Source organism: Zingiber officinale, chromosome 3B, assembly GCF_018446385.1.
Source record: "Zingiber officinale cultivar Zhangliang chromosome 3B, Zo_v1.1, whole genome shotgun sequence".
Lineage (NCBI taxonomy): Eukaryota > Viridiplantae > Streptophyta > Magnoliopsida > Zingiberales > Zingiberaceae > Zingiber > Zingiber officinale.
Window position 1 is genome coordinate 5247847 of NC_055991.1, and position 121896 is coordinate 5369742.

At 40.7% G+C, this 121896-nt stretch overlaps 5 protein-coding genes and 1 long non-coding RNA gene across 10 annotated transcripts; 4 read left to right on the plus strand and 2 right to left on the minus strand.

The window, feature by feature from the left end:
* Positions 1-58479: 58479 nt before the first annotated feature.
* On the plus strand, positions 58480-64874 carry LOC122055633 (protein TIME FOR COFFEE-like). 3 transcript variants are annotated; one of them, XM_042617164.1, is made up of 15 exons: positions 58480-58897; positions 58981-59364; positions 59476-59651; positions 59755-60049; positions 60142-60532; positions 60604-60649; positions 60733-60819; positions 60903-61134; positions 61255-61321; positions 61397-61472; positions 61568-61972; positions 62057-62627; positions 62716-62798; positions 62946-64371; positions 64447-64874. In XM_042617164.1, the coding sequence occupies exons 1-15, from the start codon at positions 58774-58776 to the stop codon at positions 64488-64490; spliced, it is 4407 nt and encodes a 1468-aa protein (XP_042473098.1). In that variant the 5' UTR covers positions 58480-58773; the 3' UTR covers positions 64491-64874. The 3 variants fall into 3 exon arrangements, with proteins under 3 accessions (XP_042473098.1, XP_042473096.1, XP_042473097.1); XM_042617162.1 differs by having other exon boundaries at positions 62716-64371; XM_042617163.1 differs by having other exon boundaries at positions 62716-64365.
* Positions 64875-76080: 11206 nt separating this feature from the next.
* LOC122055634 lies at positions 76081-76709 on the plus strand. Its single transcript, XM_042617166.1, has one exon. The coding sequence runs from the start codon at positions 76133-76135 to the stop codon at positions 76454-76456; it is 324 nt and encodes a 107-aa protein (XP_042473100.1). The 5' UTR covers positions 76081-76132; the 3' UTR covers positions 76457-76709.
* A 5942-nt stretch (positions 76710-82651) lies between these two features.
* LOC122055635 lies at positions 82652-83860 on the minus strand. Of its 2 annotated transcripts, XM_042617167.1 has the most exons (4): positions 83634-83860; positions 83242-83536; positions 83056-83133; positions 82652-82942 (listed from the first exon to the last, which is right to left on the minus strand). In XM_042617167.1, exons 1-4 carry the CDS (start codon positions 83858-83860, stop codon positions 82895-82897), a joined length of 648 nt encoding a protein of 215 aa, XP_042473101.1. In that variant the 3' UTR covers positions 82652-82894. The 2 variants fall into 2 exon arrangements, with proteins under 2 accessions (XP_042473101.1, XP_042473102.1); XM_042617168.1 differs by lacking the exon at positions 82652-82942 and having other exon boundaries at positions 83264-83536.
* LOC122055636 lies at positions 83756-84267 on the plus strand. The gene is made up of 2 exons (XR_006132908.1): positions 83756-83897; positions 83976-84267. It is a non-coding gene; the product is annotated as an uncharacterized LOC122055636 (long non-coding RNA).
* A 22535-nt stretch (positions 84268-106802) lies between these two features.
* On the plus strand, positions 106803-119336 carry LOC122055637 (importin-5-like). Its single transcript, XM_042617169.1, has 20 exons — positions 106803-108182; positions 108315-108518; positions 110399-110503; positions 110606-110671; positions 110753-110917; positions 113070-113144; positions 113237-113391; positions 113701-113836; positions 113932-114001; positions 114088-114215; positions 114293-114349; positions 115684-115869; positions 116001-116093; positions 116957-117042; positions 117125-117191; positions 117312-117378; positions 117470-117606; positions 118488-118579; positions 118685-118751; positions 118858-119336. The coding sequence occupies exons 1-20, from the start codon at positions 106941-106943 to the stop codon at positions 119020-119022; spliced, it is 3363 nt and encodes a 1120-aa protein (XP_042473103.1). The 5' UTR covers positions 106803-106940; the 3' UTR covers positions 119023-119336.
* Positions 119337-120042: 706 nt separating this feature from the next.
* Positions 120043-121214, minus strand: LOC121968035 (protein SOSEKI 1-like). Of its 2 annotated transcripts, XM_042518556.1 has the most exons (4): positions 121040-121214; positions 120882-120951; positions 120686-120805; positions 120043-120577 (listed from the first exon to the last, which is right to left on the minus strand). In XM_042518556.1, exons 1-4 carry the CDS (start codon positions 121194-121196, stop codon positions 120256-120258), a joined length of 669 nt encoding a protein of 222 aa, XP_042374490.1. In that variant the 5' UTR covers positions 121197-121214; the 3' UTR covers positions 120043-120255. The 2 variants fall into 2 exon arrangements, with proteins under 2 accessions (XP_042374490.1, XP_042374489.1); XM_042518555.1 differs by having other exon boundaries at positions 120045-120805.
* Positions 121215-121896: the final 682 nt, after the last annotated feature.

Genomic DNA, 121896 nt, shown 5'->3' on the forward strand with positions numbered 1-121896 from the left:
TTCTTCTTTGATTCTGCACTTGATTAAACTTGTTATATTTAAATAACTTTTTCAATCTACTTACCATTAGTGTCATTTTATCATGATCAAGAGAAGATTCGAAATCTCGTTCGCCTATTTTTACTTTTAAGGCAATGTCATACATTTGCTTCTTCTTCGGACCTGCACATCTTATTTCATGGACTTCAAAAGTTGAAAATAATTCCTCTAAAGTAGTAGATTCTAGATCCTTAGATATATAATAAGCATTTACTAATGATGCCCATTTAGGATTTCTAGGGCATGTATTAAGCGTGTACCTTAGCGAATCTCGGTTGCTTACCTTTTCTCTGATATTCGTGAGTCCAGTGATGAGCTCCTTGATCCTTGAGTGAAGATGTGCAACAATTTCACTTTCTTCCAGTTTGATGTTGTTGATATGGTTTCTGAGTAGATCCTGTCTCACGAGTTTCACCTCTAAGGTTCCTTCGTGTAGTTCCAGGAGTTTCTCCCAGAGCTCCTTCGTAGACTCATAAGCTCTGATCCGATTGACTTCTTGTGATGGTAAAATGTTTAGCAGATAAAACTCTGCTTTGCCGTTTGCCACGAAGTTGACTTGATCCTTTTTGGTCTAGTGGTATTTTTCTTTACCTTCGAGTGCTACAAAATCAAATTTCATTATTAAAAGCAACCCGAAATTAGTTTTAAAAAATACCTCCATCTTTTTCTTTCTGTTGACGAATTCCCCCTCGAATTTTGATGGGTAGATGCTTGATCCGATCATCTCGTGTGCTTCGGTGCTTCGTTCGGCGGTTAGTTCTCCTGAAGTTGTTGGGCTCTGATACCACTTATTGGACCAGGTAGGTCGACAGGAGAGGAGATGAACTGCCTGTTAAAAAATAATGAAAAACCTTCCTCGACTTTCAACTCAAATTAGTAGTGCAGTTAAAAATAAAATAAATGAACAACTTAAAAAAGAAGAGGCCAAAAGCGTTACTTGGTTACAACTGGAGAGGTTGTTAATCCGAGGCAAGTGAACGCATTAAAGATCTCCTTCTTTGAAGGCGAAGAAGCCTCTTACACTCGTTGGAAGCTCAGAAAGTAGCTAGGAAATGAATACAAGAGTTGTTATGAATTTCCTAGGTCCAGGGATCTTTTTATAGCCCTTGGAAAATCTTATTCGACGCTTGAAGGCGTCTTCAAAAGGCTTTGAAGGCGCCTCCAACATGGAGAAATTATCCGTGCGAAGATAGAACTCTATCTTCGCTAACAAATGAATGTTTCTTGGTCGAAGGCGCCTTCAACAGGTTGAAGGCGCCTTCCATGGTGGGTTGAAGGCGCCTTCAACAGGGTTAAAGGTGTCTTCCGACTGAAAGGCGCGGAGGCACCTTTAACTACATTGAGGGTGCCTCCAACAGCTCCCTTTTGGCTCTCTTGCTACTTCGATCACCTGAGTGATTTTGTTGATCCGGAATATGACTCACCCGAATTTAATTTTCGGCCTTTTCCTCGAGCAAACTTCCTCCTCGACTTCTCTTCTCTTTGATCGTCGCGCGTCCTTCTCGTCCGTTAGTGTACTCTTCCACAGCATCTCGTCTCTCGTATGCACCGAGCCCGTCGACTCTCTTCCCGTGCCATCATTCTCGCTAGTTGCATCTTCAGCTCGACTTCCTGTGCTCCTAAGCTCCTGCACACTTGACACAGAGATCAAAACTAACAAGACCTAACATAACTTGGTTGATCACATCAAAACTATAACAGGATTCCAACATTCTTTATATGTTTTCGTCTTCATTTCTACGCACTTTTATTTTCAATTTTCAATTACAATGGAAGGAGAGGTCGTGGAGGCGTATCATCTCGAGCTCGGAAGGAAAAGGAAATAGTAAATCCGCGGGAGGAGAACCCTAACATTCAATCTACCGATGATGAGATGAAGCACTTTTTAAATCAAATACCCAAAATACAAGGAAGTACCAATGCAATTACTTCTAAGATTCAGGAAATTTCTCCTCTAAAGTCTTCTATTTTCACTAAATATTTTGACAATGTTATTCTTCCGTCGAAAGAAATGCGTGCAAAATATAAGCACTGCAATACTTCTTACAAATTTCAAGCCGACAATGGCTATGGGTCATTGAAACGACATGTAAAAACGAAGCACCCGACGGAATATAAACTCGACCATTCTCAAATACAATTATCAAGATTTTTTCTTCAACTAGCGGTAGTACTGATTCTGATTTATTTTTATATTCGGATAATAAATTAAGCAAATCATTAAGTAAATTTGTTTTCGTAAAATATTTTTATTTTAATTTGGGATCTAATGCACATTTGAAATTTTTTGTAAAAGATCTCTTAATCCATGTGCTAAATATGTTCCTAGGAATACACTTACTCGTGTAATTAAAAAATTAGTAAAACAAGGAAAAAAATTTAATTGATAAATTTAATAAATTAGATAATAAAGTTTCTTTATGTTCCGATATTTGGAGTGATCATTGACAAACATATTCGTATATGAGTGTGACTTGTCATTAAATTGATAATTCTTTGAATCTCTAAAAAAGATTGTTAGCTTATAAATTTTTTGATGAATCACATAATACTCATAATATCACACAATTATTATGTTTAATTTTAGAAAAATATGGATTGACTCATAAAATATTTTCAATATCATTAGATAATACTAGTTCTAATACCACTTGTATAGATGATCTAAAATTTATTTGTTAACCTATTATTGGTAGTTTTTTTCATATTCATTGTATATGTCATGTTTTAAATTTATGTGTTCAAGATGGATTAAAAATTTTAAAAAATTATATTAAACTAATTAGAATTATAATTTCTTATTTATAGTCTCATCCATCTATAATAAAACAATAGGGTAGGTTTTATAAAACTAATGGAATGATGTACCAACACGTTAAAATTCAATATACCAATTATTACAAGATTCATTTCAATATAAAGAATTATTGTATTCATTTTTGCACAAAATATTAATACTAATATATATTTATTTTCACAATTGATCCTGTCCGAATCGCCGAACCAAAGGACGCTGGGCACGTGGCGCGCTCCTAGTCGATGGCGTAGGCCTCCGAAGCTCCGGCGAACCTGCACAGAAGTCGGGCCGGGGAGGGGTTCCCGGCGGCGACCCTCCGACGCTCAAGTCAGGCGAAGCTCAATAGAAAGAAAGTGGCTCCGAGACTCGCAGAATACGTACCTCCGGCCAAGAATGAGGGCCTTTATATAGGGCAGTGAAGAAGTGAGTGTACACCTACCGAGGTGTACACGTGTCCATGGCCCATACCCCAGTAAGGGCTTGTCAGTGAGCTTCCCTAACCCATACTGCTACAGTCTCAGCATGTCCTTGATGGGACATCGGAATCCCCTGTCACAAGATTTGAAGCATGGCCTACACGTGAAACATACCTGCTGCCAGAAAAAGACCTCCTTTGTCCTTTTCCCCTTTGCTCGAGATCTATCGTCCGGGCGGACAGCTCCCTTAACATCCGGCCGGACATATGCGGTGGTTTACTTGGGAAGGTCCCCCACCACGTGCTTTGTGGAGACTATTAGCAGTGTTACCTTATGGCTTTGGCCGAGCGTACAGTCCGCTCGGCCCTGCGACCTTTTCCAATGAGCGCCGGAACCCAAATTTCGATAGGGCGCCTGTAACCATCAGCCGAACATCGTCCGGTCGGCCAGCCGATCGGACCCATCCCTCCTGACGTTCGATTCCACCGGACGGCCGGTCGGCCGTCCGGTCGGGTCCGGTCCTTTCCGGATGGACAACTGCCGCTTTGACTTCCACGTGGCGTTGACCTCACCGAACGGGGCCCCCTGTTCTTACCACCGGATCACTTGCCTCCCCTTCAAGTCTAGTCGAAGGAGGCGAATTGTCCGACTGACTGGACTACGAATCTGGCCGAACGGCTCCTCCGTACTAGCACCTCCCGCTCGGCCAATCATAGAGACAGCCTTAAGCAAGCCAACGATGGCATTCACCGGATCTCCTCATGTTCTGCGCCAATCTTCGACATTAAGGTTGATCATGCTTTCATTAAATGCTCCGAATGATTGAATGCCACGTGGAGCAATGCCATCGGCGTACGGCAGCGGTGGCATGGTGTTTTGATGTGATCGAAGCGATTCGAAATGGACGACTCGATGCATGCTTTGATTCCCGTGACCTGGATCCAACGGTGGAGGCCGCCCGGCCCTCACCCAATAAATTCTTCGTTTTTCCTTCTCTTCTTCATTTGCCTCCGCGATTCCAACCATTGCCCCCTGCGCTTTGGAGCTCCGGCGATCCTGTTTCTGCTCTCCGGCGCCTTTTTCGCGATCCCTTTCCCCGCAGTAAGGTTTTATAGCTTTCCTTCCTCCTTTCCGGTGTTTCCTCCGCATTTCTTCCTCAGTTTCGATCCTTGAAACCTCCTTTCGTTTGCTGTTGTTTTCCTCCTGCCTTTTTGCCTTTTGATTCCTTCCGATCGGCCCATGGCTAGTTCTTCCAATCCCGCAGATCAGTCGCTCGGCCCATGGTACACCACCATGCAGTCCCGATTCGAACAGCGGGACTTCGATATTTTGACAGACAATTTTGAAATCCAAGAGGATTTCGAAATTCGTTTAGCTGGTCCTTCCGCTCGGCCTCACAGGCCGCCGCGCGGAGCTTTCTGTGTCTTCCGAGACCAGTTTACCGCCGGGCTTCGATTTCCAGTACATCCTTTCATTATAGACGTCTATAATTTTTTCGGTGTGCCGCTCGGTAGTTTAGTACCCAATACCTTCCGTCTTCTCTGCGGTGTTGTCGTCTTGTTTAAGATTCACAACATCCCCCTCCGACCGGAGGTCTTCTTTTATTTCTATTACCCCAAGCAAGCCGAGCCGGGCACCTTCATGTTCCAAGCTCGACCCGGCCTAGTCTTCTTCAACAAGTACTTGACTACTTCCAATAAACATTGGAAGGATTATTTTTTCTACATCCGTATGATCTGCCAAACTTCCCGACCCAATGGCAGGTCGGGCTTCCGCCCCACCCCGAGTTGAAGAAGTTCAAGACCCGACCGAACTACCTCCACGCTGCAAATATACTGGCCGGCTCCACTTGACATCAACAAACTTCTCCACGAGGGTGATGTACATCTTGGGCTGAGTCCTATACGACCCCTCCCTACGGCCGGTAAGAACTTTGTGCATTTTGCTTTGATTTCTAACCGATTTCTTTTCTTCTCTTGCAGCCGACATCGTTATGGATTCACGGCCGGCGTGTTTCAAGAAGAAGGCACGCCCGAAGCCGTGCCAGAGAAATGGAAGCTTGGGTATCCTACGGCCGATCCCACGAAGGGAGAGCGACTCAGCCGAGTCGACCGCCTCCCGCTTCTCAAGAAACGTGGCAGCCGAACCACTCCTCCCGAGAACCAACGCCTCGAGGAAGGTTCCGCTCGGGAGGAGGAGCAGCCCTTACAAAAGAGGCGTCGAGTGGAGACTCCCCTGCGGTCGGCAACCTCCGCGGTCCAACCATCCGAGTGGGTCACTGCAACTGCTCGGGGCAAGACGCTAGAGGTCGAAGCTATTTCGTCCGACCGGACGCCTTCTGAATGGGACGAGCCGGCCGTGCCAATCGAGGTTGTTCCGGTCATCACCCTTCCGCCCGTTCGCCAACCAGTCCAACGCTCGACCATCCATTCGCAGTTCTCTGCGCCGGCTTCTGATCCCCTCCCGACATCCGGTCGGACGACCCCCGGTCATGGTCGTACCATTCGGGTCACTCTTCATCTCCCGACTGAAGAGCTGCTGCCAGAGGCCGATCAACCGACTGCGCTCGAGCACACTATCACCCTGAAGGGGCCTCTCGCTGAGATGTGGCCGACGCTCGGGCACGCGTCGCGCTGATAGCCCTCGGAAATTTGGCAAATAGCCATATGCAGCAGGCCACAGGGGTAAGTTTATAATCTACCAACTTTGGTGTTCATTCTTTCCGATCGGCCGCTAATAACTATAATTTTCTTTTGCCAGAGATGGGTGGAGGAAATTGCGGTTCCAACCGCATGACCTTGGTGGATGAAGAGCTACGGCAACTGAAGGCCGCAGTTGGTCCGTCCGGCCTTCAGGGCCCTTCCTATTCCGAGCTGCAAAAGGAGCTGAAGAAAGTTCAAACTCTGCTGACGGCCGAACAGAAGAAAACAGCCAACCAGGCCCATGCCTTGGCCGAGTCCGAGCGACAAGTCAAGTCGCTTGACACGAAAATAGCCCTGGCCACCACTCGGAAGAATACAGCTATCTCCGATCTGGAGAAGAAGAACTTTGAGGCTCGGGGCCTGGAGCTGAAGATAAAGGAGTTGACAGAGCAGCTCGACAGGGAGAAGGCGGGCCGCTCGACCGACGCGGAAAATCTTAAGAATCTGAACGAGGCCCTCACAGGCTCCCAGGCGGCTTTCAAAGAATATCAAGATGCCGAGCCGAGCTGAGTCGCCGCTTTACGACAGAGCTACATCCGATCGTCCGAATTCTCGGAGAAAATCTGTGAGCGGATGTACACAGCCTTCGACTTGGCTATGACTGCCACTATAACCTATCTGAAGTCGAAGGGCCTTCTTCCGGAGTCCACCAATATTCCGGCCGGCGATCAGGTGGCGCTCCTAGATAACATCCCCAAGACCCTCTACGATTATATCGAGTAATTTTTGTAACTTGGCCACTCGGCTAAATATGAGCCCTTTTGTACTTAGGTCGCCCGGCCTGAGATTTTATTTTTAATGCAATGCTTTCCTTTCACGCACTCTATCTTTTTGCACCTTATCCTTTTGCTAATTAATATGTGTGTTGCCCGCTCGCCTATTGTCACACCTCTGGCATTCGAAAGGCCCTTCCGCTTGGGCAAATTTCCGGACGCGTAATATTCCGCTTTGCTAGCAAGGATCGCTTGCTATAAGCCGACAAGAACCTTTGGGCCTTGAGCCGAGCGGAACTTAGAGTCGGTCGAACGATATTGGCGGCGAACTTCTCGGACACTTGCAGTCTCGATATTTAACGTCGGAGCTCGACGGTCTTGAGCTCGACGGTCTTCCGCTCGGAGGGTTTATAGACGCCGGCTCGTCTCTCGATATTTAACGTCGGAGCTCGATGGTCTTCTGCTCGGACGTATATAGACGCCGGCTCGTCTCTCGATATTTAACGTCGGAGCTCGACGGTCTTTCGCTCGGAGGGTTTATAGACGTCGGCTCGTCTCTCGATATTTAACGCCTGAGTCGACGGCCTTCCGCCGAGGGTTTATAGACGCCTGCTCGTCTCTCGATATTTTACGCCTGAGCTCGACGGCCTTCCGCCCGGAGGGTTTATAGACGCCGGCTCGCCTCTCGATTTAACGCCTGAGCTCGACGGTCTTCCGCTGAGGGTTTATAGTCGGCTACTCTCGATATTTAACGTCGGAGCTCGACGGTCTTCCGCTTGGAGGGTTTATAGACGCCGGCTCGTCTCTCGATATTTAACGTCGGAGCTCGACGGTTTTCCGCTCGGAGGGTTTATAGATGCCCGCTCGTCTCTCGATATTTAACGTCGGAGCTCGACGGACCCATAGGCTAATTTTGAGACTACCGCTTGGCGGACCCATAGGCCATCCTTTGAATTAATTTTACTTCCTGCATTACAAGTACATGGGCGACTAACATATACAAAAATGATTTACATTCGTGCACCTTTCACCCCGCTCGATAAAGCTGGAGATGATTTGCACTCCACGGTCGATCCAGCTGCCGCCCGTCTTCATCCTCCAAATAATAGGCTCCCGAGCGAGCTTTCAATAACCTCAAGGGCCCGCCCACGGTGCCTCCACTTAACGTCGCCGACGGGCTGACTTTCTTCCGCACAAGATCGCGACCGAATGATCCGGGAATGACGCTACCGGTTGTAGTTTTGCTTCATTCAGACAGACGCCATCACTGGACGGACGCCGTGGCTCGCCTCATCAACCAAATCCAGCCCATATTCCTCCGCCCGGCTATCATCATCGTAATGTCGATCCGGCGACTCGACGCCGACTTCGACAGAATCATCGCCACAGACACCGATGGAATGGCGTAACACCTGCTCCTTCTTTGAGTCGTCGAGAGCCCATAGGACGCCCGACATTTCGGCCCACCCGCCTTCCTCCCAAGTGGTCGAGCCGAGCGCCAGAATAAGAATTTCCCGATTGGCTACTTCGGCTTGACCGCTGGGGATAGGCCATGACGTGAAGTGTTGCTCAATTCCATAGCTCTTGCACCAATCTTCAAGTAACTTCCCCGCGACCATCACGCTTTTGACACAAGTCGACGAGGGATGCCGAACCTGCAGTGATAATCGCTATGCTTGATCATCTTGGTGAGCCGCTCGGCTTCCACCCACTTAGAGAAGTAGTCGATGACGATAATCGGGAACTTTCACGCCCGATCGCCATGGGGAAAGGTCCCACGATATCCATTCCCATTGGTCGAATGGACAAGACACTGTAGATGCCTTCATATCTTCCGCCGGTCGGTGGGAGAAGTTGTGATACCTCTAGCATGAAAGGCACGCCCCTACCGTCCGAGCCATCCACTTGCAGCGTCACAAAGTATCTCGCCAGCAGATCTTCTTAGCCAGCGATCGTCCGCCCTGATGTCCTCCGATGATCCTTGATGAACTTCCCGAGGATGTACGCCGCCTTCCGAGTTCACATTTCAATAGCGGCGTGAGAAAGCCTTTTGTAAAGTCGATCGCCGATGAGTGTGAACCGACCGGCCTCCTTAGCACCGGGCTTCATACTATCGGATGGCGATGCCGAGCCGAGGAATTCCGATGGGTGTCCGCCACGCTTGAAATGTGAGGCCTTCCATCCGTCCGACGGCGCCACCAACAAGACATTTTCGATTGGTCATGAATTGTGACTGCGTATTGAGCTCGCGAGTTTGGCTAACTCATCGGACCGCTGATTTTCTCGCCCGTATCTTCCGACAATAACTTCTCTAAAATCAGCTTTGAGCTTCTCTAAGGCTTCAGCGTAGAGCTTGAGCCGAGCACTATTGATTTCGAAGGTACCAGAGAGCTGCTGAGCGGCCAACTGCGAATCCGAGTGAAGTGTTACCCGACCGACTCCCACATGCCGAGCTGCCTGCAAGCCGGCTATGAGGGCCTCATACTCCGCCTCGTTGTTGGTAGCTTTATAATCCAGCCGGACGGATAGGTGCATCTTTTCTTCTTGAGGGGAGAGCAGCAATATTCCAATCCCGCTTCCGAGCCGAGTGGACGACCCATCCACATAGCTTCCGGCTCCGGCTTTTGCACCTCAGTCACAAAATCGGCCAAGGATTGCGCTTTGATCGCCGACCGGGGATGGTATTGGATGTCGAATTCACTTAACTCTGTCGTCCACTTGATGAGCCGCCCAGACGCTTTTGGATTCAGCAATACACGCCCGAGCAGGCTGTTGGTTTTGACAATGATGGTATGCGCCAGGAAATATGGACGAAGGCGCCGAGCGGCGAGGACCAGAGCGAAGGCTAATTTTTCGAGCCCAGTGTAGCGAGATTCAGCATCCTTTAAAATGTGACTAAGGAAATATACAGGCTCCTCTCCGCTCGCCCTCACCAGTGCCGAGCCGATTGCCTGCTCGGTCGAGGATAGATAAATACAAAGTGGTTCACCAATAGTCGGCTTGGCCTATCCTGTGGCTAGACCGGCTTGACCATGTCCTGTGGCTAGACTTGAATCTATTAGAATGTTGCTGGCCTATGCAGCACATAAAGGATTCAAGCTCTACCAAATGGATGTAAAATCCGCTTTCCTAAACGGATTTATTAAAGAAGAAGTGTATGTTAGCCAACCCCCTATATTTGAAAACTTAGAGCATCCAAACCATGTCCTTAAATTAAAAAAGACCCTATATGGACTAAAACAAGCACCTAGGGCCTGGTATGAACGGCTATCTAATTATCTTTTAGAAAAAGGATTCCACCAAGGACAAGTAGATCCAACCCTTTTTGTGAAAATCTTATAAAAAGACATTTTCATAGCTCAAATTTATGTAGATGATATAATATTTGGATCAACAAACTCAAAAATTTTAAAAGAATTTACAAACTTAATGGAAAGTGAATTTGAAATGAGTTTAGTAGGGGAACTTAACTTTTTCCTAGGTCTACAAATTAAGCAAACAAAGGATGGAATTTACATATATCAAACCAAATATGCCAAGGAATTAATTAAAAAATTTGACATGGAAAATTCAAAAATTATAAATACACCAATGGCAACTAATATCAACATTGATGCTGACCCAGAAGGAAAATCAGTAGATCCAAAACACTATAGAAGCGTAATAAGCAGCTTACTCTACCTAACTGCAAGTCGACCTGACATACTATGTGCAGTAGGTATGTGCGCAAGATACCAAACCTGTGCAAAAGAGTCACATCTAACATGTGCTAAAAGAATACTTAGATACATTAAGGGCACCCTAAATGTAGGACTCTGGTACCCTAGAACCTGCACCATTGACCTTTTTGGCTATTCTGATTCAGACTATGTCGGATGCAAACTAGATAGAAAAAACACAAGTGGTGGCTGCCAAATTCTAGGTCAGTACCTAGTAAGTTGGTCAAGCAGAAAGCAACACTGCGTTGCCCTATCCACTACAGAAGCTGAATACATAGCCCTAGGAGAATGCGCTTCTCAACTTCTGTAGATGATGCATACACTAAAAGATTATCAACTAGATTATAAAAATATAAAAAAATTTATTGATAATATGAGTTCAATTAATCTAACCAAAAATCTAATTCACCACTCTAGACCTAAACACATAGAGGTAAAACACCATTTTGTAAGGGAGCATGTAGCTAGAGGTGAAATTGTACTTAACCATGTTGAGTCCAAATCTAACATAGCTGACATTTTCACAAAACCCTTACTTGAACTCGAGTTCAGTACACTTAGAAGACAAGTAGGAATGTGTTGGGTAGAATAGATCTTTATTTTCAAACAAATTTCCTACGTTTAATTTTAAAATTCTTTTCGAAAATTGTCTAATCTTAAAATTATCTTTTAAAATTCCAGGAAAAATAATATTTTCAAAATCCAAATCTTATTAGTCTTTTAAAAATTTGGACTTAGCCTAGGATCTTCCCCTTAGATATCATGCTCCCCTAGCTTCAGCCAGAGCATCTCATAAATACACTAAGCATAACTTGTTTGTGTTTGAAAGAAACTTAGAACGGCGTGAGATGCATAGGGTACAGCCTGGACTCCAGAATGCTTATTTCTATGCATCATAGTGAGTCTGGGCGTTAAATACTAACTTTACATTAATCAAGTTGAATGATCCAGTACTAGTCAAATCTAACTGGATTACTAACTTAACTTGACTAACCAAGTGAAAATTATTGCCCTCTAGGCATTCAGCCAATAACTAAAGGTTAGACAGTTGGTTAAGGATTAAAATATCAAATTGACTCAGCTTGCACTTTAGGGCTCTGATACCTTGCAAAAAGAAATTGGATAACTTATAATCTGTTTAACTCAACTCATGTTTGGACATTAGGGTTTTAAGCTTATTGCTCCTCCGTTGTCTTTAAGGATTTTCAAATTCCAAAAAAAAAAATTCTTTTTGACTTCTATAGCTGTTTTCAAAATTAACTAAGTAATATCAAAAGACTTTTTGAATTTTATTTTCAAAAATTAAGGTCTCAAGTTAACCCAATTTTTTAGAAGCTCTTAAAAAGGTTGTTCGAAATTAATAGTTCTTAAAAGACTTTAAGAATTTAACGAAATATTTTTTTCAACAAAGCCTTTCAAAATCCTTTTTAAATTGTAAAACTTAGCCTTCTATTTTCAAAACTTACCTTTCGAAAATGGTTTGTTTCAATTTTTCAAAATTTAACCTAACTTTGCATTATCTTTCAAAACTTTCCTTTCGAAAATCGTTTGTTTTAATTTTTCAAAATTTAATCTAAATTTGCACAAATTTTGACTAAGTCAAAAGAGCTCTTCAAAACTAAAGTAATGTTGTTTTAAAGTAAACTCTTTTTGGTTGAAAACGTAATTTATTAATTTTAAAAACTTAGAACTTTCAACTTGTCTCCTTCTTTCTATAAAAGTTTTTGATATATGACAAAGGGAGAGAGTAGGACAAATTCAAAGTGTAGGATAAATTCAAATTGTGTACTAATTTGAATGAAGTGATAAGAAAAACAGAGCTCTCATTAAGGGGAGCCTTATACACGATGCTTTTAGCTTAAATCATGCGTGCACTGGTTATAGGTTGCTTATCTTGATATTGTGCATCTTGTTTTACTTAACTTTGAATCTTTGTTGTCATAATCAAAAAGGGGGAGATTGTTGGTGCAAGAAGCATCCGATGATCGAACCTAAGTTTTGATAATGGAAAAGGGATTCAAAGTTAAGGTTCCTTGTTATCTAATGTGCTTAAATGAGATTGCAGGAAAGTCCTAACTGCGGTTAGTCAAGTGAAAACCCTAAGGGGCGGTAACCTTAGGTCCTAGGGGGTGGTAAACCTTGGTGAAGGAAAATCCTAAGGGGCGGTAACCTTAGGTCCTAGGGGGAGGTAACCCTAGGTAGAGAAAAATCCTAGGGGGCGGTAACCCTAGGTCCTAGGGGGTGGTAACCCTAGGTAAAAAGTCTAGTCGGTTTGGAGGACCGGGCTGGCATCAGGTAATCTCTCCTGAGGGGAGTAGATGAGGGTGTGTTCCCCGTAGAGGGAACAGTAGGCGTCGGGTCAACCTAGAATTTCCTGTCGGAGATCTGAAGTCAGACCCGAACAGCCCGATGGCTGTCAATTACTTGATTTATCATATTTATATCCGTTCTAACTTTGTCTTGCAGGGTATGTTGTTATTTTGGGACTAACGTGTCTTGCAGGTACGAAAGGAACAAGCTAAGTCTCGGATGAACAATGTCCGAGGCGCCTCCATGGAGCTTGGAGGCGCCTCGAGTACAAAGGATAAGTTGGTTGTGAAGCAAGCTTTGAGGCACCTCAAAGTAAGGCTGAGGCGCCTTGGATGCAGGCTTTGAGGCGTCTTAGATGGTTGATTGAGGCTCCTCAAGGTGGATAAAAGTCAGCGATTCGAAGCTCATCTCAGCGGCGAAAACGAGATAAAACCTCATGTTTGAGGAGCCTCAATGGGGCCTTGAGGCGCCTCCAGTGTGCTATAAAAGAAGACTCGAAACAACAACTTAGATATCAATCTTGCAAGTAACCTTCAAGCACCGAGCTGCTAACGAGACGTTCCGGACAAGCTACGACAAGCTCCCGACAACCCGGCACTCCGATCTCCTTAATTGTTATTGTCGGTATTATTTAAAATTCTATTATACTTAATTCATATCTGTACTTTACGATTTGATAGTGAATTGCCCAAAGTAATCGCTCAACGAGCGAGGACCTTGGAGTAGGAGTCGCTCAAGGCTCCGAACCAAGTAAAAACACTTGGGTCTTTTCTGTACATGTTCTAATTCCGATGCGATTCCTCGATTGTTTTACGAATCTGAAATGAGTGAAAGTCACAAGCGTTATTCACTCTCCCCCCCTCTAGCGTTTCTTGATCCAACAGTATTTTATATCCGTTTTCTTGACAATTGTCATTAAGTCTTTTATAATTAAAAATCATCCTAGATCGGCCTTATTTTTGTTCAGCTCCTTTGCTTACTTAGGAATACATACCAGAAAAAGGGTAAAAATAACCCACCATTAACTCTTCATTTTCATTTATTAATTTTATAGTTATAAAAATATTAATTTCATAGTAATAGAAATACATGTCCTATCGAAATAGAATTTGTAACTTACTATCCTCTTACCTAGCATGCAAAGATTTATCTATGTGAAAAGATTAATTTATTCGGATCGACACGAAGATCCAATTCCATTGCATTGTTGAAATCTATGTTGTATATTTGAAGCAGGTTGACCTCTTTGCTTCTCTCATGGTACAACGACTCTCTTCCTGCTAACTCCCCTTTCTCCTTGGCACACAGAGACAAATGTAGGATTGATGCCAATAATTCATCACGGAAGAAAGGATTTCTAACAAGATCATCAAATCAAATTCAAATAAAGTAGATTATAAAATCATGTATAGTAAAGGAATGAGTGGAACGAAATAGAATTCCTCGGAGTGACTTCTTTGGGAAGATAGAACAAAAAATCACTTAAAAATATTAAAAAAATAAGTAATAGGAATGAACGAATATGTTTTCAAAAAATGAGATTTTTTTTAACACTAGAACCCACTCTTCTAGATTCTAGGCCTTTTCCAACAAAAGACACATATGAGCTTAAGTTATAATTGGAGTTTGGAGTTAATTGAGGAGTATGTCTATTTTTTTTCTAGGATGAGTAATTCAAGTTCGGAGGATCAACTGTGATTTTTGTTGAAGTGTATACTAAAAGTCTAGCTTTTGTATATACATTTATAAGAATCACATTGGTCAAGTGTCTACATTTGTATATACCAAATGTAGATGTTCAATTAATTTATATTGTAGATAACATGGTGTGTGGTGTCACACACAGAGGATCATGTTATCAGTACCTTATAAATTATAAACAGTAGCTCACGACCAAGATGGAAAGGAACAAACCATTGGAAGGTCGTAGTGTAATTAGATATTAGTTTATCTTAACTATATAATTACACTAGTACACTTAGAGTGTATTGAGTAGGACCATTAGAGGTCGTTTCTTTTATACTGACTTTATAAAGAAACAAAGACCTCAGTTATTATGGAAGTGTGTGCTATTAATCCTAATATAATAACAAGCACATATATTTGATATTTATTTCTTTAATTTATCAATGGGTGAGATTTAGTTCGATAAATCAATAATCCCGATAAGTTGGGAAATGATATCACTTATAGTGTGTGTTGTTGATTATAGAAGGAAACTGTGTCCTAGTGATCTAGGTTGATAATGTTCCCAAGAGGAGCTCATAAAGATTGTCATGTTAAACCCTGCAGGTGGACTTAGTCCGACATGACGATAAGGTTGAGTGGTACTACTCTTGAATAAGATATTAATTAAACGAGTTGTCGAACTCACTTAATTAGTGGACATTTGACATCTTAAACACGTGAGACTAACACACTCATAATAAGGAGCCCAAATGTAATTGGGATTGGTGCGGTAGTTCAATAATAGTTCTTTAGTGGAATGAATTATTATCGATGGAATTAAGTTGTGTGTTCGGGGCGAACACGGAAGCTTAATTTCATGAGACCAAACCAATTCCTCCTCTCATTCCCTATCGTAGCCTCTGATATAGAGATTTATACCCACCACATACCCACCTTCTTACCCAACCAATAGTGGTCGGCCAAGCTTAGGGCCGGCTAAGCCTAAAGGTTAGCCTTAAGGTGGTTGACCAATAGCTTGGAGCCCAAGCTTAGGTGGCCGACCACATCATATTAAAAATTTTTTAAAATTATTTCTTATGTGGATATCATAGTTTTAAAAGAGAGTTTAAAATTAAATCTTTCCTTTTAAAGCTTTCTAATTAAGATTAAGAAAAATAAATTATTCAGATTGAAAGGAGATTTTATTTTAAGAAAACTTTCCTTTTAACCATGATAATAATTTAAAGAGAAGTTTAAAATTAAATATTCTCTTTATTAGTTTCTACAAAAGATTAAGAAAAGATTTGATATCTTTCCTTATTCTAGATTGAAAAGAGATTTTAATTTTAGAGATAACTTTCCTTTTGAAATTATCCACATGTTTAAAAGAAGAATTTTAATTTATAAAATTTCCTTTTATTAACCAATCATGAAGGGATAAAATTATTGGAGAAATTTTTATAAATTTCTAGAAACAATTAGGAAGTTTTAATTTTGTGTGAATTAAATTTTCCTTGTTTTGGGAATTAAGTGGCCAACCATTATTATTAAAAGAAGAAAATTGTTTTTAATTAAAATAATTTTTCTTTTATGACAAAAGAATTAAGGAATTTTTATTAAAATTTCCTTATTTGCCAAGACCAAGGATTATAAAAGAGGGGTAGAGGTGTCACGGTGAATAACTCTATTATTCTTCTCCTCTCTTTCCTTCCTCTTCTTTCTAGCTTCTTCCTCTTCTTCTCTTCTTGTTGCTAACCTCTTGGAGCTCTTGATGGTGGCCGGTTCTAGCTAGGAGAAGAAGGAGAGAAAGGTGGTTTTGTTTCTGCATCCTTTGAGCTGGTGGTGGCTTGACCTTTACTCTCTCGAGAATCGTGGGTACGAAACTTGCAAAGAAGAAGAAGGTGCTTGGTGGTTCTCATCTCGGAAGATCGTTGCCCACACAACGTCTGAGGTTAGAAGAGGAATACGGTAGAAGATCAAGAGGTTATTTTTGCTTACAAAGAAATGTATAACTAGTAATTGTTTTCCGCATCATACTAGTTTTTTCTTTGTATAGTTATTTATGGAAATACCAAACACAAGAGGCATATGATTCTAGAGTTTTCGAAATAGTTTTCTTTTCGAGTTTGTGTTTTTCTTATTTTTCGAATTTGTGATTCGATTGTTCTTTTTGGTTAACCTAGAGTTATTTAAGGAAATAAATATTAGCTTTCCTTAAAAGGCTTTGCCTAGGCGGTGGTGGTTGCTCCCATATCCAAGAAGGCCATGTGCCTCGCCATGCAGTCCTGGAAGTAAATTTTGGAAATTAATATTTATGGAATTAATAACTTAGGTAGATTTGAATCAATAGTGTTAAGTTCCGCTTGCGATTCAAATCTAAACCATTAAGAACAGATAAGTTAAATTTGGAATCAATGATGTTAAGTTCCGTCTGCGATTCCTAATTTAACTTCTAAATAACACAATAGGTTATTTAAGGAAAGGTTCGACACTTGTACAAAAAAATTTTGTACAGTGGAACCGGTATGTTTTCCTAGGACTAACCAACAATTGGTATCAGAGCTAGGGTTTGCCTCTATGTGTTTGGTTTTCAAATTAGGTTATGCACATGTCATACATAATTTAGGCAGGATAATAGTAGGATGTGCTAACTTTGTGGTTGCAGGCTCCAACTATTATGGCATATTTATATTGTGTGAGACCCTTCGACATGTCAAGGGCATTTAATTGTGTGCATGATTGTATGAATCAAATAGCATATTAGTACTTCTAGGTTTTAGAATTTTATTTTTCGATCTAGATTACATGAACATTCCATTTATGGAATATAGGATCGATATACGTAAAATTTATATTTGTCGCGATCGTATCCTCATGGCGTGGTGCTATCCTGGAGGACCAGAGGTGCATGAATAAGACGCAAGATAGATGCGACAACTTAACCCGATGACGGTGGCTAAAGACGGCAGAATTAGGGTCGAGCACACGAGGACAGTGATGAAAATGTCATAATAGTTGGAAAATTAATTTCCATGTTTATTGCTTTTATTTACTGTGATGTGTGTATGCATGTGTTATATGCTAGCATAGGTTAAAATTCCTCACCTTAAATAACTAAGTGGGAGAGAGATTAGTATATTAATCCCACGGTCTCCATTACTGGTTTGTAAGTGATGCAACAAGCTTGTGTGTTGGCTCTGAGTGTCTCCCTCCACAACGGATGAGTTTGTTTGCGGATCACTAGATCAAACTTCCTTAATGGATGATTATAGAAAGTTATTTAGGATGTGTGTGATCTTCTCCAACTGAAGGGGCACAATTCTATTTAATGGACTTAGTATCAAGTAATGGTGTACACTTAGACACATTTAATAGTATCCTCCCCAACGGAGTCACTACTATCACTTGTGTGACCAAAGGGAAACCAACTATTGATTTGTCATAAAACTAAATTGGCAAGAAAATAAAATTGATAAACCCCTCTTACAAATGTTTGAATTTGTATACGTCCACACTAACGTGGCATACAAGATTCATAGTGTTTGAGGTAATTTTATTTGTCAAAAAGTTATATTGACAAGATAGTCAATGGGTAAAACCCTCCTCTTACAAATGTTGATTTTGTATACGTCCACACTAACGTGGCATGCAAAACTCACGGTGTTTTGAGGTGTTGGTAAATTTAAATAGTATTGTTTGAGGAATCAATATTATTTTAAATTTAGAGTCTTGACCAAATATTTGATCAAAGATAGACCAACCATTAATTTTATTCGTCATAAAAAATTAATGGATAAAATCTCCTTTTAGAATTTGTATACGTCCACACTAACGTGGCATATAAAATTCACAGGGATTTTTGAGATGTTGGTCTTGACCAAATATTTTTTGTGATTCTTAGGATTTCAAATGTTAGTCAATCCCCTAGTTGTTATACTATAGAATAAACTTAGTAGTCCCAATTGTAATGCTTGGAAAACTTGGACATTAAGGTAGACTGTCCTCTTAGAACTGAGAACAATAACGGTGTATTTTGTTAGTTGTTGAAACATATTTAGTGGTGTTATCTACCGATACCTGGTGTGTAGATACATGAACCACTGATTATGTCTGCAATTCATTGCAGGGGTTCCAGAAAATCCGACAACTATATAAATCATCGTCCACATGGGCATTGCTGTAAAAGTAGTAGCTGTTGCAGTGGGAGATGTTTATCCTTTGATAGGAATAAAACATGGATTTTAAGAAATTGCTTTTAAGTACCAAGTTTAGAAAGAAATTTATTTCAGTTTCTAAACTATTTAAAAAATAAATATTGTGTCTATTTTGATAACAAAGTTGTTATCGAGAAAATAGGAAAGATATCTATTCTGGTACGTTAGATGGCAATTTATAAATCCAATAACTCCCATAATGCAAATTAAATAACACATCTTCTAACTTTAAGAGAAAGCAACATTCGGAATTGAACCAATTATATCTTTGGCATCTAAGGCTAGGTTATATTAACCTGAGTAGGATTCAAAGGATAATAACCAATGAACTCTTGGGTTCGTTGGAAGTGGAAATCTTTCCAACCTGCGAGTCTTACTTGGAAGGAAAAATAACTAAGAAGCTTTTAAGTCTAAGGGGTATGGAGCCAAAGATATGTTGGAATTGGTTCATTCTGATTTGTGTGATCCTATGACTATCCAGACAAGAGGTAGTATCGAATATTTCGTCTCTTTTATAAACAACTATTCGAGATAAGGATACTTTTACTTGACTCGCCACAAGTCTTAGTACTTTGATTAGTTCAAAGAATACTAAGCTGATGTGGAGTAACGTCAAAGTAAAAGTATCAAGATACTACGGTGAAATCGTAGTAACAAGTACCTCTTAGGATAGTTTAGGAGTCACTAATCAGAAGTTGGGATTTAATCCCAACTAACTACACCTGGTACACCCCAACAGAATGGTGTAGTAGAAGGTATAAGACTCTTAAGGAAATGAGTAGATTGATGATGAGTTATTCAGAAAATTACCAAATTCATTTTAAGGATATACTCTGGAAACGGAAGTGAACATAGTACCTTCCAAAGTCAGAACTCTCTACTCATATAGAATTGCTGAATAGGTTTATTTTGAAGCATATTCAGATTCGGGTAGTCCATCACATATGCTGAAGAGAGACAATGATATGTTGGATAGGAATTCACTTGTTTGTAGGTTATCCTAGAGAAATGAAAGTAGGTTTATAGTCTTAAAAAAATAGAAGGTCATTGTTAGCATCAATGACTGATTTTTAGAAGAGGACTATATAAATGAACCACAAGCCCATAAGTAAATTTGTTCTTAAGAAAATAATAAAGGACACGTCTAATCTAGTACTAACTGTACAAGATAAAATATCACAAAAAAAAACTGCAACACGTATCACAATTGATACACAATTATAGGCAGTGCCTCATCGTAGTGGGAGGGTTGTTAAACAACCTAAAAGATTCATGTTTTGAGAAAGACTTTAGACTTGATCTCAAATGAACATGAGTCTGATCCCCGGACATATGACAAAGCACTCCAAGATAAAGATGCATATCTCGGCCAAGAGCAATGAATACAAAATTAGAATATATGTATTCTAATAAAATCTGGAAGCTTGTAATACCACCAAGTGGTGTAAAAGCCATATGGTGAAAATAAGTCTACAATAGAAAAAAAAGGGATAGATAGGAAAGTAGAAACTTTCAAAGAAAGGCTTGTTAAAAAAGGGGAAACCTTTTATCGGTAGCCATGCTTAATTCTATCCAGATTCTTTTATCTATTGCTGCTCATATAGACTATGAGATTAGGCAAATGGATGATAAGACAGCTTTCCTTTATGGAAGTCTTGAAGAATGCATTCATATAAAGCAACCAGAGAGGTTCATTGCAAAGGGCAAAAGAGTAATTTTGTTTGTAAGCTCAATCAGTCTATGGACTGAAGCAAGCTTCAAGGTCTTGGAACATCCGGTTGTAATCCAGTCTTATGGATTTAGTTACCGGATAAGTCTTGTGTATACAAGAATTGTGATGGAAGCGTGGTGGTATTTCTTGTACTATACGTAGATAACATTCTTGGTAGTTGGAAACAATATCAAAGTGTTGTCGGAAGTAAGGGCATGGTTGTCCAAACAATTTGATATGAAGGACTTGGGAGAATGCATATATTCTTGGGATCAAAGGGATCGCAAGAAAAGAATATATTTTACTTATCCCAAGCTTCATAAATCGAAACAATCTTAGCTCGTTTTAGCATGCAGAACTCCAAGAAAGGTTTCTTACCTTTTAGGCATGGAGTAGCTTTATCTAAAGAGATGTCTCAGAAGACATCAAAGGAAATAAAGGACATGAAGGTAGTTCTTTACGCTTCGGCTGTCGGAAGCCTAATGCATGCTATGCACGAGATTAGAGATCTGTTTTGGGCATAGTTAGCAGATATCTAAGTAACCCTGGACAAGGACATTGGACTGCAGTAAAGCATATATTAGTACCTTAGAGGCACTTGAGATTATATGCTAGTTTATTAGGCAGTTAATTTGGTCCCTGTGGGTTGCATAGATTTTGACTTCCAATCGGATAGGGACAATTGAAAGTCGACCTCGGGGTTTTGTGTTTACTTTAGGAGGTAAAGTCATAACTATGGAAGAGTGATAAGCATAGGTGTTTTTCTGGACTCCACCATAGAAGCTTATTATATGGCAAACCTCTGAGGTAGTCATAAAAGCTGAATGACTCAATAACCTCGAGATAGACTTAGATATGATTTATGGTTTGCCCAAAGATTATTACAATTTATTGTAATAATATTGGTGCAGTAGCAAACTCGAAGAACCCATAAGTGCATAAGGCAAGTAAACACAATAGAGCGCAAGTACCACCCAATACGAGAAATCGTATAAACGAGGAGAAGTTGTTGCCGCCTAGATTGCATCAGGTGATGACCTATAGATCCTTTCACTGAGGTCCTTAAGGCAAAAGCTTTTTGATGGGCATGTTGAAGGGTTGGGAATCAGATGTATGGCAGCATAGTCTTTTAGTATAAGTGGGAGATTGTTGGAGTGTATACTAAAAGCCTAGCTTTTGTATATACATTTATAAGAATCACATTGGTCAAGTGTCTACATTTGTATATACCAAATGTAGATGTTCAATTAATTTATATTGTATATAACATGGTGTGTGGTGTCACACACAGAGGATCATGTTATCAGTACCTTATAAATTATAAACAGTAGCTCACGACCAAGATGGAAAGGAACAAACCATTGGAAGGTCGTAGTGTAATTAGATATTAGTTTATCTTAACTATATAATTACACTAGTACACTTAGAGTGTATTGAGTAGGACCATTAGAGGTCGTTTCTTTTATACTGACTTTATAAAGAAACAAAGACCTCAGTTATTATGGAAGTGTGTGCTCTTAATCCTAATATAATAACAAGCACATATATTTGGTATTTATTTCTTTAATTTATCAATGGGTGAGATTTAGTTCGATAAATCAATAAGCCCGATAAGTTGGGAAATGATATCACTTATAGTGTGTGTTGTTGATTATAGAAGGAAATTATGTCCTAGTGATCTAGGTTGATAATGTCCCCAAGTGGAGCTCATAAAGATTGTCATGTTAAACCCTGCAGGTGGACTTAGTCCGACATGACGATAAGGTTGAGTGGTACTACTCTTGGAATAAGATATTAATTAAATGAGTTGTCAGTAACTCACTTAATTAGTGGACATTTGACATCTTAAACACAGGGAGACTAACACACTCATAATAAGAAGGAGCCCAAAATATAATTTGAGATTGGTGCGGTAGTTCAATAATAGTTCTTTAGTGGAATGAATTATTATTGATGGAATTAAGTTGTTCTAGGCAACACGGGAAGCTTAATTTCATCGGAGACCAAAACCAATTCCTCCTCTTGGTCCCTATCGTAGCCTCTGATATAGAGATTTATACCCACCACATACCCACCTTCTTACCCAACCAATAGGGGTCGGCCAAGCTAAGTCAAGCTGCTTAGGGCCTAAAGGTTGTTAAGGTGGCCGGCCAATAGCTTGGAGCCCAAGCTTGATGTGGCCACATCATATTAAAAAGGATTTTTAAAATTATTTCTTATGTAGATATCATAGTTTTAAAGAGAGTTTAAAAATTAAATCTTTCCTTTTAAAGCTTTATACAAAAGATTAAGAAAAGATTTAATCTTTCCTTATTTGTATATTGAAAGGAAATTTTATTTTAAGAAAACTTTCCTTTTAACCATGATAATAATTTAAAAGAGAAGTTTAAAAATTAAATATTCTCTTTTATTAGTTTCTACAAAAGATTAAGAAAAGATTTGATATCTTTCCTTATTTGTAGATTGAAAAGAGATTTTAATTTTTAGAGATAACTTTCCTTTTGGAAATTATCCACATGTTTAAAAGAAGAATTTTAATTTATAAAATTTCCTTTTTATTAACCAATCATGAAGGGATAAAAATTATTGGAGAAAGTTTTATAAATTTCTAGAAACAAATTAGGAAGTTTTAATTCTTGTGTGAATTAAATTTTCCTTGTTTTGGGGAATTAGAAGTGGCCGACCATTATTATTAAAAGAAGAAAATTGTTTTTTAATTAAAATAATTTTTCTTTTTTATGACAAAAGAATTAAGGAATTTTTTATTAAAATTTCCTTATTTGCCAAGACCAAGGATTATAAAAGAGGGGGTAGAGGTGCCTTCACGGGTGAATAACTCTATTATTCTTCTCCTCTCTTTTCCTCCTTGGTGGCCGGCCCTAGCTTCTTCCTCTTCTCTTCTTCTTGTGGCCGGCGGCAACCTCTCTTGGAGCTCTTGATGGTGGCCGGTTCTAGCTAGGAGAAGGAGAGAAAGGTGGTTTTGTTTCTTGCATCCTTTGGAGCTTGGTGGTGGTAGCCGGACCTTTACTTCTCTTGGAGAATTGTGGTGGCCGAAACTTGCAAAGAAGAAGAAGGTGCTTGGTGGTTCTCATCTCGGAAGATCGTTGCCCACACAACGTCTGAGGTTAGAAGAAGAATACGGTAGAAGATCAAGAGGTTATTTTTGCTTACAAAGAAAGGTATAACTAGTAATTATTTTCCGCATCATACTAGTTTTTTCTTTGTATAGTTATTTATGGAAATACCAAACACAAGAGGCATATGATTCTAGAGTTTTCGAAATAGTTTTCTTTTCGAGTTTGTGTTTTTCTTATTTTTCGAATTTGTGATTCGATTGTTCTTTTTGGTTAACCTAGAGTTATTTAAGGAAATAAATATTAGCTTTCCTTAAAAGGCTTTGCCTAGGCGGTGGTGGTTGCTCCCATATCCAAGAAGGCTATGTGCCTCGTCATGCAGTCCTGGAAGCCAATTTTGGAAATTAATATTTATGGAATTAATAACTTAGGTAGATTTGAATCAATAGTATTAAGTTCCGCTTGCGATTCAAATCTAAACCATTAAGAACAGATAAGTTAAATTTGGAATCAATGATGTTAAGTTCCGTCTGTGATTTCTAATTTAACTTTTAAAGAACACAATAGGTTATTTAAGGAAAGGTTCGACACTTGTATAAAAATTTTTTGTACAGTGGAATCAGTACGTTTTCCTAGGACTAACCAACAATTTTTATGTCTGTAGGTTGATTTTGAATGACTCCTAAAGTAAGTAGTTGGTGAATATGCATTTTGTATTCTTTAGTTTTTCAATTGGTATATTTTAAATCCTGAGTTTTGATTGTAGGTCTGGATTTATAATAGATAATTGACAGTATACTTTATTACGATCCCAATATTTTATGAGATTTTCTCCTCTAATTTCTAATTTTTTTTAATATGGAAATAAGAGCATCTAACTTTGGTTGATAAGTGTTGACTAAGTCAAGATGAAGTGGATCAAATAAAGGGCTTGATCAACGAAGTTCTTCTAATTTTCCTGGTATTCTTGAAAAGCAAGGTCACATGTTTTAATTGCTAGTTTATAGCTATTCATGATGAGAGGACATTGGCAATCTTCTTGGGTCTTCATATATGCAGTACTTGGAGGAGTGTTATGGTTTTTTACAGGTTGAACAATAGATGGATAATCAAATACTATAAGAGATACAATAGGTGTGGAAAAAAATGTCATAGTCTTTAATTAATAGAAAGGCTCTATCGGATGTGAGTAAAAAAGACTTAGGCTAAGAATTAAGTGAATATTTAGGTGTAGTAAGGGTTTTACCTATAATTTGGAAAGTGGTAGTCATTTTCTGTATTTTCTACAATTATCAAAAAATCTTAGATGATTATTAGTTACAAATTTTGTCCATGATAGATGTTGTCCATCAAATTGAGTACTCATTAAGGATTGTGATGCAGTTTTGATAAGGGAGGTAGGTATAATAGAAAGAACAGTAGCTTTATCAATAGTGGAGTTTGTGATTCCATTGTCATGAAAAACATTTAACGTAAATTCATGACCCTGAATATTAATTAGATATTTTACTTTAATGTCCAAAGTTTTTCTTGTATTACAAATACTAGAATTTTTAATAAAAACTAAGTCTGTGTTATCGGGTGAATTGGATAATTAAATTTCTTTTCCTTTATCTAGAGGAGATAATGAAATAAGATTAGTTACTTCTGTTTCTAAGATATTTATATGGGTTTCTAATAAAAGATTCTTGTTTCTAGTAACATATTACAAGCACTTCGTTTAGGTATAAGGGTGATAGGTATAGTGATAGAGAATAATTGCTGAAGATAAAGATTACAGGCTTGTTTTCTAAAAATCTTGCATGTAGCTCTTTTATTTACAGAGGGCTAATAACTAAAAAAAATATACGGAAGATAATCAGTTGATATTTTTAAGATCCAGTTATACTGACATACATTTTCAATTTCTGAAGTTGTGTAAACATCAAATTATTGTTTGTTTTGGGTTTTTCACATCAAATTGTAGTTTGTTTTGGGTTCTTCCCATAATTCATCTAGATAATCTAATGGAGCATATTCTTTATTGTCAAACATTTCAAGATATATAGTGCAAGTACCCTAGGTAGTTTTGATGTGGTCAAAAGAGTTTAGTTAGGTCCTGTTGTATTTGATCTTTATGTGTAAGTGTGCGGGAGCTTAGAAACACAAGAAGCCGAGTGAAAGACGCAGCTAGCAAGAAGGATGACACAAGGAGGGAGTCGACGGACTTTGTAACAACCCAAATTTCCTCATTCCGAGTCCTAATAGTAATTAAAAAATATTTAGAAATGCTTTAGAAATATTATAGAGATTTTTAGAAATTTTTAGAGTATTTTTATGTAATTTTTGGAGTTCGTTTGGTATTTTTACCAAAAGAAACAAGTTGCAAAAATAAAGAGGTTGAGCCGAGGTTCGAACCGGAGACCTCCGGTTAAGCAAAGTCTTAAGTTGTCTCAGATGACCAGGAACCCAGCAGGGTTGTGCTGATTAAATATATAGAGAAATAAACTTAAGCAGTAATAGAAAACAGAAAATATTAAGTATAAAAGAGTTTCGGCCGAGATTCGAACCCGCGACCCCCGACCCGGTCGAAGACTTAAGCGAAGGGCGATGACCAAGCGCCCAAGCGGGCCGTGCTGAGCAAATATCGGGCGAAAATAATTTATGGAGTAGTAGATAACAGAAATATTAGGTTATAAAGAGAGATAAGTTGATGTTCTGTTTTCCCGTGACCTAAAACATCCTCTCCTCTCCTCTCGCTCGCGACGGCGGTGCTCGGGCAGGAAACGAAGCTGGAGCTAGGTTTCGTCTCCGGCGGTCGGTCAAGGGTAAAATCCGAGAGTTCTTTCCGTCCTCACGATCCTCTCGTCGAGGAGAATTTGTAGACACGGAGAATAAGTCGAAAACTTGCAAATCTCTGAAACCCTAGAAGCCTAATTCGGATTGTAAGTCCAAGAAACCAAGGTAAGCGCTACTCACCTGCAGTAAGAGTAGTTTCGAGCTTCGTTTTCTCCTTCTTTGCTTTAGAACATGCTGTACAGAAATTTGAGTTTGCTAGGGGTTTTTGTTTCTTCTCTTTGCTTCCTGAAGGCGGTATAGAATCGGGATTTCTAGAGGATTAAGAGTAGTTCTTGAATCTTTGTTTTAGCCTTTATTTCCTGTAAAGTGTGAGGCTTTTGAAGTTCTACCGTGAGTCTCAAAAGGGGACAAAGAAAGGAAAATTTGTGTAGATTAGGCATGAAATTTTAAATCCTTCTACCTTTATAAGTAGTACATCAGATTTAGACATGCTTTAGAATGGTTTATATTTGGCCTTTCGATTTTAGATTTGTGGTATCCTTAGTTTTGAAACATGCTGTATAGTTGTGGTTGTTGAAACTTGCTGCCGTGTACTTCAAAGAAGGGAAATAAATAGTATGGGTTAGGCATGTGGTTTAGATCTCTTTAGTTTCCTAACTAACATTTTCAGAATAGCATGAATTCTAAATAAATAGCATGTTAGATGTGGCTGTTGAAATTTACTGTCGTGTACCTCAAATGGGCAAGTAGTTAGAATGTTGCAGCCATTGTAGTTAGCATTTCATATTTAGAATTTTTGTTGCTGTTACCTTAATGGGCACATTCGGCTCATGTTGAGCCAAGCAAGTTCCGGATTTTGTTGTAAAGAATTGTGATTGTTAGGGCTTTTTAGAATAGCCCCAAGATTATGTTGTTTTCTTTGCAATTCTATTGAAGCATGGTTAAAAGATTACGATTGCCTTATAAAAGCTTAGCTGTGAATAAGTTTTATATAGGTATTGTTTTAATTTTCCAGCAAGCTTAAATTGGTTGTGTAGTCTTGCAAATCTTGGTTTATGGTTTGAGATAGTATGGATATCTGGAAGTGTTCGGATTGTAGTTTTGAGCCATTGGTTGTGTAGTGCAGTTTCAATTTCAGAATTTGCTTATGTTAAATCTGAGCATGAGGTTTAGATATGCTTCCTTGCTACTTTCTTTCAAGTATACCGATTTGAGTTTCTTTATTCTAGCATGAGGTTTAGATATGCTTTCTTGTTACATTCATTCTAGAATACAGATTTGAGTTTCTTTATTCTAGCATGAGGTTTAGATATGCTTCCTTGCTACCATTCAAATAAGCATACAGATTTAAGTTCCTTGTTATCTCAATATGCATGAACAATTTTATTTATAAGCATGCAGTGTTTGATATCTCAGTTGTAGGCTTCAGTTTTATATTTTTGTATTTGGAGTCAATTGTTGTAAGAATAGCTTCTTATCTTGCTCCAGATTTTTGTACATATACCTTTATGAGTAATTATAAGTAAATGAAGACCAAGGTCTTAATTTTGTTCCCAAATTCCATCATTTGAGGATCAACAGCACGTCTAGTGCTTGAAGAAATGCCGAGACATTATATACTAGAAGTATTAAAAGATAAAAGTTATTTTATTTGAAAAGGCTAGTACCCGACTTCCGAGGTTGTCGTTAAACAAATCCAAATGACCGTTTCCGAGGTCTCGACCCTGGTAAGACCGAGGTCTTTACCCTCATAGGACTGGTGGCTCGCTACCCCAGTTTCTATTAGGGAGCGCGCATTTGGTACTAAGCCTGGGCCCAAGAAAGAAAAGATTATTATTATTTTCAAGTATAAAAGTATAAGATTTTAAACAAGTGAAATAAGCTTCACATAAGTTTAAAGTTCAGCAAGTTTAGTTTCTGATATGCTAACATGTGGTTTAGATTTTCGTACTGTTGTTAGATGAGCATAAGCAGCTTTACATGTTTAGCAATTCAGTATGTTTGATTCCTCTACTATCAGATGAGCATGTGTAGTATTTCCTTCAAAGCATTCAGTTTTAGATTTATTTTTATTCACATGCATATTCGAGTTTTGTGAGTTAAACAGGGCTTACTAAGCATCTGCTTATAGTTTGCATTTCCTCTTACTGCAGATAAAGGAAAGGAAAAGCTATAGCGAAGGAAGGTGACAAGGAGGTGCGGATGGATGTGTGATGTTTGGACTATAGAAGCCTTGGGGCCTAGTTTAGAAATTTATTAAGATCGTTTTGTATTTAGACTGTTACAAATGTTTATTCATGTTGATGATTTTATTCATAGAGTGACTTTATGTATTTAGAATCCTTCCTTTTAAATTGTTATGCACATTAGTCCCATTATTTGAGTTGTAGTATTATTGCATGTATGTTCAGATTAATAGATATGTGTTTAGCATGTTCAGATTGATACGTAGTGTTAGTTGTGAACATATGCTTGTGAATATGATAGGATGAGTTGTTTAAGTTTTCCGCTGTCACTAATTGCATGTTTAGAGAGTTTTATGTATTGATATTTACATGTGAAAAACTCTAATTATGTTAAGTTAGTAGTCCAGTAGCGCTCCACCCTCACAGACTAGTAGGGAGGAGGGTGGGGTGTTACAAGTTGGTATCAGAGCAGTTCCTATTCTCCAGCATCACACATCAGCACCAACCTTGCCGTCTTCAAGTAAGAAAGTATTTAAATTTTTTTTTAGTATGCTTTCCTTATTATTTACGGTAAAGAGAAATTTTAGAAGTATTTGATTGTGTGTTACTTAGTTAGTTTCACTTATAGATGCATATGAAAAAATACCCTATCAGTATTTTGAGTTTAAGAAAAGTATAAGAAAGATAAAGAAAAGAAAGAAAAAGACCAAGGCCTTAAGTAGATCCCAAAATCAAGACTTTAGGGATTTTGGCACATAAGGTGTTTGTTAAAATGTCAAGGCATTTAAAAAAGAAGTAATTAAGATATTTTAATTTGAAAGGCCAGAAATAGCACTTAACGTGAGTAGTGGAACTCACCGGCCACAGACTGGTGAAGAGCTGGTCAGCAGGGCATTAGTCGCTGAACATTATCTGATCAGCATCAAGGCACAACTGTAACGAACCGCCTTCTACTAACTAAGCTGTAAGGCCGGACCGTCACATTATGCTGTGCTAACTATTCCATGACCATCATTAAATCTAAGTGCGGAAGCTGTACTAATCAAAATTTTGCTAAACTATTGTCATTCATTTGTTCTATACGTGCTAGGGGGTGTAATCTAAGCTATTCATAATGTAATTTACATCCCTCATGGTCAAGGAGATGAACTAGAGGTTTCCCAGTTGATTTCAGCCCTCCCAATCGATCCACAGATCGATTGGAATGGTCGAATCAATCCGGTGATCGATTCAGCAGGCTACTGTATGCGGGTCTCAGGTTGGATCGATCCGGCACGCTACTGTGCTCGGGGCAATATTCTGGATCGATCGGCTGATCGATCCAGACTGGGCAATCGATCCAGTGATCGATCCCAGAGCCTTCTGTTCGCGACAGAATTTGCTGGATCGATCGGCTGATCGATCCAGAGGCCTACTGTTCGTGAAACAAGTTGCCCAGTCAATCAACCGATCGATTGGGAAGCCCCCAATCGATCAGCTGATCGATTGGGGTTTCTGATTTCGTGCCTAAGGTCTGATTTCAGCACTAACTCGTGCCAAATCACATACAACAACTCCAATAATGACTGAGAAACATCCTAATGATAAATAACTAACATTCTAACATGACATAGTTCACTAGTTCATAGCATTTAAACATTCTAGAGAGCGTAACAAGAATAAAACTAAAGTTCCAATGTTAAAGCAAATTGCTAGGTCCCTGAGATCTTCATTCCAAGTCCCATCCACACACACCTTCATCGCATTGTCCTCCAGCCTCCCCTAGTCCATCTTTCCTTTACCTTTATCTGCAGTATAAGGAAAATGTATCTGTAAGCTTGAGAGCTTAGTAAGAAACCATCTACCTCACTAAAACATGCATTCGATGCAATATGCTTTTAAAACATGCTATTAAAAATATGTACTGATTGGACTAAAACATGGCATGCTATCATACAATACATAGAAATCATAAGTTAGTCATGGCATACTATCATCTAAAGCACGTATAACAAAATTGAACATAGAGCTATCACACATAATCATAGGAAAGAGTTGAGCTGAAGCATAAACTGAGCTAAACTAAACTAAGCTAGTACTGAAGTTAAACTATATACTCAACCGATTTGGGAGTTTTGAAAACTAATTATCATAATAGATTAAAATACATAATCATGTTGCTGTTTGGGCCCGGCAATTGTACTTGCTGTGCGCACATCCCTAACTAGACCCGGGTTTGCAAGTCCCGAATTTAGTAGGGTTACTAGGTTATCTGAACCTAGGGACGACTATGGGAGCTCAACCCAATGGATATCTAATCCAGTACAGTGCCACTGAGAAAATAAAATACTGAATATAAGCTAATAAATTCCTGTCTTGCTTTTACTAGGTTGTCTAAACCCAGAACTAGGTTATCTAAACCTAGAGGCGACTGTGGGAGCCCACCCATTGGACGTCTAGTCCATAAAAGCTGTAGCAAGACTATATAAGCTGTAAAAATGCTTCTATTGCATTTGTCTAAGCTAATAAAATGTCTAAGTCGCATTTTAACTGTGCTAACAATTTAATCGAACACTTGGTATGCGCTATTCGCATCCTTTGTGCCGAAAATCCACATACTACTAAACTGAAGCATAAAATTCATACGAATAGCTACTTATACTGCAGGTGAGGGGTTTCTTACCTCTTGCTCGAAGTTTCTTACGATTCTAATCGCTAGGTTTCCGGAGAAGACGATCCTTTCGACAACCTTCTCGCGTCTATGTGTTCTTCTCGCGGAGAGAAACGTCCTCGTGTCGGAGTCGTCGCCGGAAAGTGCCCTTGGGGTGGAACCCTAGCCTTGCTTGTGGTTGGCACCGAGAGAAAAAGAGGAGGAGGGGGCGGTGTGACTAGGGTGAGGGAAAGGTTTTTCTCCTTTAAGAAAAATAACAATTCCTCACTTAAATCTTTATTTATATTAAGTGGGTAATTCGGCCCAACTCAAATATAAATATAATTGATTCCTTTTCTTTTCAGCACGGCCCTGCTGGGTTCACTTGGTTACTAGAGCTATCTATAAGTCGTAGGACCCAATAGGTCTCGGGTTCAATTCCCCCGTAGGCTATTTTACGATTCTATTTATTTTTGCTACTTCCGCTAATCTAAAAATTTTATAAAAATATCCCAAAATTCTAGAAAAATACTAGGATATTTCTAATAATTATTTTGAGAATTTTCGGGCGTTACAATCCCCCATACCTTATAAAAAGTTCGTCCTCGAACTTAGAATAACTCTGGGTACTTCTGTCTCATACTGGCTTCTGTCTCCCAAGTCGCCTCTTCTGTTGTGTAATTTTGCCAAATGACTTTTACTAATGGTACCTCCTTATTCCGTAATTTCTTAACTGCTCGATCTACTATCTGAGTAGGCCGACTGTCATAGCTGAGGTCTTCGCGGACTTGTACCAGCTGGGGCTCAATCACCTGGGTGGCATCTGGGATATGCTTCTTCAGCATAGAGACATGAAATACATTATGAATAGCTGACATTTCCTGGGATAGCTCTAGCTCATATGCCACCTTGCCAACTCTCCTGCTGATAAGGTATAGTCCCACATATCTGGGACTTAGTTTGCCCTTCTTCCCAAAACGCATTACTCCCTTCATGGGAGCTACTCTGAGGAACACTGAATCCCCAACTGAAAACTCTGAGGGTCTGCGCCGTGTATCAGCATAGCTTTTCTGGCGGCTCTGAGCTGTCTCTATCCTCTGGCGGATCTGTTGTATAGCTGTTGTGGTATCTGCTACTAGATCTGTCTGAAGTTCTAGTTCTTTCTGTTCACCACTCTCATACCAGCAGATTGGAGATCTACACCTCCGCCCATAGAGAGCCTCGTAAGGTGCCATGCCGATAGTGGCCTGATAGCTGTTGTTGTATGCAAATTCTGCTAAGCTCAGATATTTGCACCAACTTCCTTTGAAATCTAGGGCACATGCTCGGACCATATCTTCGAGTACTTGATTTACTCGCTCTGTTTGACCATCTGTCTGAGGATGCACTACAACAAAAACTGCAAACGACAACACCCCTACGACAACGGTTTTAAGAGAAAGCGTTGCGTATTTGCTCAAAGACAACGGTTTTTGCCAAAACCGTTGTCTTTGAACTCCCCATTAAATATAAAAGACAACGGTTTTGGCAAAACTGTTGTCATTGAGCGATTTTTTTTTAAAACGACAACACTTTTTACAACGATTTTATAAACCGTTGTCTTTATCCGCATTTTTAGCGGCTACGATAACAGTTTTGAAAAAACCGTTGTAATTGAATTTGGTCATTTCCCCCCTTCGATTTTTTCCTTTACCTCGCTGTTTTCTTTTCGGCGCCGTGTTTTCGCATTCCCAAACCTAAGCCATTTATCTTTCCCTCTCGTCGTATCGACGTTGTGCTCCTTCTCGTTTCCTGGTGAGCGGAGGCGTTCTCCAATGGGCTGCCGAAGATCCAGACGCACGGGAGGGAGAAACTAGAGAACGGGATCTGCCATGACGACAGCGCGCCACCGGTGAAGGCGAAGACCATCGACGAACTGCACTCCCTGCAGAAGAAGAGGTCGGCGCCGAGCACCACCACTACTTGACGCCGACCATCAGCGTCAGCGACAGCGCCCTCAAGTTTACCCATGTCCTCTACAACCTCTCCCCGGTCGATATCTACTCTCATCTCCTCTTCATCACTCAAATCATCATATTTCATTCTCATTGAAAGAATCAGGAATTCCTTGTAGAACTCAACGAGCAAGCCATAAAACATGAATATGGATCATTCATAACAAAGACCGGAGCCTTGGCTACCTTGTCCGGCACGAAGACTGGCCGTTCGCCGAGGGACAAGCGCGTTGTCAAGGATGAAACCACTGCCAATGAGCTTTGGTGGGGAAAGTAAGTCCACACAACTAATTCATGATCCTTCCATTGATGGTTCCTTCTCAAAATGTATGTTCACTATTCATGCAGAGGCTCACCGAACATAGAGATGGATGAGCACACCTTCCTAGTGCACAGGGAGAGGGTTGTCGATTACCTCAACTCTTTGGATAAGGTACATATGCACATCAAGTGTTTGATGTAATTCCTCATAGATCCTAATAAGGTACATATGCACATCAAGTCTTTGATGTAATTCCTCATAGATCCTAATATGCCATCTGAATGATACAAGGTATTTGTGAATGACCAATTCCTCAACTGGGATCCCGAGCATCGAATCAAAGTTTAAATTATCTCTGCAAGGGTCTATCATTCCCTGTTCATGCACAACATGTAAGTGAAAAATACTACTAATAAGAATGCTAAAGATGCTCTTCAATTCTACAGTTCGACAGTTATCCAGATAAGTCATCTTTGCGTTGGTTCTGTTGATCTCTAGTAGTGAATCATAGTTGTGTTAGTAGCAGGCTGGATCATACATATGCATATATTAGTGTTAGTGAGATAACTAGCTCCTCTTTCTCTCCTTAATGCCAAGGGAAAACATGTAAATTAGAAGAAGAAAAACTCTCTTTTGCAAGAAATAATTGGAAGGATCGCAGGTGCATCCGTCCTACGCCCGAAGAATTGGAAGAAAACCCCAAATTATTTTTATTTGTGAAGATTACCAATTGAAACCTTTCAATCACCGAGTTCCTAGTCATATGGAGTGTTTCATTGAGGCATCTATAGCATTTCAAACTATGCATTTTGAGCATGGGATTTAAAACAGAGATAGACTACCTTATTCCACTGTCTTCTTCGAAGGTGGTGGAAATTGCTTAGAGATGCTAGAACTACATTTTCATGTAAAGCTCATCTTCCAACAAGGTAAATTCATTTCTCTAGCATATCAGCAAGATTTGCCTGCAAAATCTTGAAATTTCGTTACACTTCACCCTCTCACACTTATCCATTCAGAAACTTTGATCTTTATATTTATATGTATAGTGTTGTCGAGCTCCATTCTATTTTAGTTTTCATAGAATTGTCAATAAAGTGGAAACATCGCATTTGATCGAATGCGACATGCAACTGAACTTGTCCATTATTCATTTTTTTCCGAATTTAGGTGCTACTTGCTAGATAGTGGCACAAGCATCATCCCTGTTTCTATGCTTTTTTGCAAGATTTGCTAATGATTGCATTTCTTTCTTCCATGCTAATTTTTATATATCAGTTGTTGAAATTATCAGTAATTGGATCTACATCAGTTTGGAAACTTTCTATATGCAGATCATGTTGGTATATTTGAGCCAAATGATGCCATTACATTGGAATGTTTTTTCTCTAAGAAATCCTTTTTTCCTTCTACTAAATTTCTAAATATCTTTCCTTTCCTCTTTTTTTTTTCTTGATGAAGTTTTGATCCGCCCAAAGAGGTTTACTGGTTATACAAGACATGCCATTGTTGTTGTTACTGTTGTTATTGAAATTCTGGTCTGATTTACAACTAGAATACGTAATGCACTATTGCCTTGGGCTGAAACGGATCTCTTTTGCTTCACAATTTACAATGCTGGCTAGTTTCCATGTAATCGATACACACACTACATGACTACCTCCACCAGCATTGATCTTAATCTTGATAGGAAAGAAATGGTCATCCTTGACACACAGTATGCCGGGGAGATGAAGAAGGTTTGTTTGGTGTGATGCACTATCTAATGCCTAAAAGAAACATTCTCTCCCTGCACTCTAGCAACAATATGGGCAAAGATGGTGATGTTGCCCTCTTTTTTGGACTATCAGGTAAGTGTTGGTCACACTACTTCCACATTCTTCCATTCTTTGGATTCAGCAAAATCACAACTTGTTGCTCATTTTCTTCTCAAAATTCAAACTTTATTTTCCTAATTGTTGTGAATTTGGATCCCAGTACTGTTATCCAGGTATGTGGCTAACAGATTTGACAAGGGCAATGTATGAAGTGAGGGAGAAGACATGCACGAGGAAGGTATCCATTTCCATCCACTTGCTTCCATTCTTCTAAATCTCATGCTCTGATATTTGTTTCATCTTAATTTTTAACATTTTCTACCTTTTTTTATTGCTTTCACGGTTGCTGTGCTGCATGATAGTATTCGATCATTTTCTTCTATTATTAATTTTGACAATATTCCTTGGTTTTCCTTCATTGTTGCATGTCTTTAATGCAGCATGTCTTTGTTGGCCCTTTCGAGCGGGTCCACGTATGTTATGTTCCATTGGTGCAGTGGCTCGCTCTCTAATTATTGTTCATTTTCCCCCTCTTGATCACCTTGAAATATCTATATCTATTCTAGCAATTACATCGGTATTATATTTTCTATTGAGAAACATTTATTTAGTATCTATTTATTGGTTTTGAACAGAAGAAGAAGAGGCGAAGAGGGTTGAAGGGAATGGAGAGTATGAACTCGGATTCAGAGTGAAGGGGAATAAGAAGGGACAATTTCGTTTGTTTTTTTCTCCCTTTTTTCTTTGATGTAGTTTTTTTTCTTTTGAATTTGGATTTTAATGTGAGTAGTTGTCAATGGTAATATTTGACATATTCTCAATTTTCTCAAATAATTTCTTTTATTTGACTTTGCTTCTTCATTACTGATTTTTTTTACTAATATAATCTGGGTTTGTTAACAGTTCATGAAAACAATTTATTCCAACGAAGAAATTGACGAAGTGTGATCCGAATGGGCGGATTGCGTACTAGACTATATTCATTACTAGGTATAAATTACTAGACTTCAAAAGATGGTTGAACACTTTGTTTGTGACTCCATGACTTATTGATTTTGATTCTTTAGTGCTAATAATTTGTTTGTTCACAGTTAGCTATCTCCTTTGCTCAATACTTCATTCTTGCATTTCTACCATGAGCAGAATTAGCTGACATTTCCCTTATTTATTGCCTCTCTTTGTGGTCCAAAATTAATAATGGCTGGGTTGTGTGAGTAGCTTATTTAGTTTTTTCGAATTATGCAAGGACTGACAATGTGGAAGTTATCTCCCTGTGAATTGTTAGATGATGACCTTTTTGTATCTTATGAGTTGCTCTACAAATTTCTTGTTTATACTCTCCTTATGATTTTCGTCTATATGCCATGACTTAATCTTGGTTTTCCTCCTATAATTTATTATTTTTTCTTGTTTGTACTCTCCTTATGTCAATTTGCAGCTCCTGACAACTTGTTACTTGCAAAATGGAAAAGCATATTATGCCTACCAGGTCTCAAAGGTAATGCAGTCTGGAAAATGGCACAGAAAATTGCATGAATATTTTGTTTCAAGATGTTAATGGATGTAATGTGCTTTGCATGGATTCTATTGATCTTGGATGATAGCTCACTTAAATAATGTTAGCTGCATGTAGTGCTAATTATTTAATAAACTATGCTAAGCTTGGTATCACTGCTCCTAGTAGATTCCATGTACTGTTATTCTCTAATAAACACCTCTTTTTGTTTCCTTCATTTGGTTTGTTTTTGCCTTCTAGGCACTACAGATTGGTTAATTACATTCTCCTTTTGGAATTCTGGAATTTGATAAGTTTTGTTAAATTTTCTCTTGCAGGTCGGGCAATTCGTGAGGCTTGAGTTTTTTTGATGCAAGAAGTGATCTTTGTTAGGATGTAGCTTGCTTTGCTAATTTGTAAATTAAAAGTCATATGGAGAACAGCAAATGGAAAACATGTGATTTAATGTATATGGAGAGTAATGGAAAACATGTGTATTTTGATGAGTAACAACTCATTTTGTATATTTTTGTATATGTGGCTACAAGATGAATTATATACGGATGTTTATTTTGGATTTAATGTAGTAAATATTTAGTTTTGCATTGGTGGTTTGCTTATAGTAAAATAAGATTGGTTGTTTGGTATTAATGAACATTAAAGACAACAGTTAAAAATGTTGTAAAAACTAGGTAAACCACAACAAATTTTTTTTGTAAAAAGTGATAAAAAAACAACGGTTTTATCCATTGTAAAATATATTAAAACTATTGTAAAAAAAATAAATGTGTAAAATATTATCTACCACAACAGTTTATATCTGTTGTAAAAAATGTCTACTACAACGGTTTATTTCTGTTGTTAAAATTATCTACCACAACGGTTTTAAAACGTTGGCGTATCCTTCGTAGCCAAATTTTGGGCATATAAACAACAACGGATAAAAACCGTTGTCAAATGTCTACAAAGACAATGGATTCAAAACCGTTGTCGTAGGGTAATACATTCTACAACACCCTCAGTTACAACGGTTTTTTAACCCTACGACAACGGATAATATCCGTTGTCGTTTGCAGTTTTTGTTGTAGTGATGGAAAGCTGTGCTGAACTTTAATTTCGTGCCCAATGCTGACTGTACACACTCCCAGAAGTGAGAGGTGAACCTACTGTCTCGGTCTAAAATAATGGTTCGTGGGACTCCATGTAATCTGACAATCTCCTTGAGATATAACTGAGCTAGCTGTTCCATGGAGTAGGATATCCTGATAGCTAAGAAGTGGGCTGATTTAGTCAATCTGTCGACTATTACCCAGATAGTATCAAAACCATTCGTGGTTCTGGGTAATCCCACTATGAAATCTATAGAAATGTCTTCCCACTTTCATTCTGGAATCTGGATAGGCTGCAGAACTCCTCCTGGTCTCTGATGTTCTGCCTTAACCCTCTGGCAAGTCAGACAGGTGCTGACATATCTAGCGATGTCTCTTTTCATCCCAGGCCACCAAAAAAGCTTCTTCAAGTCCTGGTACATCTTGTTGGAACCTGGATGCATCACATAAAGAGTCTTGTGAGCCTCATCCAAAATCTTCCTCTTTAGTTCCTCCTGATCTGGAACACAGAGTCTGTCACCGAAGTATAATACCCCACTATCGGACACTCTGAATTCTCTACTTTCTGATTCTGCTAACCCTTGCTTGATTTTCTGAATTTCAGGATCCTGCTCCTGAGCTGTCTGAATGTCACCAAGCAGGTTAGATGCTAATGTCATAGTAGAGAGCTGTCCCACTATAAGTTCGATACCAAAATCTGTGAGCTCTTTCTGTAGGGGCGGTGACATGACTGCTAGGGATAGTAAGGTAGCATCGGACTTTCTGCTAAGTGCGTCTGCCACCTTATTGGCTTTTCCTGGGTGGTAGAGGATGTCTATGTCGTAGTCCTTGACCAGCTCTAGCCATCTACGCTGTCGCATATTCAGATCCTTCTGAGTGAAGAAATACTTCAGACTCTGATGATCTGTATACACTCGGCACTGAGCTCCATACAAGTAATGTCTCCAAATTTTGAGAGTGAACACTAATGCTGCAAGCTCAATGTCATGAGTAGGGTAATTCTTCTCATATTCCTTGAGTTGTCTGGAGGCATAGGCGATCACCTTACCTTCTTGCATCAGTACTGCTCCTAGTCCCAACTTAGAGGCGTCACTATAGATATCAAAGCTGTCGGTGTTGGCTGGTAGAGTCAAAATGGGAGCACTGATCAATCTCCTCTTTAACTCGCTGAAGTTGTTCTCACAGTCCTCTGTCCACTGAAATTTTCTGTTCTTTCTGGTAAGAGCTGTCAGTGGGAAGGCTATTCTGGAGAAGTCCTCTACAAACTTTCTGTAATAACCTGCTAGTCCCAAAAAGCTCCTGATCTCACTGGCGTTCTTGGGTCTTTTCCAGTTACTCACAGCTTTTATTTTACTGGGGTCTATCATGATATCATCCTTTGAGATGATGTGACCCAGGAAGGACACCTGATCCAACCAAAATTCACATTTTGTGAACTTGGCGTATAACTGGTTCTGCTGGAGGGTCTGCAGTACTATTCTCAGGTGCTCTGCGTGTTCTTCCTGAGTTCCTGAATAGATAAGGATGTCATCGATGAATACGATAACAAACTTATCTAAGTACTCTCTGAATACTCTGTTCATGAGGTCCATGAAAGTAGCTGGAGTATTTGTCACACCAAAGGGCGTGACTACGAACTCGTAATGTCCGTACCTAGTCCTGAATGTTGTCTTGGGTATATCCCCTTCTTTAACTTTCACCTGATGATAACCTGATCTGAGGTCTATTTTAGAGAACACTGCCGCTCCCTTTAGCTGGTCAAACAGGTCATCTATTCTGGGAAGAGGATACCTGTTCTTGATGGTGACTTGGTTCAGTGCTCTGTAATATATGCACAGGCGCATGCTCCCGTCCTTCTTCTTCACGAACAATACCGGCGCTCCCCATGGTGAGTGACTCGGATGTATGAAGCCCTTGTCAAGCAGCTCCTGTAGTTGCTCATGAAGTTCCTTCAGTTCTGCTGGAGCCATGCGATAAGGTGCTTTGGAGATAGGATTTGTGCCGGGAATGAGTTTTATCTCGAATTCAATCTCCCTGTTTGTTGCTAGGCCTGGTAACTCTTCAGGGAAGACTGCTAGGTAGTCACATACGACTCGGACCTCTGCTAGTTGTCGGTCCTTGTCCTGACCGGTACTGACTACGTGTGCTAAAAATCCCATACATCCTAAATCCATTAATCTCTGTGCTTTCATAGCTGAGAGGAACTTTTTGGCCTTTCTCTTGGGTTTTCCGATGAACTCGAACTGTGCTTCTGCTTCGGGTTGAAATACGACTTTCTGTTTACGGCGCTCGATGGAAGCCCCGTATTTGATCAGGAAGTCCATTCCAAATATGACATCATAATCAGTCATTTCTAGCACTATCAGATCACAAAAGAGCTCTCTGTCTGCTATAATGACTGGCACTGCTCTGAGCCAGTGCGTGGACGCCATAAATTCTCCCGAAGGTAGCATCGTAAAAAATTGACCATTGAATACCTCTGGGGGTACTGCTAACTTTTCGGTGAATGCCCTGGATATATAAGAATGAGTTGCCCCAGTATCGAATAAAACAGTTGCACTTTGCTGTAAAATACTAATCTGACCTGTAACAACTGTCGAGGCATTCGCTACGTCCTCTCTGGTTAAGGAGTAGATCCTTGCATTCGTCATAGCTGGAGGGGCTTCTAATCTGCCCTGGCTGATCTGTGGACCATCTAGAGCGGCCTGCATCTGATGTAACTGAGCTGGCTGGCCTCCATACTGAATCGGCTGTGGTGGAGGAAGACTAGTCTTGTTCGAGCACTGCTTAGCCATATGCCCTTCCTGTCCGCACTCAAAGCATCCTCGTGTGCCCTTACGACAAACTCCAGGGTGGAATTTCCCACAAGTAGCACATTTGGGATAACTAGGCTGTTTGTTGGCTGGTCCTCCCTTTGGGTAACTCCCTGGTTTGCGCTTGTTGCTGGAGTTCCCTTTCCAATTAGAGTTGTGGCATTGTTGTTTCTGAGTGTCTGAGCCTCCTTGCCCCTTGGACTCTGAGAGAACTTGCTTCTGCTGCTTGATATTGTTCTGGTAGTGCTTGGTGGTCAAAGCACTGCTGACTAGTTCTTCGGTGGTTTGCGGCCTATGGATGCCGCCAGCCACGTTCATCGCTATTTCCGGCCTCAGCATCTTGAGTATCAACCGAACTCGTTCTTTTTCTATGCTGACTAGTTCAGGGCATAGACGAGCCAGTCTATTGAATTTCTTCACGGCTTCCTCAACTGATAGGTTTCCCTGACGAAACTCAGTGAACTCGTCGTAGTGGCGGTTTATGACCCGCATGTGAAAGAACTCCTCGAAGAATTCTTTCTCGAAGTCCGCCCATGTCATCTGGTTCACTGGGCGCTTCGCTCTAATTCTCTCCCACCACATACGTGCATCTCCTGTCAAGCAGAAGGAGGCGCACTTCACCTTCTCATGTTCTCCATCATACTCTCCAGTGTCTTGAACCAGGCTTGAGCATCCCATGGTTCACTGGTGTCTGAGAAATTCTCTGGCTTGACTCTCTGCCACTGGATCAGATAGGCTTCTCTTCTTGCCTCTGTTGCTGGGACTACTGGTGTTGTAGGCTGGACTGGTGGAACCTCTAAGACTACTGGCGTTGCTAAGTTTGGTTCCGGGGTGACTGTGGGAGTATTCTGCTGATTAGCCTTTAAGGTGGCTATCTTCTGTTGTTGTTCAGCTAACTGCTGCTGTAACTGAGCCACTAATGTTGTCAGGTCTGGGGGAGGCACTGAAATGTCTGCCTCATGCTGGGACTCAGTAGCTGGTGCCCTTCTAGCTGGACGTCATCGTGTCATTTCTAAAGGAACCAAGGACATACATGACCAATACAATCATAATGGAATAACTATTGTTTTCATGTTAACTATCATAAACAAGCATGCTTTGGTTATCTACAAACACAAAAGCAATAACGTACAAAGTGAGAGATGTTCTTACTTGGAAGCTGCAGGTTCAATGCTGATGTATGTGTAGGAAGTATGGAACTTTGCTCTGATACCACTCTGTAATGACCCGCCTTCTACTAACTAAGCTGTAAGGTCGGACCGTCACATTATGCTGTGCTAACTATTCCATGACCATCATTAAATCTAAGTGCGGAAGCTGTACTAATCAAAATTTTGCTAAACTATTATCATTCCTTTGTTCTATACGTGCTAGGAGGTGTAATCTAAGCTATTCATAATGTAATTTACATCCCTCATGGTCAAGGAGCTGAACTAGAGGTTTCCCAGCTAATTTCAGCCCTCCCAATCGATCCACAGATCGATTGGAATGGTCGAATCGATCCGGTGATCGATTCAGCAGGCTACTGTGCTCGGGGCAATATTCTGGATCGATCGGCTGATCGATCCAGACTGGCCAATCGATCCAGTGATCGATCCCAGAGCCTTCTGTTCGCGACAGAATTTGCTGGATCGATCGGCTGATCGATCCAGAGGCCTATTGTTCGTGAAACAAGTTGCCCAGTCGATCAACCGATCGATTGGGAAGCCCCCAATCGATTAGCTGATCGATTGGGGTTTCTAATTTCGTGCCTAAGGTCTGATTTCAGCACTAACTCGTGCCAAATCACATACAACAACTCCAATAATGACTGAGAAACATCCTAATGATAAATAACTAACATTCTAACATGACATAGTTCACTAGTTCATAGCATTTAAACATTCTAGAGAGCGTAACAAGAATAAAACTAAAGTTCCAATGTTAAAGCAAATTGCTAGGTCCTTGAGATCTTCATTCCAAGTCCCATCCACACACACCTTCATCGCATTGTCCTCCAGCCTCCCCTAGTCCATCTTTCCTTTACCTTTATCTGCAGTATAAGGAAAATGTATCTGTAAACTTGAGAGCTTAGTAAGAAACCATCTACCTCACTAAAACATGCATTCGATGCAATATGCTTTTAAAACATTCTATTAAAAATATGTACTGATTGGACTAAAACATGGCATGCTATCATACAATACATAGAAATCATAAGCTAGTCATGGCATACTATCATCTAAAGCACGTATAACAAAACTGAACATAGAGCTATCACACATAATCATAGGAAAGAGTTGAGCTGAAGCATAAACTGAGCTAAACTAAACTAAGCTAGTACTGAAGTTAAACTGTATACTCAACCGATTTGGGAGTTTTGAAAACTAATTATCATAATAGATTAAAATACATAATCATGTTGCTGTTTGGGCCCGGCAACTGTACTTGCTGTGCGCACATCCCTAACTAGACCCGGGTTTGCAAGTCCCGAATTTAGTAGGGTTACTAGGTTATCTGAACCTAGGGACGACTATGGGAGCCCAACCCAATGGATATCTAATCCAGTACAGTACCACTGAGAAAATAAAATACTGAATATAAGCTAATAAATTCCTGTCTTGCTTTTACTAGGTTGTCTAAACCCAGAACTAGGTTATCTAAACCTAGAGGCGACTGTGGGAGCCCACCCATTGGACGTCTAGTCCATAAAAGCTGTAGCAAGACTATATAAGCTGTAAAAATGCTTCTATTGCATTTGTCTAAGCTAATAAAATGCCTAAGTCGCATTTTAACTGTGCTAACAATTTAATCGAGCACTTGGTATGCGCTATTCGCATCCTTTGTGTCGAAAATCCACATACTACTAAACTGAAGCATAAAATTCATACGAATAGCTACTTATACTGCAGGTGAGGGGTTTCTTACCTCTTGCTCGAAGTTTCTTACGATTCTAATCGCTAGGTTTTCGGAGAAGACGATCCTTTCGACAACCTTCTCGCGTCTATGTGTTCTTCTCACGGAGAGAAACGTCCTCGTGTCGGAGTCGTCGCCGGAAAGTGCCCTTGGGGCGGAACCCTAGCCTTGCTTGTGGTTGGCGCCGAGAGAAAAAGAGGAGGAGCGGGCGGCGTGACTAGGGTGAGGGAAAGGTTTTTCTCCTTTAAGAAAAATAACAATTCCTCACTTAAATCTTTATTTATATTAAGTGGGTAATTCGGCCCAACTCAAATATAAATATAATTGATTCTCTTTCTTTTCAGCACGGCCCTGCTGGGTTCACTTGGTTACTAGAGCTATCTATAAGTCGTAGGACCCAATAGGTCTCGGGTTCAATTCCCCCGTAGTCTATTTTACGATTCTATTTATTTTTGCTACTTCCGCTAATCTAAAAATTTTATAAAAATATCCCAAAATTCCATAAAAATACTAGGATATTTCTAATAATTATTTTAAGAATTTTCGGGCGTTACAACAACAAATGCAATTCAAGCCAGTCAAGATAGAGGACAAGACAACAGAGAGTCAGAAACCCGAGGCAAGCAAGCAGAACTGGAAGGGCAAAGATAACAAGAGGAAACGGTGGAATACAGGAGGCAGCCAAAAGGGAGGTTCTACAGACAAGCAGGCCAAGTTCCCTCCCTGCCCTAAATGTGGGAGACTACATCCAGGAGCCTATCTTTTGGGTATGACTGGATGTTACTCGTGCGGTCAAGAAGGGCATCTGGCTAAAGCGTGCCCTAACAAGTTTAAGGCACCTCAGCAACAGGTAGAGCCATATGAGAGCAGGTCTCAGTTACACTACATGCCTGTAATTCTGGACGGACCTCAGCTCAGTCAAGGGAGGTTGGAAGCCCCACCAGTTCCAGCCAGTGCCAGAGTATTCTCCCTCACTAAAGAGGAAGCTTCTAGTGCCTCCACGGTCGTAACAGGTCAAGTAGTTATCTTTCAGCATTTAGCTACTGTACTGTTTGATACCGGGGTGACCCATTATTTTATATCAGTACCCTTTGCCAAAGAGCTTCGGATACCTACAGAGAGCATGAACTCCAAGTTCTTAACAACTCTACCTTCTGGAGAAGTCGTGGAGTTCAACCAGTGACTCCGGGCTGTACCAGTCGGAATTTCAGACCGAGAGCTATATGTCGATCTAGTAGTCCTTACGATGCGAGATCTCGATGTCATTCTGGGCATAGATTTTAGAGCGCTGAACAAAGTAACAGTTAAGGACAAGTACCCACTTCCCAGAATAGATGATCTATTTGATCAGCTAAAGAGGGGCAACAGTGTTCTCTAAAATAGACCTGTGCTCTGGGTACCATCAGTTGAAGGTGAAAGGAAGTGATACACCCATAACAGTTTCTAGGACCAGATATGGACACTACGAATTTGTAGTCATGCCATTTGGTGTGACTAATGCACCTGCGGCCTCCAGGGACTTTATAACAGGTCTTCCAAGGACCACTAATGAGCACGATGCGATATGAGTGATAGTGGATCGAGAAGTTAAGAGACTAAGGAACAAAGAAGTACCACTAGTGGAGGTCATTTGACATCAGAAGTGCGAGGAAACTACTTGGGAGCGTAAGGACAGTATGAGACAGAGATATCCGGAGTTATTCTAAGTTCGAGGACGAACTTTTTATAAGGTGTGGGGAATTATAACAACCCAAATTTTCTCATTCTGAGTCCTAATAGTAATTAAAAATATTTAGAAATGCTTTAGAAATATTCTAGAGATTTTTTAGAAATTTTTAGAGTATTTTTATGTAATTTTTAGAGTTCGTTTGGTATTTTTACCAAAAGAAACAAGTTGCAAAAATAAAGAGGTTGAGCCGAGGTTTGAACCGGAAACCTCCGGTTAAGCAAAGCCTTAAGTTGTCTCGGATGACCAGGAACCCAGCAGGGCCATGCAGATTAAATATATAGCGAAATAAACTTAAGCAGTAATAGAAAACAGAAAATATTAAGTATAAAAGAGTTTCGGCCGAGATTCGAACCCGCGACCCCCGACCCGATCCAAGACTTAAGCGAAACGCGATGACCAAGCGCCCAAGCGGGTCGTGCTGAGCAAATATCGGGCGAAAATAATTTATGGAGTAGTAGATAACAAAAATATTAGGTTATAAAGAGGGATAAGTTGATGTTATGTTTTCCCGTGACCCAAAACATCCTCTCCTCTCGCTCGCGACGGCGGTGCTCGGGCAGGAAACGAAGCCGGAGCTAGGTTTCATCTCCAGCGACCGGTCAAGGGTAAAATTCGAGAGTTCTTTCCGTCCTCACGATCCTCTCGTCGAGGAGAATCTGTAGGCACGAAGAAGAAGCCGAAAACTTGCAAATCTCCGAAACCCTAGAAGCCTAATTCGGATTGTAAGTCCAAGAAATCAAGGTAAGCGCTACTCACCTGCAGTAAGAGTAGTTTCGAGCTTCGTTTTCTCCTTCTTTGCTTTGGAACATGCTGTACAGAAATTTGAGTTTGCTAGGGGTTTTTGTTTCTTCTCTTTGCTTCCGGAAGGTTGTATAGAATCGGGATTTCTAGAGGATTAAGAGTAGTTCTTGAATCTTTGTTTCAGCCTTTATTTCCTGTAAAGTGTGAGGCTTTTGAAGTTCTGCCGTGAGTCTCAAAAGGGGACAAAGAAAGGAAAATTTGTGTAGGTTAGGCATGAAATTTTAAATCGTTCTACCTTTATAATTAGTACATCAGATTTAGACATGCTTTAGAATGGTTTATATTTGGCCTTTCGGTTTTAGATTTGTGGTATCCTTAGTTTTGAAACATGTTGTATAGTTGTGGCTGTTGAAACTTGATGTTGTGTACTTCAAAGAAGGGAAATAAATAGTATGGGTTAGGCATGTGGTTTAGATATCTTTAGTTTCCTAACTAACATTTTCAAAATAGCATGAATTCTAAATAAATAGCATGTTAGATGTGGCTGTCGAAATTTGCTGCTGTGTACCTCAAATGGGCAAGTAGTTAGAATGCTGCAGCCATTATAGTTAGCATTTCATATTTAGAATTTTTGTTGTTGTTACCTTAATTAATGGGCACATTCGGCTCATGTTGAGCCAAGCAAGTTCGGGATTTTGTTGTAAAGAATTGTGATTGTTAGGGATTTTTAGAATAGCCCCAAGATTATGTTGTTTTCTTTGCAATTCTGTTGAAGCATGGTTAAAAGATTACGATTGCCTTATAAAGTTTAGCTGTGAATAAGTTTTATATAGGTATTGTTTTAGTTTTCCAACAAGCTTAAATTGGTTGTGTAGTCTTGCAAATCTTGGTTTGTGGTTTGAGATAGAATGGATATCTGGAAGTGTTCGGATTGTAGTTTTGAGCCATTGGTTGTGTAATGCAGTTTCAATTTCAAAATTTGCTTATGTTAAATCTGAGCATGAGGTTTAGATATGCTTCCTTGCTACTTTCTTTCAAGTATACAGATTTGAGTTTCTTTATTCTAGCATGAGGTTTAGATATGCTTTCTTGTTACATTCATTCTAGGATACAGATTTGAGTTTCTTTATTCTAGCATGAGGTTTAGATATGCTTCCTTGCGACCATTCAAATAAGCATACAGATTTAAGTTCCTTGTTATCTCAATATGCATGAACGATTTTATTTATAAGCATGCAGTGTTTGATATCTCAGTTGTAGGCTTCAGTTTTATATTTTTGTATTTGGAGTCAATTATTGTAAGAATAGCTTCTTATCTTGCTCTAGATTTTTGTACATATACCTTTATGAGTAATTATAAGTAAATGAAGACCAAGGTCTTAATTTTGTTCCCAAATTCCATCATTTGAGGATCAACAGCACGTCTAGTGCTTGAAGAAATGCCGAGGCATTATATACTAGAAGTATTAAAAGATAAAAGTTATTTTATTTGAAAAGGCTAGTACCCGACTTCCGAGGTTGTCGTTAAACAAATCCAAATGACCGTTTCCGAGGTCTCGACCTTGGTAAGACCGAGGTCTTTACCCTCATAGGACTGGTGGCTCGCTACCCCAGTTTCTATTAGGGAGCGCGCATTTGGTACTAAGCCTGGGCCCAAGAAAGAAAAGATTATTATTATTTTCAAGTATAAAAGTATAAGATTTTAAACAAGTGAAATAAGCTTCACATAAGTTTAAAGTTCAGCAAGTTTAGTTTCTGATATGCTAACATGTGGTTTAGATTTTCGTACTGTTGTTAGATGAGCATAAGCAGCTTTACATGTTTAGCAATTCAGTATGTTTGATTCCTCTACTATCAGATGAGCATGTGTAGTATTTCCTTCAAAGCATTCAGTTTTAGATTTATTTTTATTCACATGCATATTCGAGTTTTGTGAGTTAAACAGGGCTTACTAAGCATCTGCTTATAGTTTGCATTTCCTCTTACTGCAGATAAAGGAAAGGAAAAGCTATAGCGAAGGAAGGCGACAAGGAGGTGCGGATGGATGTGTGATGTTTGGACTATAGAAGCCTTGGGGCCTAGTTTAGAAATTTATTAAGATCGTTTTGTATTTAGACTATTACAAATGTTTATTCATGTTGATGATTTTATTCATAGAGTGACTTTATGTATTTAGAATCCTTCCTTTTAAATTGTTATGCACATTAGTCCCATTATTTGAGTTGTAGTATTATTGCATGTATGTTCAGATTAATAGATATGTGTTTAGCATGTTCAGATTGATACGTAGTGTTAGTTGTGAACATATGCTTGTGAATATGATAGGATGAGTTGTTTAAGTTTTCCGCTGTCACTAATTGCATGTTTAGAGAGTTTTATGTATTGATATTTACATGTGAACAACTCTAATTATGTTAAGTTAGTAGTCCAGTAGCGCTCCACCCTCACAGACTAGTAGGGAGGAGGGTGGGGTGTTACAGGCTTGGTGCATCCGAAGGACGAAATGCTGCAGAAGAGTACACCGACGGACGAGAATGACGTGTGTGGCGGTTCGAGGGACGAGAAGCTGGGGAGAAGGCTGCTCGAGGAAAAGTGGATTCGGGTGAGCTCAATTCCGGATGGCCGGAGCATCACCCAAATGAGTGGATCAAAAAATGATTAACAAGGGAAGTTAATCATTTTCGGATAAACAGTACGAATGTGCCTTCAAATGCTTGGAAGGTACCTTCCATGAACAGTACGAATGTGTCTTCAGTGAACAGTGTTAGGACCAAAAGTAGCTAGAGGGGGGGTGAATAGCTCGTCGCGTGCTCGTCGCTTGGCGTTGCTTGTTTCTTCTAAGATATGCAGCGGAAAATAACAGAAACAATCACACAACGCTAACAAGGTTGGTTTACTTGGTATCCACCTCACATGAGGTGACTAATCCAAGGATCCACACCACGCACGCACCCTCCACTATGAAAACACTCCTTTTCGGTAACTACCGAGGGCGGAGAAGCCCTACAAGACTCTCAGTACAAGAAGAAAGGAAAGGGAAACGAAATACAAGCGCAAAGCTTACAATGAGTATAGAAAACCCTAACCCTAACTTCTCTTCTTGCCTTTGATCCGCCTCTTGACTTGGAAAGCTTCCAAGATCCTTTAAGAACTGGCGATCTGATCTTTGAGAGCACTGTGGAGGAGTTGGCGAGAGATCTGGAGTGAATCGGAGAAGAGATGCCGAAGGAATCGTGCGCCTGCGGCTTTTATCGACGCCAACGGTCGGATCCCGATCGATTCGAATGTTCCCAATCGATCGGGGAGACTTTGGATCGATCCACGGATCGATCCAGAGCGTCTCTGTGCTCTGGGAAAACGCCTGGATCGATCCACGGATCGATCCAGCGCTTATCGCGCGAAGCAGCAGCGTCCCAATCGATCGGCTGATCGATTGGGACCTCTGGATCGATCCACCGATCGATCCAGAGGCTCTCTGTTCGCTGGGAAAGATCTGGATCGATCCACTGATCGATCCAGAGCCTGGATCGATCCAGAGCCTGGATCGATCCACTGATCGATCCAGCACTTGGTTTTTGCCTAAAACCAAGTCCCGAACCTCCCAAACCAACATCCGGTCAACCTTGACTTGGTGGTACATCATGCCTAGCATCTGGTCACTCCCTTGACCTGCCAGGACTCCCCAACAAGTGTCCGGTCAATCCCTTTGACCCACTTGTACTTTTCTTTCATGCCAAGTATCCGGTCACTCTCTTGACCTACTTGGACTTTTCTTTCATGCCAAGTATCCGGTCACTCTCTTGACCTACTTGGACTTCCCAACACCAGATGTCCGATCATCCTTGATCCATCTGGATTTCCCTTGCCTGGCTTCACTCACGTGATCACCTAGCTTCATCTGGATTTTCATCGCCTAACATCACTCACCAGGACTTTCACCGCTTCACTCACTAGGATTTCCTTCTGCCTAACATCCCAGTCAGGACTTTCACCTGGCTTCACTCACCAGGATTTCCTTCTGCCTAACATCCCAGTCAGGACTTTCACCTGGCTTCACTCACCAGGATTTCCTTCTGCCTAACATCCCAGTCAGGACTTTCACCTGGCTTCACTCACCAGGATTTCCTTCTGCCTAACATCCCAGTCAGGACTTTCCAGTCAAGTATCCGGTCAACCTTGACCTACTTGACTCTCATTCAATCAGTATCTTATTGTCAAACATCTAAACCCAAACCAAGACTCAGCTTGGTTAACCAGGTCAACCTTGACCTGAGGGATATTGCACCAACAATCTCCCCCTTTTTGATGTTTGACAATACCACAATAACACTTACAATCCCACATGTAAGTTAGGCTAATCCTATAGCCTCCTTCTTCATGCCACTAGGTAATGAACACATAAGTTAAGCTTTTCATTCTCCCCCTAAGAGGACAAACTCCCTCTAGGTAATGAAAACCTACCTTACTTCCTTTCATTCTCCCCCTATTGGCACACATCAACCCCCTACTGATAAAACACATCAACCCATCTTTGGGCACACATCAACCCATGCCCCAATTTTGGGTATACATCAACAAATCCATTTGTTGACAACTCTCCCCCTGAAGAGTTGCTCATCGTTGTTCACAACATCACTCGTTGTGATCAACACGACAATGAAGGTCCCATACCCTTCATTTATCCTTAACTTCACCCTCAATGTAGACAAATACCCAACCTTGAGCATTTTCTAACCACTTGAGTTTCTACTTGAAATAATGAGGATATCCACTCCCCATTTCAAGTTCAAAAGCTCGTCCATGAGCATTTTCTTTAAAGAAGGTTAACCACCTTCCAAGGTTCATGAAAAATAATTTTCATGCCTTTAAAGAGTCCCTCCCCCTAAAGACATGGTGGTAACTTCTGTCATTTGCACCAACAATGACTTGGAATCCCTAAACCTTTAGGAAACCCAAATTTAGAAGTTTTGAGGTTCAAATGTTCAAAGTTTGAAACAAACCTCAACCTAAACTTCAACTTAGCCTTCCTTAACCATTCCATCCTTGTTTTCAACACGAAAACACCCTTTTTATGTATACAAATATATTTTAAGGGTTTGGAATGGTTACCTTGACTAAAATAGGTTTAGAGTGCTGAAATCAGACATTCCCAGCCAAAATCAGCGTCCTGGATCGATTGGAGTTGGGTTCCAATCGATTCAACCTATTTGAATCGATCCACTGATCGATTCAGGATGTGTGGATCGATCGGCTGATCGATCCAGCGAGCTTCTGCTCGCAAGAGTTGCCTTCTGAATCGATCCATGGATCGATTCAGGCACTCCAATCGATCCATGGATCGATCGGAGCCTCTGATAGTTGCTGAATTTTAAATTCAGCCAACTTCAGAAACCCCTAGAAAATTCGACAAAAATCCAAAAATCATGAAATTTCGTGTAGACATTATTTAGGGCATACTTAATCATGGAAAAATAGTTTTCTATGAAAATACTTCATATTTTCAAAGATTGACACAAACTTGAAAACTTGCAAAAACTTTAGCGTTTTCTTCAAGTTTGTGTCTAACTATTCAACGGTGATTACTATCAAAAGATAGTCTTCACCAAGGTTTTCCAAAAACATTTTAACAACATTTTCAAAACCAATATCCCATCATGTTCCTTGGGCATAATGCACATGACTTGTACATTAGCTTTCCCAATGATGGGAAAACACATAACTATGTATTTTGATGAACCTAAAACTCAAAAGAATGCACTAAATCAACATCTTGAGTTTTGTTCATCTTCCTAACATCTCACTTATATCTAATGTACACTAAAACACGTACAAGTCACCTTATAGTCCTTGTGAGATGTGAGATTTTGGTTTTGCCCTAATCTGGGGATCATGCATGTCTATCTAGGCATTTTAAAGATATTAGACATCCACCTAGGATGTCACTTATTAATAAGTGTTGTTAAACGCCATTAGTCCTTAATTACAAGGAAATAAACTAATGCATGATAATGTTATGGCATAAATCAACATAAAATAACTTTCAAAAGAAAGATTCCTATAACTACATGATGTAAGAATGTCATGACATGGTATTTTTGGATTTTTCATAACAAAACATGAATGCAAAAATAGACATGATGTCATGACATATGATGGGCAAACAATCATGGCAAGATTCAGCATAAATAAAATATACCTAGATTAACTATCTAAGTATCCTTAAAACCTTAGCTAAACTTACAACTTAAACCTAGATTTGCCCTAAAGTGCTTTATGAAAATGCCAAAGCCTAAATTGGCATTTCTACTTCCCTTGATTAATTTTTGCCAATTGAAATTAAGCATATTCCTCAAACGTTGGCATATTTCATTTTTCCACAAGAGTAGCACAGTTAAATTAAGGGCCGGATTGCCTTAAATTTCCTAAGAGCATACCAAAATCCCAACTTGGTAGTTCTTATGAATTTCCCAATATGTGCCATTTAAGATTAAAATCAATTCTTCCACCATTAGGCACATTTTACTCTTTCAAGGAGTAAATAATAATTTCATTTCATTTCATTTTCAAAGGTTAACAAAAACCTTGAAAATGCTCCTTGAGTGTCAATTTCCTCAAAGTTGGGTTAACTACCCTTCTAATCAGAGTTGACACTCTCTAACCCATCTATGGGGTAGAGAAGATGCTCCTAGGAACCCAACACCTATTGGTGCTCCTTGGATGCTCTAGATATTCACTAGGGATAACTTCCCTAGATACCTTCCTAGTGACCTTGTTTGGCTTCTTAGAAGCCTTGGTCACATTTTCTAGGTCAACTCTAGGGATAGCCTCCCTTGTGACCTTGTTTGTGACTTTCTTGGACTTCTTAGAAGCCTTCGTCACGTTTGTTGTAAAAACACTCTTAGGGATGACTTCCCTAGTATTTTTGACTTGACCACTAGACCTAGGGTTTGTTCCATAACTATATGGAACTCTATGGTAAGTGGGCACATCCTTCTTAGCCTTTGGTTTGTATCCCAAACCTCTATGGCCATTGGATGGCTTTTGTACCCCTAAACCTAGGTTATGCTCTTTTTGCCCTAATAGGATATTTTCCATCCTTTTTAGGGTCTTTTCCATTTTATCAAGTCTTGACCTCAAGACTTGATTTTCCATCACTAAGTCCTTAGTTTTTGTTTTTCCATTAAGTTCATGAGCATTTTTGTTTCTAGGCTTGTAACTACAATCCTTAGAGTTATTGCCTAGACTTTTACCTACATTCCTAGCCTTAGGTGTAGTAGTTTTGGCATGTAGGGCCACATGCTTTTCCTTAATGCCCTCATGCTTCCTATTCTTATGGTAAATCGCATTAAAATGATAAAAGTTTGAACTATCATGCTTTTTACCATAATGTAAAGGAGTAGGCTCAATAAATGTTACCTTCTTCTTTACCTTGGAGGCTCCCCCTTGACTAATGCCTCCTTGAGCCTTGACCATCTTCTTCCCCTTGAGGCATTGACTCCGGTAATGCCCCTTTTGATTGCAAGAGAAGCATATGATATGCTCCTTGCTCTTCTTTGTTCCGGGAATGGTCTCCTCGGGCTTCTCCTTGCCCTTTTGCGTCACTTGACCCTTCTTCTTGGCCAAGTTGGGACACTTGCTCTTGTAGTGCCCACTTTCCCTACACTCAAAACATATTATATGATTTTTATTTTTAAATGAAACATTTATACCTTCTTGTGTAGGGATGGCACTTGCTCCTCCATTTGCTATTTCTTGAATTTCGGAGGTGGCACCATCTTCTTCTTCTTCACTTGACCCGGATGTAGAAGCTTCTCCTTCTTCTTGATCCGGCGTCACCAAGGATTGCTCCCCCTCAATCCTAGAGGTGGAGGCTTCATCATCTTGAACATGAAACAAGGAGTATGCTCCCTCCTTGTTCCCTTCGTTGCATTCCCTTGAGGATGAAGCTTCTTGGATTTCCTCTTCTTCGGAGGTTGAGCATCTCTCAACCTCGGAGTCCTCTTCTTGGTCTTGCTCCAAAGAGTCACCCTCTCTGGATTCTTCATGATCTTGTACAGTGGAGGGGATCTCTTCATGAAGCTTGGCCAATTTGCTCCATAGCTCCTTTGCATCTTCAAACTCTCCAATTTTGCAAAGGATGGTGCTTGGCAATAAATTGACCAAAAGCTTGGTCACTTTGTCATTTGCCTCGCACCTTTGGACTTGCTCCGGGCTCCATTTGCTTTTCTTTAGAACTTTGCCCTTTGAATTTCTTGGAGCCTTGAAGCCTTCCATTAGAGCAAACCATTGCTCTATCTCCATCATAAGAAAATTTTCGATTCTTGATTTCCAAGAATCGAAACTTGTAGAAGTGTATGGTGGAGCCACCCTTGTGTCAAATCCAAGCCCATCTTGGAATTGCATCTTGAAGTTGAGCTTGATAAAGTCTTGAACTTGAAGAATTTGCTCCAACTTCTTCACCCTCTAGCTTTTCTTGATATGCTTGACCCTTCCGGCGATGATTCCGGTGAAGAGCGGTCTTGCTCTGATACCACTTGTTAGGACCAAAAGTAGCTAGAGGGGGGGGTGAATAGCTCGTCGCTTGGCGTTGCTTGTTTCTTCTAAGATATGCAGCGGAAAATAACAGAAACAATCACACAACGCTAACAAGGTTGGTTTACTTGGTATCCACCTCACAAAAGGTGACTAATCCAAGGATCCACACCACGCACGCACCCTCCACTATGAAAACACTCCTTTTCGGTAACTACCGAGGGTGGAGAAGCCCTACAAGACTCTCAGTACAAGAAGAAAGGAAAGGGAAACGAAATACAAGCGCAAAGCTTACAATGAGTATAGAAAACCCTAACTCTAACTTCTCTTCTTGCCTTTGATCCGCCTCTTGACTTGGAAAGCTTCCAAGATCCTTCAAGAACTGGCGATCTGATCTTTGAGAGCACTGTGGAGGAGTTGGCGAGAGATCTGGAGTGAATCGGAGAAGAGATGCCGAAGGAATCGTGCGCCTGCGGCTTTTATCGACGCCAACGGTCGGATCCCGATCGATTCGAATGTTCCCAATCGATCGGGGAGACTTTGGATCGATCCACGGATCGATCCAGAGCGTCTCTGTGCTCTGGGAAAACGCCTGGATCGATCCACGGATCGATCCAGCGCTTATCGCGCGAACTAGCTGATCGATTGGGACCTCTGGATCGATCCACCGATCGATCCAGAGGCTCTCTGTTCGCTGGGAAAGATCTGGATCGATCCACTGATCGATCCAGCACTTGGTTTTTGCCCAAAACCAAGTCTCGAACCTCCCAAACCAACATCCGGTCAACCTTGACTTGTTGGTACATCATGCCTAGCATCTGGTCACTCCCTTGACCTGCCAGGACTCCCCAACAAGTGTCCGGTCAATCCCTTTGACCCACTTGTACTTTTCTTTCATGCCAAGTATCCGGTCACTCTCTTGACCTACTTGGACTTTTCTTTCATGCCAAGTATCCGGTCACTCTCTTGACCTACTTGGACTTCCCAACACCAGATGTCCGATCATCCTTGATCCATCTGGATTTCCCTTGCCTGGCTTCACTCACCAGGACTTTCACCTAGCTTCACTCACTATGATTTTCATCTGCCTAACATCCCAGTCAGGACTTTCACCTGGCTTCACTCACCAGGATTTCCTTCTGCCTAACATCCCAGTCAGGACTTTCACCTGGCTTCACTCACCAGGATTTTCTTCCGCCTAACATCCCAGTCAGGACTTTCACCTGGCTTCACTCACCAGGATTTCCTTCTGCCTAACATCCCAGTCAGGACTTTCACCTGGCTTCACTCACCAGGATTTCCTTCTGCCTAACATCCCAGTCAGGACTTTCACCTGGCTTCACTCACCAGGATTTCCTTCTGCCTAACATCCCAGTCAGGACTTTCCAGTCAAGTATCCGGTCAACCTTGACCTACTTGACTCTCCTTCAATCAGTATCTTATTGTCAAACATCTAAACCCAAACCAAGACTCAGCTTGGTTAACCAGGTCAACCTTGACCTGAGGGATATTGCACCAACAAATAGTACCAACCCAAAGTAGCTGTTTGTTACTGTTGAGTTGTGGATAAAACTTTATCCACTTGAAGGCGCCTTGAACCCTTTTGAAGATGTCTTCAACCTATGGATAGGATTTTCCAGACGCTATAAAAAGGCCCCTAAAGGTATAAAATATTCAACAACTTCTGTATTAACTTTCTTTATCATTCTTGAGCTATCAACATGTGTAAAAACCTCTCCACCTCCAATGAAGGAGATCTTCAAATCTTTTCAACATCTTGGATTAACAACCATCTAGATTGTAATCAAGTAAAATTCTAGCCTTTTACTTACTCTTTTTAAGTTGTTATTTCTTTTATTATTATTATTATTATTATTATTATTATTATTATTATTATTATTATTATTGTGCTACTAATCAAATCAAATCAAAATAACGAGGAGTTATTTTTTTTAGGCAATTCACTCTCCTCTTACCGGCTCCGCTGCACCAACATATCGGAGGATAAGATGGATGTATGAAAAAATTGATTAAGTTATAGTCAAATGAAGATGATATTTTCTCAATATAATCTACCGAGATGATAAAATAAATAGAGGATATATCAAAAACATCTAAGTGTATTTCTTCTAAATAAAGATTAATATAATAATTAATTTTGCTTCTATTGTCTATAGATTTTTCTTATTTGAACATGCTGAAGGTAAATGGTCAAGTTTATTATAAGTAAAATAAGTAATTGTTTTATATAAGTCTTCTATTGTTTAAATTATATATATATATATATATATATATATATATATATATATATATATATATATATATATATATATATATATATATATATATATTAGTTTTTATATATTTAAAAAATAATAGATTTTATTAAAACTTTATATAAATTTGTGAATTGATTGTTTTGAGGTTGGTTTATGAATATTAATGAATTGAATTCATTAGTATTAAAATTTTATTTTATTTTACTAGTTCATCGAATTGTTGGGTACGCCAATCAAGTTAGGAGAATATGTTGGGTCAAGTAACACGTGGCATTAAGTAGGTTGCGAGAATAGGTTGATCGATGTGTATATCTCTAAAAAAAAATGAATTTTGAGTTTTATTTTTATAATTCAAATATGTAACGTACGATCTTTACATGTGGTTGTGATATACTGATAAATTTCAATCCGTTGCGAGCTTAGATCAAGCTCAACAAGCTTTGACTAACTCACATTTAAATCACAATGATTAGGAAGATAAATTACTCATGATTAATCATTAATTTTTTTTAATCTATTAATCATTGATTAATTTCATCTTATAAACAAATTTTATCGATTATCAGGATAAATTTAAAAAATATAAATAAATTATATTGGACTACTCTAATTATAAGAGATTCAAACTTATAAATTTTATCGATTATCAGGATAAATTTAAAAAATATAAATAAATTATATTGGACTACTCTAATTATAAGAGATTCAAACTCTTAATTGCATAAGAGTCAATCCTATCTAGGCACGAATCTGATTAATCTTAATTTCACCTGATTATATCACTAATTATGGATAACCAAATTATTTTATCATTACTTATCCATTATTCAAAATAAAATAGATTAGTACAATATTGTATTAATCATCACAAGTAAATAAGAAATTTTTTATAATAATTACCTAATAAACAAATAAAATAAATGAATAACTCAAGTTTCCTTCGTTCAATAATCATGGATAAAAAATGGAAACTCAAGTTTTAAGCCCAGCGTTATGTATTCATATGGGTCCCACTTTGAAATGGAACTTTTTCCTTTTTAAGTAGCGACGTATGAGTATTTATATATGGAGTTACGGGTCTTACTTAATTAATTTATTTTTTAATTAAGTAAGATTATTAAATATCAAATGCGGTTTTTTTTAGTGCATTAATCATACCAGCGATATTTTTAAATGTTTGCCTCATCTCGAAGGGTTGATAATGATATCAACTGAAATAATAAACTATTCAATTTTTTAATTTTTGGTTCCATAAAATATTGTTTTTCCTTGCTATCAAAAAAATATAATTTATTGCTTAATAAAATATTGACCTAATAATAATCATAAAGGAAAGTGGTCTGCGGTGTGGCCTGGGTGGGACGTGGGACCAGGCGATCCCACTAATAGACACGTCGACGACTACAGAAGTGGGGCCGAGCCGGTAGTTGTTCGTTCCCCAGCATCTCCAGAGCAATATCGATCGTACGATGCGTCCGTAGCAGGTGACTCGTCTGCCTCGGAAGTCCCGGAGCACACGCTCCCGATCGCCACGTCGGAAGCCGGATCCAACTGCATAAACTGTGCGACACGTGGGTCTCGTGGGCGACGGGGACGGGCCGATGAGCGGAGCGTAGCGTCGCAGGGAAGGAACTATGCGACTGGCCGTGCGGAGGACACGTGGCAGTCGGGTGGCCCTTCGCGATGGCGAATTTTATCGATCTGACTGCGTGCGGAAACGCCACGGTGGCACTGACGAGTCGGGGCCGTTGGATGGGGATGGTGGGGCCGGAGGGATGAGCGCGGAGGGATGAGGGAGCGTGAGGCGATCGTGGCCGTCGGAAGGCGCCTCAGCAAGTGACAAAAGAGGAGGCGAAGCGGATGGGGGGCAGCTGGAGGAGGCGACGGTAGCAGACCACCATAAGATAGAGGGAGTGGCGAGAATAGGGAAGAGAAAGGAGGAGATAGGGTGGAGGGAAGGAGATCTGCCCGGAATATTCCTTTTTTTTTCTGAGTTCGGGTGAGGATTCCGGTCACATCGGAGCTGAAGGGGACCTGGATCTGGAGCCTTTTGGGCGGGAAAGAACAGCGGCCGGAGGGCGGAGATAACTGGCCGGGTGGAGCACAGGAGGATGGGGATGACCTGGTGACCTGATTGGATGACAACGACGGATGGAGAGGCATCGTGAAGCGAGGAAAGGTACCATGGCGGCGGCGGCGACAAACGGAAGTGGCGGAGGGTCGTCAAGGAAGAGGCAGAGGAACAGCAGCAGCAGCAGCTTCAGAGACTCGCCGGGTTCGGTTTCCAATATTGTTTTTTGTCTCCTTATTTTTTTCTTTTGTTTTACTCGGATTTTAACTTTTCCTTTGGATGGGCAGAAGAGGATGGGAGGATGGAGATTAGTGAGACATCTACGAGGCTGCGGGATCGAGGGACCAAGAAAGATCGAGATCGGGACAGATCCAGCCGGAGCAGGAGGAGAAGAGGGGAGAGGTTGCTTCATGGAAGCAATAGAGATGAAGGCGACGAGAGCTCTGAGGAGAGTATGGATCAGGATGACGAGAATGAAGATGAAGAAGACGTGTCGGTTCCCGCGCGGTTGCCGCCGTCTTCTCCTCCTATGCCAATTTCTGCGGCGGCTTCCTCGCCGCAAGAAAACCACCAGTTCCAACAGCTGCCCCGGAAGAGCTTTCTGCCAAAGGCGGTGAAGTGGAAGGCAGACGAGATGATTGGCGTTCCGGTACCAAGAAAAGCTCGTTCAGGTAGGGAACTGAGAGTTGCATGTAGCGATAAATTTAGAAAGTCTCTGGGAAAAATCCCTGGTATTTTCCACCTTTCCCCCTTCACATCGTTCTTTTCTCCTGGTTTTCCAGCATCTACGAAAAGGGCGCATGAACCTCCAGTTACAGGAGGAGGTGGTGCTGGCGCTGGCGCTGGCGGCGGTGAGCATATCACTCGCCAGGCTTCCGGATCGCCTTCGAGGCTAAGTCCTGCTTCCACCGCCCAACTTTCTCCATCTTCTTCCAACGGTTCCATTCGAAAAAAGATGGTTGGTGGAATTCTGATAATTTTTCTTTCATCTGTTCTTAGGTAGCTTTAAATGATTTACATTTTTTTTCCCTTATGTTTTGTTGTTGTAAACATGGTATCAGAAGCCGACGAACGAAGCGAAACACTGGCCACAGTTCTCCAAATCGGCATCTTTGTGCCAAGATGAAATCGAGATTGAGATCGCGGAGGTTTTGTTTGGAATGACAAGGCAATTCGACACTCTTGCAAAGGAAGATGGCCACAAAATGGATTCTAGGGATATAGATGGTGGAGCAGGCACTGAAGCTAAATCGAGAGTTTCATCACCTAGTTCCCTGTCTCCGTCTCCGGCAGCATATGCATCTGCACTTCCTTCGTCCATTTCATGTTTTAATTCAGCCTCGTTGCCCACGATTGGTGGGTTTTGTCATCCAAATTTACTTCCACCCGTGATTTTCCAAAAACAAAAAAACACGAAACTTTCTTCTCTAATTGTTGTTCCCTCTCAGCTCCAAAGCAAAAAAGACCAAGACCCGTGAAGTTTGGCGAAGAAAGCCCCACGAGTCCAGTGGTTTTACATAATATATCAAGTTTATCTGCACCTGCTCCCAAAGTGGAATATGAGAATCCGGAAGGTTTATCGCCAAGATCAGGAAGCAACAGTGCAACTCCTACCGTGAAAACTGGAGGTGCGCCTGTTGATATTTCGGTCTCTCAGGATGGGCTCTTCGACGGGCAACAGCAGGAATCGGCAAAGGCTGAGAAGAGCAAGATTCAAGATCTGCTTCCCTCGACAGGAGGGTCCAATAAAGGAGATAGGGTGGAAAATAGGGAAGAACTCGTTCTGTCACCAAGAGTAGACGTGGACGTCAGCCTGTGTGAAACTACCGCTAAAAAGATGTAAGTTCTGGAGGTTGTTAAAGTTTACTAGTAAATCATGCTTAATTCTCAAACCATTGACAATGTTACAGCCCGCCCCAGAGAATCAAGGAGGAAAAGTTTAAGTTCGATCTCATGGTGAGTCAGCGTTGCTTCCTTGAATGTCTTTACAAGATTTCGTCATGGGCAATTTATTTGAAAAAGATGTGTTTTTATTGCAGGTTCTTCCTGGAAAGCTATCTCCAGAGGGGAATGACTTTAATGTCCTTGACTCGGACCATAAGCTGCAGGGCCTGGATATTGAGATGGTAGGAGGTTTTGCCAAAAAAAAATGACCACAAGCTGGTAAAAATTATTTTGACATGTTCCAACTCACTGCTACCATTATCAGGCACCTGAATTGAGCAAGGATAAGGCAGAGGAAAAGCCTGCAGTGGTTGCAGTGATGAAAGTTGAGCATCAGATTGAGAAGTCAGGCGAGAAAGATACTGGTTTGAAGAAGCAAGCAGTCATCAGGCAAATCCCGGAGCTTCAACTTGATCTGGAGAAGCCTAAGAAAGAGAATGTTGGATCTAAGCAGAAAGCTAAAGATCCTAAAGCAGAGCCTAAACAGGGGAAATCTGGTGTGGATTTTTTTTTTTTCCCAACAGTGAAAAATAATTCTTCTTTCATCTTTTGTCACTTGGTTATCTCACTTGAGTTTTTTTTTTTTTTTTCATTTGTTTATGTTTTTGTCCTTTTAGGATCAGCATCCTTGCTCCATATGCCATTGACAGTTGGACCTTGGCCAGGGGCGATTCCTCCTTACGGGTGAGCAATTAATCCTGTATTTGGAACTATTTGGATCGGTTTTGAATTTTGATTATTCATTTTTGTCACCCTCAGATACATGGGTCAAGTTCCACCTTTGCAGATCGCGGCTCCGATAAATGGAACTGCAGATTCATCCTGTTCCCTGCAGGTTCCCTCTCTCTCTCTCTCTATGCTCGCACATTCACTTTCCAAATAATTCACTGCAGTAGTCTCACATTCTGCTTCCCATAATTTGTGTTGCAGCCACCTGCATTTCTACAATCTCATCCTCGTCCGAACCGTTGTGCTACACATTGCTTTATAGCAAAGATGATATCCAACTACCAGAAATTTGCAAGGATGAATTGTTTCTGGACTACTGGAACTGGAGTTACACCATTCTATGCAGCTAAGCCTTATAATCATAATGTGGTTCTATCTTTGGACAGTTCTCTTCCTGGAAATCAAATGCAGGGAGGTTTCCTTAGCACGAATGCAGACACATTGCAAGACACTAAAGGGGCACCAGTAGTAGTTCCATCATACACAGGTAAAAATGCATCACAGGAGAAGATCTTGCAAGCCAATAATACAATCTCCGAAACTGCCCAGAGAAAGCAGCTTATTCTCCAACAAATGCCTCAGTCTGGATCTGCGAGTAATATTCCAGTAAGGATTCTCTTTGCCTGTCCTTGTTTGAATTGATAAAAGAAATAATTAATCTGTTGCTGATTGATTTTACCATCTATTTAGCATGGTCCTGCATTCATATTCCCCATAAACCAACCACAGCTACTACAGCCTGCTGCTGTGGCAGCTGGTGCTGGTAGAGCTGGGTCAGCAAAATCAACTACTAGCTCTGGTGCAGAGGTGCGGACATCTGTTGCTATCAGTTCGTCTGTGGGTAGCAATGGAGCTGGTGGATCAGCAACTCCGATGAACCTGAGTTTTGCAAATATGCCTACAAATGATGCTCAGTACGTGGCTTTTCTGCAAAACAATGGATATCCATTTCCTATTCCTTCCCAATATACAGGGGCTCCATTTAGAGGAAATAATAATGCTCAACCAATGCCCTTTTTTTATCCTTCTCACTTGCTTCACTCACAACTACGGCTACATCAACAGCAACAAGCAGAATCATCGCCTCATGTTCAACAAAGCAACCAGAATCCAAGCACTTTGAGCGTGCCCACACACAAGCATTCACAGCAAAGCACTAATGGGTTCCCAGCTACTACTCAGATGCAAGATCTCCTGCCCCAGCAAGCTCGTCCTAAAGAGTGCATCAAGGGTGTGGATGCAAATCTCCACCTTGCAGATGGTACAATTTCCCAATCTCAGAAGAGACTTATGTTGAAGAATTTCCATATTAATTCATTTTGAGTACTTTGCCTGTATTTCTACTGCAGCTTCTGTTCAAATGGGCAATGCTGGGAGTCATGGGAATAATCAGCCGATCTATCAGCAGGCACAACAGAAGCAGAACATGAAGGTAGAATTGTTACCTCAAGCTTTTACAGTACCGTTTGCATCGTTTGGTGGCGTTGTAAATGCACCACCAGATCTTGACTTCTCCATGGCAGAAAATCATGCCATTTTGCAAAGCCTTCCTGAAACTTTTAGGCATGGTTACTACCAGATGGCAGCAGCTGTTGCAGCTCAAGCTACTGAGCAGAAGAAGATCAACCATGTATCTGAAGATGGGAAGTCTCTAGCTATGGAGTTGAGGAATACAAATATAAATGAAGCGGATGGAAAGACTGTAGTGGCTAGCAAGGGTATTCAGCAATCCTCTCTTTCAGTTGATGTGTCTTCCCAACCACATAAGCCCATTCAACCTCCAGCAAGTAGATTGTCTGACCATTCTGCAGGCATCATGCCAGCTAGTACTTCTCTCACAGCTACAACCATTGCTGGTAATTCCCATCAACAGCAACATCTAATTCATCTTCCAAAGCACCAGCAGCAACATCTGCAGATGCAGCACCATCTTGCATCCTCTCGCTCGAAGCCCTCAAACTCAGGCAACAATGTTGGGGTCCACCATGATAGTCTGCCTGCAGGTTCTACAATTTCTAAGAACCCACATGCTCTAACTGGGTTTCCTCAAGCTCTTATACAAGGTGGCAATCCGATCCATTGGCCTCAGGGCAAGTCGTCTGCTGGAAGAGGTGTAGATCCTGGTGGAGCAGCACCTTCCCCCGTGGTTAAGAACAACTTCCTCCAACTGCAAGGCAGAGCATCCCAACAGTCTCTTCCCTCCCAAGGTCACCAAACTCAGATATCGTTTGGCATTAATGGAAATAAGCAGGGAGGTCAACACCTTTCTGGGGCTTGTGGCAGTCCATCTTCATCTTCTGCCACAGTGGCTGTTGGATCACCCTCGAATTCAATCTCAAAGAGCTCTGGTGGCAGCCCTAGAGCATCTGCACACTTAAAACCTAGCCCTCAAGCTTCTGCAATTTTGCTTAGTCAACAAACGAATGTAAAACAATCAACATCAAGCCCTAGCTCAAAGTCAAACACGAGTAACCCAAACATGGCATCCATTCTAGGGCATCATGCTCAGAAATTTCCTGCCCCCAGCTCGACCACTAAACAGCAACAGCCTCATCTACCAAAACAACAATCTTCTGAGGCTCAGCTCTTCTTTTCTAATCCTAATTTGCAGCAAGTTCAATGTGCTCAATCCAATGCTTCTGCAGCTCAATATTATCAGAAGAGGCCATATGAACAATCAAGACAAACTCAACAACAGCAGCAACACAACTCAGGTCCATCTGCTTCCGGTATGCTTTCCCTTTGTGCCACATCAGCACTTACATTGGCTGGTGTTCCAACCGCATCGGATCCAACAAAAGCCACCATGGCAGTGAACTCTCTTGCTGCAGCTAAAAATTTGAAGGGTTTGCCACCAAATAGCTTTTTTAATGCTGCTCAGCTAGCTGTAGCAGCTCCGTCTGCCTCAGCCTCTATATCTCCAATTTCTGCTACGTTCTCATATATGTCTCTGCCACCATTTTCTGTGAAACCCACAGCTGAGCAGAAGCCTACCGCTGGTAAATGTAATGTCTCATTGGATTCTTTTATAAGTTGGAAACAAGGAATATGTGTCTTATTTATTATGATTTCTTCTACAGCAACTGACAATTTGCATAGCTGCTGGCAACCTGAGAAGAGGTAATACTGTGCCAAACAAAGTATGTTGGAAGGATGAATGATGATGCTCGGGCACATTGATTGCATCTGAGCTTCTTGCTGCTTCTGGAATGGAACAATAAGAATCAACATTCACCTTCTATCCAAATCTATGCACTGGGGAGAAAATTTCAAGCGGTTAAAATTTGGAGAAGCAAGCTGAACCGGAGTTGATTCATAGCCTTCAGCATTTTGACAAGTGGGTTAGGGAAGCAACCCAACAGTTTAGGGAAGGCAATAACTGTACAAAAGATATGATTTTGTATGATGTGGTCAAATGCTAACCACTAGAATCAACTGGTTCTTTTGTTTAATCTTAACTCATTAACAGAACTGAGATAATTAAATCAATATCATCCCTTTGCTTGTAGCTCCTTTGCTGGTGATAGAATGTGGGTCCTTATGGCTCTTCTTGCTTTCTCATTCTATTCTATCTTTTTCGTTATGGATTTTGAATCTTTATGGGCTTACTAGTGAGAATGTGGGTCCTTTTCTTCTTTGTTCCCTTGCCTTTGCTCTTTCCACAGCTCGTTTCTCGTTTGGAATTTTTCCCACGGAGCAGCGAAGCTTCGTCCGCGAACTTCCTCAGCCTACAAGCGGCGAAATTTCCAGGCAGCTCTCTCTGCCTGAGCTTCTCAGCGACCTAACAGAGAAGAAATTTCCTTCAACAGCCTCCGTCCATTTCTCCGCCGGACGTACATCGACGGTCTCAAAACGAAAACAAGTACAAATTATATCATTGGCACAAACGTGGAGTCTCTTGTAGTCATAAATGAATTTTTTCCGCCGCTCCTCTCCTTTGTCGGGCGTTTTAGTTTTTTGCTATGTTTTTACTTAGTAATTATTTTGCTGAGGAAGTTCATTCATTCTTGGGTTGTTAAAATGATTCATATTCTGTTCTCTCGTCCTAAAGTCATGAATGAATTTCCAGGACAAGAATGAGAAGAATGAATTTATGAGAAGTTGAAATAGCATCACATTCAATGTGTTTTTGTGATTTTGTTTTTTGATATTATTTGGGAGTTACGGTTCTTCAATGAATGGCATCGATTGATTCGCATTTAGTATCGCATTTTTGGTCTGTTTTCTTTATCCCGTGACTTAGTATCATGTGTTTAAATTTTCTTTTTTAATTGATATAAAATATGATGAACAGAAATGATATATAACAATACTAAAATCTAAGTGAAGAAAGTGTCATGGAACAAGGTAAAACTGATTCAAATGAGGACAATAATGAAAATGAGTATGTGAATAAAGTTTCATCTAGTTTTATTGGAAACAAGATTCCTGAGATCGCAATGACTTTTTCATTTGAAGGGGAAGTGCGTATTTTTTATAAATCATATGTTTAAAATGTTGTCTTTGATATTTCCATATTAGGTGGAAAAAATAGAGATGATGGAAAATAAAAATATTTCTTTATTGGATGTACCAAAAGTGATAAGACTAATTCTTAAGTAAATAAATTGCAAAGCTAAGATTAATGTTGTTATTCAAAATGATCAATTCTTTGTGATAACTAGTATCTACCTTGAACATAATCATATCTTGAGTCCTAGAAAATCATGACATTTTAGATGTAATCAAGTATTGGATTCATTGACAAAGAGAAAACTCGAATTAAATGATCAAGCTGGAATAACTTTGAGTAAAAGTTTTCAATCATTTATAGTAGAAGCTAGAGGCTATGAGAACTCGTCATTTGATGAAAGAGTGTAGAAATTATATTTCAGAAGTTAGAAGATTGAGGTTAGGAGATGGAGATGTTGAAGCCTTAAGTAATTATTTTTGTAGTATGCAAAGTCAAAACTCAATTTTTTTTATGTGCTTGATATCTAAGAATAATCTCGAATAAAAAATATATTTTGGGTAGATGTAAAATGTAGGGCTTCATATGATTACTTTTCTGATGTCACTACTTTTAATACAACCTATTTGACTAATAGTTATAACATGTCATTTGCTCTATTTATAGGAGTGAATCATCATAGTCAATCAATTTTGCTTGGATGTAAATTATTATTATTGGAATCTCGTGGTAGTTTTGATGTGATTAAACCAAGTCAAGTTAGGTCCTATTAGTATTTGATCCTTATGTCTAAGTATGCAGGAACTTAGGAACACAAGAAGGAGAGCATAAAACGCAGCTAGTGAGACGGATGTCACGGGAAGAGAGCTGACGGGCTCGGTGCATCCGAAGGATGAGACGCTGCGGAAGAGTCCACCGGTGGACGAGAAGGACGTGCGCGATGTTCCGAGGGACGAGAAGCCGGAGCGGAATTCTATTCGAGGAGAAGACTGAAATATGGATTTGGGTAAGCCCTATTCCGGTTGGCCTAAATCACTCAAGAGAGAGGAGCAAGAGAAGAAGCTTGGAGCTCGGCAGCTGTTGGAGCCTTCTGTTGGGAGGCGCCTTCAAGCAATTAGAGGCGCCTTCAACCTTTCATGGAAGCGCCTTCAATCCTTCATGGAAGGCACCTTCAAGCCCTTTGAAGGCGCCTTCGACCGGGCAATTCTGCCATTGGAAAGAGATAAAGTCTTATCCCTTTTTCCCTCGTTGGAGGCGCCTTCCACCGTATTGAAGGCGCCTTCCAACTACAGATAAGTTTTTCCAGGGACTATAAAAAGACCCCTGGACCTAAGAAATAGATATCAACTCCTGTATTCGTTTCCTAGCAACTGTCTGAGCAATTAACGAGTGTAAGAGGCTTCTCCGCCTTCACCGAAGGAGATCTTTTAGAGCTTTTTCATTGTCCTTGGATTAACAACCACCTAGGTTGTAACCAAGTAAATCTTGTACCTCATCTTTTTAGTTGTTAATTTAATTTTCTATTATTATTGTTGCTTTTAATTAGAGTTGAAAGAACGAGCAAGGTTTTATTTTTTGTTGATAGGTAATTCACCCCCTCTTACTGGCCCTACCTGCGCCAACAAGTGGTATCAGAGCTCAACCGTCTCAGAAGGACTAACCGTCGACTGAAGCACCAAAACGATAGCTGGACTGACAATCTTACCACCGAAGTTCGAGGGAGAATTTGCGTCATTGAAGAAACGCATGGAGGTATTTTTCAAAACTGATTTTGAAATTTTATTAATAATTAAATATGATTTTGTAGCTCCCAAAGACCCCAAGGAAATGAAAAAAAGGAGTACTAATGGACCAAGAAGGAGCAAGCAAATTTTGTAGCAAATGGACGAGTCGAGTTCCGTCTACTTAGCGTACTTCCACCCCAGAAAGTAAATCAGATCGGAGATTACGAATCAGCAAAGGAACTTTGGGAGAAGTTCCTAGAGCTACACGAAGGAACGTCCGAAGCAAGGTTCGCGAGATGGGACCTGCTCCGGAACCAACTGACAAACCTCCGGATGGAAGAAAGCGAAACAGTAGCACATCTGCACTCGAGGATCAAAGAAATCATCACCAGACTCATGAATCTCGAAGAAAAGATAACGAATCGAGATTCATTAAGGTGTGCTTCAAACGTAATTCCTAGGACACCCGAGTGGACATCTATAGTCGATTCATTTTATATATCTAAAGACCTCAAAGTTAGTTCATTAGAAAGTCTTTTTTCCACTTTTGAACTTCGCGAATCAAGATATGAAGACTTACGAAACAAAGGAGAAAAGACAACCCACAACATAGCACTAAAAGCCAACCAAAAGGGCGAACCGGATTAAGACTCTGAAACATCCATCAATGAAAATGAAGCAGCACTATTGGTAAGAAAATTTAATAAATTTATTCGATCTAATAAATTTAAGTCATAGACGAAAAGGGATTATCGGAATAAAAGAAAGGTCCGATGTTACAACTGCAACGAAGAAGGGCACATTAAGGATAACTACCCCAAACTAAAGAAGAAGGAGAATGACAAGGGCAACGGACCAAAGCACAAGAATTTGAATGCCGCATAGAATGAATCGTTGTCCTCCGAGTTCGAGATTGAAGCTTTCGCCGAACTAGCTCTACTAGCTGACCACCAAGAAGAAGACGAAAGTAGCTCAGAAATGAGCATCGATGAAGGGAGAAGATCATCAAAGGAAAGTTCTGATGAAAGGGGAGCATCAGTTCATGAGGTAAGTGAGGTACGTGCTCTCTCACCCGAACAATCCTTCCAATTTATCAAAATACTTTCTAAAAATTTATGCAAATTAGAAAATGAAAATACTGAGTTGAAAAGACAATTAGCCAAGGCATGCGCATTAGAATTATTTGATAGTTTAAAGTTAGAAAATGAAATATTAAAAGAAAAAATAGAATTATACAAACAAAATTCTGCATGCACAAATACCTATAATCATTCAAACCTATCAGTAGGCTAAATTGGTATTTGCGATTTCACAGGGGTCAACTTAGAAAAATCCTCAGAAGTTGCATACCTCTCAAATTTTTAATTAACCCAGTAGGAAGGAACCTATATTGGGTTCCAAAATCGTATTTGGATTGAATTTTCTTTTAAGCTTTCAGAGAGAAAATTAAATGTTTAATTTCGTTAAGAGACTTTGGCTAGAAAGTAGTTGTTGTTCTAATAACTAAGAAAGTCTAGTGTTTCGCCATAGCCTAGAAGTGAATTAATAAAATGAAGGTTTAATGGACTAACTGTTAAGCATTTAAATTAACTAATGCTTTCAATGTTTGTGAAATATTCTATCAGAAATTATTTAGAAATTTTTTATTATTTCATCACTTTTATATATATATATATAGTTAGAAAAAAAATTTTAACAGTTAGCAATTATTTTCTGAAATTTTTTTCCTTAGACATGTTAATGAACCCCATTTTTTAATGTGATCAAAAGGGGAAAAACAAGTCTAGGGGGAGGGTACTTGTAACGTTTTTACTTAGAAAATTAAAAATTTTTCATGTAAATTTTTGCTTTGAATTTTTTTTTTGCAAAAATTAAAACTATTTCTTTTTGTGGTTTACCCTAACTTAACTTGGGTTTGATCACATCAAAAAGGGGGAGATTGTTGGAACCCTGTGGTAGTTTTGATGTGATCAAACCAAGTCAGGTTAGGTCCTGTTAGTATTTGATCATTGTGTCTAAGTGTGCAGGAGCTTAGGAACATAGGAAGTCGAGCGGAAGACATAGCTAGCGAGAAGGATGACATGGTAAGGGAGTCGACAGGCTCGGTGCATCCGAAAGACGAGACGCTGTGGAAGAGTACACCGGTGGACGAGAAGGACGTGCGTGACGTTCCAAGGGACGAGAAGCTAGAGTGGAAGTCTGCTCAAGGAGAAGACTGAAAAATAGCTTCGGGTGAGCCCTATTCCGGTTGACCTAAATCACTCAAGAGAGAGGAGCAAGAGAAGAAGCTTGGAGCTCGACAGCTATTGGAGCCTTCTGCTAGGAGGTTCCTTCAAGCAATTGGAGGCGCCTTCAACCTTTCATGGAAGGCGCTTTCAATCCTTCATGGAAGGTGCCTTCAAGCCCTTTGAAGGCACCTTCGACTGGGCAATTCTGTCGTTGGAAAGAGATAAGTCTTATCCCTTTTTCCCTCGTTGGAGGCACCTTCCACCGTATTGAAGGCGCCTTCTAACTACAGATAAGCTTTTCTAAGGGCTATAAAAAGACCCCTGGAACTAGGAAATAGACATCAACTTCTATATTCGTTTCCTAGCAATTGTCTGAGCAATTAACAAGTGTAAGAGGTTTCTCCGCCTTCACCGAAGGAGATCTTTTAGAGTTTTTTCATTGTCCTTGGATTAACAACCACTTATGTTGTAACCAAGTAAATCTTATGTCTCATCTTTTTAGTTGTTAATTTAATTTTCTATTATTGTTGCTTTTAATTAGAGTTGAAAGAACGGGAAGAGTGTTGTTTTTTATTGATAGGCAATTCACCCCCTTCTTGTCGGCCCTACTTGCGCCAACAATTATCAAGCAATGATTTAGAAACATTTATATGGTTATTCAAATTTTAGTTGACATGTATGCTCGGTCGCACTCCAAAGGCTATAATCACATATCAATGTTGAACCATGACAATTGCAATTGCATATAGGTATTTCCAAATTCTCATCATCGTTTATGTCTTAGGCATATCATGCAAAAACTTCTAGCAAATTAGGTGGTAATGCTCATTATAAAATGATAAATAAACAATTGAAAAATATTATTTATAACTTGCTTACAGTTGATGAATGTGATGAAAATTGGAAGAAAATGATTAAGGAGTTTAATTTAGAGAACAATGATTGGTTGAAATTTTGCATAAAGAACGAAATAGATGGATACTTGTATATGTCAAAGATAACTTTTGGCAAGTATGTCCATATCTCAAAGAAGTGAAAGTATGAATGCATTTTTTGATAACCACGTCCATTCTAAAACATCCTTAAAGCAATTTGTTGAGCAGTATGATAATGCTTTAAACAAGAAGATGGAGAAAGAAAAAAGTTTGGATTTTGATTTTTTTAATTCTATCATACCAATAATAATTGGTTATCCCATTGAAAGACAATTTTAAAATGTCTATACTAACAACTTATTTAAGTTGTTCCAAGATAAAATAAGAGGGTTGATATTCTGCAATATCTCATTGGTGAAGCAAGAGGGACAACTTTAATATTTGAAGTAGTTGAAACTATGTTGGATAAAAAATAGAGAACTTCTATGTGAAGTTTCCTTTAATTAAGGTACATTACACTGAATTAGATTGCCACGCAAGTGAAGTGTCTAGGCCATTTAGTTGAGTTTCGGGGAATTTTATGTATGCATATGATATCTATGTTGATAAACAAGAAGGTAATTAAGGTTCTTATGAATTATATTATGGACTGATGGCACAAAGATATTAAGCGTGGGTATTAAAGTATCACTAATATCTATACGATTATATTTGTGACGGAGAAAAACATCAATATAATGTTCTCACTCCATTGATCTAAAATTTGCCAAAATTGTGGCATTTTGATTATGTGGTTGTTGTGGGTTGTATAAATGCATCTCCAATGTTCTATTTTTTCTGAAGTTGTTCAATTGAATAATAGTTATGCTGGTTTGTGAACTAACTGTTTGTTATCAGATCATGGTAGGAGATGCCAAGCAAAAGATTGAAACCAAAGTTTACTAGAATACTACAATGAATGCCTTCTTCTGCCAGATTTCAAAAGAATGCTTCTCCTATACCGTAGGGAGTTTCCAAAAGACCATATTTGTGTTTGAATTTGTGTTGTGAGCATATGTATAGTAGACCATCTTTGTAGTGTTATTGGACTTGGTTAAGTGATGTAATAGCTTGTTACTAATTTTGTTTGCAGTTGCCTTCTCTTTTCCTCATTCAAACTTCAAAGTATAGTGTAGTTCAGTAAGTATTTTTATTTTCAAGCATGGTGACTCTTCATGATTTGTGGAAGCTCTTTGTATCATCTAGATTTTTCATTACAAGAATGGTGAATTATAAGTACCTATTATGAAGGTTGAGTAAATTATTAAATTACTAAACGAATTAAGTAAGTTTGAAAACATTAAAAAAAAAATCCCATTACAACATAATGGCCATATGCCATATTAATTATGCTTCCAGCTTCTCATGGGTATTTATCCCATCACATTATAACACAACAGTACTCAATACTAATTAACCTGATGAAATATCAAACCATTTTTACATCCAAAATTACAAGTATTTATCTCATCGCATTACAACATCAACATTACTCATGAAATAACAAATCAATCTGATATGCAGCCAAAAGAATCAAGTTCATAGCAATTTCCTAAATTATATCCATCAGAAAAATGTGTTCACTTCCTAACCATAACTCTATCTATTATTGCTCACCTCTAAAACATATATCACTATTGTCTTTATCTAATACAGTATCAGTTATCATCAACTTTAATCAACCATGATGCATACATCCATACATAATAGAGTCTTCTTGAATTCTTGATCGATTTAGAGACTAACATCAAAAATTTTCGTTCATAGTCCTTATATGTTACAATTTTAAATTTTGTATTGTTGATGCTGATGTTATTAAATGATGTCATAAAGTAGCAATTTAATAATCATATTTTCATTACTTAATTCAAAAAAAAATTACAAAATGGCAAATTGCATGCAAAACTGAGACAGTTAGTATAAAATAGTAAAGTTTAATAGGCACAAGATTACTCATTTGCACTCCGGTTCCAACCTACCATTTCATCAATATATTACAGTCCTAAATTCCAAACATAATTCATTTTCCAACCAAGAGGGTACAAAAATTTAAGTTTCTCTTACAACAATTCGGTATGTTCATAAATCAAATTATGAAAACTGAATAATCAAGATAAATCAGTTCGAAGCTACCAAAAATGTCCTCTCAATTATAATAAATGTAGCAAAATAGTATATCAAATTGCATACTCAATACACTAACCAAATCAAAGCCAAAATTAGATGAACAGGAAAATTACCTTGAATGGCCAAAGCAATCGCTTAAACTACTTCCTCAGCTCCGCGTGTTGTTAATGTCTTTCTCTAAAGTCCCTTTCTCCGTCTCACTTTCCGGAAGATGGGAGAGCAGTTCACTTCCCATAAAAATCTTAAGGTTTGGGGCTGAATTGGGGATGGTCAGGGAAGAGAAACGGGCTGAATTTGTACTCGTCTGCTGGGATAGAGACTCCACGTTTGCACCAATGGTACGCCGAATTTGTACTTGTTTTCATTTAGAGACCGTCGATGCACGTCCGGCGAGAAATGGACGGAGGCTGTTGAAGGAAATTTCTTCTCTATTAGACCGCTGAGAAGTGCGGGCAGAGAGAGCTGCCTGGAAAAGACTCACATTCAATCAAAACATGATCGTAAGCAGATTTGTAAATTAGCTTGTGCTCTTTAACTTGCCATTGTACTGTCATTTTAGTTAATTTGCAAATTAGTTTGCATCCAAACTTTTGTCAGAGACGAGACTTTCTTGTTAAGAGACGAGACTTTTTTGTTTATGTAGGTTTGTGCCTCAGAGTACGTACCTATTCAATGATGTCGCATCATGTGGTTAATCTATCTAGTCTGTCTCAACAATGATTCTTGATTCTCTCCTGTAGAATAAGTGATTAGACATGTGCATGATCACTTCGATCGAACTAGAGTATAAGGATCAAAACTTGTTCATATGCCTGATGAGAACGGTGGCTGATGCAGTGCCAGTGATAAAGAGGGATCCATTTTACGAGGATAATTATCACGGTGGAAGTGAAAGTCAAGACGATCAACGCTTAAATATCATCGGTCAATCGAGCGATCATGTCGCGACCGGGAGGAGAAGGTTCCGGTCCAATCACGCCTTTGACACGGGAAGGTGTCAAATGACCGACGCTCAATGGAATATTGAATGTCGGACAGAGGAAGAGACGATATGCAGAAGCCGGGCCGAGCAGCTACCCCGCTCGGCCAAGGAGCAGAACTCGATATTGGCACAGTGGAGTTCCTGTCGAGTGGATGCGACACAGAAACAGCGAAGTACCGGCCGAGCGAGCGATGCACAGGAACAACGAAGTACCGGTCGAGCGGATATCTCGCTCGGCCTAGCAACTACCTCGCTGTGCTATCCCTCGACATCTTTTTGGAAGTTAGTGCCGTTGACATCGGGCATCGCCGACCAAAAGATCGTGTGATAGAAGCTTTCACTGTCAAATCAAAGATATGTTCGACCTATTAAAGTATTATGTAAAGAACACTTTACTAACAAGTCTTTTCAGCGAAAATTTTGGGAAGTGTGCTCGTCTTGGGGAGTGTGCACATGCGCTACAGTAACTCTATATAAGGGGGGTCCAAGTATCAACGAAGGTACGCAATACATACTATTCGTGTTGCACTGTTTATTCTTGTTATTGCTCTACTTTTTATATTATCGTCGGTAACTGATTTGAGTGTCGAAGTACCAACGCCGAAGACCCCTTCTCTAATTCGACACTAACATCATCTATGTTATAGGACAGAGTGGAATATATATAAACGGTCAACGGAAATATCATATCCCTAGCTCGGATAGTATTAGTGGTCATTGCGGTGGCATTGTTCCAACTTTATAAGCCATGTTTTAGTGCTATATTGCTGACATGATCATTTCCTTGCTGGCTCATTTTATTCTTCCTTTAGTTCATGCTCTTTTCAGCCGTTGCGGCATTTTCTCAAGCAGCTCCTTCGCCATCTTTGACAGAGAAACCTTGCCCACTCCAAAGCTGAGGAAGTTGTCTAGTCTTCTGTCTTCAGTCCACAACTCTGCAGCGATGATGCTCTATGGATTTCCACCAGCCAACCGTAATCAATCAGAGGAAGAATCCCGTGCGTGCCTTCGCCACTCAAATTCGAGGCGCTAGCGGTACGTGCCTCAGCTTGGTGCCTTGCCTGTCTTATATGTCAATACAAAAGATGTGATGGAACACTGGCACGTAAACAAATCCCGCAAGGAACTTTTTCTCAAAAGATCAACTGGATTCGAGTATGCCACCACAAATTGACACTCGCCGTTTTAAATGTCGTCAAAAGAACAGATTGATGACCGCCAATGGATGTGCTTGTGGCAACAACTGTGGACTCTCTTTTGCCGTATGATAGAGACAAAAGGTAATTCGGAAGGTTTGCGTGTTTAAAGAAACCATTGACAAGCGTTACCATCATGAGACCATATAAATAAACCATGGAATCCAATGAATGCCAGGTCCCTATGTTCTTTGTCTTCAGTGCTTGACTGCCTGTGGCCTTTGGCTTTGGCTCTCGGCCTCTTATTATTTTTCCAGTGAGAGAGAGGATTCTTCAGCTCTGGAGGGAGAAGGATATAACTGCAATGTAGTGGTAGGTAGGGGATCTGAGATACTGCAGATGCTGTTTTCTGTTCTGTTCTGGGATTGCTTCTTTCTGCCACTGGAGATGCCTAAATGGTAGGATCATGGTTACATGCCTTCAATGTAATGCTGAACAGTCTGCGCAGAGTGCCTTTGAGTTATAGCAGGAGTTGTCCGCCCACCGTTGTTGATTCCAATCAATAAAGGTCAATTCATTTCACAAAGGGACAAAGGAAAAACAAATAATACTTTCAAGAGAAAGTAGATATTTCCTATCTACATTGTCTTTTTTTAACCAAGACAAAAGTGATCAAAGGCTAACTTGAATTCGACGACTCCCTGCCTGTCACGTCCTACAAAGAGTTTTCATCTTTTTGTCAACTTATGCCGTATAACAATCGACCCAGTCAATTTCCCTCGAATTATTTGGTAGACAGGAAACCTTGTCGTGCCCTATCGTAACATTGTTATCTTGATTTATTATAAGAAAAATGATAAACGTGTCAAAAGAGATTTTTGTCCTCTTTACAAATATTCCACAATTAGATTGATTGAAGAACAAAAATGCCGCTAATAATTAATTATCAAATCAGCAAATGTGACACTTGAAATCGGTCAATTAATGTAAACCATTGCGTTTCCTCGGGATTCGTGTTTCAAATCCCCGCCGTTGGATGCACGTCTCGACCCTAATCATTGGAGGCAATGTATCGAAATTCGCCGTGTCATCGCCCGAGTCGACAGCCTCATGGACCCCACCGCCTGATTGACTTGTCGCCGTTTAAAAACTCGTCGTCTTCCTTCTTCTCTACGGTACTCATCTTCCGTCGGGTGATTAGGGCGATGGTGTTCCACGCGGGGTGGGTCGGGGCGGTGGCGCGGCTGTCGGCGGAGGCCTGCCAGTACGTCGCCTGCAACCCCGAGCGGCTGAGCAGCGACGAGGCTCTCGAGCTCATCTGCTGCCTCCCGCTGCGCCACCTCCGCCGCCTCGCCATCTGCATCTTCTCCTTCCTATGCTTTCCCCCATTCTTTCCCGAAGACCCGCGGCCCCACCTCCGCCGCCGCCGCTTCGCCTTCCGCTATACCCTCTCCTCCTCCTCCTCTTCCTCCTCCTCCTCCTCCGAATACGATTCAGCTGGCGGTGGCTACGAATCCCATTCCGAGTGAGGGATTCTCTCCCTGTGCACAGTAATTAATCCCCTCTATTGACAGCATTGCTAGAGGGTAGCTACTTCAAAATGTTTCTTATTATTGTTTATGTCTATCAGTCATAATGATTGGGTGGTCTTGTTGTGTTGGTGAGTTAATTTCCCAGTTAGATGCTGGACATTGTAGTAGTTCGATTGAATTTTTGCTTAGCTCATCACTCTGTCAAGTTATTCTCATCGTTATATTATATTTAGTTTGCATACTGCACTCAGTTCATTTCTAAGATAAAATTGAAACGCACATTTTATTGGGAAACCGGAAGTTGTGTACCGGGGTGGAAAATAGAATTCTTAGTATGAGTTGGGTAGATTGTTGAACTTTATCTTGAAGATAGTGTCTCGAATACTGATGGGGCACCCAAGCAATCTGTATTTGATCTTGTAGATCAAAACATCTTTATACCTGGATCTAACTATTTAATAGTTGTTGAGATGTAAGGGGAAGAAATTGATCGATCTACATTCGAAGTTAGTTAAACCCTTGCTAATATACTCCATGGGCACTTAGGAAGCAAACTTAATGCCATGGTAAATACATTGTGCTTTTTAACCTCCTAATTCTAGCAAAACCTACTATTTGGTTTGTTTTGAAGATGTTGGTTTAGTTTTCAGTTACCAACATTCTTGAAAAGTTATCGGTGTTTTGTTACCAGCTATTTTTTTTATTCTCTAACTTGCCTATTTATACGTTGCAATGAACTGATCAATAAGCATTCCATACGTATTAATGCCTAAATTATATAAAGTTGTTTACTTGAAAATGGAAAAAAGGTTGCTTCTTGTTATCCGCTCTACAACCACCTTGGAAAGTTCATCTTGCCTCAAAATAGAACATTTGTCTCTTTATCTTTGTTTATAATTTTCCTTTTGTGGTTAACCATTTGCAGGTTGATAGATAATCTGTATAAGGTGTAAATGCATCTTAAGAATATGTGAAAAGACATTGTATATTTTTTTAGTGGTTAACCTAGAATTTGGAGTATTTTGTTAATAAATCTTTAGTGTTACATTGTCATGTAGAGTTACAATTTGTTTAATCCCACAGTACTGAAATGTGATTAATAATAGGTGGCTAGATTTTTCAGAAATGGTCAAAGTTTTATGCTGTCACAGTTTCTAGCTCACTTGACTATCTCATAATTTTTGAATTAAAGGAATATTTTTCTCTAAATATTTTGATGCCTATGTATAGTGCCCCATTAATCACACCCTCATGCTCCTATTTAAGATTATAGGTGGTTTTTTGTAACTGCTTTAGCTGTTGAAGTGTTGGCCTTCTGCTCTTCTTTAATGATTTTTTTTTTTATTTCAGTTATTTGCAAAAAGGTGCTGGTCTTATTTTCTTCTCTGTTATTTATTTCTTCTGCTCTTCCTTAGTGAGTTTTTTCTATTTCAGTCATTTGCAAAAATGTGCTGGTCTTCTTTTCGTCTCTGTTGAGTTATTAATTTAAGTTAATAAGAGCAAAATTCTACTCGAGTTGATTAGAAAAGTGAACAGCATATACATTATCAAATGAAATAGTGCCAGGTATTTATAATGATAATCTGTTTTGTAATCTTAACATTTTTCTCAAATTGAAGATACTATGGGAATATATATTTGGCAGAAGTAGAAGAGTTTTTAAGGTTTTTCATTTGAGATTGGGTGAGAGAAAAGGGTAGAGAATGTCAAAAGGAGGAAAAACATAGAGTTTCAGCATCTGGTCTACTATTGAAAGAGAAAAAGGACCAAATGTTGTTAGCAAGAAAAAAGACAAAAATGTCGGCTATACCATTAAAAGTATTTTTGATTAACGTAGATGTTAGACCAAAGATTTCTTAGCAACTGATTTTTGAACTTCCCCGTTCACTCTGTATTGCCTGCTTGATTCCTTTCACCAGTATGGATAGATAAATTGCTGACTGGCATTTCTGTTTTAAATGCATGATTCCTGTTGCCATTTCTCATAGTATTTATTGAATATATTTATTTTGTTTTCTTTTCTATTCCTGAACAAAATAGCATTAGCCTACTTGTCTGATCACTAGCTGGCATTTGTTTTATTCACTGATGATTCTGCTGTACAATAACTGCATTTGTTAAATTGCCATATTCAAAAAATTTCTTTAAGGTCCAGAGAAAAGAGTAAATTCAATTGAAATATTGGACAACAATATTCGGGTAGGACATTGTTCATGTGCAACCATGTTGGACTGTAACATCGTTTTGAGGATCAAATCTGAACTATCCTATTCATGAATTTGTTGTTAGCATCATTCTCCCCAAATGAGGATAACTTGACTCTAGGCAAAATTTCAACATATTTTCTTCGATCCTTGTTTCCGAGCATAGAGACTAATTTTGTGAGCTACTTTTCTCTACAAGTTCTATATTTTTCTCCTCTAGTTGCCCCTTTCAATATGGAAGGAATTGTTCTACCTTATTCTTCCTTGTGAATTTTAATGTCACATTCTTTTGCTCCTTCCAATGAATAAAAAAACACTTTAGCTTATTGTGGGGCAAAAATGTCCATGTCTTCATAGCAATCACAGGGCATGAAAATGACAATATTGAGAACGAAGCATTACCTATAACAAAATTGACATACAAAGATAAAAGGGCAACTGGTGCACGAAGCTCCCGCCAATGCGGGTCCCGGGGAAGGGTCGCTTTGCAAGAGGCTATTTTCGAGACTCAAATCCGCAACAACTTTACCGTTGCACCAAGCCTCCCCTTCAAATTGACATACAAAGATACAAACTCAAATTCCTTCCAACATATTAGTATATCCTCTAATATGAATATTAAACTAATCTTTAAATAAGTTGGCAAGTCAAATGAACAAAGTATTATAATTAATTTTGTCATAATATAGCCAAAAAAATTGGATATGGATGCTTATAGAGTAGATGTCATGAAAAAAATTGAATTCATGAATGCAACACGAGAATTTACCATATCTTTATATATTTTATAATAATTATTACTCTGTACAACTTTGTTCTGAGTAGCAACATGTGTTTTTCTCATCTCAGAAATATCATTACAGTGACAAGGAAATCAACTTTGTAGGATGATGAGCTTTTAAATTGTCAATATTTAGAAAAGTATACAAGTCAATGGGAGTATTAATTGATTTGTTTCTAAATTATCATCAAGAATTTTAATGTTCAACTTCCTTAGCTGTCATCTTTAAATTTGGTTTTTTTGCAAAAGATTGTTTTGGAATTACAAATTTTTAAAACGGCCATCTTTTAAAATATGCTGGAATTTACTTTTCTATCAATTTTTGTTTCATCTTAGGTCATTGTGTGATGTGGTAATGTTCTTATCATGCATCTTAGGTCAACGTGTGATGTTCTATTCCTGTCATATAATTGCGGCCTTGAATATTGTTAAAATTTCATAGCAACTCTTATGAGTTTATTGTTGACAAATCATGTTCATTAATTGTAGTTGTGTTATATTGATGAAAATAATCTTCATTGTGACTACCCAAACTTGAAATGTGTGGATCTGAATCACCATCAAAACTAAGGTGTCATCTTTATCTAGGTCTCTGGATTATTTTCTTGAAAATAATTTGATTGTTTTTAGATCTCATAATTTGTCTGTCTTCAAGTAGCATGTTATTCGTGGAGTTTTAATTTTCTTGACGTGGGTGCCTAGAGGGAGTCGTGTGTTGAGTTAGTAGCCAAAATATAATGATTATTTTGAACAACTCAAACTTGTAATTTATAATTAGAAATTTAAGTCATACTATTAATTAATCTGCATCATAATTTGAAATTCAAATTTTGCCTTCGTTCCTTATTTGCATTACTTTGTTTCAATGAATATGCATTAATTGAGGTGTGTTAATGGACACGCTGCTATTTAAAATTTTCATCAACCATTGAGTGTGCTTCTGTTGTCTTCTCTTCGGTGGGGACTTTAGAGATAATGTATTATCTATGTTGTAGTGTAGCTACGAATACACGTTTAGTTATGAAGCTCTCATTCTTAGAGTCAGTTCTGCCTAAAAGTTGCAACCTGTCCTTTTAGTTTAGTAAATTTCAACTGCTTATATTCCATTATAAGCATTTTCTCTGAAAACACAAACCTGGATTTCTTTTCTATCTTAAGAAACACAATTACTAACTCCAGCTTAAGTATACTATGCAAACTTGGTGGCACAAAATCAAAATTCTCTGTTTTGTTTTTTTTGTCCCAGATAAACTTTTAGCAGAAGTCATGTGTAATTGGCGATATTATGGTTGCCAACTGATATATTTGGAGTAGAAAATTTTATTGTAGGATGATAGTAATTGTAGCTCAGAGATGGTTTTTAATTGCGTATCTAAATTATTAAAGGATATAGTAATGCAGAGTGCACAGAGTTGAACTATACAAGGTTATATTAAACTTTATGTTTCTGATGATTCTGCTGTATATGATAGGGTTAAAGAGTTGTATTCTGGATCAAGGTCTTTTAAGTTTTAATTAGTATATTGATTTACAACTTAGTTTTGTCTTGGTAGCACTATTTATATGTGATTTCAAACTGAATGTTTGACAAACATGGTCTGTAAAGCACAATGGGAAATTTCATGCCGCATTTAACCAGTACAATGTTTTCATGAACTGCTCAGTTAAGCATTTTTTTGCAGTCGTGTCAATGGTCTAGGAACTCAAGCTCGGATCAGCTTGCTTCTTCTCAGGTTGTGTCTAGCTCTAAAAGGCCTGGGAACGTCGAAACCTCACACTATCTAAAACAACTTTTTGAGAGGCTATGACATGTAACCACATGTTTTCATGAAGTTGCATGCTCATTGGGTGTCAATGGCCAAGATAGGTCCCATACTCGAATTGTTCTGCTATTTCGTAGGTTGTGTTATACTAAGCATGACTCACCCCAACATGGCTTGAGACGATTGAGGTTTAGGCTTGGCTAAGCCAGCTTAGTAGGTCGCCTACATATTTCCTTATGGTAGAAGTCATTCGTTTTTTTTTTAGTTTGATGAAGTTTGTGTGAGCGCGCTTAGAAAAGAGAACTAGAGAATAGGAATGCTTTGGACGGGGGATTAGATTTGAGATAGGAGTGTGTGATTAAACAATAGTTATGAATAAATTGCAATTGTTTTTCAATTTTCATGTGTTCACCAATCTAAGATATTCAACGTTTTGTTTTTAGTCTTAATCTGAGATATTCTTGGTTAAAAAAAAACAGTCGAAGATGCACCTCCTTTGAAATTGCTTTTTGTTTAACAAACCCGTGAAATTTTGGAGTAAAAAGGTAATTATACTCACTCTAATTTCTCTCAGTCCATTCTCAAATTATAGAAATTAGTTTCTGATTAACCGTCAAATAATTAGTAATTTATAGGATGCAGACAATTGATTGCATTGACAGTTAACCAAATCACTGCCATATTTATGATTCCAGACTACTTTTGAATTAGGGATGGCAATGGGTCGGGTTCGGGTCGGATTCTATATCCTCCGTACCCATATCCATCGGGTATAGGATATCCAATGGGTATACCCATATCCATTAAAAGACCGGATATATTCTATACGTGTAATTTTTCTTTTTTCTATTGAGCTATTATCATTCAACAAAAACATATTAAAATTAACATCCTATTAAAATATATATATATAATTAAAAAAAATAGATTAAACATCTATATAGGCCTACTAATATCAACAAAAAATAGTAAGTTGATTTTAGAAAAGAAAATTTCTTTAATATATGTATATATATTATTTAATCGGGTATTCGAGTCGGGTATCGGATATTGATAGTCCCTCCATACCCTCCTCCATTCGGGTCGGATGTCAAATCCTCCATCGAGTTCGGGTAAAATTGTCATCCCTATTTTGAATGATAGGGGTGGGACCGTCGGACCTCTTTTATTTAAATTTCAGAAAAGTTTGTTTTTCCTTACCCAATTCTAAATAGAATTAAACAAATTTGATTAACTGTAATTCCTATCAACAATCACTCTGCTCCTTTTATTTTCTTTTTCTTTTTCAATTTCATTTTCTATTGCTATGAAATGCATAAAAGTTTTCCTAAACTCCGTATGGCCTAAACAAAGACTAGAAGTTCATCCACACTGCTGCTTAACATTACAATAGCATGTGTATGAGGATGAGACTAGAAGCAACCTAAACTACCTCAACCACCACTGAAAGCCTAAAGTGCTTGTTTAAATAGTAGCTGATACAAAAAAAACTCTCCATCTACAAACCAGAAACTAAAGCCAAAGTACATGCTTGCCCAAAACTCAAATCTTTCCATTACAAACCAAGTGGATGAAGGGCACATATTCAATACTTAACTGAGCAATTCTTATTTACCAAATCAGCCAAGAAGAAGAACAACAACAACAACAACAACAAATGAGAAAGGAACATCTCGACCTCTTTGATTCATTCCGAATCACTCTCTAAACTCATAGCCTTCAATCCTCTTTTTCTCTGCAGAGGATAAGAGCTCTCGCTGAATAGTGGCATTTCAAGAACAAAAGCCAGTTCGGAAGGAGAGGAATAAATAAGCATATGATCCGCATTTGGAAGAAGAGAATGTGTACCTTTCGTAAGCCTTTCTTCTCCCTCACCTCGTATCTCTCCTGAGAAAGATCCGGCAGCCATGTTCCTGGACTCACTAACTGCAGCCAATTCGACAAAAAGGAAGCTTCAATTTCATCTGATATGAAAGTGAAAACAGGGGGAAAAAAAAACATGTGGAGGAGATGGTGAAGAGGGAGGAGGAATACGAGTATGCATTTTTGGATGTACTTGGAGCGCTTCTTGGGTCTCTGTGGCAGCTTGCACCCTTTCATGGCCATGAAATCTTCTTCCTTCTCCTTGTTGGAGAGGGATATAAAGAACCTGGGCAGCGCCACGGCGCCGCCTCTCTCATCCGCAACACCTCCGCCGCCCGCCCCGTTTTCCCCTTCGCATCCGTGCGGCATCAGCGACCCCCTCGTCGCGTAGCAGCGATCCTCCTTCTCCGGCGACGATGTCACCGATCTCGATTTCTGGTTCTCGCTGCCCACGGATTCGAACCTCCTGCGCAGAATCCAGGCATCAATATTGCTTCCTTTTATTCGCCAAACCCATAGAAAAATTATTTCTTGCATATCGAATGTCGCCCCTTTTTTTTAACCTGTAGAGGAGTTGAGCAGGGTGCCGAAACCGCGGGGTGGGGAAGTCCTTGTCGCCTCCGGCGACGATGCGTCGGTTGATCCGGGACGTAGCCCTCCTCCGCACATCGGATCTAGCCGGGGAGCCTCCCTCTCTGACCTTGACGCAGCGGAGGCGCTTACAGCTTCCCCACTGCAAGGGGAAATCGCGCTCCGGAGGAGCTCTCTGCTCCTTCGATTCCTTCTCCATCCGAACAGGCAACCAATCTATCAGCCTCAAGCCCAAGGTACTCGCACAAAAAAAACAAAAGAAAGAAAAAAAAACCCTTTTCTCACACAAAGATCCGATCTTTATCGATAAACAGGGCGAAGCAAGATAAAGATGGTCGCTTCTGACCAGATTCACGCTCGCACACCAGAAGGAACCGGGAAATCGCCAAGGGAAAGCGGAATCGAAGGGGAAGAAGGCTTCCGAAGAAGGTCGATGGGGAAGGCTGCAGCCTGCAGCTGTTGGTCTTTGCTCGGCTTCCCTCGTGTTCTGTGTACTCGCACGCAGACACCTGCAAGTATTAATCAAGGTGTGGAGGTGCAATTTGGACCGTAGGATTTCGTATGGAGGACTGGATTTATATGGAAAATGCTTTCTTTTGAGCTGTCTATCTATCTACAAGTTAGGCGGAAGTTAGGTTTTCACCACTTTTAATTTCGATAAGTTAATGAATGCTTGATGTAAATTCTTCCCGTCCGGGGATGATGTGGTTAGGCCCTCAGGCGGCAACCAAACATTTGGGAATTCGAGACAGTTACCGCGCATTATAGTAGATTTTTTGTTTTTTAACTGATCCAAAAATAAGATCAGTAAGATAGATTGATTCTCTTAGGATTAATCGAACTTAGATATCCAACTTAAAAAAAAAATTCTTAATCCTAACTCGAGCCAAATCTAGATTAGTCCTTGTCAAAGTGATCGAGATGGTTAATATATAAAATAGTGGTGTAGATTTAATCATAATTTGGGTTTATCGAAAGGTAAGTGTAAAAGTATCAATTTGGATGAGTCAGATCGATTTGGATCGGGTTGAGTTTTTTTTTAATTTGAACCTGAATCCAAGTTCAACCTGCTCGGGCTGTGGCTCATCAGGTGGAGTTGAGGTAGAGGCGGATTCCGGTCGTCGCCGCTTCCGTGTGAGTAGCGGAGCATCATCGGCCGAACGGCCCTCTACCTCGGCTTGAACCGAGGGTTCTATGTCGCCCACGGCCTCGTCGTGAGAAGCAGGGGCGTCTAAGGCTTCGGGGACAGTTGGGGTCCCCTCACCTTCTTCGCCGGCCGGATCCGCTGGAGCAAGGCCCCGCTCGGCGACCTCCTTGTTCTTCACCGCCTCAATCTGAGCGGCTTTCAGCTTGAGTTTTTCGGTTGCCTTGGCCCGCCACATGACTTCAGCTGCAGAAGCAAAAATTAAATCAGTTAGAACAAAATAAATGGGAAGATAAGGGAACTTACTCATGCTGCAGGGCAGATCGGCCGGGGTAGAGGACAAGCCGAATATGTACATTACTCCCGGGAGAAGTAGCTTGTCGATGTGATATCGTTGGCCGACCAACCGTTCGGCTGCATGAAGGTAGGCCACGTCGCCTCTAAATTTGCCGAGCTCCGGTGGCGCCGGCATCGCCGTCTGCCACTTGGTACGAAAAGTTGGCCGCTCGAGAAAACGTATATAGAAAAAATGCTCCTTCCAGTGTTTGTTGGAGCTCGGCATGTTATCGAAGAGGACGAAACCTATCCTAGACTGGAAAATAAATGTGCCCCACTCGGCTTGCTTGGGATAAAAAAAGTAATGGAAAATCTTAGGGTCGAGGGGGATGCCGTTCAGTTTAAAGAGAACTATCACCCCGCTCAGCAGCCTAATGGAGTTGGGAACTATCTGGCCGAGCGGGATGCGGAAGTAATTGCAGACTTGCAAGATGAACTTGTGGGGTGGGAAGCGTAGCCCGGCCAAAAATTGGTCTCGGAAAAAAAGAACTGTGCCGAACGGCGGTTCATGAGGTCGATCGGTCGGTGTGGCTAATACTAGTTGGTGGTCGGAAGGAAGGTCGTAAGTCCGAGCGAGACGCAATGCGTCTTCCTCATCAAAACGGCTTTCCATAGTCGTATACCATAGACCCGGAGCGCCGCCGGTCGACTGCGAGGTACTAGTCATGGTCGAAAGACAAGAATGCGGGACCAAAAGGGAAGGTTCAAGCGAGGAATGGAAGAAAACCGACTTAAGGAAACGATTAACAGAAGGAAGAAAGCGTTGGGAGTGAGAAAGAGGGTCTTACAAGCAAAGGAGATGATCGACGGGGGCCTGGGGGTTGCCGGAGAGTTGGGGGGCAAGATCGCCGGAGAAGAAAATGAGCAGAGGGGTGCCGGAGGAGGATGAAGTAACAAGGCGGCGGAAACGAAGTCGGGGGCTTTATAACGCCGCCCGGGAGCAACCTGCGCCGTCCGATCCAGGTCGCCGATATCGAGGGTGTCATCTAGCCGTCCATTTCAAACCGCGGCTGTCCCATCGGAAGTGACGCCACCGCCATACGCTGACAAACGCACGATCGCCACGTGTCAGCAGGATACTGGCCGCATTTAATGAGCTCCCCTTACCGTGCGCAGAGCACGTGATGGGTAGCATGGGAGAGCATCGGACATGGATTCCAAGAGAACACAAAGGCACGGACAAGATATCGCCGAACGGAGTATCCCTATGCCTGACCGAGCGGCCTGATGCAGTGATCATCGCTCGGTCAGATCGGCAGTCCAGTCAGTCGGACTTCGCCTCTTTCGACTAGACTCGAGGGGAAGGCAAGTGATCCTGTGGTAAGAGCCCGGGACCTCCTAACGAGGGGTCAGCGCCACGTGGAGGTCAAAGGGCCAAGTGGTCCGCCGGAGAAGGGTGAGCCGACCGGACTTGGAAGAAAAGGATAAGACCGATCGGCCGACCAATGGACATTCGGTAGTAAAAGGCGCCCTGACCGGGTCGGGGTTCCGACGCTCTGTCGAAACAGTAGTTAAAAGCCGAGCGGAAGAACCAGGAGAAAATGACACTGCTAACAGTCCCTACATAGCGCCTACTGGAAATTTTCCCAGTGCATCAATGTCAACGGCAGGCCGGACGCAAGGTGAGTGTCGTCCGGCCGGACGCGAGGTGAGTGCGGTCCGACCAGCGCGTAAAAGGAGGGGCCGGCCGGACGGACTCCCTGTCCAGCCGGTCGGACGCCCTGGATTATGAGCAGTAAAGAAGGGGGAACATCTTCTGATAGCCGTCAAATCGTATGGCTAGGTCATACTCCTAGTCTGACAACGGGGTGTCCTGTTGTCCCATCGAAGGCGCGATGGGACTGTTGCAGTATGGCGTCAGGTAAGCTTTCTGACAGGTGCATACCGAGGTATGGGCTGCGGACACGTATGCGCCTCGGTGGACGTGCATTGGTTCTTTCACCGCTCTATATAAAGAGCCTCTTATTTCGCCGGAGGTACGCATTCCAGGAGCTTCGAAGCCACTTTTTCCACTTGCTTACCTGACTTGAGCGTCGGAGGGTCGCCGCCGGGAACCCCTTCCCGGCCCGACTTCTGTGCAGGATCGCCGGAGGTTCGTGCTACCAGACGGAGGCCCACGCCATCGACTAGAAGCGCGCCACGTGCCCAGCGTCCTTTGGTTCAGCGATTCGGACAGGATCAATTTGGCGCCGTCTGTGGCAACGCTCCTGCATCCGATCGGAAACAATGGACGAGGCTGGACGACAACACACGGTAATGCTTTCGAACGAGGAACTCGACGCTCTGATCGAGATAAGGGTCGCCAAGCTCGTGGAGCAAAAACAGAAAGCCACAGCCGAGCGGCCGGAGCAGCAAGCAACATCAGCGTCTGGTGGTCGAGCGGAAGCGCCACCAGCCACCGTTGCATTTCATCGAGCCCTGTTCCGCACCCCTGAAGCCGTACCAGCTCACAAAGATAGGGGATCTTCTTCGGATGAAATGCCTAGACGAGATGACAGAAAGGGGAAAGTCCCCCGAGCGGACGCATCGCCCGAGCGGATCAATCGTCAATTTTCAGAGGCTATTCTACGAGACCCCCTGCCCAAGCATTACGTGCCTCCGACGATCGGCGAGTATAATGGGACAACTGACCCAGATGATCATTTGGGTAAGTTTGACAACACGGCAACCCTACATCAATACACAGATGGGGTGAAGTGTCGGGTTTTCCTCACCACAAGCAAGCAAGAAGCCCGTGAATCGCTTCGAGGTTACATCCAGCGGTTCAACCAAGTGGCGATGGACATTCCAACGGCCACCTCGGAAACTATGATGAATGCCTTCACACAAGGCCTAGTGGATGGAGATTTCTTCCGATCGCTCATCCGAAAGTCGCCCCGGGATTATGATCACATGCTACACCGGGCTAACGAGTACATCAACGTGGAAGAAGCGCAAGCGGCCAGGAAAAAAGAAACTCCAGCCGAGCGGCCCCCTCCGTCTGAGCGGAAACAACATGCCGCTCATCAGCCGCCCAGAAGACCGAGGGCCGAAGCAATCCGAGCCCCCCATGTCCGATCCCACGTGCAAGAGGTAGCTATCGCTCGGCCAAAGCCAAAGAAGAAATGGACCCCGATGTTCTGCTCCTTCCACCGGACGGATACGCACAATACAAGGGATTGTCGAAGTTTTCCCTTCGTGGCTCATCCCGTGCCCCGGAATGCCGGACGACGGTCTCCCTCAGTCGACAGGCGACAGAGAACTCATGACGCCGAACGGACACGAACCGATAGGCCACGGCAACAGGCTCCCGATCGGCATCGTTCTCCAAGGCAGGAGAATCGCCGAGCGTCCAGAGAACGGTCCCGACCGTCCGCCCGGGAAGAGGAATATAGAAGCAATACTTCCTGAGGCGAGATCAACGTTATTGCTGGCGGGCCGACCGGAGGAGACTCCAATCGAGCTAGAAAGGCAAGCGTCCAGCAGCTCCAAATTCATGCGGTCGGCTGCAGCCAAGAGCGGGCGAACGGACCGGAAATCAGTTTCGGGCCAGGGGACTTGGAAGGAGTTGAAGTACCCCACGACGATGCTCTGCTCATCAAAGCAATAATAGCCAATTACACTATTCACCGCGTATTTGTTGACACAGGGAGCTCAGTCAACATCTTATTCAAGAAGGCGTTCGATCAACTGCAAATTGATCGAGCCGAGCTGTTACCCATGACAACTCCGCTCTATGGGTTTACGGGTAACGAAGTTCAGCCGGTCGGACAAATCCGGCTGGCTACCTCGCTGGGAGAAGAGCCGCTCAGGAGGACAAGGACAACAAACTTCGTGGTGGTCGACTCTCCCTCGCCCTACAACATCATTTTGGGACGACCGGCGCTCAGCGAATTCCGAGCAGTCGTCTCAACCTTCCATCAGAAGATCAAGTTCCCCATGGAGGACAAAGTGGGAGAAGTACGGGGAGATCAGCTAGCAGCTCGGCGATGCTACATCGAGATGGTCCGAGCAGAAGCCAATTCCGCTCGGAAGACGCCCCGAATCGAGGTAAACGTCATCACTGAGAAGCCACGTTCTTTAATTTATGAAGAAAAAAAGGAGGTACAGATTCACCCAACCCGATCGGAGGCCACGACTTTTATTGCGTCCGATCTGGAGGAGAAGCAGAAAGAGGAGCTGATCCAATGCCTCCGAAGAAATCATGATGTCTTCGTCTGGTCGACACATGAGCTGCCCGGAATTTCGCCGAGCATAGCGCAGCACGAGTTACATGTCCGACCGGAGGCCCGGCCGGTAAAGCAGAGAAAAAGAGATTTCAGCGCCGAGCAGAATGCCATCATCCGAGCGGAGGTAGAGAAGCTTCTGGAAGCCGGCCATATACGCGAGGTACAGTTCCCGAGCTGGCTGGCGAACGTAGTATTAGTCTCCAAGCCGGGCAACAAATGGAGAGTATGCATAGATTTCAGGGATCTCAACAAAGCTTGCCCGAAAGACTTTTATCTCCTGCCCCGGATAGATCAGCTGGTGGACTCTACGGCCTGCTGTGAATTAATATGTATGCTTGACGCTTACCAAGGCTATCATCAAGTGCCGCTCGCCCGTGAAGATCAAGAAAAAGTCAGCTTTGTGACGGCTGACGGCACCTATTGCTATAAGGTGATGCCGTTCGGATTGAAAAATGCGGGAGCCACTTATCAGCACTTGATGAATAAAGTGTTCAGAGAGCAGATCGGGCGGAATCTAGAGGTATATGTGGACGACATTCTCATCAAATCCGTCCGAGCGGCCGATCTCCTGGAGGACATGGAGGAGACTTTCCGAACACTGAGGAGGTATGGCGTCAAACTAAATCCCCAGAAGTGTCTTTTCGGAGCGAAAGGAGGACGTTTCTTGGGTTACATCGTGACCGAGCGGGGTATTGAAGCAAATCCCAGCAAGGTGAAAGCTCTGCAAGACATGCCGCCACCGAGAAGCACGAGGGAAGTGTAGCGTTTGACCGGTCGGATAACGGCTCTCTCCAGGTTCATCTCCAAAACTGTCGACCGGAGCCTCCCTTTCTTCAAAATATTGCGCAAGGCCACTAAGTTTCACTGGGATGAAGAATGCGATCGGGCGTTCGAAGACTTGAAGGCCTATCTGAACTCTCTCCCAGTATTAGCCAAGCCGACTGCTGGTGAGCCACTTTATATGTACTTATCTTCAACCGAGCATGCAATCGGCTCGGCTTTAGTGAGGACGAGCGGAGAAGAGCCCGTGTATTTCCTTAGTCATATTTTAAAAGATGCTGAATCTCGCTACACTGGGCTCGAGAAGCTGGCTTTTGCTCTGATCCTCGCCGCTCGGCGCCTCCGTCCATACTTCCTGGCGCATACTATCATCGTCAAGACCAATAGTCCGCTCGGACGTGTGTTACTGAATCCAGAAGCATCCGGGCGGCTCATCAAATGGACGACGGAGTTAAGTGAATTTGACATCCAATACCAGCCCCGCTCGGCGATCAAAGCGCAATCCTTAGCCGATTTTGTGACTGAGGTGCAAAGGCCAGAGCCGGAAGCTATGTGGAGAATATATGTGGATGGATCGTCCACTCGGCTTGGAAGCGGGATTGGAATATTGTTGATCTCCCCTCAAGAAGAAAAGATGCACTTATCCGTCCGGCTGGATTATAAGGCTACCAACAATGAAGCAGAGTATGAAGCCCTCATAGCTGGCTTGCAGGCTGCCCGGCATGTGGGAGCCGGTCGGGTAACGCTCCACTCGGATTCGCAGTTGGCCGCTCAGCAGTTCTCCGGTACCTTCGAAATCAATAGCGCTCGGCTCAAGCTCTACGCTGAAGCCTTCGAGAAGCTGAAAACCGATTTTAGAGAAGTTATTGTCCAGAAGATACCCAGAGCAGAAAATCAAGCAGCTGATGAGTTAGCCAAACTCGCGAGCTCAATAACGCTGGTCGCCATTCAACAGCCAATTGAAAAAGTACTGTTGGTAGCGCACGTCGACCGGATGGAAGGCCTCACATTTCCAAGCGATTGGCGGACGCCCATCATAGAGTTCCTCCGCTCGGGCGCCACACCATCCAATGAGTATGAAGCCCAGCTGCTAAGGAGGAGAGCCGGTCGGTTCACACTCATCGGCGATCAGCTTTATAAAAAGGCTTTCTCAAGCCCGTTGTTGAAATGCGTGAGCTCGGAGGACTCGGCTTACATCCTCCAAGAAGTACATCAAGGATCGTGCGGAGGACATCCTGGCGGACGAGCACTAGCTAAGAAGATCCTGCTAGCTGAATACTTTTGGCCGACTTTACAAGCAGATGCCGCTCGGACAGTGTCGACGTGCCTTTCATGCCAAAAATACCATAACTTCAACCACCGACCGGCAGAAGAAATGAAGGCATCAACAGTTTCATGTCCGTTCGATCAATGGGGAATGGATATTGTTGGTCCATGCCCGATGGCGACCGGGCAGCGGAAATTTTTGCTAGTGGCGGTTAATTATTTCTCCAAGTGGGTGGAGGCCGAGCCGCTAGCCAAGATCACCGAACAGATGGTCAAAAAATTTATCTGGTAACACATCATCTGTCGGTTCGGCATCCCTCGCCGATTGGTCTCAGACAATGGGCGGCAATTCACAGGGAAGATGCTAGAGGATTGGTGCAAAAGCTACGGCATCGAGCAACACTTCACGTCCGTGGCTTATCCCCAAAGCAACGGTCAAGCCGAAGTGGCTAATCGGGAAATTCTTCGTATTTTGCGCGCTCGGCTCGACCATTTGGGAGGAAGTTGGCCAGATGAAGTGCCGGGCATCTTATGGGCCATCCGAACAGCTCCAAAGGAAGGGACGTGCGTCACGCCTTTCCACTTGGTGTATGGCGGCGAAGCGGTCATTCCTGTTGAAGTCGGAGTCGAATCCGCTAGGATCCAAAGCTATGATGAGGGCAACGCCGAGCGGAGGAACACAGAGCTGGATCTGGTCGAAGAGGAAAGAGCCAAGGCGTCCGTCCGGCTGATGGTGTACCGGCAACGGATGAAGCAAAATTACAATTGCCGCGTAATCCCCAGATCATTTCAGGTCGGCGACCTTGTCTGGAAGAAAGTCAAGCCGGTCGCCGACGTCGGCAAATTGGAGGCACCGTGGGCGGGCCCCTTCAAGGTTATTGAAAAGCTCCGCTCATGCGCATATTATTTGGAGGATGAAGCCGGACGGCAGCTGGATCGACCGTGGAGTGCAAATCATCTCCAGCCTTATCGAGCTGGATGAAAGGTGCACGAATGTAATTCATTTTTGTGTATATGCTAGTCGCCTATGTCCTTGTAATGCAGGAAGCAAAAAGATGAAAACACATTGAGCATTATCCGCTGAACGGCCTACTACGTGAAGACCCCGTGTCGTTCGGCCGGGGCGTACAAATATACGAGCCAAACGCTCGATGACGTAGACCCCGCGCCGTTCGGCAGTGCGAATTGTATCCGAGCCAAAGGCTTAATATCGAAGGCCCCGGACCGTTCGGCCGGAGGTATATTAAACGAGTTGCACGCTCGATAACGAGGACCCCTCGCCCCTCGGCAGGGCGTATATAATCAGTTAAAAGTTAGCCGTGAAGACCGTCGCTCCGACGTTAAATATCGAGAGACGAACCGGCGTCTATAAACGTCCGAGCGGAAGACCGTCGAGCTCCGACGTTAAATATCGAGAGACGAGCCGGCGTCTATAAACGTCCGAGCGGAAGACCGTCGAGCTCCGACGTTAAATATCGAGAGACGAGCCGGCGTCTATAAACGTCCGAGCGGAAGACCGTCGAGCTCTGACGTTAAATATCGAGAGACGAGCCGGCGTCTATAAACGTCCGAGCGACTCGCATGGCAAGAATCTAGCGCAAACCCCTTTGAGGTAAGGCGCAAAGCTAGAGATGGTTAATTAGAATTAAAAATGTGAGCAAGTGAACGAATGACGTTCGCGCGCCGAGTGGCTACCTAGTTGCATGGCGAAAGATGTTATTGAAGGCAAGCGGCTTCAGTCCACGTTATAGCGTAAAGCCGAGCGGAGAAGTTATAAAGAACACTTAAAATGTGACGAAAGAAAAATTTCTTGTCAAAACAGAAGTTGGAGGAACAGAAAAGATTATCTATTATGCACTGGGTGAACCAAAAAAGTTACTACAAAAATAAGTTGCGCCGAACGGCTGGAATACAAAAAAGTTCATAAAAAGAAAAAAACGCTTATCATGCGTCAAAGTCAAAAAGAGTGTCTGGGATGGCGCCCATCACGATCGCGAGGTCCTTGGGGGGATGGCCAGCTCGGCGGGCAGGTGGCCCTTGGTCTTCAGGTAATCTACCGCCGCCTTGATCGCTTCTTCGAAAGTGAGGGATATCTTGTCAGTAAACTTCTCTCTGAAATCTTCCGAGCGGAGATACGCCTTCCTCACTTCGTCCGAACGGGCCGACTCCCCCTCTTGATATTCTTTGAGCGCAGCATGGGCAGCGTCGCTGGCAGCTTGGAGATCTTTCAACTCTCCATCAAACCTTTGGAGATCGGCCGAGCGGCTCTCCTTCTCGGTGGCCAGCAGAGCATCCAAATCCTTAATGCGTTGCTCCATGCTGCGCATTAAGGATCCTTACTTCGTCCGAACGGCCGACTCCCCCTCTTGATATTCTTTGAGCGCAGCATGGGCAGCGTCGCTGGCAGCTTGGAGATCTTTCAACTCTCCATCAAACCTTTGGAGATCGGCCGAGCGGCTCTCCTTCTCGGTGGCCAGCAGAGCATCCAGATCCTTAATGCGTTGCTCCAGCCCTCTGATCTTCACCTTCATCCGATCCATGTTATCGATGGTCTTTTGCTTCCGAGTGGTCGTCGTCTTGATCTCCTTATCTCGTTGTTTGACCATCGTTTCAAGCCGAACGACCTTGCTCGCCAGATCGGAAGCTCGTTTCCGTTCGGCATCCAGTAGTTTTTTGGCCTTCTCTAGAACGGTCGTCGACTGCCCGGTGCCCCCCGCAGCTTTTTATTTTTTCAACTCGTCCTCCAGTTCGGCCAATCGATCGCTAAAGGCGATCTGCTCCACCCAGTTCTGCTAGCAAATGTGAACAGGTCAAAAACATAATTCAAATACGCAAACAAAGAAAAAGAGCATACCCCAGTGGCCTGTTGTAGGTTGTTGTCGCCGAGCTGCCCGGGAGTCATCTTGGCTATTCGACGTCGAGCGTCCACCCAAGCTTGGGCAAGAGGGCCCGTCAAGGTGATCTGCTGCTCAGGGACCATTGGTCGATCGGCAGCAGCCATGTACGCCTCCGAAGGAAGGCGCAGAACGGTTTTAATTAAATTCTGGCCGCTCGGCTCGCTCTGAGAAGCGTCGGCCGTACCGGACGGCCCACTGGTGGACGAGGAGGGAAGCTCGCCCAAATGCCTGATACGGCGCAGAGTCCTGGAAGGGCTGGACGGCGGCGCCTCAAAGCTGACCCTCGGAGAGTCATGTGGGGTCGGTGTACTCCCTAAGGAAACCGTCCCGGACAGCACCGGAGCATCCGCGCCCCGCTCGGGCTGTGGCTCATCAGGTGGAGTTGAGGTAGAGGCGGATTCCGGTCGTCGCCGCTTCCGTGTGAGTAGCGGAGCATCATCGGCCGAACGACCCTCTACCTCGGCTTGAGCCGAGGGTTCTATGTCGCCCACGGCCTCGTCGTGAGAAGCAGGGGCGTCTAAGGCTTCGGGCACAGTTGGGGTCCCCTCACCTTCTTCGCCGGCCGGATCCGCTGGAGTAAGGCCCCGCTCGGCGACCTCCTTGTTCTTCACCGCCTCAATCTGAGTGGCTTTCAGCTTGAGCTTTTCGGTTGCCTTGGCGCACCACATGACTTCAGCTGCAAAAGCAAAAAATAAATCAGTTAGAACAAAACAAATGGGAAGATAAGGGAACTTACTCATGCTGCAGGGCAGATCGGCCGGGGTAGAGGACAAGCCGAATATGTACATTATTCTCAGGAGAAGTAGCTTGTCGATGTGATATCGTTGGTCGACCAGCCGTTCGGCTGCATGAAGGTAGGCCGCGTCGCCTCTAAATTTGCCGAGCTCCGGTGGCGCCGGCATCGCCGTCTGCCACTTGGTACGAAAAGTTGGCCGCTCGGGAAAACGTATATAGAAAAAATGCTCCTTCCAGTGTTTGTTGGAGCTCGGCATGTTATCGAAGAGGACGAAACCTATCCTAGACTAGAAAATAAAGGTGCCCCACTCGGCTTACTTGGGATAAAAAAAAGTAATGGAAAATCTTAGGGTCGAGGGGGATGCCGTTCAATTTAAAGAGAACTATCACCCCGCTCAACAGCCTAATGGAGTTGGGAACTATCTGGCCGAGCGGGATGTGGAAGTAATTGCAGACTTGCAAGATGAACTTGTGGGGTGGGAAGCGTAGCCCAGCCAAAAATTGGTTTCGGAAAAAAAGAACTGTGCCGAGCGGCGGTTCATGAGGCCGATCGGTCGGTGTGGCTAATACTAGTTGGTGGTCGGAAGGAAGGTCGTAAGTCCGAGCGAGACGCAATGCATCTTCCTCATCAAAACGGCTCTCCATGGTCGTATACCATAGACCCGGAGCGCCGCCGGTCGACTGCGAGGTACTAGTCATGGTCGAAATACAAGAATGCGGGACCAAAAGGGAAGGTTCAAGCGAGGAATGGAAGAAAACCGACTTAAGGAAACGATTAACAGAAGGAAGAAAGCGTTGGGAGCGAGAAAGAGGGTCTTACAAGCAAAGGAGATGATCGACGGGGGCCTGGTGGTTGCCGGAGAGTTGGGGGGCAAGATCGCCGGAGAAGAAAACGAGCAGAGGGGTGCCGGAGGAGGATGAAGTAACAAGGCGGCGGAAACGAAGTCGGGGGCTTTATAACGCCACCCGGGAGCAACCTCCGCCGTCCGATCCAGGTCGCCGATATCGAGGGTGTCATCTAGCCGTCCATTTCAAACCGCGGTTGTCCCATCGGAAGTGACGCCACCGCCATACGCTGACAAATGCACGATCGCCACGTGTCAGCAGGATACTGGCCGCATTTAATGAGCTCCCCTTACCGTGCGCAGAGCACGTGATGGGTAGCATGGGAGAGCATCGGACATGGATTCCAAGAGAACACAAAGGCACGGACAAGATATCGCCGAACGGAGTATCCCTATGCCTGATCGAGCGGCCTGATGCAGTGATCATCGCTCGGTCAGATCGGCAGTCCAGTCAGTCGGACTTCGCCTCTTTCGACTAGACTCGACTCTCGAGGGGAAGGCAAGTGATCCGGTGGTAAGAGCCCGGGACCTCCTAACGAGGGGTCAGCGCCACGTGGAGGTCAAAGGGCCAAGTGGTCCGCCGGAGAAGGGTGAGCCGACCGGACTTGGAAGAAAAGGATAAGACCGATCGGTCGACCAATGGACATTCGGTAGTAAAAGGCGCCCTGACCGGGTCGGGGTTCCGACGCTCTGTCGAAACAGTAGTTAAAAGTCGAGCGGAAGAACCAGGAGAAAATGACACTGCTAACAGTCCCTACATAGCGCCTACTGAAAATTTCCCTAGTACATCAATGTCAACGGCAGGCCGGACGCGAGGTGAGTGTCGTCCGGCCGGACGCGAGGTGAGTGCCGTCCGGCCAGCGCGTAAAAGGAGGAGGGGTCGGCCGAACGGACTCCCTGTCCAGCCGGTCAGACGCCCTGGATTATGAGCAGTAAAGAAGGGGGAACATCTTCTGATAGCCGTCAAGTCGTATGGCTAGGCCATACTCCTAGTCTGACAACGGGGTGTCCTGTTGTCCCATCGAAGGCGCGATGGGACTGTTGCAGTATGGCGTCAGGTAAGCTTTCTGACAGGTGCATACCGAGGTATGGGCTGCGGACACGTATGCGCCTCGGTGGACGTGCATTGGTTCTTTCACCGCTCTATATAAAGAGCCTCTTATTTCGCCGGAGGTACGCATTCCAGGAGCTTCGAAGCCACTTTTTCCACTTGCTTACCTGACTTGAGCGTCGGAGGGTCGCCGCCGGGAACCCCTTCCCGACCCGACTTCTGTGCAGGATCGCCGGAGGTTCGTGCGACCAGACGGAGGCCCACGCCATCGACTAGGAGCGCGCCACGTGCCCAGTGTCCTTTGGTTCAGCGATTCGGACAGGATCAGATGGAAATGCTTAGGGATCGAGAAGGTAAAGGGGCGGAATCGGCGGCAAAAAATTTCGGGGAGAGGGAAAGAAAAACTCAGCGGTAAAAAATGACGAAGGGAAAAAAATGGTGAGGGAAAAAATATGGTATTCAACAACACTTAATAGACAACGGTTTTTAAAAACCGTTGTCGTAACCCCCAAAAAAATCGCACATAGACAACGGTTTTCAAAAATCGTTGTCGTAGCCTTTAAAAACCATTGTCGTAGCCCCAAAAAAGCATAAATAGACAATGGTTTTTAAAAACCATTGTTGTATGTCAAAAAAATTGCTAAAAGATAACGGTTTTTGTTAAAACCGTTGTTAAAAGGCAAAAAAATAACAGTTTGGTATAAAACCATTGTCGTTTGAGTGTTGTTGAATGAGGATTTTCTTGTAGTGATGTCTAACCTTTAGTTACTAACTGGCTATCAGAAGATAACAATGTTCACTTGGTTAGTAAAGTTAAGTATTAATGTCCAGTTAGAATTTACTAAAAAAGGACTGCTTAACTTGATTAATATACTATTGTATTTTTCGCCCATCTTATGTTGATGCACTGATATAAGTATCTGAAGTCCAGGCAAGAGGCCTATACATCTCACGTCATTCTATGTTTTTGAATATACAATCAAGGTGAATCTAATGTGTTTATGAGATGCTCGATTCTTAGATCTATAGGAACATACTTTCTATGAGTTCGATCTAGGCTAAGGCAAAAATAATTTTTGCAACACTAAGAGAAAAAGGGAAGTTTTTAGAAAAAGTAAATAGTTTTTCCTATAATTTGAAAATTAATTGAATAGACATCCTCCTTCTTAATTTAAGATCTTAGTTTTCAAAAATTAGTATGATTATTGAATTTTGGATTGATTAATTAGAATTAATCATAATTTCATTTTAATTTAACCTTATTCATCTCACCGGTCTAAATTTTCAGACAAAATGGATCATATGATTTTATGAGATGAGTTACATTATATTTCAGAGTTTGGTTTAACTTGTGTTAGATTCAAATTTAACTTTGGGTTCAACAAATGAACATTCTTTGGATAAACTTCTAAGATATGGTGAGTCACATGAACATCATTAGATTAATCACGACTTTAAAATTTTTTAAATAGTCTTATCCACTGAACTTAATAACCAAACTTTAGTCTAACCAGCTAGAATTGGTAAGGGGTAGCTTCAGCTAGTTTCACTAAGCCAAATGCACCAGGTCGAAGTCATATCTTCCTAGACATGCATATATATAGTTTCCCTAATCTACTATCATCCAAAACTTCTCCAGAGCTATTTTTCAAGTTAAACGTTTGTCCCTTTTTAATCTAATCTTAATTATCCTACCGGGTAAACTATTATTTTGGAGCTGCCAGCTAATTTGGAACCTCCCCCTGAATTATTGAACTTTTAAGTTTAGGTTTGAGGTTTATGTCGATTAGTTTTGTAATTATAATAAACTTGATGGTAATTTAAATTAACCTTGTAATTGTTTGATTTAAGTTTATTCTTGTAATTTGAATTTGGTTTGCTTTTACGAGGTTTGGGTTAGGTGAATTTGATTTTAGGTAATGAATTTTATTTTTGGGTATATAGAATTGATTGAGTCATACTTCCATGGTTAGACACACTTTTAGAACACAGGCTTTGGTTAGTTTCTTGTTCTGACTTATTAGAGATATAAATGTTTTATTTGTCGAACTAGATTTATATCCAAGCATGGACTTATTATATACAGTTTTTTGTATTTTAAGAATTTGGTCCAAATTTTTTGATCTTATGATAAAGGTTTCTAACAATTTTTTTAGTTTGTTAATTTTATATTTTAAGCTTGTATTTTCCTCCTCAAGTTTTATTTCTTGATTTAGATTTTTATTTTCAATTTTTTTCTTGAGTTGTTGATTCTCCTCAAGAAGTGGTTTAGTTTATTTTTTATAATTTATTAATTTTTTATTCAAACATGCAATTATTCTAAAAAATTTAAAAGTTAAGATAGAAGATACCTCATTCGAACCTTCGAAAACGAGTGCAGACTTGTGACTTGATTCAGGCTCAAACTCTTGTTCTGTTTCACTTTCTGATTCCGCTCCGGATGCTATCAGTGTGAGGTAATTGTGATGCTTCTGGTCTTCGATGTCAGATTCTTTTGAGGACGATTCGTCCCACGTCACCTTGAGTGCCTTCTTTCTTCTGGTTTTTTTGGGTTTGTCATTTTTTATTTTTAGACACTCGTGCTTGTAGTGTCCTTTTTTGTTGCACCCGTAGCATGTGACCTTTGCCTTTGCGTCATTTGATTTGATCACCGTTTGTATGTCCTTCATGAAGTTGTTCTTCCTTCTCGTGAATATTTTTCTGACCATGTTCATGAGTTGTTCTTCTTCATCTTCTGAGTCATATTCAGATTCTGGCTCTGGTTTGTTCTTGCGTTTGACTTCTTTTGAGGGGCTTGCAAAAAGTGTAATACCTTTCTCGACTTGCTTTGAGTTAGTTTATTCATGGAGTTCAAGTTCACAAAATAACTCATATTGTTTTAATTTATTTAAGTTCCTCAAAAATTTATAGGCATCTACTATAGATGCCCACAGTGCATTTCGAGGAAAAGAATTTAAGGCATACATGTACCTGATTACATCTCTGTTCTCTAGTTGGTGTCTGATTAAGTGGAGCCCGTTCAGAATGTCTTTGATTCTTGCGTGTAGCTGAGTAGCGATTTCTCCATCCTACATTTTAATACTGAATAAGTTATTTAACAATAAATCACGCTTCGTTACCTTTACATCACTTGTGCCTTCGTGTAGTTTGATCAATTTATCCCAGAGCTCCTTAGCATTCTCTAATGGCCCGACGTGGTTCAGTTCTTCCTTAGTAAGTCCATATTGGATAGTGTTCATTGCCTTTGAGTCGATCTGGGCCTTTTTTCTTGTCTTTCGGAGTCCATCTTTCTGGATCAATTAGTATTTTTGTTGCTTCGTCCACCAACGCTCGGTATTTTCGTCGGATGGTGAATCATTGATCGATGTCAGTCTTCAAGTGCACCTCCATCCACTTCTTCCAGTACGAAAAGTCGTCCCCGTGGAAGAGGGGTGGATGAACAGTGTTGTATCCCTCATTTTGGGACATTTAAGGAGTCTTGCTTAAAAAGAGACAAAGAAAAGAAGTCCCAAGACTAGGTCTTGGATTAGCAATGTGAGAGAAAATAAAGATATTAAGACTCGATTGGTGTTGCACCAATTCAAAGCGGTACCCGCTCTGATACCACTCGTAGGACCATGAATATGCTAGAGGGGGGGGGGTGAATAGTATGTTTCAAAAATTGAGAGCGAATTAAATTTGAGTATGCAGTAGAAGAAGAAAGACAATCACACGCTAACACAAGTAGTTTTATTTGGTTCGGAGCCTTCGACTGCTCTTACTCCAAGGTCCACACTCATCGAGTATTTTCGTTGGGCAATCTACTAATAGCTCGAATAATTACAAAAGTTAAGTATAAGAACTAAAAATAATATTACCCACAACAAAGAAAATAAGAAGATCTTGATCATGGGTTATCGAAGGAGCTTCACAATGTCGCAGGAGCTTTTTCGGATTACTGCGCAAGAGTGAAAGTCGTAGCAGTTGATGTAGTGAAGCTCCTGGTCGAAGGCCTTTATATAAGCCCATTCCAGGCACCTGGAACCCCTCTGGGCGCTTGGACCATGCCAGTTGACATGGCTCTGCCAATCGACACGCTCCACCTCAACTTCTGGATGAATTTTTGGGTATGAGGGCTTGGACTGACTCCGTGCTCCCAGACTACCCGGATGCCCGCTACACCCGACCGAGCGCTAGGACTCCTCTTTTTCTAGTCTTCTTCTTTGCAAAAAAGAGTTAGTTCTGGGCAAAAAAAAAAGTATATCCTGTAAAATAGAGTTAGCCCAATTTAGTAAAATAGTAGTAGTTAGATCCTGTCTCCCTAAGACCAGAATCTAGTCAAGTTCTTAGCTTAGGTTTTCCAAATGAATCTAAGCTGGACCGACACCTATAGTTCCCTCAACCGGGAGCGTGCCCTCACTATATCTCTCCTCTAGTTGCTTACCTCCACTTACCAATTGCAGTTGCATGACTTACCTTTGACCCATCATGTCTTCCCGCCAGTTGTCAGGTGTGTAGACCCAACTGGAGTTCGGCCGGTTGTCAAGTCCCTCGGACCCAACCGAACTTCCCGCCAAATATCGGGATCAGCGGACCTATTTTGACTTCCCACCAGCTATCGGGTCCCGCAGACCTAGTAGGATTTTAGTCTGGTATCAGGTCCTTCAAACCCCGTCAACTCCTGCACACTTGGTAAAGCTATTAGACCACAAAACACTCTATCTTTAATCCCCTTGTCATTTTTCAAAACATGAGTTATATCATTAATGTTAATTGCACAAATAGACGGACACTTGGCACGAGGAGAAAAGTCTATGTGGGTTAAAGGGTTGACCAGACACTTGGTGATAACTGTTGGGACCTTAACGTCCGCTAGAGGGGGTGAATAGTGTCTCACCCAAATCGTCACTTCCTACACTTGTTAGTACGCACAGCGGAAATACAAAAATACAAACTAACAAGAAGAAAACTAAACCCTATAAATAATAAGGAAAGACAATAAACCAAAACAAATCATAACACAAGGCGTTTACATGGTTCGGAGATTAGGGCTCCTACTCCACGGCTGTTCGTAAGGTGGACGATCTCAATCCGTCAGTGGATGACTCCCCGGAAATCTCTGGCTAACTCAAACCTCCTTCTCGATGGAGAAACCTCACCACAACCTTGATCTAAACACTCTTAGATCACAAGAAAAGCTTGGAGGTTTTGGAAGACTACTAATAGGGGTTAACCATCCCTATTTCGTCAACCTTAACCAAACTTCCACTGCTTGATTATATAGGCCACGAGTTGGAAAACCACGCCTACCAGTTGACTGCCAAAACCATCAGTCGACTGCCTTCTGTAGAGATTCGACCGTCACAACCCAACGACTCGATACCAGTCGACTGGTACTTTCATCAGTCGACTGCTCCACACTAACCGAATGAACAAAAGCATTCTATTCGCTCCTGCCCGACTGTCCGATCGACCACACCACTCGACTTATGAAAACATCAGTCGATTGCTATAGTAACGCTGGAATACTACTACAGTAACACTACAATACTGCTACAGCAACGCTACAATAAAACCCTAATCCTATGATTTAACCCCTGAGTATATTCACTTAGCACTCGTCCTCGTCCGACCAATCTAGACCTAGCCTTCTAGCCTCCTCCATCAGCCTTGCGTCCATCGGATGCCTCCCCATTCTTCACGTCTTACTTCTGGAGCTTCCATCTGCCTTGTCATTATTATCGGGTCTTCCTTTGCCAAGAGGTCGCGCCTCTGGGACTTCATCCATTGTCAATTCACACTTGGACTTACGTTGTCAAGACTACATGCTTGGACTTACACCGCCAAGACTCATCCTTGGACTTTCCTCCTTTGCCAAGATCACCTTTGGACTTTCCTTGTTGTACATGTATCCTGCACACTCACAATGCATATCAAATACAATAATAAACCTAACTTAAACCTTTGCCCAAACATCACAACGTAGGGTACCCAGATTGCTCCAATAATAAAGTCTTAGTAGGTCAAGGTTGATCATATGCTAAGCAATGAGAAGTCTCAATAGGTCACAATTGATCGGATGTTAGGCATGAGAACCTAGACTTGAGCTAAGAAAGTTAGGATTGGTTAATTGATCAGGTGATCAATTGACTCAGAGCCTAATTGATCAGTCGATAGATTAGGAGAGTGTTGTGAACAAAGGTGGCACAATCGATTAATTGATCAATTGGGGCTATGCCAATCGATCAGTTGAGCAATTGGGGATACACCAATCGATTAGTGTTGGATTTTCTCGTGAGATTGCGAGGTAGCCAGAATCGATTGGTCAATTTATTCTGGATCTTCTGCGAAAGTACAAAGACGCTCTGAATCGATCAGTTGATCGAATGAAACCTCCCTAATCGATTGGTCAATTGATTGAGATATGACTGTTGTATAGATTGCGAGCTCTCAACGGCTGTGATTACTGGGATCTGACGTGGCAATCTATTAGGGCAGGCCCAATCAATTGAGAGTCATAAAAGTGCAGATATAAAGGCGACGATGAGTTCAAATGCGACAACTCTCACACGCTTATCTCCAGCTAGTTCTTCGAAGTTTTGGGAGACAAAGTGCTGCTACATTTCCCATCTTCAAGAGACATTCAAAGCAAGAAAGACTCAAAGGATTCAAGATTCAAAGTGTCAAGTCATTTTTTATTTGTATTTACATTTATTTCCTTGTTTCAAGTTATATTTTCTTATTCTTGAGTTGTAGAGGTTTCTCCACCTCTGTATTATTCTAAGAAGGAGTGTATTTCATAGTGGAGACTGTGCTTGATGTTGATGCTTGGATTAGTCACCTCATCTTGAGGTAAATACCAAGTAAATCCTACTTGTTAGCATTAGGAGCTTGCTTTGAGTTTATGCGCTGCAAAATCAATATCGACGAAGCAAGCGAGTGAGCAAGACAAGCTATTCACCCCCTAGCTCCAGAGTGTCCCAACAGAAAGGAGCTGAATCAAGGTTTAGCACTACAAGCCAACAAGATCGAGCTGAATTTCGAATCATCGTTCAATGAAAATGAAGAAGCATATATGATAAGAAAATTTTAAAAAACCTCTAAGTCAGACAATTTTGATAAGAAACAAGTAAACAAGATTCTCATGAGAAAGAGGAAAGTCAGATGCTATAACTGGCAAGAAAAAGAACACATCAAGGACATCTGTCCGAAACTGAAAAGAAAGGAGAGAGAAAAGGACAAAGGGCCAAGATGATCAAAGCACAGAAACCTAAAAGCTATGAGGTACAAGTCGTCATCAAAGTCCAAGATCGAGGTGTACATCGGACTTGCATTAATGACAAGTCAACAAGAAGAAGAAGACGAGGACAACTGGTTCGAGATGAGCATCAAGAGTAATGATGAAGGGGGAGCGTTAAACCATGAGTCTGATATAGTAAATGAGGTACGTAACTTTTCTTCTGACCAAATGTACAATACTATCAAAATGGTATCTAGGAGTCTATGTAAAAATAAGATAAAGTATATAAATACAAAGGATAACTATATCAGCTTAAAAGAAGAATTTAACCAACTGAATGATGAAAATATAACATTAAAATAATAAATAGAATTATTAGAAAAAAGTTTACAGGCTTAAAATTAAAGTTTTTACCAACTTCAAATGTTAACATTTTTGATAAAATTAATTATTTCATAAACCTACTTCTCAAATTTTATGTTTTTTTAAATAAAGATATTATTGGCTAACATAATTTTTTATATATTTTTATTATTATATTATTTTTATGAATTTATTAATAAAAATTAGAAGTTTAAAATTAATTTTTTTTGAAAATTTATTTTTTTTAAAATTTATTTGTTTAGATAAACATTTTATTTTATATACTCAGAAAAATTAGTAAATTTTTTAAAATATTTATATATTTTTAATCATTAAATTTTGAAAATATATATTTCTATCTCAAAATATTTATTTTGATAATAAAAATAATAGTATTTTTATTTAAGTTTTTTATTCTGATCTAAATATTTCTATGTAACATTGAAAAAAAAATTCAAGATTTTTCTTAACTTAAAAATAATTTTTAATATTTTTTTTTAAAAAAATTATTCTCTATGAAAAATTATTTCAGTAAAAATATAAAAATTTATATACTTTGCAAACAAATCTTAAAATTTTGTATCATATTTTCTTCTGTTATTTTTTTTTTATTTTTTCCTTATTTTTTTTATATAATCAAAGGAGGAAAAATTATAGGGAGTTAATTAAGTTAATGGGGAGGTTGTAAAATTCGTGTTTGCATTATTTTATTTATTGTAAATGTATTTCTTATACTAAATTGTAATATTTCATGTTATGTTTTTAAACATACATTTTTTTTACCGTTTACTTAGCCTTAATCTTAATTCGGATTGTTGCATATTAAAAAAAAAAGAGATTATAAGTATCCCAAGATAGTTATGTGATCAACCGAGTTAAGTTATATCCTATGTATTTGATGTCTTTGTGTGTTGAGTGTGCAAGGATTTAGAAACATAAGAAGTCAAGAGAAAGACATAGCGAGCAAGAAGGATGACATGGAAAGCGAGTTGACAGACTCAGTGCATCTGAGGGATGAGGAGCTACGGAAGAGTATACCAGTGAACGAGAAGGACGTGCACGACACATCCGAGGGACGATAAGTAGAGGAGGAAGCCTGTTCAAGGAAAAGGTTGGAGTTGGATTCGAGTGCGCTTAACTCCGAACGACCGAAGCATCACCCAAGCGAGCGTGAGGAAAAAATGATCAAATGAACAGTGCTCAAGGCACTTCAAAGTGGATTGGAGGCACCTCGAGCACTGACGGTGCTTCTGTCAATTTCAGAACCCGAGGCGTTTCCGATGGACCTAAGACGTATGTCATGTCAGTAAACGATAACTTTTTCCAAAATACTATAAATAACACCCTAAATCTAGGAAGTAAAACAACAATCAATGTATTGATTTCTTTAGTAACTCTTGAGCTTTCAAAGTCTATAAAAGATTACTCCACTTTTACGAAGGGGTCATTTTTTAATGGAACTTTTTAATTGTCTTAGATTAACAACCACTTAAGTTGTAACCAAGTAAAACTCTTAGTCTTCTTACTTTTCTTTAAGTTATTATTTTTTATGTCAATTACTTACTTTAATTAATATTGTATTCTTGTTGAGTTCAAAAGCAAAAAAATTGTTTAACTCATTTTTCAGGACTATTCACTCTTTCTAACCAGCCAACTATCCAACAACTATTATACATTATAAAAGCTACACTATAGGTTCTGCATGCTTAATTATGATTAAATTATATTTATTTAAAATATAATGTGTGTCATGAATTCTTTATTATTTAATTTACTAGTTGAAATATTATTTTAATCAATCTATCACTTATAAATTTAATAGGATATAAATTCGGTATTATAAAAACTAGCCACTAGTTTTTATAATTATAAAAGCTAGATGCTAATTTTTACCATGTATAGAAACTATCAATCTAATTTATACACAGTTGAATGATAAGACAATGTAGGGTAGAAAACTAGTTGCTAACTTTCATGATAAAAGTCAGATGCTATTTTCTATACTTGTAAAAATTAGTTGTTAGTTTCTGCGCGATATAATGATCACAATATAAAAGTATTTTGAACGGGGCTCAAAGAAACGCTGATTTAACTTTAATAAAAAGAAGGGTGTTTATTTAACGAAAATGAGCGCCTATGTAATTTTGGCCATTATTTATTGTCAATATCTGCTTTAAAAAAAATCTAATCGAAGTGATTTTTAAACTTGCTAAAGTTTCAGCCCACGATTAATCTCGTATTAACTGTTAATCTGATTGTTTCCAACCCACTAATTCTACCTCTTGAAAACCCTAAGTCACTAACAATAAAAGGGTCGACAACCTCGCTATTTCTCCGAGAAGAGAGAGCATCAACTCCTCGACCGCCGTTCGTCGCCGTCTTCTTCTGCCGCCGCTTCACCACCATCACCTTCGGAAGAAGACAGCAGCGGAAGAATGGATCAGCAGCAGCAGCAGCAGATTGCGGTGATTCTCGGCTCGGCGGAATCAGGCCCCTTCGAGTCTCTGATCGGCCAGTTGATGTCCGCCTCCAACGAGCAGCGGTCCCACGCCGAGTCCCTCTTCAATCTGTGCCGCGACCTGCACCCGGACGCCCTAGCCCTTAAGCTCGCCTCCGTCCTCCACTCTTCCCCTGCGCTGGACTTCCGAGCCATGTCCGCCGTCCTCCTCCGCAAGCTCCTCACACACCGTGACTCCGACGCACCCTTCTGGCCCCGGCTCTCACCATCCTCCCAGACCTCCCTCAAGTCTCTCCTCCTCGCCGTCCTCCACCAGGAGCCCGACCGCTCCACTGCCAAGAAGGTCGCCGACACCATCTCCGCCCTCGCCGTCTCCCTCCTCCCCGAGTCGGCCTGGCCCGATCTTCTTCCCTTCCTCTTCCACGCTGTCTCCGCCTCCGACGCTTCCCCTCGCCTCCAGGAGTCTGCCCTCCTGATATTTTCCCAGATTGCCTATGTCCTCGCAGACGATGCCTCCTTCATCGGTCCCCACCTCACCACCCTCCACTCTCTTCTCCTTGCCGCACTCTCCCACCCTTCCGCTCCAGATGTCCGCGTTGCTGCACTCTCTGCTGCAGTCAACCTCGTCACTTCCCTGGAGTCTACTGCGGATCGTAACCGCCTAGCTGAGCTTCTCCCTGCCATGATGCGAACACTTACTGAGTCTCTCAATTCTGGCCACGAAGCTGCCGCACAGGAGGCTCTTGAACTCCTTGTTGAACTCGCAGGCGCAGAACCAAGGTTCCTTCGCCGTCAGATTGGCGATGTTGTTGGAGCCATGATGCAGATTGCCGAGGCAGATGGACTTGAGGAGGGTACTCGCCACTTAGCTATTGAGTTCGTTATCACCCTTGCTGAAGCAAGGGAGCGAGCCCCTGGGATGATGCGGAAGCTCCCCCAGTTTCTCAGCAGACTATTTGCTGTGCTCATGAAAATGCTCCTTGATTTAGAGGATGATCCTGCTTGGCACACTGCTGAGGTTCAGGATGAGGATGCTGGAGAAACTAGCAACTATGGCGTTGCACAGGAATGCCTTGACCGTCTTGCAATTGCAGTTGGTGGAAACACAATCGTTCCAGTAGCCTCGGAGCTCTTACCAGCTTACCTGGCTGCCCCTGAGTGGCAGAAACACCATGCAGCTCTTGTCGCTCTTGCACAGATAGCTGAAGGTTGTTCAAAGGTTGTACTGTGATCTTTAATTGATTCATCTGCATTTTGTTAAAACACGAAATGCTCTTTTTGTTGAAGCATTATATTTTGTCAAAACACAGTCAAAACAAGTTCAAGTGTGATTTATTCTTTATTTGTGCAGGTGATGTTAAAAAATCTGGAACAAGTAGTGACCATGGTCCTAAGCTCTTTCCAAGATCCCCATCCTCGTGTACGCTGGGCAGCAATTAATGCCATTGGTCAGTTGTCCACAGATTTGGGGCCAGATTTGCAACTCCAATATCATCAGAGGGTGCTTCCTGCATTGGCATCAGCGATGGATGATTTCCAGAATCCTCGTGTGCAGGCAAGTATCTTGGATAGTGTTAAACTTATTAATTTTTTAACCACGTCTTTTCTTTATGCAAGCATAGTTAAAGTAGATACAGAAATTGTCTGTATATGGGTTTCCTTGTGGTGTGCATTGATAGATTCCTCTTATGTTCTCGTTTAACAATAATTACATTGGCAGAAAATCTTTTCCCTCTATTATCCTCCCTAGTGTTGATCTCTGCAAATAGTTTAGCTATCCATTAATATAGGACATGTCTACCCATGGTTACACTTATCTCACTGAAGTGCTTCCCTACTAAGAAAACATTTACTAGAATGTGTCTGGATGGTGATGGAAGGGGCATGTCCACCACTAGAATGTGTTTTAATGTCTGCAGAAGGAGTTCTACTAAAACTTAATGTCCTTGATTCCTAGGTTGTCACTCTGCTGTTTGTGGCCTGTTCTCTAGGCATCTTTGGAAGGCAGGGAGTGTGACAATGTACATGCTTCCCTTTACTCCATAGGTCCTTCTCACCAGTTTGCAGGGGTTGGTGGCCTGAAACTGATTTGGCTTCGCCAAAAGGCCTCATCTCTAGAAGCCTGGCTCACGAGGTGCCCCTTATCATTAGAGCTGTATTGCAATGATACAGTACACCTTAATGTTAATGTCGTAAGAATAAATAATTATTTGCTTAAATAGGAAGCTTTCTCATGCGCTTCCAATCATTGTACATGAATCTGATTAGAATTGTAAGTATGCCCAGGTATGCATGCGGCTGTATTTTGTATTTCTGGATACTTTTGTTTGCTTTTTCCTGCCAGACGAATCTGTTTCTCACCTAAGAGGTCATTTATTACAACAATACTTGAGAAGTTCAATAATTGTGATTCAGGTTGGTTAATGTAGATTATGGTGAATTTAGCTCTCTAAACAAGAATCAAAGTTGTTTCAGAAAATCATTTTCAAGCTAAAATTAATAGAAATTAAACACAAATATATATTTTTTTAAAAAAATACTATATGAGAAACACATAATTACTTATTGATATGCTTATTTGTTTTCATATCTAAATCTTGAAAACCTTGCAGAAGCAAAAGTGTGGATGATTAGGGAAATGCATGGGGCATGTGTTTAATCAATATTAGAATTTATTTGTTTAGAAAATATCAATTGGTCAAGTGAAATCTCAATTGATTTTTAAAACAAGTATTGATTCTCACTCAAATTGCAATTTATTTTTGCATGAATTCTAATTGGCTTAAATTAGTTTCTTAAGGTAAACCAACATACTGATGATGTTTCTTGACTTTTGGAAAAAACCAAAATAGTCATACAGCTTTGATCCAATTTGACTAGTCTATATCAGGGTCAACCATTTTTTTCATCCATGGATCAGTAGAATTCTTCATATTGGGATCAGCTGGCCCAAAAGATTAGTATCATCAATATCAAGGGATTGGATTGTTATGATTGGAACTGAAGATAATAATTTCTATGACTGGCAATGGTAAACATAAGAAGGATAAAAAGGACATAGTAATTCCAGATACAATTACAAGTTGAAAGTCAATTTATTATTATTTAAGTACTGATATTTAATATTTTCTTAATTTTGATTTGGTATCATATTTAGCTGTGTGTTATACTGATACCTTGGTATCATATTTAGCTGTGTGTTATATACTAATAACTTGTATGCTGTACAAGTTATGCTTGATGGCAGAATTAGTAATTTATATTTTATTGTTAGTTGGAATTTGCCATCTGTTTCTCACTAATTATTAAGTTGCTTGCCATCTGCTGAATATTCTTGAGTTGTTATCAATTTATTTTTGAATTATACACTTATTATATTTTTTCTGAGAACAAAATATTCCAGTCCTTTCTCAATTTCTATTGATTGATTTACAGGCTCATGCATCTTCAGCTGTTTTGAATTTCTGTGAAAATTGCACTCCTGATATTTTGACACCTTACCTAGATGGAATTGTAGGGAAGTTACTAGTTCTGCTACAGGTATATGGACAATTTGTGAATTGATCTCATTAAATTTGTATACCTGCTTAGCTTTTGGTTGGTAATTTATGTATAAATGTAATGCAATTGTTTTTTTACCAGAATGGGAACCAGATGGTTCAAGAAGGAGCTTTAACAGCTTTAGCTTCAGTGGCAGATTCATCACAAGTATTTGTCATAGACATTTTTGTGAAGCTTTTTAACATATTGCTTTGACCATACTAAATCAAATGTTATATCACAATGCAGGAACAATTTCAGAAGTACTATGATGCCGTTATGCCCTACCTCAAAGTGATATTGATGAATGCAACTAATAAATCAAACAGGATGCTTCGTGCAAAATCAATGGAGTGCATAAGTTTGGTAGGAATGGCAGTGGGCAAGGAAAAGTTCAGGGATGATGCTAAACAGGTATGATCACATTATTCATCCATTTTGGATGTTCTTATTTTAGCTAACATTAAAGTTAAATCGTTTTATGAAAAAGAGTATTATATACTCTATCCTTTACTTTTAATATGAGAAATTGAGTTAATCCTATCAATTCACCTATCACTATCTAAATTTTTATTCGAGAATAAGATCAAAGCCTGAATCTCAATAATTAAAGGTTGTTAGTAACTCTTGATGAAAGTTTTTATTAACTCTTCCATTGAATTCTGTAAATTGAAACTATTTAAATTTGTAAAGTTGATAACATAGTTCTGCTGCAATTAGTTTCAATTTTATGAATATATGTATACATTATTTACATATGCAAGTAGATATTGTAACATATAAGGTTCTAAAAGGCAGTTTCAGACAGCAAGCGATCAGCTCACAGCTCACAGCTTGTGTAGGCATGTGTTTGTCATCCAAAAATATTAATTGTTAAATTGATATAAACATGAAGTATGAGTGACATATCTATGCAACAAAGTCTATTGGTTGAACAAAGTATAATCATGTTCACATAACAAACGATAAAGTAAACATAACACAGAATTCATCATTGTACACTGCTAGAAAATACATTGCATAACAAAACATACAAGTACATAACAATCAAACTAGCTATAAATAGTTAAAGGGTTTAAAGAGACAAGTTAAAAGTATGATAGCAAAGAAGAGAGAGAATTCCTCTTTTTGAGGAAGTAAAATTTTGCACTTTGCAGCTAGAAGAGGATAAATCAGTGAAGAATTTTGCACATATTAGAAGACCATACACTGTGATTAAAGGAAGAGAAATGGGGAAGAGGAGATGATGGAGAAGAAGATAGAGGATATTTCCGTGCATGGAGAAAGAAATCTGTGCTCTGTAACCATCAAAGAGGAGTTGATGGAGAAGAAGATAGATGCTATCTCCTTGCAAGGAGGAAAAATCTGCACTCTGTAAACACTAAAAGAGGAAAAAACTCCAAAAGAAGTGAGATTAAAAGAGCGTTAAGTTGCCATTATATGAGATGCTTACAAAAGAAGATAAAAAAAAAACCTGCAAAGGAGAATTAAAGGTAGAAAAGATGATCAGAACAGTGATTTCAAGTTTGAGGGGGTCGATGGTTGGTGCTGTTCTGTGAATTTCCCGCGTTGTTGTTCTGTGAGGCTGCGAGTTGTGGGAAGAGGGTATTCTGATTTTTTTAATTCTAATGTTTCCATCTTAGTCGCTTGAAATGATTAAGTGATTTGTCTGGATTATTTTGAAAATACTCACATGAAGAGGAACGTGTTAATATGAATTACTTATGTGGAAGAAGGAAGAAAATGAAATAGGGGTAGGGAAAGTAGGGGTGGGACCCTTGATAGAAACCATGAGTTCTCTCTCTCGAAGAAAACAAAAGAAATGAGAGATTAACTTCTCCCTTCTCTCTGTACTTGGCCCAGCACTTGCCCTGGTAGGAACTACACTCATGGAGCTCCCATCAATTGTCAATTCTCTACTTTGCTAAAATTCTATTTGCCATTGTTTGAAATTATTTCATCCATAAATCTATTTTCTTCTTAGTGTTTGAGGAGAGAGGGTAAGCTTTCCCTGTATTTATGTTTGATTGGAAGGAGAATGAGATCCTCCTCGCTAGGAGTACATCTAATTTTTCTTTTGAGATTGCATCAGCTGGCTGACAGGTTTTTAATGTTACATGGTGCGTGTGATATTTGCTGCTCAAATCCATAAGTAAAATATTTTTTTTTATCGAATCACGAGTTGCTTTGGATGACTAACATAATTATTTACTGGCATATGTATCACGAGTTGCTTTGGATGACGAATCACGAGTAAAATATTTTTTTCTTATTTGCTGCTCTTATTTATATTGATTGATTAGTTTGATTAATATGATTTTCTAATATAATAATGTATACTTATATTTTCTAACATGTGGTGGTACTTATTCTTGTCAAATTATGGAGCATATACTAATTCATTCCAGGTTATATTTCTCCAGTGATTCAATCATAAACCACTGTTGTATGCTTTTTATTATCTGGTATCTGTTTATCTGCAGTTTTTCTGAATAAACTTTCTTATGGTCTTTTAATTTCTTACTCTATATATATCTATTATATTTGCTTATTTCTGTTATGCTAGGTAATGGAAGTTTTGATGGCATTGCAAGGATCACAAATGGAAACGGATGATCCTACTACAAGCTATATGCTTCAGGTGTGCTTGAGCTCCAATAGATCAATGTCAGGAAATGATATGGCCATAGCTAACTTTTATTTTCAATTTTTTTGTATATATTTTTTAAATAGGCATGGGCCAGGTTATGCAAATGCCTAGGACAGGATTTTCTGCCATACATGAATGTTGTTATGCCCCCATTGCTTCAATCTGCCCAGCTGAAACCAGATGTAACTATCACATCTGCAGGTTCAGATGATGACATAGAAGATTCAGACGATGAAAGGTTTGTTTCACTCAAAGCATATTATCATTTGCTTTCATGTTTGCTTATTGATCACTCAATCCACTAAACTTCTGTGGTTTTGGGTATATGAAGGATGAAATGCACATGGCCTCTGCTATTTTACAGAGCTTCACTCTTTGATACAAAGCGGATAACTTTATGAGCCAAACCTTCATTTCAATGACTAATTTTGCATAGCTTAACTCTTTGAAGTAGATAGGAGAATTTTATGAGTCAAACCTTCATTAGAATGAATGGTCTGTTGCCTTCATATGCTTTGATTATTCTCACTGCTATATTTACTTGCAGTGTTGAAACCATTACTCTTGGAGATAAAAGGATAGGAATTCGGACGAGTGTATTGGAGGAGAAAGCCACTGCTTGTAACATGCTATGCTGCTATGCTGATGAGCTAAAAGAGGGCTTCTATCCGTGGATTGATCAGGTAAATTTTGATCCCCATTTATCATTTTTTATTAAAAGTTGATTATGGAATCACACTGCTCGAGAGCTAATTCTATAAATCCAAACTGAATGTAGGTTGCTCCTACACTGGTTCCTTTACTTAAATTCTATTTCCATGAAGAAGTAAGGAAGGCTGCTGTTGCAGGTACCTGTTTGTATCTCTTTTTCATGATTTTTTTTTGTCAAGATTAAAATTATCAAGAGTTATACACATACATTACTTGTCTTTAGCTATGCCGGAATTACTCCGATCTGCAAAACTAGCTGTTGAAAAGGGGCAAGCTCAAGGCCGTGATGAATCATATGTTAAGCAATTATCAGACTACATAATCCCAGCTCTTGTTGAAGCATTGCAGAAGGTTATTCTAAGGAAATGGTCTTTGTCTTTTAATGTGTCTAGTTATCGATATTTATTGCTATAATGCTCTTATTGCAGGAACCAGAAACAGAAATCTGTGCAAGCATGCTGGATTCACTGAATGAGTGCATGCAGGTACGTTCTAGCCATGAAGATTATCATCATTTATTCAATGAGAAACAGTAGCCCGCTTGGAATATGACTTCAGGCTTTACATTATAACTTGACAAAGGCGTTTAGGAACATTGAAGACAAAGGTGTCTAAAGGCTTGAATACAAGCAAATGGGGACAATCATAAAGTTCAATGTAGCAAACCCATATTTCACAATGAATTCCAGTAGAAGAGGCATACTAAAATTGCTTTAACCAACCCTATCTTGCTTTTAGCCGATGACTGCATATGTTTCATCTGTTCAATAGGATGAATGTGTAAAAAGGAAAAGTTACTATTTTCTCTACATTTTCTGCTGAATAAAATCTGTGTTTCCTTTTCCTTAACAAGGATTGTTATTTGAAAACCATGAACATTCCACATAACGCAAACTGTAGCCTTTTTTCCAATTCATCCCATACCTACATTTTTTTTTATTTCAAAATTTGTGTAATAGACCAATGTTACTAGATTTATGTGGTATTGTAACTAGCAGCATCTACATTTGATCAACTTGGTAATGTCTATAGTGTAAGCATAGCTGAAAGGACATGTCTTTTTGTTTGCTGATCAGTTTTCTACTGTATATATTTATTTTATAATTGCTGATTTATTAGAGAGATGCATTGATTCTAGTTACTTGGATTTGGGTTTATTGTCAAGATGCTATTTAGCATAGTAAAAGATGTAGGATTGCCATGTCTCTTCACGTCACTTACAGTCTTACAACTTCCAAGTCCTGATGCAATCCTTTGTGAAGGGTTGGTAATATAAAATATAAAAACCTCATTTTGGAAATACCTTTAGAAACTTCCACAGCTTTAAAAAATGGAGATAGACTAGAGGAGAGTGAAAAATCCAATCCATCTAACACTAACTATATTAAGCTCTTAAAGTTATCACCTCATTCTCTCTCTCTCTCACTCTGTATGTCTTATGCCAACTTGTTTTATTGGAATACCAGCAATATCAAGCTAGTTCCTTTTTGTTTTCTCAACCCATGTAAAATATCCAAGTTAAGACCAGATAGATGACTAGAAGATCATGGATCTAGTTTTTATTGATTAAAGTTATTTGTATTATGGCAAGTATTATGCTCGGTAAGAGTAAATTATTATGGACCTTTTATTTTAATTATCTTGAATATAATTATTGTAAAATATATTTCTATGTAATTTGCTGCATATGTGTCTTATAATGGCCTGCCTAAATACTGCTTATGCTTGTTGGTTAAAACGTTGCTAGGTTTCCATGTGTTTATACGTGTAATAATCAATGCTAAATCAGTGTTCCTTTTGATTTTTTGTTCGTATGCAGTTAAGTGGGTCACTTCTCAGTGAAGACCAGGTTAAAAGCATAGTTGATCAAATAAAGCATGTGATAACTGCCAGTGCATCTAGGAAAAAAGAAAGAGCCGAAAGGACGAAAGCTGAGGATTTTGATGCCGAGGAAGAGGAAATCCTCAAGGAAGAAAATGAGCAGGAGGAAGAAGTGTTTGATCAGGTTATTAATGCAGTTCAAAAAAATGCCACTTTGTGGATTTGTTGCAAGATTCTTTTGATTCAAAGCGACACATTTTTAAGTAATTTTATGAAATTAGTGTATCATCATCTTCTCTGGTTATTCCAATTCAGATTGGGGATTGCCTTGGAACTCTGATTAAGACCTTCAAGGCGTCTTTCCTGCCATTCTTTGACGAGCTCTCTCTTTATATTACTCCAATGCTGGTATGTTTTGTTAACTTGTTCAAGATATAGTCTAATTTTTGGCACTCTTATCGACTACTCCAATACCTGTGCCGATGACAATAATTTCATATATATCTATAATGTTCTTGATTTTGAAGGCTGTTGGTTTTGAATATTTATTATTGAAATCTTTCTTTCCAGACAATATGTTTTTTTTATCCTACAGCAGTTTGATTTTCGTGTTAATCCTCATGACCTGGTTGGAGTAGAATGAAGCATATATATTTTGGGAATCACCAAAACATGAACAGTATGGTTAAGAGTGAGAAGTTTTTTTTTTTATTTGTGTATTTTTAATACAATATTGGAGTAATTTAGCTTATCCTAATCTTTGATTTATGAACTAATAACATGCTATCTTATGAATGGTGAAGATTTTGCAAACTGATGGTTGTAAATTCCCTTGGAATCTATGGTACTTCTATGCTGTCTGATAATGTATTTTCCCTTGTTTTGCTAAATCTCTGTAAAGTTTTAACATATTTATTTCAGCACATTCCTTAGATACACCTTTATGCACATCAATTGCTCATTTGAATGTTTATATTGCTATGACTTCATAGTGACAGATAATTTAACCTCTTTCTTTTTTTGTTTTATGATGTTTTTGGATTGCCAACAAGTTCTCTTATGCTAATTTATCTACTTACATATTGTTGTTGCTCATTGGAAGGTTTAGTTTCTTTTATTTTATCTGTGATCTCATAGCACAATTACCTGATTTTTCTTGCTTTGTCTTATGATGCTTTTGGACCACTGTCAACTGGTTCCTCTGCTCAGCATACTAATTCATTTACTCCATAATTCTAGTTTAGCATGTTCATCCATTGTCTTGTGTGCAGGGAAAGGATAAAACACCTGAGGAGAGAAGGATTGCTATTTGCATTTTTGTTGATGTTGCAGAACAATGCCAGGAAGCAGCTCTTAGGCATGATTTTCACTCAATCTTTTGTCTTCATGCTTGTTTCTGAACGGCACAAATTTTGAATATCAGGTTTTCAATTTGACAGATACTATGAAACCTACCTTCCTTTCCTATTAGAAGCATGCAATGATGATAATGCAGATGTTAGGCAGGTTAGGATACATCCTTCCTCTTTCCTACCATATATATTTGTGCTCTTGCTATGCTTTCAGCAAATATGCACACAATTTTATGGGAATATAGATGTTACTTATATAAGTAATTATTTTCAGGCTGCTGTTTATGGTGTTGGTGTTTGTGCTGAATTTGGTGGATCAGTGTTTCGGCCTTTGGTTGGAGGTAACTATGCATATAAGATGCTATTACATATAAGTTAAATCCTCTGGGTTGTGGCTGATAACAATTTGTCCGATGTTTTCTTGGTATGCAGAGGCTCTCTCTAGTTTGAATAATGTGATTGGACATCCTGATGCATTGCAATCGGACAATGTAATGGCATATGACAATGCTGTTTCAGCACTTGGTAAAATATGTCAATTCCATCGTGATGGTATTGATGCAGCTAAGGTGAATTGTTTGTCTTGGTTATCTTTGCAATTTTGTTTGTGTTTTTTGTGCTTTGGTGATTGTAAATTTGCTGTTTCAAGACTTGGCAAAATGTTCCTTTTGTTTATAACTGTGTTCCCCTTTTTTGTTTTGGCATTATAGCTAAATTAATCAGCTAAAGCATCCACATTATGATTTTATTTGGTAGCTAATGTATGATATTATTTAGGTTAACCAATGACATATTTGACATTTGTTTTATTCAGTTTATCTGAGTATTGCTAAACCTTTAACATTTCCTAATTTCAAACAAGCGCAATCTTAGATAGAGTTCACAACAAAATTCTGGTTTGAACTTCTGAGCATATTTTTCTGAAAGATTATTTATTATAAGATGTGCTGTTTTTCGATTTACCATTTTTTAAGACGGAGTTGTTTTTTCTATTAATGTTGGGTTCCCTTGTATTAGTCTTGTACTGCAGAATGCTTACAGATTTTGTTTGACCAAAGTGGGGTTTCTGGACTATTACTTTTGTGTAACAATTGAAAGTCACTTGGATATTTGTCTACCCCACACATAATACTGATTATGTACTTGTATGTGTGATCGTGTCACTTTCAGATGTCAAATTGATATTAACTTCAGGACATCTTAGACCTGTAGATATCTGATTGCATTTTGTAGTTTGTTTGAACATTATATTGTCCAGAATATGCATAGATTTTTGTTCAAGGGATCAGTCATTTTCCCATTCCTTTTTGTGTTCCTGTCCGTAGATTTCACAACCTTTTCCATCATCACCATTTTCTGAGTTGGCGGCTATCTTATAATCATTGCAACTTGTTCCCTTCTCTTTCTTTGAAAAGGGCATTCTGAATAAAAATTTCTACATATCTGCCAGGTTGTTCCAGCTTGGTTGGGTTGCTTGCCAATAAAGAATGATTTAATTGAGGCCAAAATTGTTCATGAACAACTCTGTTCAATGGTTGAAAGGTACATCATGACCTTCACTGTAGATATGTATTTGTCCATGTCTTTTGATTCTTTAGTTTGTTCGTATATGAGACTGAATATTGATCCATGGATTCTGATAAACAGGTCAGATAGGGATCTTTTGGGTCCTAACAATCAGCAAATTCCTAAACTAGTTGCGGTGTTTGCAGAGGTATGTAGATTTCTTGTTGATACTACAAAAATTATATTAAACCTTGAGTCTCATCTACTTGATCGTACACTACAAATATCCTTGAGTTTTCTTTTGTTTCTCTTAGGTTCTATGCGGAGGGAAGGATCTGGCTTCGGAACAGACTGTTAGTAGAATCATCAGTCTCTTGAGACAGATTCAACAAACACTCCCGCCTGCTGTCCTCGCCTCTACCTGGTCTACCCTGCAGCCTCAGCAACAGCTTGCTTTGCAATCTGTATTATCATCGTAAGCCATTGCTTGTATCTCTCTTCTTTTCTTCTTCTGGGCATGTGTTTCCTAGTTTGCAACATTGTCGCTATTGCATAGCATTCTTTACGTCCACTTGTCAAGTTTATTAAATTGTGGGGGCATTGTTCGATCGGGTTGCTTTTGGTCTGCTAGAGAAATTTGTAATTTTGGTGGCGTGGGTGTACAAAATGACCGTTATATGTTTATTTGTTGCCAGAGGTGTAGATTGTGAAGGGTCGAGAAACATTGTATTTTGCTGGATTCTTGTTTTTTTTTTTGTTTTGGGTCATAATGGAAGGGCTTGGTGAAGACGCATGCTGCATTTCCAACTATTCCAATGTTATTTTCTCAATGTGTTGAAATGCCACTAAGATTAGAAGAGCGATACAATAAAATGATCTCAATGTGGATTATCATCGAATTGCTACGTCAATTAGTTGACAAGGCACTAATACAATCTATCCACTTATAGACATGTCTTGTAGATCAACATACAATGTCCCCAGGGCATAGCACAGCTGGGAGTGCATGATTTCGTGATCGAAAGGTCCAGGATTCGATCCTTGGGGTGTCATTGTCTAGGGTTAGCGTGATTATGCGTTTTCAGCTATGTATATGTATTTACTTTTTTCTTCATATCTGTGGGACTGGTTCTAAGGGCTATTGATGTGACGGTTCTATATTTTTTTGTAGATCAACGTACAATGCTCTATCTTTATGGAGAAGTAAATTGCAATGAATCAACTAATTTACAAAGAAAGACGAGCCATCACCATAGTGGTAACGCTTATTAAGATAAGAGTTCATTCCATAAAATACTAAAAAAAATTTCCATCCGAATGACAATAGCAACCTTTGAAATTCCAAATATTCAACTACCATCCGATTGAGACCGTCCCTACTCTCAGCTGGGCAAAAAAGCGAAGAGTTTGACATTGGACATGTCTCTTTCGTTGTGATATATATATAAACGGTAAAACAAAAATAAAATAACTGAATTCAATATCATGTATTATCCTTTATAAGCATTAATACCTTTTACATAAAAAGTAAATAGAGGAATTATGAAACACAAACCGATCCAAATAATTCAGTACCAACACAAATAAAATTTCTAGCTTTCATTCGCCTAATTAGCGAAAAACAATTCTCGTTCTTCATTATTAATCATAATGTTAAAATTGACACGCGCAGCAGTCGCAAGATCAACATAAGCGACATGCGAATGATGCGATCATCCCTGTCGCCGTCCGCCGGCGTGTTGCTCCTTCTCCCGCCGGCGAACCGCCCGTAGTCCCTCGTCCTTCGTCTTCACCGAAGACTTGCACCTCAGGATATTGCGCAGCACTCGCGACGTTGCCGTCGTCTCAGGCTTATTGCCGGAGTTGTTATGGCCGCGTCCTTTGTTCACTTGATCTCTGTTCTCGTCGCCGTGGTCGACAATGGCTGGTGCTTCCGATCTCTTATCCTCCTCCTTCGCAATCTTCGGCTTACCGTTTCCAATCTGAAATTTTGATACCTCCTCCTCCAGCGACGTGTCCCCGTCCACCTCCGCCGCCGGTGCCTTAGGAGACACCTGCTCCCCCAGTGGCACCATCTGCAGAGTCTCAGCGCCGACCGCCTCCTCTGCGGATATCTTCGCCTTCGCCACCGGCGGCGCCGCCTTCTCATCGCTCGCGTGATTCGCGATCTCGGAGCCCTTGAGGACGTACTCGTTGTCGGAGCAGGGCGTGAGCAGGTCGCCGTCCATCACGTCCTGCCACACGTATCCCCCTCTGTACCGCCTGAGATATCATACTACACGAGTCAAACAAAATTAAATCCTCCGCCGCTGCCTTTAGCGACGGCGATCACGAGTACCTCTTGTAGGACCAAGTGAAGGTCTCCGGCAAGTCCTTCCCTCTGAATTCCGACAGCCATCTCTTCACATCTGTCCCAATCCCACCTCTGCTATCACAACACGACACCAGAAAAAGTAGAAGAAGAAGAAGAAGAAAAAAAAGATCAGAGAATCAAACCACGAAGGTAAACGCGATCTCGCCGGAGACGATGAATCCGGAGAAGGTGCGGGTGCTCGATCCGGCCGCTGTGGCGGCTGAGGAAGTAGACCACGTTGACGCTCCTCACCTCTCCTCCTCCTCCTCCTCCTCCATTAAAGTTGGATGTTGCCTCCATGACACACAAAAAGTCTCGGACCGCATCAGGACAACAAAATGCACACATATATCCAATTGACCGACCGCAACGTGCCTCGTGAACACGGTCGAGACTAACGCGTCAAGTTACCAGTCAAACGGTTCTATCTGGCCACGGTTCCATTATCATCTTAAATTGCTCCCACGGATTAGGGGTGAGTAGTCAACCCATAGATCAACTTATTTATATCGATCTGAACCCACTTGAAAAAAATTTATCGGATATAGGACCGGATATAGGATTCTGATATTACATTATCTGATCTAGTAGGGTCAGATAATTTTTTATCTCAATAATCGAACCAACCCGATCTGCGATCATCCTTATTTGTAGCAACTACTGTCGATAAGTTGCTACACGTTGTAGTAGTTACTGCCGATAAGCTATTACACGTTGTAACAGCTACTGGTGATTAGTTACTACAACGTGTAATGAATAATGTCTATTATCATTTTAAAATATTTTTTTTATTGTTTTATATTTATATTTTATATTTCATTGGATATACGGTCGGATATCCAAATAACTGATAACCTGTCGGATATCTGATACATAATAACCACCGGATATAGGATCGGATGTAGGTCCTGATATTGTATTATCTGATCTAGTAGGACCGAATATTTTTTTATCCTAATAACCGAACCAACCCGATCCACGATCACCTTTACCACGGATT

Bases quoted from the DNA above. Each gene is read 5' to 3' on its own strand.
- LOC122055633 (XM_042617162.1), top strand. From the start codon at position 58,774: ATGGAGAGGCATCGTGAAGCGAGGAAAGGTACCATGGCGGCGGCGGCG. The intron at 61,473-61,567 runs GTTCCCTCTCTC...TTTGTGTTGCAG, and splicing joins ATTCATCCTGTTCCCTGCAG to CCACCTGCATTTCTACAATC. The intron at 62,628-62,715 runs GTACAATTTCCC...TTTCTACTGCAG, and splicing joins AAATCTCCACCTTGCAGATG to CTTCTGTTCAAATGGGCAAT.
- LOC122055634 (XM_042617166.1), top strand. From the start codon at position 76,133: ATGGTGTTCCACGCGGGGTGGGTCGGGGCGGTGGCGCGGCTGTCGGCG.
- LOC122055635 (XM_042617167.1), bottom strand. From the start codon at position 83,860: ATGGAGAAGGAATCGAAGGAGCAGAGAGCTCCTCCGGAGCGCGATTTC. The intron at 83,537-83,633 runs GTTAAAAAAAAG...GATTCTGCGCAG, and splicing joins CCTGCTCAACTCCTCTACAG to GAGGTTCGAATCCGTGGGCA. The intron at 83,134-83,241 runs GTATTCCTCCTC...AATTGGCTGCAG, and splicing joins ACATCCAAAAATGCATACTC to TTAGTGAGTCCAGGAACATG.
- LOC122055637 (XM_042617169.1), top strand. From the start codon at position 106,941: ATGGATCAGCAGCAGCAGCAGCAGATTGCGGTGATTCTCGGCTCGGCG. The intron at 114,216-114,292 runs GTTATTCTAAGG...CTCTTATTGCAG, and splicing joins TTGTTGAAGCATTGCAGAAG to GAACCAGAAACAGAAATCTG. The intron at 116,094-116,956 runs GTATGTTTTGTT...TCTTGTGTGCAG, and splicing joins TTTATATTACTCCAATGCTG to GGAAAGGATAAAACACCTGA.
- LOC121968035 (XM_042518555.1), bottom strand. From the start codon at position 121,196: ATGGAGGCAACATCCAACTTTAATGGAGGAGGAGGAGGAGGAGGAGAG. The intron at 120,952-121,039 runs GTTTGATTCTCT...GGATTGGGACAG, and splicing joins AGATCGCGTTTACCTTCGTG to ATGTGAAGAGATGGCTGTCG. The intron at 120,806-120,881 runs GTACTCGTGATC...ATGATATCTCAG, and splicing joins TTCACTTGGTCCTACAAGAG to GCGGTACAGAGGGGGATACG.